General features: G+C 54.9%; 5 protein-coding genes and 1 pseudogene across 15 annotated transcripts in view; 3 read left to right on the top strand and 3 right to left on the bottom strand.

Annotated features, from left to right (window-relative positions):
* Nucleotides 1–44,946, top strand: part of RFX2 (regulatory factor X2) — an 89,022-nt gene extending 44,076 nt beyond the window's left edge. The window contains exons 2-18 of one of the 3 annotated variants that reach the window (XM_059388781.1): nucleotides 6,731–6,843; nucleotides 8,351–8,440; nucleotides 10,419–10,498; nucleotides 12,203–12,464; nucleotides 23,821–23,895; nucleotides 29,932–30,113; nucleotides 32,255–32,374; nucleotides 34,538–34,653; nucleotides 35,588–35,706; nucleotides 36,034–36,146; nucleotides 36,568–36,722; nucleotides 37,949–38,046; nucleotides 38,947–39,096; nucleotides 39,694–39,902; nucleotides 41,593–41,746; nucleotides 42,768–42,810; nucleotides 43,344–44,946. In XM_059388781.1, coding sequence (XP_059244764.1) covers nucleotides 6,739–6,843; nucleotides 8,351–8,440; nucleotides 10,419–10,498; nucleotides 12,203–12,464; nucleotides 23,821–23,895; nucleotides 29,932–30,113; nucleotides 32,255–32,374; nucleotides 34,538–34,653; nucleotides 35,588–35,706; nucleotides 36,034–36,146; nucleotides 36,568–36,722; nucleotides 37,949–38,046; nucleotides 38,947–39,096; nucleotides 39,694–39,902; nucleotides 41,593–41,746; nucleotides 42,768–42,810; nucleotides 43,344–43,456 — 2,184 coding nt within the window. In that variant the 5' untranslated portion in view covers nucleotides 6,731–6,738 and the 3' untranslated portion in view covers nucleotides 43,457–44,946. The remainder of the gene's footprint in view (nucleotides 1–6,730; nucleotides 6,844–8,350; nucleotides 8,441–10,418; nucleotides 10,499–12,202; nucleotides 12,465–23,820; nucleotides 23,896–29,931; nucleotides 30,114–32,254; nucleotides 32,375–34,537; nucleotides 34,654–35,587; nucleotides 35,707–36,033; nucleotides 36,147–36,567; nucleotides 36,723–37,948; nucleotides 38,047–38,946; nucleotides 39,097–39,693; nucleotides 39,903–41,592; nucleotides 41,747–42,767; nucleotides 42,811–43,343) is intronic. The other 2 variants (XM_059388783.1, XM_059388782.1) reach the window with 2 other exon arrangements.
* A 2,818-nt stretch (nucleotides 44,947–47,764) lies between these two features.
* LOC132012583 (U2 spliceosomal RNA) lies at nucleotides 47,765–47,932 on the bottom strand (annotated as a pseudogene).
* An 8,925-nt stretch (nucleotides 47,933–56,857) lies between these two features.
* Nucleotides 56,858–108,586, top strand: RANBP3 (RAN binding protein 3). 9 transcript variants are annotated; one of them, XM_059388770.1, is made up of 18 exons: nucleotides 56,858–56,963; nucleotides 75,892–75,947; nucleotides 81,257–81,445; nucleotides 89,071–89,107; nucleotides 89,194–89,280; nucleotides 90,501–90,572; nucleotides 95,821–95,886; nucleotides 96,626–96,718; nucleotides 97,690–97,808; nucleotides 98,940–99,059; nucleotides 101,013–101,116; nucleotides 102,349–102,427; nucleotides 103,574–103,676; nucleotides 104,233–104,342; nucleotides 105,825–105,945; nucleotides 107,392–107,534; nucleotides 107,961–108,141; nucleotides 108,248–108,586. In XM_059388770.1, the coding sequence occupies exons 1-18, from the start codon at nucleotides 56,942–56,944 to the stop codon at nucleotides 108,289–108,291; spliced, it is 1,746 nt and encodes a 581-aa protein (XP_059244753.1). In that variant the 5' UTR covers nucleotides 56,858–56,941; the 3' UTR covers nucleotides 108,292–108,586. The 9 variants fall into 9 exon arrangements, with proteins under 9 accessions (XP_059244753.1, XP_059244752.1, XP_059244755.1 ...); XM_059388769.1 differs by having other exon boundaries at nucleotides 104,218–104,342; XM_059388772.1 differs by lacking the exon at nucleotides 90,501–90,572.
* Nucleotides 108,587–109,518: 932 nt separating this feature from the next.
* On the bottom strand, nucleotides 109,519–111,039 carry CAPS (calcyphosine). Its single transcript, XM_059388778.1, has 4 exons — nucleotides 110,769–111,039; nucleotides 110,517–110,694; nucleotides 110,172–110,378; nucleotides 109,519–110,099 (listed from the first exon to the last, which is right to left on the bottom strand). Exons 1-4 carry the CDS (start codon nucleotides 110,849–110,851, stop codon nucleotides 109,998–110,000), a joined length of 570 nt encoding a protein of 189 aa, XP_059244761.1. The 5' UTR covers nucleotides 110,852–111,039; the 3' UTR covers nucleotides 109,519–109,997.
* Nucleotides 111,040–112,493: 1,454 nt separating this feature from the next.
* On the bottom strand, nucleotides 112,494–116,014 carry VMAC (vimentin type intermediate filament associated coiled-coil protein). The gene is made up of 2 exons (XM_059388779.1): nucleotides 115,790–116,014; nucleotides 112,494–114,423 (listed from the first exon to the last, which is right to left on the bottom strand). The coding sequence occupies exons 1-2, from the start codon at nucleotides 115,978–115,980 to the stop codon at nucleotides 114,105–114,107; spliced, it is 510 nt and encodes a 169-aa protein (XP_059244762.1). The 5' UTR covers nucleotides 115,981–116,014; the 3' UTR covers nucleotides 112,494–114,104.
* Nucleotides 116,015–117,057: 1,043 nt separating this feature from the next.
* On the top strand, nucleotides 117,058–122,496 carry NDUFA11 (NADH:ubiquinone oxidoreductase subunit A11). The gene is made up of 4 exons (XM_059388780.1): nucleotides 117,058–117,244; nucleotides 120,673–120,765; nucleotides 120,858–120,980; nucleotides 122,316–122,496. The coding sequence occupies exons 1-4, from the start codon at nucleotides 117,148–117,150 to the stop codon at nucleotides 122,426–122,428; spliced, it is 426 nt and encodes a 141-aa protein (XP_059244763.1). The 5' UTR covers nucleotides 117,058–117,147; the 3' UTR covers nucleotides 122,429–122,496.
* The last annotated feature ends 15,350 nt before the right edge of the window (nucleotides 122,497–137,846 follow it).

The following is a 137,846-nucleotide window of genomic DNA, read 5'->3' as shown; positions in this document are numbered from 1 at the left end:
ATCTATTTTTTCCCTTAGTTCTGTTAATTTTTTCTTTCTGTATTTTGAAGCTATAGTACTAGGTGCTTACACTAATATAATGATTATGTCATTATCAGTTTATGAGGATGAAATGTCCCTCCCTCATTATCTCTAGTAATATTCCTTGTCTTGAAGGAATTTTGTCTCAGTATTATAGCCACTCCAGCTTAATTAGAGTTTGCATGCTGTATCTTTTTCCATTCTATTACTTTCCACCCATATGGGCCTTTATATTTAATAAGTATTTCAGGGGGCCTTGGTGGCTCATTTGGTTGAGCATCCAACTCTTGGTTTCACCTCAGATCATGATTTCAGGGTCATGGGATTGAGCCCCATATGGGGCTCTATGCTCAGTGTGGAGTCTGCTTGGGGTTCTACCTTTCCCTCTCCCTCTGCCCTTTTTCCTTACCCCCCATTTTCATATGCTCCCTCTCTCTTTCAAATAAATTAATAAATAAAATCTTTTAAAAATTAAAGAAGGTTTCTTTTAAAAAGGCAGCATATCAGGGGACCTTTTTTTAAAAAGCTGAGGCTGACCATTTCTGTCTTTTCATTCAAATTTTAATCTATTTATACTTAGTGTAATTATTAATCTATCTGAATTTAGGAAAGCCATTTTGCTATTTGTTTCATCTTTTTTTTTCCTATGTTCTTCATTGGCTGCCTTTTTCTGAGGACAGATATATTTAACATTTCATTTGCTTCTTCATTATTTTTTAAGCTACATGTTTTGGGGTGTTTTTTTGTTAGAGATTACCTCAGGGATCTAAGGTGATCTTAATGTATACAATGTATAATGTAAAGATACATCTTAAAGTATCTTTAATTTATCACAAATAAGACTACTACATGTAAAATGCAAGAACCTTGCATGTCTAATCCTATTTACCCCTCCTCAGTCCTGTGCTATTATTGTTGTATAGTTCACTGCTGCATGTGTTACAAAAACACACAATGGAGTGTTATAATTTTTTGTTAAATAGATGTATTTTAAAGAAATTAAGAGAAGAAAAGGAAAAAAATACACTCCTTTGTAATTACCCACATAGTTATAATTTCAGGTGATTTTTATTCCTTCTTGAAGACACAAGTTTACCATTTGGTGTTATTTCTCTCCACCCTAAAGGACTTGCTTTTGAGTTTCTCATAGTGTAGGCAACAAAATTTCTTAGGTTTTGTTTATCATAAAATGTCTTTAACTCACCTTTCTTTTAAGAGTAGTTTTGCTGGGTATAGAATTTTAGGTTGACAGCTTTCCCCCACCACTTTAAATATGTCATCCCATTGTCTTCTGGTCACTGTTGTCACTGATGGGAAGTTGGTTACCATCCATACTATTATTCTTTTTCATAAAAGATGTAGTTTTTCTCTGGCTGCTTTCAGAATTTTCTTTTTCTTTCTTTTTTTTTTTTTTTTAATTTTAGCGATTTAACCATGATACAGCTGATTTGGTTTTCTTTGTATTTATCATTCTTGGGTTGATATCTTTTGCCAAATTTAAGAGATGTTTGGCCATTCTTCAAATATATCTTTTTCCTCTCCATTCTCCTTTTCTTTTGGGACTTCAGTTTCATATATGTTAGATTGCATGTTCTGTTCATTTTCCTCAATTTTTTCCTCCTTTCAGTTCTTCAGTTTGCGTTCCACTGATTTCTCTTCAAGTTCACTAACTCTTCCTTCTGCCATCTCTAATCAGCTGTTACGTGTATCAATAAATCTCCCTTTGAGTTATTGTACTTTTCAGCTCCAGAATTTCTACTTCTTTTTTTTTTAACAGTTCGTCTTCCACTGACATTCCTGTATGTTCCTATATTGTACATATAACTTCCTTTAAGTTCTTGGACATATTTTTAGTAGCTGCTTTACCTGTACCACCTGAATTGTCTTGGTCTGGTTATAATTCACTCCTCCTCTCTTTTTCTTGGGTATGGGTCATAGCTGTTTCTTCTCATCATCTGTGGTCTGTATCAGACCCTGGATATCATGAATGCTATGTTGTGGAATTTCTGGATTCTGCTGTGCTCCCTCTGCTAGTGTTTATCTTGGCTGGACTCAAACCCTGTCCCTCGTGCGAATATCTTTTTCAGCAGCAGCTGAAATCTCCTCTTAGTTTGTTAATCTTTGAGCTGCTGGGTTTCCCCCCAAACCCCTGGTGTCTTCCCCACACAATTGTGGTTTAGTAAGTTGGCTGAAGATTTGGATGGACTCTAGGCAGATCTGGGGGCATGCCCCCTATATGGCTCTCTCTCTTTCAGGATTTCCTCTTAATATTCTGAACTCTCTCCTCTCACACTCAAGACAACCAGGCTGTTGCTTTCTGCACTGAAGCATTCATGGACTGGGGCGTGCCCCTGGCAAAAATTCAGAATCACTGGTCTGACTGTGGCAGAGTTCTTTCAAGGGTGGACTCCCTGGCAGGCTCTGCCTATCTCGGCCACCCTTGCCCCACTGTGTCTTTAAATTGTGTGTGTGTGTGTGTGTGTGTGTGTGTGTGTGTCTGTGTTGTGTGTTTTAATATTTTGTTCAGATTTTTTTAAAAGATTTTTATTTCTTTATTTGACAGAGTGAGATCACAAGTAGACAGAGAAGCAGGCAGAGAGAGAGGAGGAAGCAGGCTCCCTGCTGAACAGAGAGCCTGATGTGGGGCTTGATCCCAGGACCCTGGGATCATGACCTGAACCAAAGGCAGAGGCTTTAACCCACTGAGCCACCCAGGCGCCCTTGTTCAGATTTTTAAACTATTATCTACAGGAGAGTTAGTCCCACCAATGCTCTACAGTTACTGAAAGCCAGTGCTGTTGGATGCCTCTTAATAAGCAATTAAAAAAAAAAACACACACCTTAACTTTGATGTGTTAAGGGCCCTTGATTAATGGCCCCAAATAAAAAAACAATTCAGAGAAATACAACTCAGGAAACTGGATCAGCTTATAGGCAATGTATGACCTTGGTTATCTTAGATGGGTAGGGAAGGATTTCATGCCCTCAACATATGGAAGCAGCCAGGCTGGCCCACATGGCATCTGTCAGTCTGTCTGTCTGATGCTAACATTAAGGGATGTGTTCAGGGGGAGTAGAACAGTCAGTCTCAAAAGGTCATTACATATCCCAGGAGAGTCCTACACAGCCTTAAAATAACCAGGTAGGTTGCAAATGACACCTTTTTTTTTTTTTTTTTTACATCTGGTTTTATATTTCTTTTTTTTTTTTTAGATTTTATTTATTTATTTGACAGAGAGAGAGAGAGAACACAAGTAGGCAGAGAGGCAGGCAGAGAAAGAGGGGGAAGCAGGCTCCCCACTGAGCAAAGAGCCTGATGCGGGGCTCGCTCCCAGGACCCTGAAACCATGACCTGAGCCAAAGACAGAGGCTTAACCCACTGAGCCACCCAGGCGCCCCTGTAAATGACACTTTACATAGACTCTACCTGCAACACCGTGTACCATTCAGTATACTGTGGTATGGGCTGTGCTACTAAGGAGACACGGAGGGATTTATTCATCTGGTAAATATTTACCAACTGCCCGGGTCATGCACGGCCCTGAAGCACTACCCAGAAGCCATTGCACGGGATGCTTTTGTCCCAGCTGTGCTCCTCATAATATAGGTCCCTGCCTGAGGTTCCCGGGGCTGTCGTTCAAAGTACCCCAGCCTGGGGGGCTTGACCCTTCACAGTTCTGGAGACCTGAAGGTGCCGGCGAGCTGTGTTCTCTCTAGGGAAGGAGCCTCCCTGCCTTCTCTGGTTTGTGGCGGCCGGAGCCATCCCTGGCTTCCCAGTCCTGTTGCTGCACCCCGCCCTCTCCGCCTCCGCTGTCACGTGGCCTCCGCTGTCACGTGGCCTCCGCTGTCACGTGGCCTCCGCTGTCACGTGGCTGCCTTCCCCACGTGTCCTAGTCTGTCTGTCACAAGAACACCGTCCTTGGGGGCGCCTGGGTGGCTCAGTGGGTTAAAGCCTCTGCTTTCGGCTCAGGTCATGATCCCAGAGTCCTGGGTTGGAGCCCCGCATCGGGCTCTCTTCTCCTCAGAGAGCCTGCTTCTTCCTGCCTCTCTGCCTACTTGTAGTCTCTGTCTGTCAAATAAATAAATCAAAATCTTTAAAAAAAAAAAAAAAGAACACCGTCCTTGGATTTCAGGCGCGCCCTACTCCGAATGAGCTCCTCTCGATCCTTACCTTGATTATATCTGCGAAGACGCTCTCTCCAGATGAGCTCACATTCAGGGACTAGGAGCGGCCCTGAGTTTCGGGCGTCACCGTTCAACCCACTGCAACTCACCAGAGTGACTTGTCCCTTGTGCCCAAACTCCCGTCTTCAGTTCCAAGGGCTGTAACCTGGCTCCTGAGTTTCCAGGATTTGGGGATTTTCTTCGTGACTTTCTAGGCTTCGGGCGCTCTGCTGTCACTTCCCACCACACGCTAATGCATTTGTCTTCACGGGCCGGCAGCCTCATCCTCCTAACAATGCGGGTCATCCCTTGTGGCTCCTCCAGTTCTGGCATGTTGGGGAGATGGGGCCGCAGGGACTCCGCCCTGGACCCCGGGGCGGTGGACCCCACGGTTTTGAATCGAGGCCGTGCCATTTTTCTACCCATGCTCCAAACCCACATTGCTTCACCAAACCCAAATTACACGAACCAAGGACCAGCAGCCATGGTCTGTTGTCCAAACCTGGCCTGTCGCCCTTTTTTTCTAAATGAAGTCTTACTAGAACACAACCAGGATGTGTGTGTGTGTGTGTGTGTGTGTGTGAGAGAGAGAGAGAGAGAGAGCAGGGATCATTCTTGTGCCAGGACAGCAAAATCTAGTAGTGGTAACAGGACCAGATGTGCCTAAAGTCTTTGGACCTTGGCAGAAAAGCTTTGGCGACCCTTGGCCTGAACACCGTACACTAAACAGGTGGCAGACAGCATGCGGCAAACAGCATGTTAAACTAGGAAGTACACTCATGTGAAAACCTGGCATGATCTTGAATAACTTCTATTCTGGAAGGTGCATTCTGGCCCCAGTGAGCCGAGCATGGGCTCACTCTCAAGCCTCATGCTCTCCCGGGCTCCCCTGATTTTAACAAGACTGAGACTTTGAAGCACAGTGATTTCTGCCTGCAAACAAGCCCCTGGCCTCTGAGTCAGCTTTCTCCCTCCGTCACCAGTGCATTCTCTCCACAGAGAGCCCAAGTCCAGCAATTTCCTCCCACTGCCGCCAAAGTGATGTGGGGGGCGGGGGCAGGTGACTGGTTCCGACGTTGGGGAGATCTGTAAATAAGACCTTGACTGAGCAGCTTCCTACAGAATGATTCCAAAGGTCAGTTCTGTCGGGAAGGCGCGGAGAGTGGGAGACCCAGGAAATACACATTGGAAATTCTCTTCCTTCCCTGGCAGAGAAGAAAGCAGGGAGGCCAGTCACCGCGTGGCTCTGGGGACATCTAGTGGTCAGGACGGAGTCAGGGAACCGGGAACCCCCCACAGGCACAGGCCACACCTCCACGGATCCATCCAGTGGCTCTTGTGGTACCAAAGGCTTTGGTGGGGGGGAATGGGCAGAGTCCTAGAATCTTCCTCATTGGGGAAGATGGGGTTAAACCAACACTCAGAGATTAAACACCTGCACCCGGCTCTCTGCTTGCTTCTGTCATCAGGAGAGGTGGGCTGGGAAAGCTTATGTGAACTTCTGGCGTCCGTCCTGGGCCCGCGGTGTGTGCCGTGTGCTGCTCTCAGGCCTCCCCATGAGGCAGAAGTGGGGAGACCACTTGATAACGGGGGGCGGGGGGCGGGATGGGGCTGCACCTGCCCACAAAGCCACGCCCTCTCCACAGTTCGCATATTTAACAGCTTCTCAAGGGCAGCTGCTTCTTAAAAAGCCAAGACCATTTGCCTGTGAGCATTTTCATAGACTGATTGTTTTGTATCCCCTGCCACATTATCTTGGTATGAAATGAGTCTTTCGGGGCGCCTGGGTGGCTCAGTTGGGGAAGCCTCTGCCTTCGGCTCAGGTCATGGTCCCAGGGTCCTGGGATCGAGCCCCGAGTCAGGCTCCCTGCTCAGCGGGGGAGCCTGCTTCTCGCTCTCCCTCTGCTGCTCCCCAGCTTGTGCTCTCCCAGTCTCTGTCTCTCAAATAAATAAATAAAATCTTTTTAAAAAATGAAATGAGTCTTTTTGTATAGAATTTTTAAACTACCTTTCTGAAAGACATATGCATCTGGCTGCAAAGAAATACCCTTTTATGCTTTCTCGCGGGCGAGGATCTCTAGGAACAGAAGGCAGGACTTCTCTCCAGCGCAAGATAAAGTGCTTCTTCTTCTTCTTCTTTTTTTAAATTCATTTAAGACAGAGCATGAGCAGGGGAGAGGGACAGAAGGAAAGAGAGAGAGAAGCAGACCCCCCACTGAGCTGGGAGCCGGATGCGGGGCTCCGTCCCAGGACCCCAAGATCATGACCTGAGCCGAAGGCAGACGCTTACCCATCTGAGCCACCGGGGCACCCCGATAAAATGCTTCTTTATTCCCACTGTCTATCGCCTTTTCCCCCCCTTGAATAATGTCTGGAGATAGCTGGGGCTATCTCTGGGGTGCGGCAGGCGGGGAGCGCAGCTCTCTGGGCATCTAAGGAGCAGGGGTCAAGGGCGCTGGGGTCCTTGTGTAGGAACCATCCAGCGCCACTTAGGGCTTCGCGATGGCAACCCCTCTCCACTCAGTCTCTCTCCGCCTTTCTTTAGAACTGAGCATGCAGAATGCGGAGGGTGGATCCGATTCGCCGGCTTCTGTGACCCTGTGTCCATCGGCGGCAGCACAGGCCCCCGTGGCCCAGCCGGTACCAGCTTCCCCGCAGGTAACAGAGCAGCCGCCTGCTGCCTGGGGCTCGGGCTGTTCTGGGGAAACCAATGTGGCCGGGGAGGGGGATCGCATCCTCTTAGGTTCTGAAAAGCACCCGATCTGAAAATCAATACTTTCCCAAATTAGCATGTCTGTAGCTATTTGTTGAAAAGGTCCCACCAAGGACTCAAGGATATAAACATGAAAAGAAACCAACTTAGTCTGTTCTTACCCTTGAATGGAATTTCTCTCATACCTGGGAAATGTCCCTTTTACCCAGGAAGACTTTGTGGATAAGGCTACAGATTGGTTAGAGTTCTAGCATTCGAATGGATACGGGCTTGAAAATTTGCAAGGAGAGACCTGCTGCGTGAAGGCTCCTGACTTCCAGGCTTTTGCCGTGGGTGGAAATAGACCACAGGCCCAAACACAGAGCTGACATAAGACCACACAGAGCCGAGGGCAGTGGAACAGACTGGAAGCTTGGAGACGTGTGCAGAGGTCCACTGGGGCCATGTGACCCCTCACGAGCACGATTCCAGAAGTTAGAAGCATGACACTTGATGAAGCCAGAAAAGCCCCATCGTTCCTAACTCCAAGTGGTTCTTCATTTTAGAATAGCTAATCAGACTCGTTTAGCTTTTATTTCTTGCAATAAAGCAGCCCCCCCTGCCCCGCCCCATGGGCCTCGCAAGCCCAGGGTGCCAAGGGGCTGTGATCTTTCCCTGCCCACTCGAACCTGACCCATCAGCCCTCCACCCCTGGCTGCCTCGGCAGGTCTCAGACTCCTGCGGGCCGGGACCTGGCTGGCTGGTGCCAGGGCCCCACACGGCATCCCCTCCCCAGTTCCAAGCCTTCTGGCCCCGCTAGAGATGCTTCCAGTCTCCACAGCGGCCCACATGCCCATCCCCTGCCCCGCCCCCCAGGCACCGCCTCCGCTCCCCCTGCGAGACTTCCTGCTGCCCACTTGGGGCACTCCCTTTCTGGAAAGGTCCAAGCACTCATGCTCACGGGCAGCCCTGCCTTCCCTCAGCAGAAGGAGCCTCTCTCCTTGCCAGAGAGAGGAATTCCTGCTGCCTCGCCTCTCCAGGCGCACCCTGCCCGCTTCACGTCCCAGCCCTGCGCTGTCCCGCCCCGTTTCCCACTACGGCAGCCGCCCTCGGTCACCAGCCCCAGCTTGGGGCCAGGGCCGGGGAAGGCGATGTGGACAGCGGTGGGGGGGGGGGGGCCTTCTTATCACCAGACCTCTCAGCTTGGTGCCGGCAACAGCCGACGTCACCTTGCGGAACAGACAGACCCCAGGGAGGGAGAGCTGCTGGCGGCAGGTGGAGGTGCGCGTGCTCGTGCATGTGAACGAGTGTGTGTGTGTGTGCACGTGCGCGTGCACCCACATACCATCCTGTCCTCCTGTCAGGCCTGCTTGTGTTCCTGGAAGGTGGCGGTGCTCCGGCTGTAATCTGCGTTTGTGATAAGGACCAAACTTTGAGTCAAAGTCTAAATGTCCTTCTCTCCTTCCCTTTTAGAGGGTGTTGGTCCAGGCAGCGGGCTCGGCTCCCAAAGGGGCCCAAATGCAGCCAATCTCCCTCCCCAGGGTCCAGCAGGTGCCGCAGCAGGTAACCACGGCACAGGGGGCATGGGACACGTTAACCCCTAGCGATGTGGAGCCCTCTCTGAACGAGGCATCCTTTCCTGTTGTTGCTGCCCTTTTGTCTTTGATATCTTCAGTGCTTTGCCAGAAAGTTCTTTCAGAAGCTGTGTTTAAAAAAAAAAAAATCTTTTACTGCAGATAGTTCGCCACAGGCCAAGAAAGCTGACGGTCTTTCATCCATTCAGAGCTCCAGCATTCGGGGTCCAAGCCAGCACCTCGATAGAGCACTGGGGTACCGAGGTAGACACGCAGACAGAGAAGCCACGTTTCGGGACTGAAGGAACATGGAACTTGCTGGGGAAGGAAGCACGGTGCCCTCAGACCAGTGCCGAGACCCAGGATGTGCTTCTGGTGAAACCCAGGGGCCCGGGAACAGAGCTGTAGGCCCTGGGCCCCCAGCTACAAAGCTGCCCAGAGCAGCAGCTCAGGAAAAGCAGCGGCTTTTCCTTTTCTGGAAAAGGCCAAATAGCACGTGCTGCGGCTTAGCGGGCTGGCCACCCGCCACCCTGCCGAGCGCGGCCTCTGTCCGCCAGAGCGGCTGTGGACCGAAGCACGGGGGCACGGCTGTGGGGGCAACTTCATGCACAAGGAGAGGCAGGCCGGACTCCGCCAAGGGCTGGAGGTCGCCGGCTTGAGCTCGGTGATGTGCTGAATCCCGATCATGCGGGCCCTGGGAACCGGGCGCATTAGCTGGGTGACCGCGGAGACCAGACAGCACGCCCCTGTCCCTAGGGGGCTCTGGCTTCGATCGCTGGTGTGTTCAGAGGCACTGGTCTGAAGGCAGCTGGGGCAGGTTTCGGGTCGTGGGACAGAAGCAGAGGCTTCCGGGAGGCCCACAGGGAACCAGCGGCTCTGTCTCAGCTCCTTGAGGGAGACGCGAGTGGCGTCGTGATACCAGAAGCGTCCCGTGGGACTGGGCCTGCCCTAGCCTTTCTCTCTGGGCAACTTAGACTTGCAGAGTGATTCTGCGTCTCCCCCAGCCCGAGGCACAGCCTGGCCCCAGCACATCAGTCCCTGGAAACTTCTCGGGGATGCTCCCTACCCCAGGGGCTGGTGTGCCTCCTGTAGTGCGCCGGCTGGTCCTGGGAGGGGGATCAGCCCCAGCCTGCCGCTCCACAGAGGGACTTTGAGGCCGCAGTGAGCCCCGGCCCCTGGTTCTCTCACCCCAGAAGGAGGTTGGATGGGGCATTCGTTAAGGTTCCCTCTGTAGGGAGGGTGTACGTTTCTGCACACGGAGCTCGGGCATCCCCCCCTCAACCCATGCCCCCCACCCCGGCCAGCACCCTGTCTGCCGAGATGCTGAACTGATGTAGCCACAGGTGAGGGCAGGGGTGCAGCAGAAAGGGGCGGGGGGCTTCCTGGGGCTCCTCTCTGCCTCACACTGAATCCTACTCAGACTGAAGGTCTCCCCAGTGTGGTTCCAGGACCCCCGCCCCTCAGGAGAGGGGTGTCAGGACCACCCAAAGGGGACATCAGAGAGACCGTGTGCAGTATGACCAGCTCGAGCCCTCTGCCCTGCCAGGGATAAGGGGTGTCTGACCCTCCCCCCCACCAATGTCAGGTTCTGTCCACAGCTCTGGCTTCCGTCCAGCAGGACCTGCCCCTCTGCCCAGCGGCTGGCGGGTGGCAGGAACCTACCATCCCAGCTCCGCTCTGCAGTACTGGGCTCCCGCACCCCGGCCCGCCACAGAATGGGGGCTGCCTGCCTCGCTCCCCTAGGGAATGAGCCGCCGCGACCAGAGAATGCGGCAGAGCCATAGGTCGGGAGCAGCTCCGCGCCCGTGGGGCCTCTTGGGGACCAGCTCTCCTAGTTTCTTAGTCGAAGGGACGGCTGGGGCAGGATATCGGAACTGTAGGAGTCAGTGTTCACGAAGGGCGAGGGCAGGCGTGCCCGCCCCGCCGGAGCCCGCGTGCATAACGCCCGGTCCCCGATGTCGTTCCAGGTGCAGCCCCTGCAGCACGTGTACCCCCCGCAGGTGCAGTACGTGGAGGGCGGAGACGCCGTCTACACGAATGGAGCCTTGTACGTGCGTCTCCCCTCCCCTCGCGGACAAGCGTGGGCCACATCCAGAACTTTCCTCACGACTCCCCCCACCTCTTCCCATTTGGGCCTGTGTGTGCGGGAACTTCTCCACCTCCTCTGGGTGATGTTGGACCCAGTACAGCGGTCCTAGGACAGGAGAGCCCTGCGGAGACTTCAGAAATCACAGGCTTTTCTGGTTCTCACTTCCAGAAAAGGCAGGCTTTCCACAAAACAAAACAAAATACTCCCCAGTCCAGCCGTTTAAGCCCGAAGATTCCGTGTTCACAGTCCAGACCCCACTGCAGTCTCCACCTTCTCCCGCGTGCCTGGGTTCACCTCTGGCTCTTTGCAGTGTTGATAAAACTTGATTTTCTGTTTGTCAAGGGCTTCTAGAGAGTTCTACCGTCGAACTATGGGGTTCTTAGGGCAGAAAATGATACATTTTTCCATGAAGCTCATTGCGCTCCAGACGTGAACCCTTTGGTTCGTTTGATTCCCACGACCTCCTTCCAGAAGTTCAGGGGTCGGGTGTGAGGGTTGGCTGCGGTGATGGCCAGAGCTGTGTGCATCTCTGCCGCACAGCACCGAGACCTGCCGTGCACACGCAGACCACATCCATGCCTGGATGGCCCGGGAAACCCGAGCGAGGTCTGTAGGTCATCTCAGCGTCAACTTCCTGAGCTTGACCTTCTGCTCCAGTTAGATCGGCTGTCACCCCGGGAGGCGGGACAGAGGTGCAGGCCTCCTGGTCACCAGTCAGTGGGGCCTCCTGCCACTCAGAGGTGACTATACATGTCACTAAGCCTCAGGCACCACCTTTTCCTGGGGCCAGCCCTACATGAGTGAGCAGAACCTAAAAATTTGAGTCTCAAACCACAGGGTATATCACTTCATCCAAATGGGGAAGGAATAGCAGACAAATTCTTGGTATCACTTAGAAATTCTTTTTGTTCGGCAGTTTCATTTGGTGAACACTTTCTGTTTTGCAAGAATCACAGACTCTTTTTTTTTTCTTTTAAGATTTTATTTATTTGACAGAGATCACAAGTAGGCAGAGAGGCAGGCAGAGAAAGAGGAGGAAGCAGGCTCCCCGCTGAGCAGAGAGCCCGATGTGGGGCTCGATCCCAGGACCCTGGGACCATGACCTGAGCTGAAGGCAGAGGCCCCAACCCACTGAGCCACCCATGTGCCCCAAGAATCACAGACTCTTGAGGCAGTTGCTGACTGTGTGCCCTTGGTCCCGCCTCCCCAAGCAGTGACATCTGTGACCAGAGCACGATCCCAGGAGACTGGCACTGGGACGGGCTGTCAACTAGCTCCTGGGCCTCATTCACACGTAGCAGCCTACACACCATCGCGTGCGTACATGCGTGCACGTGCGTGAATGGCATGCGGTCGAGGTCATCCTACCCCGGGTACAGATGGCCTGTCACCACAGTGAGATACGGAATTGTTACGTCTCCACAGAGGAGCTCCCCCTGCAACCCCATTACACACTTAGAACTTTTCAGCAATAGTTTCGATGAGTCATCCGTGATCCTTAATATTTCCAGAAATGATCACTTTGAACTTCGTTTGCACCGCCCTGACCATTTCATGTCTGATTGACCCCACGTGCTCGGTCTCGAGGGGCTCCAGCTATGATGGGAAGTCTTGCCAGAGCCCCGTGGAGACTCAGAGGACGCCCTTCTCTCTCCCCGACAGACGGACGGCCTATGCCTACAACCCCGAGCCTCAGATGTACGCTCCCAGCAGCGCAGCTTCTTACTTCGAGGCCCCGGGCGGCGCCCAGGTGACCGTGGCAGGCTCCTCCCCGCCAGCGGTCCCCTCCCACAGCATGGTGGGCATCACCATGGATGTCGGGGGGAGCCCTATTGTCTCCAGCGCGGGAGCTTATCTCATCCACGGGGGGATGGACAGCACCAGACACTCCCTCGCCCACACCTCCCGGTCATCGCCAGCTACGGTATGTACGAGGCTCGCGGGGGCAGCAGGGTAGCCCCTGAGTAGGCCCCCTCCGCGGCAGGGATGGTGCGTGGAAGGCAGCCCGGGGTGCTGGAGCCAGAGCCCTGGCGCCTGCAAGGGCGTGTGATCCGAGTCAAGTCTCCACCCCTGGGAACCAGGTACTCTGTGGCAATCAGAGAGGGCCAAAGGCCCCCCCAACGCTGGGCACTGTGGAAATGACGTCTGAGCCCGGCCTCACCGTGCCAGGGGGGACTGCCATCGCTGGCGGCGCTCTCCTGGAGGCCCAGGGCCCATCCATCCGTGTGACCGCTGGAGCAGACTAGGCTCAGGGCTGTCCCCCTTGGGAACTGCACCCACTCATTGCCGCCACACTCCTGCCCCAGGCAGTTTCTGACCTGCCTTAAAAGTCTGTCTGCTCTTAGAGTCTGTTTTCCATGCTTACTTTTATCTTATTCAGAAAATTAACGCCGAGTAAACGAGACCCATTTTGGCGTGCAGCCCTGAGGTTTGACACAACAGCCTGGTCCCACCACCCATACCCCTGGCGATGCTGATCCACTGTCTGTCTCTCTTGCTCTGTCTTTCCGGGAGTGTTGCATACATAGAACATACAGTCGGTGACCTTCAGAGGCTGCCTCTCTCACTGGGTCTCTTTAGAGACTCCGTCACGTCGTCTCGTGAATCAGTGCTCACTTCTTCGCCGCTGGGTAGGGTTCCGTTGCCCCGCAGCTCGTCCATCCAGTCACCACTCAAGGGCCATTTGGGCAGTTCCCAGTTTGGGGTGATTGTGAAGAAAGCCTCACTATGCGCTCACGTACAGGTGTTGGTACGGACATATGTTTTCCTTTCTTTTGGATCGATACCTACAAGTGGGATTGCTGGTTCACATGGTAAGTGTACATTGAACGTTACTGGAAACCGCCAACAGTTTTCCCAAGTGGTTGTACCATTTTGCGTGTCCCCCCGGCCCAGTGATGTATCATCACCAGCACTTGGTGTTGTCAACCATTCTTCACTTTCCACGTTCTGATGGGTGCGTCGCGGTGTCTCACTGTGGTTGATCGGCATTTTCTTGATTGTTGACTGTGGTAAGCAGCTTTTCACCTGCTTGTTTGCCTTTCATTATATACCCTTTGGTGACCTCTCAGTTCAAGTCATTTGCCTGGTTTTTAACTGGGTTGTTTGTTTGCTTACTGTTGAGTTTTGAGAGCTCTTTATGTATCCTGGGTACAAGTCCCCCATCAGATAAGTGATTGGCAGATATGTTTTTGTGTGCTTTAGAGTGTCCTTTCATCCAAAATTGTGTGAAGTGTTTCCTCTCACTTCACTGTTGTGTTGGCTATTTACATAATTTTAGAATTTTCTACAGAAATTTTAGGTCGTCCTATCTAAATCTACAAAAAAATTCATTGTGAGATTTTGGTTAAGCAGCATGAGACCTGTAGATCACTTTGGGGAGAACTGACATCTTTCCCATGTCGGATCTTCCCATCCATGAACATAATATATTTTTTTCCATTTACTTGGATCTTCTTTGATTTCTATCATCAGCATTTTGTAATTTTTTGCATGCAAATTCCGTACATATTCTGTTAGATTTATTCCTTAATATTTTATGTTTCTGGAGCTATCGTATGTGGTGTTGATTTTTAACTTAGTTTCTAGCTGTTGATTTTTGGCTGTTGGCCTTCCATCCTGCAGCCTTGCTGAACTTACTTGTAAAAGCTACAAGACTTTTTTGTTGTCTGCAAATAGGAACAATTTTGTTTCTCCCTTTCCAATCAGGTTGACTCTCATTCCTCTTTCTCATCGTTTTGCACTAGCAGGACTTTCAGTATAGTGCTGGACAGGAGTGGCAAGAGTGGACATCTGTGCTTCATTCCCAGTCTTAGGGGCAGGTCTTCAGTCTTTCTCCGCTAGGTGTGACGTTGGCTCAGGTTTCCATGAATGCCCTTTTTCAGGTTGAGGAGATTCCCCTCTATCCCTCATTTTCTGCAAGTCTTTATCATAAATGAATATTAATTTTTGTCAAATGCTTTTTCTTCATTTATATGATCATGAGTTTTATCTTCTGTGCATTGTTACTGTGATGGATTACATTGATTGGTTGTCAACTTAGAAGATAACTTCATCTTTTGGAGTGGGGCTAACAATCTCCTGAAATAGAAGATGATGCTCCTGTCGCCTCCCTGTCCTTTTGGTCTTCGTGTGCTTTGGGGTCACCTGACATCAGAGAGCCCTCCTCCAACCCCGGTGTCTCTGTCCTCTATGTCCAGAGTGCTCCCCAGGACCCGGTTCTGTGGGCAGGGTGGAGAGAAGTCACTTGCTCTCCAGAGGCCTTAACGTGTGGGGCGGGCCCTGGTACACCAGCTTGCCCCGCGCCTCACTCAGTCGCTGTAGCCCACCAGGGCCTTGGCAGCCACAGGCAACCACACATGGCCTCCCTTGGAGGACTGGCTGAATAGACATGAGTTTCGAGCTGGTATGAGAAAGCATTCCTCACAGACCACGTTAACTATCACAGACACAAGAGGTTCAATGTCAATGAGTCAAATCAGTGCGTAATACCAGAATATCCTAAGATCATGGGTCACAGATTTCCTGAGAAACTATAGCACTCTCCATGGTCCACCCTGTCCTGTTGCAAAGAAGTGTGCAGCCCAGAGCCCGTGCAACCCAGCTACCATGGTTTCTCATCTGAGTTGCTTCAGAAGATCCATGTTTTTAAATCCTTCGGGAATCCGTGAATGGACTGTGTTTGACACCCCTCTCCATGCGAGCCCCGGGAGCGATCATCTTAGAAGGCAGTCCGATTCCTGACCCTGCCCACGCTGTGCTCTCTTGACTTGCTTCGGCATGGGAACATCTCACACGAGTGCTGCAGAGATCTGAGGGGCTTTCCAGGAGCTGAGAACAAGAACAGCCTTGAGATTGCAACAGAATTGCAATACGTCTCCTTGGCATCCCACACTTGAGGCCTGCCAGCTTTATCCATCAAGAGTTTGGGACCTTAAATCATTTCTGGAAACAGCGTGAATACCAGAGGGAATCACCCGTCTAGCCTCAATGAGAGATAGCAGACTCGGGGGGGTGCAGATTTTCTTGAGTCTTTATTTCATCAGTGTTACATAAATCTTAAAACCGAACGGCCCATACGAGGACTGCTGGATAAAACCGTCTGCTGTGGCACTTAGATGAACCACACGGAGCCTGGGTCTAAACCCAGAGGCTTGCTCTCGCTGTTTCTGCCCAGGAGTTGCCTTTTGGGTCATGTCGAGGGGACGCTGGAGGCTCTTGGGCTGCACGAGGTAGAGACCCTGCCATCCTGGGCTGCAGGAGGTCAGGCCATGCAAACACGGGCCACACAGCACGGACCGATGAAGACAACATTCTAACCAATTCTTACAATAAAAGGATATGCTGACCCAGGTCACGTTCCCCATCTGCGTGGCGTCTTTGTAAACTCTTCATTTCCAGGAAATCAGAGTCCTAGGTCACCAGTAGCGGCGGCCCTACATATTCAGATCACATAGAGATCAGGACGGTGTTCATCCTGGCGACTCCGCTCGGGATTGCCACGCACCAGGTCCATCAGCACATGCCGTGCCGAAGCCAGAAGGGTGAAGATTGAGGTCACCTCGGAGAACAGCGGCGGGCGGGTCCTGAGCTTTCTCAGTCTACGTTCTGCTACCTAAAGAGCTTGCGTCCGCTTCGTGGCACCTGAGGTGACTTTCAGATGTGCCCAGGACCGCACCATCAATTTCTTCCTCCCCCAGATGAAGGGCAACCCGCACGTGCGGACTCTGAGAAGCCGGGGTGTCAGCAGCCCGGCCCCCCAGGACACTTGGAGTCTTCAAAAATCCTGAGATCTGGTTCCCGATATTAAAAGACACACTGTTTAGGACCCTGAACTGACAGATTCGAGTTCTACGACATCCAGCCCGGAGATGCGCCACTTGAAATCACAGGAATTTCTTTCCTGGCATCATCAAAAACTCAGCTCCTCCTTTCCAACACGCAAGGAGCATCTCGCCCCTGACCACCCGCACGTGGGTTCAGAAAAGTCAAATCTTGTAATCTCTCTCCAGCTCACCAGCATGGAGTCCAGGCTGGGGAGACTGGGAAGGGACCATTGCGGCTCCCTGGGTGCGGCCTGGCTGCCCACACGTGCCTCTCCAATCTCACGGCCACTCCATGTGGCCCGTGGGCAGGCGTGCCACCACACCGCTCAGAGTTCACGGTGGATTATCAGTCGCCAAACGTGTCTTCTCTGCAGCCTGCATTTCCATTGAAGACGCGAATATCACCCATGTATCACCCATGCAAGCAAACGCACGCCATTTGAGAAAGGCAGTTTGCCCAGAGCACATCTGCTTTGCTCTGGGACTCAAGTATTTCTCATTACTTTTTTCTTTAATTTAATAGACTCCTTTTTTTTTTTTTTTTTATTTTAAGCGCCACTTTAGGTTCAGAGAAAAACCAAGTGGGAAGTCAGAGAATCCCCGTAGCCCCCGCCCACCCCCTACTCCCACGGTTGCCCTCATTAGCCTTTCACGGGAGGTCGGTACCTTTGTCCCCATCCGTCTCGACCCACGGTCACTATTAACTAAAGCTCGCGGTTCCCATTAGGGTTTGTGTTCGGTGCTACACATGCTGTGGGTTTTGACACATAGTCAATGCGATCATCACTTCGGAAGCTGGTTTTGCATGTTTCTTCGTGGAGGTGGGAGCAGTATCTGGGTTTCCTCAGGAGGGCTGCTTTGAAAGAGAGATCTGAGGTTTCCATCTCTCTTCTGCCTCCGGTGACAAAGTTGAAGAAGAAGAATGTCATCCTGGAAAGAAAGTGAGAAAGCACGCTGTGGCGCTTATTCGGAAACGCCGCACATAATTTAATTCTGGTATTTTCTCTCATGGCTGTGGATGCGGAAGGACCGCAGTGTGTGGGGCTCTGGATGGGATCCCGGACCCGAAAAAGGATGTCAACACAATGGTCATCACATTCTAATGAGGTCTTTCATTGACTCATCGCGATGAATGGGGGTTGGTTTCTGGGCCTTGATCCTTGTGCTGAGATCATGCGAGATGCAGATGGAGAGCTGGCCGAAGAGTACACAATTCTTCGTGCTACTTTTGCTACGTTTTTGGAAGTCTGGAGTTATTTCCAAATGAAAAGTTTAAAAATTCTTTAATTCAGTAGACCTTTATTGCTTAAAGTTCTAAGAATTGCGAGAACTAAACAGGTCAGCTGCTGAAAATGATTACCAATTGTCCGCATAGTCCGCAGCGCGCTCACAGTATTGTGCGGCTGTCCCCTCTATAACCACGTCATTTCTTAAAAGTCAGTTTAACAATAAGGTCTAATATGTCCGTAACATATAATTCTTGGTAGAACTATGGGGCAGCGGGGAGCAGCAGACTACAGCTGCACAGCCCAATCCAGCCGGCTGCCCGACTTTGGAAATCAAGTTTTATTGGCACATGGCCACGCCCATTCCTTCACTTGTTGTCTGTGGCTGCTTCCCAGTCCCACCGACAGAGTGGAGTAGTTGTGGACGGAGACTGTCTGGCTCACAGAACCCAAAATATTTACTTTCTGGCCCTTTACAAAAAAAGTTGGCCAACGCTTGATCTCTAAGAACTGGCTCAGAAAGAGAATCACAGAAGGTTCCGTGATAGCAGAACCGAATATGTAGCACAATGCTGCTGTTGCTCCAGCAGTGGTCACTGTGGCCCTTGGCAGAGGGGACCCCTATCCAGTGGCCCTTCTTAATGAGATTATTATGTTATAAATGGAATGGCCACCTGGGCATACGCTCATGACCTCAGAGAAGTAACCTCCACTCTCCCTCAGGAGCCCCCAGGACAGTCCTTACAGCAGGTGGCATCTTGCTAGGGTTATACATGAAAGGAGGGGAATTTTCTAAATAGTTGGCTTATTTGAATATACTTGGGAGCTCTTAAAACGTGTCTGCTATTTGCTATTACGTTAGGGTTCTTGAGACACCGTATCTCTGATCGGGAGTCCTTAAGTGTTCTCTGCCCTCCTTCCGGACAAGCCCTTAACGCGTGACATGTGTCCTTCCCCTCTGCCCTTATTCTGTTCATAATTCATGTAGCAGAAACCAGTATTAAATGGCCAGTGAAAAGGAATATTGCTGCATTGCACTGAGTGAAAAATAAAAATGAAGGTCCTGAGAAGTTAAGAAGCGGAAGCATAAGCACAGGCTCAACACCAAGAGGGAGGGAAACTGCGCAAGTTCGGAAACCGGAAGTGATTTTCAAGAAAACTGCCCGGGGACCTGGTGATTCACAGACCTGTACCCCTGGGGATAAAAATCTATGTTTATTAAAAATAAAAAATTAAAAAATTAAAAAAAAAAAAAAAGAAAACTGCCCGGGGGGGGGGGGGGGGGGGGCAGGGGCACCACTGCGTCCATCCCTGGCTCCTCCTCACTGTTCCATCCGCGGGCCTGTGCAGATAGCATTTTGATAAGTGTTTTTAGATGGCACAATGTTGAACTCCAGTCAAATATAAAATTAGTTTTTTATTTTTTTATTTTTTAAAAATTTTTTATTTCTCTTCAGTGTAACAGTATTCATTGTTTTTGCACCACACCCAGTGCTCCATGCAATCCGTGCCCTCTCCAATACCCACCACCTGGGTCCCCCAACCTCCCAACCCCCGCCCCTTCAAAACCCTCAGATAGCCTCTCCAGCCACTGAGAGGATTGAGCCAGGCGGTGCGAGTCACTCCAGCAGGTGTGTAAGGTGTGTAAGGAAGACCCGACTTCAAGATGTGCAAGATGCTCCTTGTTCTTGGAAGCAGGACCGTAAGGAAGACCCGACTTCAAGATGTGCAAGATGCTCCTTGTTCTTGGAAGCAGGACCCGCCTCCGGCGCGGGGCTGGGCGGTGGCGCCACAGCGCCCTCTGCTGGCAGACGCGCACTGCGCCGTGCTGACTCCGGAACGTTTACCTCCCCGACCGGTCTTGGGCACGGTGCTGGGTGGTTTCCTGACCTTCACCACCTACTGATGTTTACATGATTTAATTTTAAACACAGTGAGGGGCGTCTGGGTGACTCAGTGGGTTAAGCCTCTGACTTAGGCTCAGGTCATGATCTCAGGGTCCTGGGATCAAGCCCCACATCGGCTCTCTGCTCAGCGGGGAGCCTGCTTCCTTCTCCACCCTCTCTCTCTGCGGGCCTCTCTGCCTACCCGTGATCTCTCTCTGTCAAATAAATAATTTTTTAAATCTTAAAAAAAATAAAAAATAAGACACAGTGAACACCTTGGGAATTTCCACTGTGCATTAAATTAATTTCCTGCACCGGGGGACTTGATCAGACCCTACTTAATAGCTATGGGTTCTTCAGAATGATCTTAGGCAGCAAGCCTTAATTTGTGATCTTTTCAATAGTGTTTTTAGCAGTCAGTCCTAAATATGTCCGGCACTCCTCTGGGTGTCCCCAGGACCCTCCCAGGGGCCCTAAGGGGTCAAAACTGTTTTCATAATAATGCTGAGCCATCAGTCACCATTCTCCCTCCGCTGGTATTTGTACTGATTGTGCAAAACCAACATCAGTGAGCCCCCCGGGGCACAAATGCAGGTACAGAGCAAGGCAGAGGCATTAACGTCTCCCAGAAGTCACTGTGGTCTTCACCACCCTACACTCACAGTGAAAAGATGGCGTCCTGCGATTTCCAGTTAAGGGGAACCCACGGTCCTTGGTGGGGCTACTAATTGCTGTGAATTGTATTAAATCTCAGTCCTAGAGTTGACATCTTTCCAATAGTCTGTGTGACAAAGGCACTTCCGCTGCCAAAGGATGTTGACTGCCCCAAGGAAAAGCCGCCGGACAAGTGACTATGAGCCAGACCAGCCATTTTTGTCAAGAAACACTCCTTGAAGGAACAACGGACAAATGACAATTATTCAGACTTGGGGAACTGGCAAGCATTTTCTCAAAAATGATCGGCGCAAGATGGATGATTTATCCAGGAAAACAGCCAACTGATGTGGTTGCCAATACATTTTCAACCAAAGAAGAATTACAGTTTTGAGCTTAGCAGTGATATTAACCAGTGTGATTTTTCAATACCGTGTCAAGAAGCATGTCCACATTTGGAACATCTGCCAAGTCAGTGGACCAGTATTTTCCAAGTGACAAAGCCACGCATGTAGGGTACAGATCCATTCAAATGGCCAGGGAGAACAGTGTTTTTTTTAATTAGTTGTGTATTTTTTATCAAGGTCAAATTCACGTAACCTAAAACTCGTCATTTTAACCAGTTAAAAGTATATGATTCAACAGCACTTAGTAAATTCTCAATGTTGTACAATCTTTACCTTCTTTAGTTCTAGAACATTCTCATCAGCCTGTAAACTGGTAACCCTGATGGGTTAGCAGTCACCCCTCCCCCCCATTCCCTCCTCCCTCTACCTCTGGTAACTACTCTGCTTCCTGTCTATGGATTTTCCTGTTTGGGACATTTTGTCTAAACGGCATCATGCACTGTGTGGTCTTTCGTGCCTGGTTTCTTTCACTGAGCATCATGTTTTCTAGGCTTACGCACATCGCAACACGTACCACTACTTCCTTTTTGTGGATGCATGGTGTTCCATTGTGTAGATAGACCATGTTGTGTTTATCCAGTCATCTGACCAACCTTAGTATTTTTCCAGGTTTTTTCTATGGTGAATCACGCTGCTGTGAACATTCGTGTACACATTTTTCTGAACACACACAGGAGCAGAATTGCTTGGATGTAATAGTTTAACTGAGTTTATGTGTCACATTTCGAGGAACTGTCGGACTATTTTCCACAGTGGCTGTGCCATTTTACATCCCACCAGCCATGTGTAAGAGTTCGAGTGTCTCTGTATCCACACCGACACTGTTTTTTTCTTTCTTTTTTAATAGCCACACTAGTGTGTGTGAAGTGGTATCTCCCTGTGCTTTTCATTTGTATTTCCCTAATGACCAAGGATGCCGAACATCTTTTCATGTGCTGCTTGCAGACATGTCTGTTCAAGTTCTTTGCCCATTTTTTTTAAGTGGGTCTTGGTCATTTGGTTGTTGAGTTGTGAGAGGTTGCTGTATATTCTGGATACAAGATCCTTCTCAGGTATACAGTTTGGAAATAAGTTCTCCCATGCTGTGGCTTGTCTTTTCACTTTCTTGACAGTGTCCTTTGCTGTACAGAAGTTTTTAGTTCTGATGAAGTCCCATTTTTTTTTTATCTTTTGTTGTTTGTGCTTTTGGTGTCATATAAAAAATCCATTGCCAAATCCAAGGTCATGAAGATAAACGTATTGTACATGACTGCCTTATGTCTTCTTCTAATTGTTTTATGGTTGCTGCTCTTATATTGAATTCATTGATTCATTTTGAGTTGATTTTTGCATATATTGTGAGGTAAACAACTCCATTTGTTTGCGTGTGGAAACCCCTCTATCCTGGCACCGTTCGTTAGAAAGTTTACTCTTTCTCTGTTCAGTGGTCTTGACACCCTTGTCAAAAATCAGTTGACCATAGACATACGGGATTATTCCTGGATGTTTAATCCCATTCCATTGACCTATGTACATCTATATGTCTGTCATTATCCCAGTACTGCCCTGTTTCATTTTCTGTAGCTTTATAGTAAGTTTTGATTGAAATCAGGAAATGTGAGCCTTCCAAATATGTTCTTTTTCAAGATTGTTTTGGCAATTCAGGTTCTCTTTAATGCTGTACAAAATTAGGATCAACTTATCCGTTTCTGAAAAAGCAGCTGGAAATTTAATAGAGAATTTGGATAAGCATTGTGTTGATCAGCTTGGAGAGTATCACCATCTAAATATTAAGTCTTCTGATCCATGAACATAGGATGTCTTCTCTTTATGTGGGTCTTCTTTAATTTCGATCAGCAATGTTACAGGTTTCAATGTACAAGTATTTTACTTCATTGGCTAAATTTATTCCTAGGTATTTTATTTTCTTTGATGCTGTTGCAAATGGGATTGTTTTATTTCATTTTCCTATCCTTCATTGTTGAGAAATGTAACTGATTGCTGTATGTTGATCTTGTATCCTATGACTCTGCCGGGTTTGTTTATGCATTCGTAGTTTTTTGTGGCTCCTTCTGGATTTTCTATGTCTAAGATCATGTTGTTTGCAAACAGAGATAGTTCTACTTCTTCTTTTCCAATATGGATGTCTTCTATTTCTCACCGTTGCCAGACTGCCCTGGCTAGAACTTCCAGTAGAGTGTTGAGCAAAAGTGGCGACTGGACACACACACGGCAGCGGTCGGAAGAGGTGATGGGCAGGGCAGGATCCCTCTCTTTCCTGCGCTCAGCCCCAGGAGCCCTGTCCAGCTGCTCTTTCCAAAATACATACATGTTCCACCTGCTTTTTGCACATGCATCACTGAATGAAGTCTGCCTTCCCAGCATGTTTGAGGACGGTCATGGTGTGCCTTTCATTGCAGTTCTCTGCCTGTCATGGTGGGCTCCAGCAGATTCCCCACTTTCACTTAACATGTACAAGGGAGCATCAGATTCAGCACACACACATGTGGCAGGGGCCGCACACAGCCAGGTGTTTCCTCCTGTCCAGCGGCCTGCTGGACCACCTCCGCTCCCTGCTTCCATGGGGCCCTCGGAACCCAGAACAGAAGCCCCTTCCCCCAGGAAGACCTGTTAGCTCCCCGTGACTGTCCCTGGGACTTGTTCTCATTCCTACGTAAGCTTCTCTGCCCAGCCATGCTTTGTAAACCTTCAGGAGCAGATCTCCAGGATGCGTCCATGGTCCCAGGGTTTGACACCTCTCGGTGGCAGGGCCAGGGTCTTTAACCTCGTTGGTATCTTCCTGGAGCACCCAAGAGGGAGACCCTGGGCTTTGGGCCAGGACAGGCCAGCCGGGAAGTCAGCATTGCCACCAGCTGTCCTCCGGTGGACAGCAGATTCTCCGCAGCAAATGGCGACGGGTCCGGGGGAGCAGCGGGGTGGTCGTTCTGCTGGCTTGGCTTCTACCTGGACTCCCACCTCTGCTCGGGGTTCACGCAGACGTGCTGAGCTGCAGCAGCCCGTGTTTGCAGACCGCTTCCTTGTGCTGTTGGCGCCCCCGCCCCGGCTCCTGCACTCAGCCGCATGTCAGGGCATGTCAGGAGTCGCGCCCTGCTCCCCACAGCTTCTCCCCCAACCCCGCACCTAACCACACCCCCGCACTCGCGTCAAGCCTTGTTTTTATCTTGTAGGTGCTTGAATCATTATTTGGATATTAATAAAAACCAATCTTGGCTGATGCTAACCATCTGATTTCCTTTTTTTTTTTTTTCTGTTTTGTTCTGTTTCTGCACACATTTTCTTTAGCTTGAAATGGCGATTGAAAACCTCCAAAAAAGCGAAGGGATCACTTCACACAAAAGCGGTTTACTCAACAGCCATGTAAGTGTGTGTCCGCCTGGCGGCCTGCCCCGCCGCTCTCGTAACCTTCATAGGCATTTTAAAAAGCAAGCGAAGGCCATGAAATGACCCCTCTCCGGCGCTGAGAGGAAGGGAGAAAGCCCACCTAGGATGTTTCATCCAGCAAAAAAAAAAAAAAAAATTTCAGCAGCATGAGGGAAAGGGTCCTGCCTCTGAGCAGGTGGCCCGTCACAGCCCGTGCCCTCCCGGCGCTCACGGAGGGAAGCATGAGAGCGGGCAGGCGACAGGCGTCATAAATAACGTGACACTAAGAACAGGCAGGAACCACAACAGAGAAGGTGGGACTCGGAGCGCCTTAATGGCTCTTAGCTGCGTTTCCAGTCCGTGATCAGCTCTTTGGGGAAAAAAATAATAACACTAGGAGGAAAGTGCAAAGCAACACACTTCTGCTGATTTTAACCGTATAGCATCTTTCTCCTTCACCCTCCCCCTGGGGAGATGCTGGTAGCTTCTGTGCCAGGAGGCAGCGAATGTCCCTGTCTTTGCGCAGCTTTGTGTGGAGGACGGGACTGTAAGAGTATTCCCTAACTAAGACCCTGCAAGACTTTGGGACTGCCCAACGCGCCAAGTGAGGCGTTGGCTCAAAGGGCCGTGATGTTGGGGCAGAAACCCAGCTAGGGAAGGTCCAGAAACTTCTAGGTTTCTGGATTGGCACAGGTGTGCTGGGCTGCTCCAGGTAGACGTGACGAGAGCGAGAACCCTGTACTCCTGGGCCTCAGAGTGACTCCCGGTCACTGGAAGGGAGAGCAGTCTCACACCTGTTGTTGCAAAGCAATAAATATATAAGGAAATAAAAGTGTCAGGCGCCTGCTGAGTGCCCTCCCTCCCCCCTCACCCCGGACTAGATGGCCCATGGCCTCCCTGTCGCCAGTTACTGCTGGCCAGTGTCAGCCCGTGGCCAGATCTGGGGAGGGAACAATTGCCAGTGTCTGCTTGCTCAGTCTTAAACTCGGGCCACCGTGCGGGCAAGTCTGCACAAGGGCCTGTTCAGGAGGGCCCTGAAGCAGACACACGTGGCCTTGATATGGCCCATGGGTCCCAGCACCCAGTCAGCCTGAGGAAGGCAGAACGGGGTGCAGACCCCAGGCAGGCAGGCTCCGCAGGAAGTGTAAAATGTCAGCGGGGAAACGCATGAGCCGCTTGTCTCTGGCTGCAGGGGCGCTTCTGGCTTCTAACACATTTCCTTTGGAAGGAGACTCCTCTGACTGCTTCCCTGCTGGTTCGGTTTCCAAGTAGGAAAGTCTGTTTCCCCCTGGCCATGTGTCGTGTGTCGTGGAGCCTCGAGCAGCAGGGCCTGGGCATGGCGGCTTAGAATCAGAGAAGAGAAATAAGATCTTTGTGAAAGCCACCTGGCGCTCGTCCCACTCCTGTGAGAGCCCGGAGGGGAGAGAGAGAATGGGTCCTGACCCCTAGGAGGGTCCCATGGCCCTGTGGCCACTGGCCACACTCACTTATGATGCTTGTCACCCTGGTTGCTCGTAGCCCACAGTCTGAGTGCGGGGCGATGCTGGCCGAGCCCCAGCTCCTTTGCCAGCCCCGCCCTCGGGCTGACAAGCCGGGCTGGGGGCCGCACCCCATGGACCCGTTTTCCTGGTGGCCTCCCAGACCCTTCTCAGAGAGCCGGGGCGGCGGTGGCCCACCCGCACGTGCACAGGGAAGGCGCGGGCAGTAGGCAAGCAGGGCTGAGAAAGTGCCCCCAGGGCACACCAAAGCGCACAGGGATGCCAGCCGTGGAGGTTTCCTGCTCGAGCTGGTTCCCGTGCTCTGTGGAGTTTGCTTATTTCCAAGGATGATGACGACGACACACTAGCCTGGGGGGGGCCAGGGGCAGGGGTAGCGAGATGCCCCGAGCCTGGGAGACGAGACAGCACCTTCCAGACCCAGCCAAGGTCGGGGTCTCCGGGAATTTCCCGGAGCTCAGGACCCTCCAGGGGCTGAGTGAAACCCAGGGGGCTGCCGGTGGAAGAAACCTTCCAGCCTGGGGTCGAAAGCCCCACAGGAGGAAGTGGGCCTCGAGCGGTCTCAAAGATGGGGATGGGCAGATTTGGAGGCCTGAAAGCCAGCGAGAGCTGTGTGCAGGGGAGGAGGCGACGCACTTGCCCTGGGCATGAAAACACCTTCCCCACCGCAGCTGGATGCCTGGCCTGGAGGCAGGGGGGACTTCAGTCAAGGTCCCCCACCTTGAGTAGGCGAGGGGCCTGGGCTCCTGCCAAGGCTGCCCCTCGGCCATCCGCCAGATCCCTTCTCAGAACAAACCGCCCCCCCCCATGGACGGACCCCCCACCCCCGCACTGGCTCACAGTCACTGTCACACGGGGAAGGCGTGGTTTATATAATAAATTCCTGTTACTTCCAGACCCCGGGAGGAGGACCGGCTTGTAGATTAATTGGATTTAGATTCTATGACTTTTTTTTCTCATCGAGGAGCACAAATTGCCGAAGAGCACGTGGTCTTCAGTTGGTGGCAGACCGCGGGCCTGTGTGACGACAAAGCATGCCAGGCCGACCAGGGTTGGGGTTTGGCTTGAATCGGCAGCTTCCCAGGCTGGGTCCCTTGTCCAGAAATTGCTCCAAATTATCATGGCAAAGGCCTCCAGCAGTTGCCTTGCTCAGACTGCTGGTTTCTTTCCCGAAGCCCCTCACCGTCTTGCTGACCGCACCCCGGCTCCCAGTGGAACGGCTGTTTCCCAGGGGGCACCGCCGCCAGGCCTCTCCGACCTGCCAGCTCGAAGCTGTGGCTCAACACCGGCACGTCCAAAGCCGAGCCCCAACTGCCCCCCAACCCCGCGCCTCCCGCCATCCTCTGCTGCTCACCCTCGCTTCCCATCCTTCTCCCAGACGCCCACCTCCTGAGGCTCTTGACCTCACCTTCAGAACCATCCCAAATCAGACCACTTCTTCCCCCACCAACTCTCCTGTGGAGTGCCATGGCCACCACGTAGTAATCCCTTGGCTGCTGCCCTCCCCCAGCTTCCAGGACCTTCTCACAGCAGTGGCCAGAGTGATTTTACTGAAACCAAAGTCAGATCATGGCACTTCTCTGTTCAGAAGCCTCCAGGCCCCCCATCACACTCCAAGTAGAAGCCAGCATCATCCAAACAGCCTCCAGGGCCCTGCCTCGATGGGCCCTGTTCCCTCCTTCCCCTCCCCTCCTCCTCTCACAGGCCCTCTCACTGTTCCTCCAGGCCCAGTGCTGCCCCAGGGCCTTTGCACGGGCTGTACCCTCTGCCTAGAATGCTTCCCCATGGCTCCCTCCCTCAGCTCCATCATGACGTGACATTGGTCACCTGAATCAGCTTCCTCTCTGTTGCAAAAGGGGAGAAAGTGTAACTGACTGTTCTGGGGGCTGCTAGAGGCATCAGCTCTCCCCAGAGTTACTTCTGCTTGGGAGATAACCACGCGTCATTGATGTCAGTGCCAGCATAATTACCCAAGTGAAGAGATCCATTTTTGATTTCAACAACATGGGGCTGGGGGATGGTGATAAGCCGAAGTGATCGTTCTTCCCCAACACTTCCTCCAGCCGGTCCTGCTGAGGGTCCCTTCCAGCGCACCACCCACGGAATCTGACCTCACCCTTCTCGCCTGAAAATCCATATTCCTCTCCCGCTCCCAGAGGATTCCCTAGGAAGCGGCGTTCTGTGCTCCCTGGGGGGCTGGGGAGGCAGAGAAAGACTCCAGCTTCTGCACCCTGACCGTGGTCTTCTCGCGTGCTGGGGGCCCCTCAGTGCTTCAGGACCCCTTCTCTTGGTCCGTTGCACTTCCCGGGCGTGCAAACATGGGCAGACCCGGTTCCATCTCTACCTGCGTGGGGCTCTTATTCTGGTGGGGGAGACGAGCAATAAATTTATCTCTGAAGGAAAACCCTGGGGATCAAAGGACCGCCTCAAATACCAGCCCGTCCTCAGCTGGATCCCGACCTGCCAAAGGGAGGGTGGCAGCGGGAAGCCCAGTGACCCCCGCGCCTTGTCGCTGGGGGACAGCTTCCTGGCACCGATGGGGCTGTGCTCACCCCTCCACACCCTCCAGATGCCCCCCTGTCCTACTGTCCCGCAGCCTCCCAGAGCCCAGTGAGCAGGGGTGCTCAAGGAGGGGAGGAAGGGGCACCCCGAGGGTCTGAGGGCAATGCCATGCTGATGTCACAGCGAAGTCTTCAGCTTCCAGCAGCGAGGGGAGAGCGGTCGGGGGCCAGGGAGGACCAAGGAGGCGGCTCCTGGGCCCGGGCGAGACTTTGGAGAGGAAGGGGGCAGCAGAAGGAGCACACTCCTGGGAACACCTTGTGGCTCCCGGTCCTAACTGCCCCACAGGGGCCCCCCACACCCGCCTCTTGCTCGCTGCGCTGGAGCAGGGAGGCCCGGGGCTGAACTGAAGGGACGCGAGGCCTTTGCCTGAAGATAGCCCGAGACGGCCAGGAGGTGCCAGGTGGGGCTTAGAGGAAACAAACTTGGCCCTGAGCTGACAACTGTAGACGCAGGTGTCCCTTACTCTGTTCTTGCCACCTCTGTGCCTATTTGTACCTTCCCGTAGTAAAACTATCTTTTAAAGGGGAGACTCCAGCCCAGCCCCCAGTGTGTGTGCTGGGTCTGGACAGGGTCAGTGGCCCGAGGTCGGCTAGGGCTGAGCTGTCCCTGGACTGACGCTCACTTTGGGTCTAGAAGGGCGTGGAACGTGTGCAACATGCCGGCCCCCCCGGGGTCGGCAGAGGACAGGGAGCCCTTCACAGCTCGTGGCTTAGGCAGCCCTCCCCACCCCTGACCAACCTTCCCGCACAGGATCCGACCTCAGGCCTAGGGCCTACGCACGTCGCTCCCACCCTTCAAATCCCCAGCACGGGTCGGGGCTTTGGTGTTCACACCTCAGACGTCCCCTGATCAGGGAACAGATACACACTGCTCTGGGGGGGTCCGGGCGGGTGGGCCTCCTCTGCGCCGCTGCCCGGTGTGGGGGCTTGACTGTGTGGACGGCTCCTGCCCTTCTGACCCGATGCTGAGCTCTGGGGGGGAGTGGGGGAGGGTAGGCATCGGCTTGGCTGCCTTCCAGCCTGGGCACAGAACCTGGCACGGAAGCCTCTTCAGTCCTGTGTCCCGTTTCTACTTACAGCCTCTCTCTGCGTCAGAGACATGAGGATAGGTCAGTCCACCTCTGTCCGCCACCCTGTCTTTTGTTGTTGTTTCAGAAGGAAAAAGAAAAAGTTTTCCGGAGAGAAAACACCACACATTCCAGAATGTATGGGTTCAGGCCACTCGCTCACCCCACCAGCCATGGGAACACAGAACTCTCAGCCGGCACACATGTCCTACCTCAGGGAGGAAGGGCAGCTGCTCGCATTGGGTCTGAGAGCTGCTGGGAAGAGGGGCAGGAGGAAGGGGTGTCTAGGAATTCTCAGCCTGTTCTAGTAGAATCCGGCTGCCGCAGAGTGCAGAACTCCTGTTTGGGGCCAAAGATAGTAGCACAAGCAGTAGGGCAAGAATTCAACCAGGACTTTCATATTCACTGACCAACGATGAAATAGGTGGTCGAGCTCCAGCCATCTTAATCCTTAGATGAATGATTTGTCCCTCAATCACAAGATATTAGAAGGTGGACACACTCCAAAGGCCCACGTCGCCCCCTTCAGTGCCGAGGGCAGTGCTCATGGGTCCGCAGAGCTTTCTTCAATCCTCCTCTCTGTCTTGACATTCCTAGAAGTTTAAGAGACATGTTGTATCTAAATGATCAGGAAACACACCCAAGAGGTCTCACTCCCTTGCAGGTTTTTGTAAATTAAGTCAAGGAATCTGAAAATCAGGCTGAACATTGAAGGAATAAATACAGGAGCAGAGAGAAGCTATTAACTCATGTGCCCAGAATCTCTCCTATCCAGATCGGTGACAGTGGCTATGAATTTCCTCCTCATGTTAATGGAGAGAAAGTATGCGCTTCTCTTAATTGGTCCACATTAGCGTTTCAGCATTTGGGGGGATCCTGACGAATGGGAGCATATCTTTCTTCGTCTAGCTCCAGTGGCTGTTGGATAACTATGAAACCGCAGAAGGCGTGAGTCTCCCCAGAAGCTCTCTCTACAACCATTACCTTCGGCACTGCCAGGAGCACAAGCTGGACCCTGTGAATGCTGCCTCCTTCGGGAAGCTGATCCGCTCCGTGTTCATGGGCCTGCGGACGCGGCGGCTGGGCACCAGGTGGGTACATGGGGGTGCCCGGGAGCCCAAGCCCACCCGTTCTTCTGTGTCCTCTATGCAGATATGGAGCTTTTGGAGAAGGTGATCTTTCTCCTTCTGTCCACATGCCTCTGGTGGACTTGGAGTTGTTCTGAATTGGCGGCAGCATGGGCCTGACTGGTCTAAGGTGGTTGGCTGTGGGCCATCTCTCTCCTGGTGACTTTGCTTCAGCACTCTCTCTTTGTTTAAAATTCTCCATGATAATAGGTTTTCTTAAAAAGCAGCCTCTGGATTATCACGTTGAGTTGGACTTACGATTTTTTGATGCTTTCTGCTCTGCCTAGACCAATCAACCACAGCCCACCCATGGCCTGCAGCAGCCAGGGACTGTCACATGCCACAGACTTAATCCCAGGCAGGAAACAAACGCTCCTCCCATTAGAAAACAGCAGCCATACTCTATTCAAAGTGGGTGGGCTAAAGCACACAGAAGGCATTTCCTTCATGGCTGCTGTATGTGAGGTTACACGTGGGGGTGGGGGTCACTCACACACCCTCAGAAACTGGTGTGGGGCCAACAGAATGTTCCCTGCCACCCTCTGATCCTTTACAGAGGACATCCTTACAGAGCATCAATGGTTACAGGAGAGAAGGATGGGGAGCCCCTGGTCTCTGAGGCCATAACCACCACTGCCTTTGGGGCCTCTCCAGAAGGCTCATGCATGGCTCCCACTGTCAGAGTGTCCCAGATGCTGGCTTTTCTCCCCCCTGCTTTTCCTCCTCCTGGCACCAGCCAAGCTTCTACCTCATCCAGATAGGACCCATGCTCCACCCACTTGTCCCTATTGCCAGACACGTCTGTCCTTCAGGACTTCTCTCCTGAGCCCTTCTGACCTACTTCTTAACCAAATTGTCTAAAGCCCTTTGATCATTCATTTCTCCCACAATAAGCTGATAGTGTTTCCCAAAGTTGGCCATTTTCCAGAACATGTTGTTAGACGACTGGTGGCAGGAGGTGATGATGATGATGATGATGGTGGTGGTGATGGTGATGATGGTGGTGACAGTGGTGATGGTGAAGATGGTGATGATGGGATAGTGAGGACAGTGACAATGGTGATGCTGGTGATGCTGGTGATGGCAGTGGTGAAGATGGTGATGATGATGGTGATTGTGTCATTGGTGGTGATGATGGTAATGGTATAATGATGATGATAATGAAGGTGGTGATGGTAATAATGACAGTGAGGATGGTGATAGTGACAGTGACAATGATGATGATGGTGACGGTGTGGTGGTGAAGCCGGTGATGATGGTGGTGGTGATCATGGTGGTGATGAGGACAGTGATGATGGTGATGATGGCAATGGTGAAGATGGTAATAGTATAATGATGATGATGAAGGTGGTGGTGATGGTGATGGTGACAGTGATGACGGTGATGACGATAGTCATGATGGTGATGTTGGTGATGATGGTGAAGATGGTGATGGTGGTTGATGGTGATGGTGAAGATGATGGTGATGGTGATTGTGTCAACGGTGGTGATGATGGTAATGGTATGATGATGATGATGATGATGATGATCAAGGTGGTGATGGTGATAGTTACAATGATGACAATGGTGAAGATGGTGATGATGGGACGGTGATGACGGTGCTGTTGGTGATGACGGTGGTGGTAGTAACGGTGGTGATGATGGTGGTGATGATGGTAATGATGGGATAGTGAAAACAGTGGTGATGGTGGTGGGGACAATGGTGATAATGATGGTGATGGCAACGGTGAAGATGGGGATGATGATGGTGATTGTGTCAATGGTGGGTCATGATGGCAATGGTAAGATGATGATAATGACAGTGATGATGATGATGGTGGTGGTGGTGAGGCCATGCCTGATTATTACAAACTGGACCGCTTTTCCTACTGCAAGACTTCCCAGAGCCTTTATAGTACTAAGATCCAAGGGGCAGTCTCCAAGAGGGGGATGCCAAGTACAGAATTTCCTAACCTCTCTGATCATGGAACAGCCCGTGAACATTTCCCACATGGTCCAGGGAACACTGAACCTGAGCACCCAAAATGAAGGGCCAAGACAGAGCACTTGTCTTGTCATTCAGAACATCTGCAAAGACAGCTGACCCTGAGATGCTTGGTTTCTAGGGGCAACTCCAAGTATCATTACTATGGGATCCGCCTGAAGCCAGACTCGCCCTTGAACCGGCTGCAGGAGGACACCCAGTATATGGCCATGCGGCAGCAGCCCATGCATCAAAAGCCAAGGTGGGTGACCTGGGCCCAAAGGCAGCCTGAGAACCAGCTTTCCTGCCCAAGGCAAGGGTCAGGTCTGAGTTTCACTTGGGAGAACATACCGAGAAGTGTTTCTCAAACATTAGACATTCTTAGACAAACTTGACATTAGGGGTCAGTCTGGGAGCTCCGTTCCAGTGGGTTTGTACAAACATAGAATGACATGGCTCCGGGATTACAGATCACACCGAGTAGTTCCGCTGCCCTGAAAATGCTCTGTGTCCTGCCCATCCATCCTTCCCTCCTCCCCTCGACCTCCGGCAGCCACTGACTCTTCTGCTGCCCCCAGAGTTTTGCCTTTTCCAGAATACCATAGAGCTGGAATCCTAGATCTTCAATTTTCAACTATGGCAGGGGGCAGGGGGTGGGGAAGAGGTAACGCTGAAACTAACCCAAGAAGCCTGGAGAAGGAAGCTTATCTACTTAAGTTGCTGCTCCTTCCTGACATTTGGATCCAAGGGCTGGAAAGGCCTGGTCATTTTCTGGAATGTTCTCTCCTCTATCCGTCGCACACTGACTCATCTTTTAAGGCAGGACTCAGCAAACCTTTCTGTAAAGGGCCAGAGGGCAAATATCTTAGGCTTTGCAGGCCAGACATTCTGTCCAGACTATCCAGCTCTGCTGTCATAGCATGAAGCCAGCACAGGTGATACAGAGACCAGTGGGCATGGCTGTGTGCCAATAAAACCTTATGCACAAAACAAGGAGCAGCACTGGCCCTCCACAGCTGTGGTCTGCAGGCCCCTGGTTCAGGGCCCCACTCAAACGCCACGTCCCTGGCCGTCCTGCAGCCACACCTCCTTCCCTGCTTCCCTCTGTCCCTGGCTCCTCTCCGGAGTCCAGACTGCTCCACGCGGCCCCTTCGTAATTTGGCCCATCCGTGTGCGGCTCAGACCCCACTTTAGCGGCTCTCAGGCCGTCCCAGTGACTCCAAACCTCATATCCAATCGTGGGAGTTGGAGGTCACAGAAGACAGTCTCCAGAACATTCTCCAGTAGCCAACACGAGAGTGGAACCCACAGGCCATCTTGAAGCTGCTGGTGCACAGACGTGGTCTCTGTAGCGGCTGCTTGGTGTTGGCATCCGGCCCCCCCAAACACTGCGACTCAGCGCACCAGCAGAGCGCTACCTCGGGAGCAGCGACACGTCTCACAGCGACGGGCTTGTGCCCTTTATGCTTGCAACCCCCGCCCGTGTCCGGCACTCCACACCTGTCTGAGAGACTTCTGTCCGTCCTCACGGGGAGCCTGGCCCCGCTTTCCACAAGGAAGGGCGCTCCCTGCTGGAATCGGGGCCCCCTGCTCTCCCCACCACACCCCGTCTCCACCCTGCAGCCGTCAGCTGGGCTCAAGGCACCCCGGGCCCCGGGGAGCCCTTCCTTGTGAGTGTCGCCCGTTCTCCGCCAGGACAGCAGTTTTCTCTGCTTTTGCTCAGGGGAAAATGAAAATCCCAGAATTTCCTTTGAGACCATCAAATAGTAAGATACTTGTGAAGTTACTTACCTTCTGAGGGAGAAGTATTAGGGAAAAGAGGATGCACATGCCCCCCACACACAAGCAACCCCGAGTATCCGTCAGCGGCTGATTGGATAAGCAAATGTGTCCATCCATCCAGACAATGGAATGTCACTCAGTCTTAAAAAGGAAGGACCTCTGACACCTGCCACACATGGAGGGATCCCAAGGACACCGGGCTTAGCGAGAGGAGCCAGACCCAGAAGGACCCATCCCGCAGGACCCCACTCCCAGGAGGGCCCCGGAGGAGTCCTGTCCCCAGAGACAGGAGAGGCTGGGAGCTGGGGCTGGGGTCGGGTTGGGCGGGAGTCCATGCTTTATGGGGACCGAGTCTCCATTTAGGGAGATGGAAAGCTCTGGAGATGGAGGCTGGGGGTGACTGCAGGACAGTGTGAGCGTGCTTCATGTCACAGTGCTGTGCGCTTAGAGACGGTTACAGTGGTGAATTTCATGTTGTGTGTATTTTAGCCCGAGTTTTTAAACACGACACACACACACACACACACGCATACACTATGCACACACACACAGCCCAAACTGAATCCTGCTCAGCTCTCTGCTCCTTGAGCACCTTCGGGCTGCACAGCCGGGGCCTCATGGTGGCGCCGTGTCCCCTGCCCAGGTACCGGCCAGCCCAGAAGACGGACGGCCTTGGGGACAGCGGCTCGCACGGCAGCCCGCACGGCACGCCAGAGCAGGCCATGGCCGCACAGAGCCTGCACCACCAGCAGTACCTCGGTGAGTGCCCCCCACCCCGTGGCTGGGGCCAGCTGGGAAAGCGGGGTCCGCTCAGCGCTGCCAGCACCAGCCACCTCTGCGGGGCTGCGCTGAACAGCCGGCCTGCGGAATACCTCTCTAATTACACAGACATGTTCTAGGTCAACCTTGAGGGCATTCCCCCAAGATTGCAGAAGAGTCAGCAGGTGCCCCCAAAATGAGTGTGTACAAAATGACCATCAGAAAAAGAAGCAAAGAAAAGGAAATGTCCATCGGAAAGAAGACTAGATGTACTTGAAAACCTGTTGCCTGGGGACTTGGCTGCCCTCCTCGGTTCTCTTCCCCAGTTCCCTGGAGCATTTAGGGTGCTCAGGATTCCTTACAACTGGCTATGCGTCGGGGTGGCCTGACCCAAGGCTGCGAGGCCTGACCCAAGGAAGGGCCTGGCCCTTCCCTGCGAGACCCCCTCCCCTGCCGGCCCCAGGGCCGCCGGGAGAACACGTGACTCGCAGCCTGCCTCTCGGCTCGTGCCCAGGGAGGCTTGCTGAGGCCGCGATCACAGACACACACACACCGAAGATGGCTGTGGCCTTTGGGTATATGTAGTGTGTTTTTCGAACCCAGAGAGAGCCCTTAAGGGAAGCAACTTGGGACAGCCACAGCTGGCCCCTCCCCAGATGCACTGCCCAGGGTGGCCCCCAGGCTGGGGTGATGGGAGCGCCCGTGGAGTGCGGGGCCTGGGCTCAGGGCTCATCTGTGTCCGTGTATTCACTGTCCCCCGGAGATGACAGTGTTGTCCCCTATTCTGTCCCTGAAAAAAAACCAAAGCTTCAAAGTTGTGAGACCCAGGGCTGGGGGTGGTGGGGGTCACCGGCAACCCTGACCCGAATCCCCCAGCACCTGCACCTGCTGCCTGCGGCCCTTCTGCAGCTCTACTACCCCATTTTCCTCCCAGATGTGTCTCACGTCTTCCCGGAGTTCCCAGCGCCTGACCTGGGCGGTGTCATGCTGCAGGAAAGCATCTCGCTGCACGACGTCAAGGCCCTGCAGCTGCTCTACCGGCGGCACTGCGAGGTGACCACCCGGGGGGACCCTGAGCCTGGGCCCCAGGGAGGAGGTAGGGCCGGGTGGAGAGCAGAGCGAGCCTCCCACCCCGCCCCAGGGAGGCGCATCAGCCTCCCACATCGCCAGCGCCGCCAAACTCTCAGACCATCAGGTGTCCCTGGGTGACCCCGAGGAGGTGGGAGCGGCCCCCTGCTTCTTCTTATGGTGTTGCTCCTGACTTCAAGGCACCACACTGCAGCTCCTGTCACAGCTGCCTGCTTGGCATGTCCTGACGACACGTGATGGGCCACTTTAACACGCACATCCGTGAGGTCGACGGGCTGTGTTTATTCACAGGCAACTTTGGACGTCGTGGTGAACCTCCAGTTTCACTACATTGAGAAGCTGTGGCTTTCCTTCTGGAACTCAAAAGCCTCCTCGGGTGATGGCCCTGCCTCTCTACCTGCCAGGTAACAGCTTCGTCGCCCCCCGCACCCCATCCCCGCCCCCCACTTCATCCCCAGGGAGCTGCTCTGGCTCCTTTCCCAGGATCCCAGGGCTAACCTGCAAGCTGGGGACACCCACATGGTGACCATAGACAAATGGGTCCCTTTCCCAGAACTAGCGCTCAGAGCCCCCCTCGTGTGTGTGTGTGGTGTGTGTGTGTGTGTGGTTTCCATGCTGTGTTCCCCATCCCCTTGCTTTCTGCACGAGGGACCATAGAGGGAACCCCGTGCCGTCCCAAACAGAGGACGTGTCATCTGCCAGCCACAAGCAGGGAGTGGGCAGCGCGGGCCCGCCAGGGCATTGGGAGGCAGGGAGGGGTCCATCCCGGGGGCCCCCTGCCACCCTGCAGGCTGCGGCTCACCCCGGCTCTCCCATTCTCCACAGCGACGGGGAGCCCGAAGGCGCCGTCCTCCCCAAGGACAAGCTGGTGTCTCTGTGTAAATGTGAGCCCATTCTCAAGTGGATGAGGGACTGCGACCACATCCTGTACCAGGCCCTGGTGGAGATCCTCATCCCCGACGTGCTGCGGCCGGTGCCCAGTAAGCAGGGCCGCTGGCGGCTGCTCTCTCCGCCACCCCTGTGCTTTCCTTGCCCCCCGCCCCCGAGGAACGAGGCTGCGGGGAGGCCTGCCACCCTTGGGTCGCCGCCCGCCCGCTGGTTCGGTGCTGCGGGGCTCCCAGTGACATGCCGACCTCTGAGTTCCTCTGGGGCCCGGGATGCCCCCCAGGACATCCCTAGAGGCGGGGCGGAGGTCACAGAACAGCCCTACCCCTGTGGGCAGGGTTGCTGAAAGCCCTGGAGAGGGTCTCGATCCACTGTGCCCCTCTGTCCCCCAGGACCACCTGTGGGCCCCTCCCCCAGCAGTGACACGCACCCCCTTCCCCCCACCGGGCACACCCAAGGCTTTCCCTTGGGCTCCCAGGCTCCTGAGGAACCTAGGCCCTGAGGCCTCGCTCCTGATGAAAGACTGAGGGGCGGGCAGTGGCCCGTGGGTACACCTGGTCGGGCCCTGTCGATATTTGCGCCCGTGGGCCCGACAGAAACTTTGGTCTTTCTTGATGAACCGGTGTGCTGCTTTGGGGCCAGAAACTGGGAAACAGCCAAACCATCGCGTTTCTCCTTCGGGCTTGCCTGCCGGACACTGTTCATGGCGGCGCTCGGTTAGAGTGTCTGCGTTAAGGTTTGAGTTGGGGTCTATTTGCTTTCACATTTTTGAAGTTTTTCTTCTTTTTAAACAGTCTGATTCGTTTCTTATTTGCAAGCCACCTCACAATAAACTTGGAAGTTGGTGGAGGATATGTACGTGCATGTGTGTCGATCGGGGCTTCACCTCGGCACTGTGGACTGGTCCCTGGAATGGGGGGGGGCGTCCTGGGCACTCTGGGGGTTTCGGCGTGGCCCGCTCCACGCGGGAGCTCCCCGCATTGTTGTGCCGGCCACAGATGTCTGCGCACATCCCCCAGCGTCCCCTGGGGGCAAAGTCACGCTGGGTGAGGAAATCACTGAGGCAGGAGGGAGAGGAACGGAGAGGAAGGCCCAGGCGGGCCCCCGTCCTTACCCAGCGCCTCCCTCACTAAATGCCCGAATTTCTGCCGGTCCCGCGTCCGTCCCGCCTCCGTCCCGCCTCCGTCCCGCGTCCGTCCCGCCTCCCTCTTCTTCCCTTGCTCTAACGGCTTCACTGCACCTGCGCCTCTTATGTTCCCGCTGATCCTGATCAGGATCAAGACCCTTTCCCACTGTAAGTATCGCGGCTTGTGTCTCCCAGGTACCTTGACACAGGCCATCCGTAATTTTGCCAAGAGCTTGGAAGGCTGGCTGACGAACGCCATGAGAGACTTCCCGCAGCAGGTCATCCAGACCAAGGTAACCGCTCGGCTCTGCCCCGGGCTGGGAAGGGCTCCGGGAGGGGCTCTGCCACAGGCAAAGCAGGCCGCCCCCGAGGGTCCTGAGGCCCATGAGCACCGCCCCCGCCCCCCCTCACTCCCCCGCCCAGGAAGCCTCGTGGGTGCTGGCGCTGTGGGACGGACACCAGCGGGGAGGGGCACGACGGAAGCTGTCATTTGCTGTGACGCATTTGGGTGGACACATGGAATGTCCCTGTGCGCCTCATAGGAGGGGGGCACTTAACCTCGCTGTCACCCTTTCTGCAACAGTCTTGCCACAAAGCAGAATTTAAAACGTGCAGAGCGGGCCTCCCTGCGCGGGAGAGCGTGACCGCTGCTCTCGCACGCGTCCCTTAGAGACCTGTGTACAGGGGAGGCCAACGTTCCGAGCATCGGGCCTCCCTGACCGCAGTCTGGAAGGATCTGTTAGACCAGCAACTCCCAAACCTCGGGGTGTGTAGGAGTTGCCAAGGTCATGGTTAAAATCGCAGAGTCCCAGGCCCCACCGCCACAAAGCCTGATCCAGTGGCCCCAAGAAATCTGTATTCCCCGGCCCTGGCCACTCGAGAGAGCCGAAGGAATTCTAGAAGCAGCAGCATAAGCACCCTGTCCTGAGGGCCACCTCACCAAGGCTATGGCGTCTGCTCTAGATGCCGAGACGCCTCGGTGAGGTTCGTATCCTCCGGTTTAGTCTCACTCTTGGTCCTGAGACAGTGGGAAGGGTGGGTCCCTCTGCTCCCTCGCCTCCACACCGTCCTAGAGCCCAGGCGCCCTTCTGGGGGGAGAGAGAACCAGCACTCCCCCCCCACCCCCCCCCCCCCCCCCAGCTCTCACCCCCCCCACCTCACCTCTGCGCCTCCTGCCCCTCCCCCGGCCACAGGTGGGCGTGGTCAGCGCCTTCGCACAGACCCTGCGCAGGTACACGTCCCTCAACCACCTGGCGCAGGCGGCACGCGCCGTGCTGCAGAACACGTCCCAGATCAACCAGATGCTCAGCGACCTCAACCGCGTGGACTTCGCCAACGTGCAGGTGACTTTCCCCAACACCATCCCCCGCCACCTGGGATGGAGCCAGGGACCCAGCTGTAGATCTGCGAGGACACCGTGTGTGTGTGTGTGTGTGTGTGTGTCCCATCCCGCTGGCCTCACCTTCCAGCCTCCAGAAAAATGCTCAAAACCATAAAACGCAACCAGCAGCAAACCCGGCGGGCGTGAGAACAGGGTGAGGGCGGAAGCCCCCTGCAGCCCACCCAGGGGCCCCGGGCCTCCAGGAGCTGGGACCCACACCCTGGTCCGCCCTCTTTAAGAATCTACCTTCCTGCTGCCGTCTTCACAGCTGTCTCATCTGGGCTCAGAAAGTGCAGGCTGTGCTCGCGCGCGTCCTGCCACAGCGATCCTGGCGCCGAGTTCAGGCTCCGAGTTCAGGCTCCGAGTTCAGCCACTAAATAAACACACTTTTAGAGAAAGGAGCACTCAAAGTAAAACACCGCAAACGCACGGTGTGTAATCTGAGCTCTGGCTTCGGGAAGTGTGGGTTTACACACTGAGAACCAGGACGGGCTCCCTCTCTGGCTGCGGTCCAGTGTGTTGGGGGGGCCCACCCTGACCGGCCACCCACGCCCCGCAGGAGCAGGCCTCGTGGGTGTGCCAGTGCGAGGAGAGCGTGGTGCAGCGGCTCGAGCAGGACTTCAAGCTGACCCTGCAGCAGCAGAGCTCCCTGGACCAGTGGGCCACCTGGCTGGACAGTGTGGTCACCCAGGTCCTGAAGGAGCACGCCGGCAGCCCCAGCTTCCCCAAGGCCGCCCGCCAGTTCCTTCTGAAATGGTCCTTTTACAGGTAAGTCCGGCTCAGTTTCCAGGAGAACTCGGGGAAGGCGTAGTGTGCGGACAGATGCAGCGTCTGGCCTGCAACTTTTCCTTCCAGACCTGTGCTCTCCCCGGACTGACGTGAGGCTTCAGGAGAAGGGGGCTGGCGTGGCCTTAACCGCCAGGCCATAGCTCCCAGGGCCAGGGAGGGGAGCAGGCCGAAAGACCACCGCCCCCGCCTAGGGACCCCAAATCCGAGTTGGCTTGTTTACCTTCAGGGGACTTGGCTATACAAAGCCAAGAAGCTTCTGAACAGAAAACATCCCAAATCCCAAGCCATTCCGCCCTGTCCACTGACTCGGCCTCTGGGTCCGCACCCGTTCAAGCGACCTTTGCCCCCCACGTGCTGGGCTGTCCACAGCCTTGGCTAAGCCATTGTAGATCCACAGCCCGCTGAAGCCACCCGTCTCGTCCCGCTGCCAGAGTGCCGTCAGAGCGCCCGTGCACGCGGGCCCGGGGAGGCGTGCGAAGCCCTCAGTGGGACGGCCCCCGCCGCTCGCTCTTGCACACCACATCGAGCCCACACAAGCACAAAGTTTCAGCCCGTTAAAAAAAAATAGGACAGGGCACGCTAACATTTTCAAAGTTGATTGGAGCAGCCCCCAGGCCGCAGGTGGTCAGTGAGCAAGGGGAGAGGTGTTTGCAGAGAATATGCGGGAGAAAAGCAAGAAACTGAGGTCACTGCCTTTAGCTTAAGTGCCGCCGCAGCAGGGGGAGCCTGGCCCTTCGTCGCTGGAGCTCAACGGCCACTCTGAGGAGCCCACAGGTCGGCTCCGGCTCAGTCCTGGTTTCCTTGGGCTCCAGGGCATCGGGAGCCCCTGCTGTGCGGACCCCCTGCACAGGGGGCTCACACGTCTCCTCTCTGCCTTGTCCCCTCCTGGTTCTTTTGCTACCACGGTGACAAGTGGGGAAGATCTGAGGGGGGCCGTCAGGTGTTGGGGTCGAGTGCTAAGTGATCTCATCCCTTTAGATCAGGGTTTGCTTTTTCTGTGGAGAATCAGAGAGTACGTATTTCCAAGAAAGAAAGAAACTCGTCAGCATGACATGTAAATGAACAGGCATGGCCCATGTGCCAATAAAACTTTATTTCCAGAAACTAAGCCGTGGATTTCAGGCACTTTTCACGGGTCACGAAACATAATTCTACGTTGGACTGTGTTTCCAATCATTTAAAACTGTAAAACGCAGTCATAGCTCACAGGCTGTAGAGGAAGGGGCAGTGGGCTGGAGCGGTCTAGATTTGGGGCCACAGCTTGCCAACCCAGCTGCAGATGAAAGAGACGAAAGTTCCCTGAAGTTCTGTCTTGTTTGGCACCTACACCCCTGCCTGAGGAGTGAGGCTGGATGGGAGGGGATCTCAGGAGGGAAGGCCAGGAAGGGCTGCCTGCTGTGGGCAAGTCGTAAGGACACCATGACTGACCACAGGCCATTGGCTAAAGCTTGTGTCAGAGACACGATGTCACGTTTCCACGGCCTCTTGCTTACAGCTGACCGCCCGCCTGCCTTTCCCACCCCCACGTCCCCACCGCAGTCACAAGGAACATGGGTGGTCTGGGTGGCTTATGAGTCCTGGGGGCCTCCTGAAAAGCCTGGCTTCTTGCCTGCCTGCAACCCCGTGCTCCCCGGAAGGCCCCCCCAGCCACTGTCTGCCCATCCCCCAGCTCCATGGTGATCCGCGACCTCACGCTGCGCAGCGCCGCCAGCTTCGGCTCCTTCCACCTGATCCGCCTGCTCTATGACGAGTACATGTTCTACCTGGTGGAGCACCGCGTCGCAGAGGCCACCGGAGAGACACCCATTGCCGTGATGGGAGAGGTGAGGGCCCTCGGGATCCCGGGACAGCGTGGGCAGTGTGTGTGACACAGTGGACAGCCCAAAGAGAAGACCCTTGCCAGAGGCCTGTGGGTGGGAAAGAGCTCGCATGCTGGAGCCAACCGACCTGGGTTCAGACCTGTCCTCTGCCACCGAGGGTGCTCCTGCCCCTGAAATGAGGCCTGGAACCCCCAGCCCGTGGCGGGGAATCTCCTGTTGGAAAGTACATAGAAAGTGTACCATTCCGACCATTTTGAAGTGAATGATTCAGTGGCATTTAGTACATTCAGAGTTGTGCAACCACCACCTCTAATTCCAGAACATTCCATTGCCCCAGAGGCAAACCCCACACCTGTCAGTGGCCACCACCATCCCACTCCCCAGACGCTGGCACCCGCTACCTTCCTTTCTGCCAGGATCTGTCTATGGTGGGCATCCCACGGGGTGGAGTCCCACATAGCATGGCCTTTCGTGCCTGGCACCTTTCACTCAACACAATCCTGTCAAGGTGCAGCCAGCTGAGCTATAACGTGTATCTTTGCCGCACTCCTGCGGCTGACGAGATTTCCTTGGATGGCCAATCAGCATTTGCTCTACCCATTCATATGCTGATGAACACACGGGCTGTTTACGGCTTTGGGCTTCTGTGACCTTCTGGGCACACGTTCTTGTTTGAACACCTGTTTTTACCTCTTTCGGGTACATTCCTAGGAGCGGAATTGCTGGGTCGTGTGGGATTGTTTTGATGAAGAAATGAGGTGATGCTTAGAGAGCTTTTAGTACGCAATAAGCCTGTCACCATGCAGAGGTCACAGTCCTTGTCCTCTTGGTGGCCTGCTTAGTGGGCACCCACTCAGCCCTCCAGCAAGATCCAGAAGGTGCCAGAGGGGATACACTAGCCTCAGGGCCCCTTCTCCTGGGGCAAGCGAAGCCTGTCTTAACTGTGGATAAAGGACAGTACTAACATTCACCAGGACCAGGCCCCCTTCGTGGAGGCCCCTGACTCTGGGCTTCTCTCTTTCAGTTCAACGATCTCGCCTCCCTATCGCTGACGCTGCTCGATAAAGGTGGGTGTGTCCGTAGCTTTTCCACGAGGCTCTCCCAGGGGCTCTCCCAGGGGCTATTCTTCCCACCCTGGGCCTAGCTGAGATCAAGGCAGCTCCCGGGGTGGGTTGAGAGCCGTTAAGAGCTACAGGTGAGGCCAGGATGGCTGCTGGTGTCCCAGTGATGCTCATGCCAGCCCAGACCCTGCTGGGGCTCAGAGGAGCTGCCCCGTACCTCGTCCTCAGGTGGCTGCTTTGGGCCACCATCTAACCCTGCTCCCCAGGCACCCCCACTTCAGGCCCTGGGCTGCCTGCATCCACCTGCCCCTACCCCAGCCCATTCCCTGCCCCACACGGTAGGGGGCGCCAACTGCTGAGGGGGCCCCTGCCAGGAGTGTGACCCAGCAGACACACACTGGTCAAAGAAGGTCTCTGGGAAGAAGGCCTCCCCGGGCACTGCAGGGCAGCGTCCATGTCTGTGCACCTGTCCGAGCACGTGCTTCTCTCTCCCTCCCTCCTGCGCCCCACACCCCTCATCCCCAACACTGACCTTGCAGATGACCTCAGCGAGGATCGCAGCAGTGAGGCCGACTCCAACGCCCGCAGCCTGGGTGAACCCCTGGTGAAGCGGGAGCGCAGCGACCCGAACCACTCCCTGCAGGACGTCTAGGTCTGGGGTGCCTCCCGCAGGCTCCAGCCCGGGGCCTCCGAGCTCTACTGTAATAGTGCCTCTCAGGTGGTGGGACCTTTGCTCTGACTCCAGGGGCGCCAGTGCACCCTCAAGGGACGTGCCATTCCTCCGATTTTCGTCGTTAACCCACAACAGAAGGTCACATCGGGCTCCCGAGTGCCTGAGCTTCTCACCTCGTGCCTCCTGGGTCATCTTCTCCTTCGGAGTGTTCTTACTCTCTCCTCTGCCGGGCCATGAACTTCGGTCCGAGTCTCCACATCCTGCCTGAGACCTGGAAGGGGTGGCACCTCCACATTGGGCTTCTCAGTTCAGCCGCTTCCAGTTTCCACCATTCTTTTTTAAAATTTGGATCCCAGGAGGGAAGGGGTGTCCTGCAGCTGTGGGGCAGTACTGAGCGGACTGGAGTCCACGGAGCTCCCTGCCCTGGTGCCCCGTGGTGGGAAGGGACCCCCTCCACGCTGTGCCCAGGCCCTCCTGCCCTGCTGGCTGGGCCAAGGCGTGGAGGCCCACCCCCAAGAGCCCCATCTGCAGACACCACAGGTCCCCAAAAGCAGCTGTCAATCACCATGGCCCCATGTGGCCCGAAGAACAAGTCATGGAAACGGCCCACCCATGCCAAGACATAGTGGTGTCTTCAAGAATCAAAACCAGGAGTTTTATCAGCAGCTGGGAGGATTTGGGTTCTGTCCAAGTTCACGCCAACATCAAGCCAAACTGCTGGGTCTGGAATGAGTTTGTTCCGAGGGGGCTGGGTGGTCAGTGTTTCAGTGATGCCTTCAGAGGGCAGCCATCGGGCCAAGTCTGCCTGGCCCCCGCTCCATAGAATCTTCTGGAATGCCTGCCTTTGAATTAGCAATCCTGGAGCACTTCGACCCAGCACGAGTCCCATCTTGAACTGCTCAAAGTCGAAACTCTTCGCTGGATGAAATGAACCCCGAGGACTCGCACAGCCCTTGAGCTGTGAACACTCCGGATCTGTATCCGCCATAACACATTGCACTCGGTTAGCTCCGCGCAAGAGTCCTGCCCCCAAACCAACTGCAAAAAAGAAAGACAAACCTCTGGTCTGGGAAGCACCATCTTATGAAATGCAATAGTTTCTCTTTTTGAAATATGTTTATATCAATAGTTTTGTGCTCTAATTGTTATTAGAATGTTTCTTATGAACATGTATATTGCGGTATATTCGGTCCCCATATTTTTCTTTTCATTCATGCAGAAGGTACTAATGTAAACTCACGTGGCCTTGAGAAAAACCTTAACTTCCCGACAAGCCGCGCACTCCTAGGTCCACCCCAGGTGTGCAGAGCGGTGTGGAGGGGAAAGACAGGAAAAGCTAGGCGCTTGTTTTAGAAACCAAGTCTATCATAATCACAATGTTTGTCTGGTTTTACGGTTCAAGACTTAGATGAAATCAGACAGAAAGAATGTCTTTAAAATATATATCTCCCCTCCCGGGAGACATTTAAGCTCACGATTTGTGGATTGCGACGGCCTGTCTTTTCTTCCACGTGGGGTGAGTAGTACAAACTGGGTTCCCGCCTTGTGCTCCTGCCTTTGCAGGACTCCACAAGGAACACAAGTGACGGTAAAGACATGCGTCTTCCAAGCCCGTTTTCGTTTTTCGGCGATCCATACTCCAGCCCTTCCCTGGACACACGGACACACACATACACACACCCACGCACACACCGTGGCCCTGGAAAATGCAGGCCTCCCTCCAGGCCCATCCCCTGCCCTGGACTGCCAGCCTGGCCGGGCTCCTGCCATGTGAGGCTCCGAGGAGAAGCAGCGGCCTCCAGCACTTTCTTCTTGGCTCCCTGGGGAGTGTTCCAGAAGGAGCAGATTCCCTGAGCTTCATTTAGCAAGGCCAGCTCTGGCCCAGAGATGGCAAGAAAGCAATGGTCAGCCCAGGAAGATCAGGACTATTTGGGAATGGACTAGACTTACCCAGATACGGCAGAACAAAGCCCCGGCCTCAGGCACCGATGAAACCCTACGGTTGTCCCCAGGACTTACTCGGTAGAGGGTTGGGGGCCAAACTTGGGAATCCCCTAAGAATCACTGCATGAGCTTGTGCGAACGTGGCCAGTGCCTGGTGGGATTACCATGGGGGCTGGAAATCCGCATTGTCTGGACCACCCTTGGCAGAGGAGAGGGGATCCGACACAGAGTTATAGGACTTTGAAGAACCCCTGCAGAAGAGACTCAGCAGGCTCGGGAACAAAGGAAGGCCCACCGATGGGAAGATGTTCCAGAAACACGGGACACCATTTCTGGTCAGCCACCCCTAAAAGTTGCTCTTCTGTGCCAGGCAGGTGCCCCACATCCCCCAGAGATGCTCAGCCTTGGCCCCAGCCCAGGCCCATCTATCCCCAGTAGAGGTCCTGAGGCCCCTGGGTGGCACTAAAATCATCTGTCTCCCTGGGCTGGGACCTCCAGGGGCCTGCCTGTGGCTCAATGCTCTGCCGTCACCATCTTAAGATTCTCAGTAGTTTTTGAAGAAAGGGCCCATGCTTTCGTTCTGCACTGGGCCCCAGGGCAAATTGTGTGGCCAGTCTTGGGAAACTCCCAGGACATGACCATGCAGACTCCCCTTCAGCTGGGCGGCTGAGCCCTGTCCCTGTGGTGAGTCTCTACCAGGCTCTGAGAACCCAGCGGAACCCCGACTTGCCCCATCCTCTTGTCGTTCATGACCGCAGTCCCTCTGCAGCCTGACATCCCTGAGCACAGCCAGCCCTTGCACCAAGCAGCAGCGAGCCAGGCCAGGTGCTGGGGTGGCGGGGTGCCTGGAGGAGGAGAGCCAGGCCCTGCTCCTGGGCCTGCGCGGCTGGTGAGAGAATGAGCCCAGGTGATGTCCCCATGACCACTGCCCCAGGAACCAGAGAGGAGATGAGCAGGGGAGACTGCCGAAGGCCCACAGTCTATCAAGTCCCCTAGAAAGCCCACAGAGTAGGGACCCAGGGCACAGGGCCAAAAAACAAAGGGAACCTAGTCCTACCAAGAGCCTTTGGGAGGTTCTAACTAATCACAACGACTCCGTACTAGATGCTTCTATCCAATCTCCTCTTTTTGACAGTAGGTGTTCCCACATTGTACACATGGGGAAATTGAAGCTGCTGGCTGGAATGCAGAAATGATGGCTGGAGCATCAGCAGCCATTTTTAGACCTTGAGGTGGGTATCCTATAATAAGGAAGGCAAAGCAGTGAGACAGAAGGAACCTGGATCCCTGGTGATCAAGGAGCTACATTACAATCCTGACAACCCACAGCCAAGAGTTCCATAAGCTGCACTGGGGAGGGGAGAAAGGGGGGGCAAGGGAACCCACAGCTATTCCTGCCTCTGGGAACGCTCTGGAAGCAAGAACTCTGAAGCAAGCTGTGAGGTGCACCCCCTGCACATACACACACATTCCAGCTGTGGGTGTGCTAAGAAGGGAGAGACTCTCCCTGGCTGAGGCTATCACCCCCTCCACCACTTTTCCTCCTGCAGCTCTGGCTGCTGCCCGTCTTCTCCTGGCTCCCATTCCAGAAGTTCATCCTTCCACACCTTCTGTGACCTTGTCCAAACTCAAATGAAAATGCTCCACCACGTGCTGCTGATTTGCCCCACAGCAGCCCAGCCCACCACTGCTCAGAGGTGTGTGGGTGCCTTCCCCTCCACATGGCAAAATGGGAGCTCAGCATCTGACCTTTCAGGCCACCTCCTCCTGTCTCCGTCACGGCGCTGCCCACCATCCCTCCAACCGTCAGACCGGAAACCCAGGGCCTCCTGCATTGCCCCCACCCTTCCTAACCTCCCCAAAATGCCCATAACATGGCCACTCTCTCCTTCCTCCTTTCCACTCCCCAACACCTGGCTAGGAAGTCAGCACGGCGGGGGAAATAGGGCTAGGCTATGCGAGTTTGAGTGCCAACTCCACAGTCACGTGGTAAATTACAACTGACCTCGAACAACATGGGGTTAAAGGTGCCAAACCCCCTTGCAGCCAAAAATTTCACATATAACTTTTGACCCCCCAAAACACTTAATAGTCTACTGTTGACTGAAAACCTTACCAATAGTCAATTAACCCCTGTTTTGTTTGTTATATGTATTACCTACTGTATCCTCGAAGCAAGCCAGAGAAAATACTAAGGAAATCGTAAGGAAGAGAAAGGGCATTTACAGCACTATACTGTATTTATTGATATAAATCTGCAGCTTGAACCCATCGTGTTTGAGGGTCAGCTGTACTTTTTTTTTTTTTTTAACTAAAAAAATCTTTTATTTACTACTTTAGTGGGGAGGGTGCACTGTTCCTAGAGGTAATGCAATACCAGGTCGATGCGTGGAGTGGACGGAGCAAGCTTCTATTCCAACTCCCTACTCCAAAAATCTATTTAATATATTGTCCTCGGATAGATGACGTATCAGATATTAAACTGATAAGAACAGATACTGGGTCAGCTGTACTTAAATCAGATTCTCCACCTCTACCTCACAGCCTTGTGAGCTTTAAATAAGTCAATACTTAGCACTGGAGTAAGCACTCAGTTGTGTCTCAGCCTCAGCACTGTGGACACTTGGGACCAGACCATTCTTACTGGCGGGGCGTCCTGCGCACTGTGGAATGTGTGGCAGCCTCCCCGGCCTCACCCCTCCCTGCCAAGCACCTCCCCCCCTCCAGTCACGACAAGCACAGAGGTCTCCAGACAGCACCCCGTGGCCCCTGGAGGGGGTGGGGAAGCAGAAGGGACCCTAGGTGAGAACCACTGGGTGAAAGCACTGTCATGATGACCAGTTCCCTGCATCTTTTGAACCTTGGCAACCACATCAGTTATCACCTTTCTTCCTCTCCCCACACTTCACACAAACCCTTACCCCCTCACTGCTCTTATTTCTCGCTCTTGGAACTCAGGAGCGGTCTCATCTGGGGCTCTTTCCCCTTCCCTGGACTTCCCACCTAACCTCCCTGCCTTCACACACACACACACACACACACACACACACACACACGCCCGCCTCTTTAGTGCTTCTCTTAATTGACACCTCCTCCAGGAAGCCTTCCTGGAAGCTCTCCCACTCGATTAGGATCCTTTATACGCCACCTTTCCCATAAGCACTGTGGGTGCATAGCTCTTGTCTGCCTTGCTCAACACCGATATTTCCCCAAATCTAACACCGTGTATATGTAGGCTCCGCACACATGTAGTGACTGAGTAAAGGTTTCTGGGAGAAGGTGCGATTCATGGTAATCACGGGAATGTAGGGGAAAGGAGGAGAAGAAACACATGGAGAACACTAAGGAACGGCCAAAGGAAAGAAAAATCCATTCAGGAGGGCACCACCAGAATTATTTTTTTCTAATCAGAACGGGGCTTTAGAAGAATTTTTCCGGTACAGTGGATTATACATAAGCCAGAAGCAAGGCCAGTTAGGTACTTGATAAGATGGTATAAGTGAGGGGTAGGGAGTGGGGGTAGTGGAGATGGGGTAGTGGAGACAGAGCTGGGGAGGGGAGCAGGCAGAAGTCAGGGGTTCACTACAGCCCCGTGCCCAACAGCAGATTGAGTGGGTTATGAAATCAAATTGGTGGGTTATGACCAGTTTAGTTTTTTTATTTTAAGATTTTATTTACGTGAGAGAGAGACATAGCTAGAGAGGGAACACAGCAGGTGGAGTGGGAGAGGGAGAAGCAGGCCCCCCCGTGGAGCAGGGAGCCCGATGCGGGGCTCACTCCCAGGAACCTGGGATCATGACCTGAGCTGAAGGCAGACGTTTAATGACTGAGCCACCCAGGCACCCCCCCCTTTTTTTTAATGGACCATGATAAAAGTAGAAAACATAAGAAGTATGGATGGGATAAAGATAAACTTTACTTTGTGAAGTTGTTTCAGTATAATAGGTGCATATACATACACAAGAGGACATCAGACTGTCATGTGAGCCCAATGTACAATGTACTGGATATAGGAAATGCACTGTACGTATCAAAAGCCACAAGTACTAACTGGTAATTCTCAGCCTATTTTGAGGTCATGGGTCTCTTCCAGAATCCTCTGTGATAGATGTTGGTGGGGTTTTGCCATCCAGCTTCCATTCTGCCTTCTTTTGGAATAACACCCTGATTCCCTTTTGAGGAATGACTTTTCTTCCATGGATTTAAATACCACCTCTAGGGCGCCTGGGTGGCTCAGTAGGTTAAGCCTCTGCCTTCGGCTCAGGACATGATCCCAGGGTGCTGGGATCGAGGCCCACATCGGACTCTCTGCTCAGCAGGGAGCCTGCTTCCTCCTCTCTCTCTCTCTCTGCCTGCCCCTTTGCCTACTTGTGATCTCTATCAAATAAATAAATAAAATCTTTAAAAAAAATGCCACCTCTACGTGGGCACTGGAAGGAATGGGCTTGGCACAGTGGGGGGCGATAAGTTGAGTAAGGGAGGGAGGGAGGGAGACCTGGAGGGCTTCCTAGGTCCTAGCCAGGACTTAGGGCTTCATTCCAGGAGTGACAGGCCCATGAACTCAAAATAGATTGAGATCTCCCCGCCATCGGCTCTCAGATGTATGACTGCCCACCAACACCTCCACTTGGATGTCTCGAGAGACAAATGGCATCTCAGACCAGCAGCTGCACCTGGAGGCAGTCGCTCAAGGGTTGATGGTAAGTAGTTGGAGGAATGAGCTGGTTAAGAGTCCAAAACTGGATGGGTGGGGAAAGCAGGGTTGGGGGGCGCCGGGTAACAGTGCCCCCCCCATGCTGGACCCAACCAACACTTTCTCCCAGAAGTCTGAATTGTGAGCTGAATGTAAGACTGAAAGCAACAGAAGTGTGGGGGCTCTCCGAGAGGTGTCCCACACATTCTGCTAAACTGGCTGCCAAGACCCACTGGCGCCCATGCAGTTTCTTCTTTTCCCCCTTGACCTTAGGAGCATCTTTATAACTTTCCGGCAACTTCTCCCATTGCTTACATTTGCCAGAAGTGTTCTGGGGGTTTTGCAACCTGTGTCCAAATCAACACACCCTCAGTACCCAGGAATTTTGCAGTCGGACTCAGAAGGGATTCTCCGACTCTGTAGGTCCTCCCAGATGGAGGGGCACTGTGTGAGAGGCGGCTGGGAGTGTAATCCGCAGAGCAGCAAGCACAGCGCAACCAAGATAGGATCTGCCTCTGCTGGTGCATCTCATGGGAGATGCCAGACCCCCAGCTGAGACCGCCCCCCAATTGACACAGCCTTTGAGTGCCCAACATGTTCAGTTACTACTTGGAAGGAACTGAATGGCTTCCCAATCCTCTGCCGCCCCCCAGTGGTCACTGTGTGACATGGCCGCTTCCTTTTCCCCAGGGGGACACAGAGAGCTGGATTTTTGCCCAGACAGGAGGCAGGTTGTTTTTTGTTGTTGTTGTTGTTGTTGTTTTGGGTTTTTTTTTTTTTTTTTACTAAATTGCAACAGTGCGAGATAGGAAAGGCCACAAGCAACAGATTGAATGAGCTAGCTTCCTTCTTTCCCTCCTCTGCCTCCCCTTCTCTTCCTCAAATAGTCCCTATTTATTTACATAGATTCAGAGGATCTCCCCATGATATACTCGGTAATTACACTGGGGAAAGTAGGAACCCGGCTGAGGCTATCTAAACTAAGTGATCTGAATTGTCATCACGCATGGTACAAATCGACACCATATGCCTCCTGATGGGACGCACCTAGCTCGACACATCACTCCTGCATTATTCCTGCCAAAAATTGGTAACCTGAGTTTAATCATGAGGAAATGTGAGTCAAACCCAAAATTAAGGGACATTCTTCCAAATACCAGTGTCATGGTCAAGAAAAAATTAAGACCAAGAAACTGATCCAGACCGAAGGAGACTAAGGAGAAATGACATGAGAGCAATGTGGGATCCTGCACTGGATCCTGGGACAGAGAAAGAAATCAGTAGTGAGGAATGGTTGGATTTTTTTTTTTTTTTAAGATTTTGTTTATTTGACAGAGATCACAAATAGACAGAGAGGCAGGCGCAGGGGTGGGGGAGAGCAGGCTCCCCACTGAGCAGAGAGCCTGATGCGGGGGCTCGATTCCAGGACCCTGAGATCATGACCTGAGCGAAGGCAGAGGCTTAACCCACTGAGTCACCCAGGAGCCCCTGGAATGGTTGAAATTTAGATAAGATCTGTGCATTAATGAATGGTATTGCATCAATGTGAATTTCTTAGTTTTGGTCATTGCACTGTGGTTTTATATAAGATAAAATATTTAGGGAAGCTTGATGAAGACTCACATAGGAAAGATGTTAGGTTTTGAAGCTGATGGCCAAGAAAGAACTCTTGAGATGTCTTTAGTGCAAAAAAGGTGGTTTTATTAAAGCACAGGGGCAGGACCCAAGGGCAGGAAGAGCTGCACTGGGGTCATGAGTGACTCATTTTAACTTTCATGTTGGGAGGTGGTTAGGGATAGCGTAAGTCTCTAAGGAATTCCGGAAGCAAGGTTTTCAGGACCTTGAGGGGGTACCTTTGTTAGGAAAAGATCATTTATTACTAATAAAATCTTAGTCATGAGACCCTTCACATGTATATTGATGGGTCATATGCTTGGGGGGTGATTGCCAACATATATCTTGGCAGAGGGAAGGGGAGTAGAGAGAAAGGCAGTTTTCAAAGGAGTTTTTATATGTTAAAGTAGACTTACAGGATCCTGGGGGTCGGGCTAAGATTGCCTTTTGCTCTTAGCAAAGTAATGTACTAAGGCAGTTGAATGTCTGCCTGTTTCAAGGACTTGTCAAGAGGCTGGAAGTAGTAAGGAATTTAATAATTTTCTTTTGCCTTTGTTTCCCACATCAAAGATTATATAGAATTCTTTGTGCTATTTTTGCAACTCTCATTTAAGTGTATTTTAAATTGATAAGTTAAAAATCACAAGTAAAATATAGTATCTCCTCCCAATTCCGTGCTCTATTTAGCTGCTGCAGAATATCGAGTGAGGGAAGCTGATGCACCCAGCTTGGGTCAGGACCCCCCCCCCCCCCCCCTCAACATTAGCATCAGCCACATGGGAAATCCTGCTGTCAGGAACCCTCAGTGTGGGCTGAGGGAGGACAGGGAAGGGTGCTGAGTGGAGGAGGCAACCCAGGTTGACCCCCTTGCCCTCACCTGACTCTGAGCTCCTTGAGGGTGGGGAAATGTGTAGCTGATTAACCCATGGGGCCTCAGTCTCAGTGTGGGGGTGGGCACAGAGCAAACACCTGCCCATCATGGGAAGATGAGAACCTAATTGCTGCTGTGAAGGCTCTTTTTACTGGAGCCCAACAACAGAAGCTGTTTAGAACATGGCTGTGAAGGAAGTTCACAGTTCTCAGAGCACCGCCAGGGCTCGGGGGCTCCTCACACTGGTCTCCTGGTAATCCAAGGAGGAAGCAGGCAGCTGGGAAGCCAGCCGGTCAGCAGTTCATGGTAGATCCTTTGGGTCCTTCCATATCCCACTCCCAACCTCTGTATTAGGAAAAACTCCAAACATTGCTGTGGTTTACGAGGTCCCGCATGCTCCCTCCTCCCTGACCTCATCCCCTCACTCTGTTCTAGCCACACTGAACTCCTCTTGGCTCCTCCAGCTCACCAGCCTGGCTCCTGCCTCAGGACCTTTGCACTCACAGATCTTCTACTAAATGTCACCTCCTCAGAGGGGACTTCCCTGACCAGCCAATCTGAAGTATCCCCTTTTTCTTTCTTTCCTCCCTGTCCCCCTTTCTTTTTGAGTAGACTCCTCGTCCAGCATAGACCCCAACTTGGGGCTTGAACTCATGACCCTGAGCTCAAGACCTGAGCTGAGATCAAGAATGAGATACTTAAACAACTGAGCCACCCAGGCACCCCAATTTCCCTTTTTCTCTCACTGCCACTAAATGCTATTTTTTTTTCTGTAGTACTAGTCACTATCCCATATGTTAGCCAGTCTATTGTATATCTCCTTACAAAAGAATACAAAACTCCACGAATGCAGGGTCTAAGTTCCAGGAAGCCAGGATCTGTCTTGTTCCAGCTGTTCCAGAAAAGCAGATGAAAGCTGCAACCTCTGTCCCTGTCATGACCTAGCCTCATAAGTTGGTGTCACTTTCACTGTATTCTACTCATCCACCGCTAACAAGTGCACCTCCACGCAAGGGAAAGGAATGAGGACCTCATTTTTTTGATGGAAAGACAGTCAAAGAATTTGGGACCTTGTTTTCCAACTACCACCAGTAAGTGATAAACAAATATTTTTTTAATAAGTAAATAAATGTTGACTAAGTTAATTTGTTAGAGGAGACCAGATAAAGCAAGAACAGGCCTGAGGGGCGACCGCTGGCAGCCACTGGCACTTGGGAGACAATTGTGAAACCAGCGGAAACTTAGTTGGCTCGTCAGGCTGATAGGTCTAGCATCTCTCTAGGTCCCTTGGAAAACAGCAACTGGGTTATATTTAGCAAGTGATGACGTGTTGCTGGGAGGTGCCCAACGTGTGGGATGAATGTAGTATATGAAATGGCTTCAGGAGACATACAGATATTGCATGAGGACACCGAATCACATGATTTAGTTATCCAGTTTTCAGTCCTCCTCTAGCACTTCTCATCGTGTTAAGGAGAGTCTCCGCTGAGTGACAATATGCCTTTAATAACCCTCTAATACTGTGCTAGTATCTCTTTACGTCAGAGAAAAAGCAGGCTTGGGGCTTAGCACCTTGGCAGTCAATAATGTCTAACCCAGAATTTTAAAATTTTCATATTTATTTTTACAATTATCTCCTACTCATGGGTTAGTGGTTTTCTATTCAGATGGTGATATACGCTATTTAGTGTAAATGTAAACCAGTGAAAGGCCTGTAAAGAAAAGTATCAAGCTCATTAAGGGTCAGAGTTAGACAGACAGCAAAAGCCAAAAAGATCTACCCAAGAGAAAATATATCTAAAATGAAATATAGTGAAGCCAACAAACTAAAAACGAGAAAACCTGAGCCTACACACTGCTGGAGACCTGACGGACTTAATGACCACCAGGGTCCTTTCCAGCACTGGCATTCCGGCTCTTCCTAGAGAATTTCTAACTCAAGGTCTGTGGCCTGGGCTTCTATTTTGGTGGCAAAATGTAGGATAGGAAAATCAAGGCTTTTATTGTTAATAAGTTAGTGCAATTCTTAGTGGTATTAACCATTTCTCACCCCCCAAAATAAGTGAAAGTTTTGAGCAGCGCTTCTCAAGGTCGGACATGCATAGGAAGCCCCCAGGGAATCTTGTTAAAAATGTGGCTTCTGATTAAGGTCTGGTTTAGGACCTGGGGTTCTGTATTTTTAAGAGGCTTCCAGGTGATGCTGATGTTGCTAATTTGGGGACCACACTGGAAAAACAGCAAGCTCTAGGAACAAATACAATGTGTTCTGAGCATCTCTTCCCAGCTCTGAAATTAGTGATGTTCGCATTAGTAGACTGAAATCAGCCATGGTTGAAGAACTTACACCAAGAAAATCAGCACTACAAACCAGGGTTCAATGTCATTGTTTTATTAATTATGTTCTAGGCTTAAAAAAAAAAGTGATAAGAAATACATAAATAAAATTTACAATAAACTATAGCACCCAAGCACACATAGAAATACATATACGTACACAAAGACTGATACACACGTTCTCCTCCAGAGAAGCAGCTGTTAACCATCTGTGGGGCCCCACAGGTCCTACAGATGCATACAGGACAGCCATGTAGATTAGGGACTGGCAAAATCTTCCATAAAGACCCAGATGGCAATTTTTTAAAAAATTTTTCTTTATTTACTTATTTGACAGGGGGGGGGGGGGCAGGAAGAAAACACGAGTGAGAGGAGAGGCAGAGGGAGAGGCAAAGTCCCTACCGAGAAGGGAGCCTGAGGCAGACTCCATCAACCCCAGGCCCTTGGGATCGTCACCTGAGCCGCAGACAGACGCTTAGCCGACTGAGCCACCCAGGCCCCTTCCAAATGGCTAATATTTTAGGTTCTGTGGGTCTGTCGCCGTCAAAAAGGAGACAGCACCGCGGCTGCAGCTTGAAAAGCAGCCACAAACAACATGTGAATGAGTAAGTGTGGCTCTTTTCAAAGAAAATGTTATTTGTGAACACTGAAATTGAAATTTCATCCAATTTTCACATGTCGTGGGATCCTCTTCTTCCGATGTCTTCCAACCACGGCAAGCGCGGAACCGTTCCGAACTCACAGGCCACAGGCGGCCAGCCCGCTGCAGGACCCCCTTGTCTAGATCACAATGGGAGAGAGCGGAGCGGCGCTCCCGGCGCGTTGGGCCCGGACACAGAGCCCCGGCAGAGGGCTCAGCAGGCGCGCAGACCCGAGGGCTGGAAGGAGTTCGGCGCGCTCCGAGGCCCGGGGGACCCCCGTGGCTAAACTGCCCCGAGCAAGAGGGGAGCATGCGAGCCGGGCGCGCGGAGCTTCGTGAGCCTTAACGAGAGGCTCAGAATTCACTCCCAACTCGGCAGGGAGCTCTCCGGGCGCGCGGGGCAAGGATGCGCCCTTGATCTAGTCTGTATTTAAGGACTCCTCCGCCTGCCGCTGGGCGCGACCGGAGCGCGGGGCCCGACCGGAGGCGGCGCGGTGTCCCCGGGGCAGAGGCGAGGCTGGCCTGGCCCCGCGTGGCCCGTGGCCCGGCGACCGAGCAGAGCCAGGAATGCGTTCAGACGGACTCCCGGCAGGTGAGCCGAGGCGGCCAGGAGCCGCGGCGCGCCCGACACCTTCCCTCCGGCCCGGCTCCCAGACCCAGACGCTCGAGGCCCCGCCGCGCCACGTGCCGTCCCGGGACCCCCATCCCGGTGCCCACGCCTCCCCGCCGCGGGCCCTCCCCGCCTGATCCCTCCGCCCGCCGTGCCTCTCCGACCCCTCCCCAGCTTCCCCCGCCGCCCCACGTGGCCTGAAGAAAACGCTGGTCTGAGTAACTGGGCCCTCGGAAGGGGAAACTGAGGCGCCCCGGAGCCCTCCTGTCAGGCTTGCGCTCGCGGAAAACTACCCCCGCCGCCCCCCCCCCCCCCACAGATCCAGAGATTCACCTCGAGGAAGGCCTCGGTCGCGGCTCCCTCGGCTGCTCACGGCTCCACCGCAAGGAACTTGGAAACGAGCAGAAAGCTGCGGCGTCGAAACACAGCCCCCTCCGCGCCGCCTCACAGAACGTCGGCTCCCCAATGCGCGCGAGGCTCACTGCGCATGCGCCCTGCTCCGCCCGCCCCCCCCCCGCCCCCTTAGTCGGCGGGAAAAGGAGGCGGGGGGCAGTTAGTGCGCAGGCGCGTGCTAGGAGTGTGGCCGGGCCGGGACCGCCCACCGGAGCGCGAGTCCGCGCCGGTCTCAGCGCGCAGGCGCGAGCTGCTGGTTTCGGTCGGAGTCAGATCGCCGAAGTGCGCACGCGCGGGAGTTTCTGGCAGAAAGCAGACGAGCCCGGGCCGGCGCGGGGCCTTGTGGGAGGGCTTAAGGAAGTAAAATGGCGGACCTGGCGAACGAAGGTAGGGGAGGCGCCGTCGGGGGCCAGCTGGCGGCCAGGGAACGGGCGGCGGGAGGCCGAGGGGCCACAAGCCCGAGGGTTGAGCACCCCGGAGTGCGGCGGGCTGTGTGCTCGGGGACAGCGGCCCAGCGGGCCCCACTGCCGCCCCCCATTGCGTCCCCTCAGTCCGGGCTCACCGGCCCGGCCCATCACTCCCGGCAGCCTCGGCCCTGCCACCGTCCTGCCAGAGGGCTTTGAGAGGCCCCTGGAGCCATAGCTCTGAGGTCCTCCTGCTCCCCGGGCCAGGTCGGGGCCCGAAGGGGGCGGTAGGCGCGGCCTCAGCGCCTTGGCCTCAGATGTAAATAGACCTCCGGGCCTGGTCGTCGCCCAGCGCGCCACGCTCCCTCCCGCGCCCCCTCGTTCCCGGGGACCGGCTTGTCCCTTTCCCCGGGCCGAGGAAGCCCATCCCCGAATCCGGTGGGGTTCTCATCCTACGCGGGCCCGCTCCATGCCCAGGATGGAGGACACCTGATCTGTTCCCCACCCCCTCCCCGAACTCGGCCCCCAATTCCCGCCAGTTCCCCCAGATCCTTGGAGGCGACTTGAGAGTCGCGCCTCGGCTCCCTGCATTTAGGCCTGGCCACAGGATGTGGAGCCCTGAAAGCCGCGGCTGCTTTTGGGCCCTTTTTCGCGGCACTTCCAGAGAGGGGGAGAGAGAGAGAGAGCCTGTGCGAATTCCTTCCTCTCTGGAGCGCTGACATCCCACCCGAGCGTTTTTGACAAGGTTACGGTTCCAAAACCTCTCGAGAAAGCACTCCATAAGCTGGTGTCTGCTGGAATCAATAGTGGTGACGGTATCGCAGCAGCCTGAGGACTTCCGAGGCCTATTTTTAGCTCCCTCCGTTTCTAGGTGCACAACTGTAGTTCTGGCAAGCTAGTTTACCTGCCTGGCCCTCTTCCCCCATACATTGCTCCCTGCTGCCCGGGAGGGGGGTGGGGGGGGTGGGGGGGTGTCTGGAGGTTTCCATACCGACCTGTAAGAATGCATGGATGAAAGAGTTAACTGCCCACCCTGGCAGAGTGTTTGGGGGTGGTACCCTGCACCCTTTCAAAGCCTGAATCCTGTTGTCTTAAATATTCCTCACTTAACAAAAGATCCGTGAAGTAGGTACTGTCAGCCGGTCCTCTTGGTTAGGAAACCGAGTTAGAGCGCTGAGGTTACTTGTCCGAGGCAGGTCACAGAGCTTGTGAGCCGCAGGAATGTGTGAATCAGGGAGTTGGGCCTCAGAGCCCAGCCCCCCATCACGCCCCCACACCCCCTGCCACCTTGCCCTGTAACTCTTCTACAACGGAGGAGCCCACCGAGAGCTGAGGCATCCCAGTCCAGAAGATCCAGTTAAAGGTAGGAGAAGGAGTGGAGACAGGGCAATCAATATGACATGCTGTATGTATTTATGGGTTTGGCCCATTCAGTTTCTTGAACTTGGCGATCTTAATAATATTGTGAGAGATTTTACTAGTAAGGTGGGCTTATTCAGGAGTAGCGGAGAATGGCAGGGTAAGACAAGCAAGCACGGACAGAACCATAGGCGAGTCTCGCAATGAAGGACAGGAACAGGATTTTAGGGAGAAGGGGAAAGTTGCGAGCTCTAGTTTGAACCGGAAGTTTCCGAGAAAAGCAGCAGTTTGGGGTGATGACAGTTTCTCATTGGCTGAGTTACAGGGGCGGATGGTTTCCTGTAGAAGACTCAGGGTACCTCCTCTGTCAGGGCCTGTAATCGACATTTCTTTCCTGTTGATGTTTCTTCTGTTGGGGGCTGTAACTGACCGTTCTCCCCTGATTTCTGCTGCATGGTAAGGCAACCCCTTTTAGCCTCCCTTTTACCCCCCTCAAGTTTGCTTTAGTGTGGCTTTTCTCATTATTAATTTTCGCAAACTCAAGACGCAGCATATCCAACATCCTAGTCGACATCTGCATGTAAGTGTCTCATCGAACAGTCCCTATCTTTACCCCCAACACCTGCCCCCACTCCACAGTCTTCCTTCTATTTGTAGTAAATGGCAAGTCCTTTCTTTAATTACCCAGGCCAAAAACCTTGAAGTCACCTCTTCATCCCTCTCACATGCCACAGCAAATCCTGTCAGTTCTAGCTCAAATATTTCCAGAAGGTGACCACTTCTCACCACCAGCGCTGCTTTTCACCACTTGGGCCTCCCTTCCAACTTTACCCATCTCACGGCTCAGCCCAGAAGCTAGAGTGGCCCCATTATACCTCCCTTTCCTCCCATCACACTGCTCTCTCCCAGACTTGCTCTGCTTGAACCACTCTGGTTTCCTCAGTATCCCTTGAATGGACTCTACACTCACCGCCTTTATGCCTTTGGACCTTCCGGTTCCCCTGCCTGAACCAGTCTTCCCCCAGATGCCCCTATGGCTCACACTTCTACCTCCTTCAAGTTTTTACTCAAATATTGCGGAGAACTTATCTGGCCACGTATTTTAAATTGGATCCACATTTCCTATCTCCTGTATCCCACTTTATTTTACTCCCCAGCACGCAGCAACGTCTGACATACGAAGTTTACTTGTTTGTTTGACTACCCCTCTAGAATATAAGCTCCGTAAGGGCAAGGATTTCTGTCATGATCACAGATGGATTTCCTACACCTAGAACAGTGCCTGGCACAAAGTAGGTATCCAAGAGATGTTTGTTGAATAAATGAATGAATTCATCACTAAGGACCCGTATTGTAAGGTGTACTTTTGAGCACAAAGGGAAAATTGTGGATTCCTGTTTTCCGTGGATACCATTTCTAGTATATGGGCTAACACGTGAACTTTTGATTGCTTAATTGAACAGTAAGTATAAAACAGAGGAATAGAATGCTTCATATTTAAAGTTTTTGCCTATTAAATGCTACCCTCACTCAGTACTTTGTGTCTGACACTAGTTCTGGCGTAGTTGTCCTCAGAACATAAGTCTTAGTGGCTTTTTGCCTTGTACAGCCTGCTGAGACGTTTAATGTATTATCTGCTGTGTAAACAAGGCCTTTCTTGCCTATGCACTTTGAAGTTTTAGGGACTGCCCCACGTGTGTGTTTTTCCTCCTGCTGTTTGAGCTCCAGTCAAATGCCTTCTTAGCTTCCATTTTTCCAGAGTGCTCTTCCAAGCTGGTCCATCTTCACACCCAACCCTTCTGTCGCTCTTCCCTGGGCCATTGCTACCTCTGCGCCTGGGCTGGGGCATCAGAGTCACGGGGCGAGCTTTCTTAAAACCACAGTCCCCACACCCCACCCATTCCAATTCTGTGAGATGTCGAGTGGGCCCTGGGCATCTGTACAGTGAGGAAGCAGCATGGGTGAGTCCGGTGTGCAGCCAGGGTTGAGAACCACGGGCTTGAGTGGTGCAGATTAGGTGTGCTGTGCCTGTTCGGAAAGAAACGTTTCCAACTGTGTATTTAATACAGCATCTTGTTGGCCTTCGTTGCCATGGTGATCTCTTCAGGGATGGTGACAGCAACTCCCACAGCCCTTTCTTGGTACTCCTGTAGTCTGACTTTTAAAGTCCAGTTGGAATGCTTCTCCCCTAGGAGACAGAGAGAAGTGCGTGTGTGGGTCTGTGTATGTGTTTTACACTTGTGTCCAGGGATACTCTCTTCTGCTTGGCATTTTGCTGTTGATATATCCCAAACACATTAATCATTCTTTCCCCAAAGATACTCTGCATCATAGATGGATGTCAGGATTTGAATGCTGAGTTTTGTGTCTTTAAAAGGTAAAGAATGGGCAGAGGGTGAGTAAAGTGTATCTAACCTGTAGAATATCTTGGATTCCGGACCCCAGTGTTTAAAGATAGCACATACATATGAATCCTTGCTGGCTCGTGGACATGGTATAAAGCAGCGTTCTTACCTTTGGCCGTATAATATTTGGAGTCAGACAGTTCTGTTGTGAGCGCTGTCCTATGCGTTGTAGGGTGTTAGCAGCATCGCACTATCCCTAACCCTACCCACTTTATGCCAGTAGCACACACCCTCCCTTGTACCCCTACCCCAGCAGTCGCAACAACTAAAAATGTCCTCAGACATTGCAGAATGTCCTGGGGCAGGGGGTGAGGAGAACCACACCTGGGGTAAGACCCGCTGGTGTGAGTAATGGCAGGGCACAAGCTTTGCCTTGCTGAGAGCTGGGTTTGTGTTCAGACTCTGCCGTGTACTCTCTGGGTGACTTTGAGCATATTTCTTAACCCCTTTGAACCTCGGTTTCCTCACCAGATGGGAATCATGATAATCATGGGTATTTCGTGGCTGCTGTGAGCATTGGGTGAATCAGTATATATGAATTATTTAATACCTGTCTGCACACACAGTAATAAACAGTAAATGGTAGCTATTTTTTACTACCGTGGACTCATCCTGTGGAATGGTTTGGCGTTAAGTCTTCAGGAGAGAGAGGGAAAGAGAGAGCAAGAAACGAGTGTGCCTAGGGAGGCTGGCCCTGAGGTGAGCCATGATGGGACCCCAGCTGGAGCTGAGCCGTCAGCCCTGCTGGGTTCTGTCTTGCCTTCCGCGTGATCCCCTGCCCAGGGTTTTCAGCTTCGACACCATAGATGTTTGTGGCCGGCTAATTCTTCACGTGTAATGCTCTGTGCCTTGTAGGATGTTGATGAGCTTCTCTGATCTCTTCCCGCTGGATGCCAGCAGCACCGTCCTCCCTCCCCCATCATGACAACCAAGAATGTGTGCAAACACTGCCCATGTCCTGCTGGGGGGGCTACAAAGCGGCCCGCAGTTGAAAACGTCTGTCTAGCCTGACCCAGTGTCACTCGAGAGATTTTCACGGGCGGCTTGACTTTTCTCTGTTTTCACCTTACTTGATGACTTAAAATTTAACCCTGAGAGAATGAGCTACAAGTGAACTGGTCAGAATCCTCAGATCACTAAATTCTCACCGTCTCCTGCCATAAACTTAACTTTTAGAGACAACTGTTTTAAAACTTGTCGTGAAGTTATGATAAACATTAACTGGGATTCGTTCTGAGATCAGAGTGTGACTGTGTGACTGTGATGTCCCTTCCGTCTGTAGCATGTGGGGCTGGTGGTAGCTGGGTGGTGTCTTGCTACCTCCGAGGCTGCAGAATCTTTATACATTTTGAAGAAAATTTAGGTTTTGCTTCCATTATATAGACCAAAAAGGTCAAAGTTCTGCAAAACTTTTGAACCGTGTCTTCAGCCTGCCTCTCAGTTAACTGAAAAGTGGGATGACCCCAGCAGTCCTGTTATGTCGCACATTCATTGGGTGTCAGGCCTAGTCGGGGTCTGGTTTGTTTATACTCTGGGGGAGTTAGAGCGAGTGGAAGCAAAAGGAACGAATGGAGGTTAGAGCAGGCGAGCTCAGATGGCATTCGGAAGAGTGGCAGTGTGTGGGAGTGGCAAAGGGGGCATTTTTGGTACCAGTTCAGTTCGGCCTAGTTACTGTGTTCAGGCACAGAGAATAGGCCAGGGTAGAGTGGAAGGTGAGGACCATCTGGGGGGTCTGAGAAGGGCCTTTCTAATGTTGGGAAAACCCTGAGACAGGCTGGCCACAGAGGTGGCTGATGTTAAATTGGCCCTGCCTTGGTAGCTCTCCATGGTACTTTGAAGCAGTCTGAGGCAGGTGGGTTCTCGCCGTATCTGTCAGGATCTCGCGGAGCTGATGGGGGTGGCAGCAGGCAGCAGGAGTTCTTTGTTTTGTTTGAAAGGGATTTGTTTTTGCCACCTGTGCACAGTATCCTTTCCAGTCCCGTGGAGTCTTGTTCGTGGTGTGACTTTGTACTACTTGGGAGAAAACCATATAGCTAGGGCCTCAGAGAAGAGCCCGCTGGCTGTCCACAGTTGGCTTCATCCTTGGCAATCTTGACACTCGGTGCTGTTGCCTAGAACTTGCCGTGAGTCTTAGCCGTGAGTGCATTCCATACTTGTTTAAGAAGCCTCTTGAGGAAAATAAAAAGTGACGCCTGGGCCACCCCATCAGTGACGGTGGCAGGAGGTCCGGAGTATTGGTAGTTTTAAAAAGCTCCACAGATGTTTTACAACACGAAGCCAGAGTCAAAAACCACAGGCAGAAGTTGCAGACTTGCTTCAGGGGCAAGCAGATGTGTTTAATTTGGCCCGTTTAGGAACTTTTGTTTGTTTTTAATTAGGAACCAACATTTAAGAGTTCTGAGATTTCAAGGGGGAGAAGTAATCTAGGTTTCTGATTTCTCTTGAAAAGCAGGAACCAGGCTGTTCCAGGGGTCTTGTGCAGTAACAGGTCGCCAGGACAGAGGAGCAGCTGCCGCCCTTAAGATAAGACTGTGTGGGGCGCCTGGGTAGCTCAGTGGGTTAAAGCCTCTGCCTTCGGCTCAGGTCATGATCCCAGGACCTGGGATCGAGCCCCGCATCAGGCTCTCTGCTCAGCAGGAAGACTGCTTTAAAAAAAAAACAAAAAAAAAAGATAAAAAAGATAAGACTGTGTGCCCCAAATTATAATGTCGAAGATAACAGCAAACACATGACATGCATAGGAGAGAACATTAGATGAAAATTGTAGAGGCACTGATCGCAAATATGTAAGACTTGTCTGCAAATAAAGAAAAAGACTTGGAATGCTCAGAATAAAAAGATAGATTGTGTGTCCCCCAGGACACCATAGTCCCCACTGAGTAGTTTGGGATCTGGCCCACTTCCTTCTTTTCTGGCGCCTGCCTGACCTTGGTTGGCATTTGGGTTTCAGCCCTATTGTACCGCCTCTTAGATGCAGCTGTCTCTGCACGTTAGCAGAGAGCCTCAGCGTAAAGCTTTTGACGGTCTGTAATGAATTCGGGATTCACTATCCCCGACTGTTAGCGCTCAGAAAGCAACATATGGCAACGATTCTCCAAGATGGTCCAGGGGCCCCTGGGAGTCCCCAAGACCTTTCAAGGAGACTGCAGGTTTAAAACTGTTTTCATAACAATACAAAGACATTGTTTGCCCTTTTCACTCCCATTCTCTTGTGAACGGACAGTGAAGTTTTATCCGAAGGTTATAACAGTGTCATACAGCAGCAGATGGACTGCAGAAGCAGAAAAGTGACTCTAGCTGTCTTCTCTTAAGGCAGACATTGAAGAGATTTGTCAAAATGCAAAATAATGCCAATTTTCTCACTAATTTTTTTGTTTTAAGAATTACTTTTCATAAAATTTATTGTTTAGCTAAGAGTTTACTATTATTATCCTAAAGAAATTAACGTTTTGGTATTTTTTTAGCTTTAATTTCTAACCTGGGAAGTATCAGCAGCTGTAGCCAACAGTTAAAAAAGCTCGTAGAGAGGCGCCTGGGTGGGTTAAAGCCTCTGCCTTCAGCTCGGGTCATGATCCCAGGGTCCTGGGATCAAGCCCTGATTCGGGCTCTCGAGCCTGCTTCCTCCTCTCTTTCTGCCTGCCTCTCTGCCTACTTGTGATCTCTGTCTGTCAAATAAGTAAACAAAATCTTTAAAAAAAAAAAAAAAAGGAAAAGGAAAAAAAAAACTCATAAAGAGAGTCTCCATAATTTACAAGCATGGAAAGCTGTCTTGAGACCAAGCAGTTTGAGAATTGCTGGCCTGTGATCGGCAACCCCATTGTAAAGAGCCTGAGCAGAGCCTGTCATGAGCTCGGCGCGGGTTTTGGCCCCATCTCTCCAACCCAGGGCAGTTTTAACTTGGGACCGACTGGCAGGCCCCGAGTGACTTGCTCATGGCACAGTTGGAAATACCCAGATTGCCTGTCCTTGATTTGCATCTTACCTCTGCCACGTTCTTGCCCAGGATCTTGGGCAGGATGTCTGACCTCTGTTCCTGCATCTGTAGCCTGGGGATGACGCTGATCAGGTCAGAGGGTCATTGTTCCCAGAGAATGTTTGTCAGGTAACTGACCTACTGGCACGTGCGGATGTGCTCTCAGTTACTAGTGGATGTTGCTCTTGGATTAGATGTCTGGATGGAGAAAAACCTCCTTTTGGATTGTGTTTCTCCACCTCAGTGTTATTGACATGGGGACTGGCGGGGGCTGACCTGTGCCTCGCAGGGTTTAGCAGCATCCCTGGCCTCTACCCACAAGATACCAGTGGCACCCCTCTCCCCAAGTCATGACAAGGAAAAATGTCTTCAGACATTGCCAGATGTCCCCTCCCGGGAAGAATTGCCTGAGTTTAAGAACCCCTGGGTTAAGGGAGCCCATTGACCCCCAAGACACTATATTCCCTAATCATTGGACCTACTGCGGTCATAGGATGTTGCACACATTTAAATGTACAAAGTATGGAGAGGGAGAGAAAAGGTGACTCACAGAAGCTAGTGGGTCACCACAGTTTGTACTATCTGACCCACTGGGAACTTATTTTGGTGTATAATCTGAGTAAGGGATCTAACTCCATCTTTTTCCAAGTAATTAATGCATAGTTTCTCACCTGCAGCATCGTTAACATTTGGGGGTGGTTTGGAGACCCTCCTGTGCACTAGAGGATGTTGATCAGCGTCTCTGGTCTCCATCCACTAGATGCCATTAGCAGTTCCCCCACATTTTGATAACCAAATATGTCTCTAGACACTGCATAATGTCCCCAAGGGGCAGAGTCACCCCTGGGGGAGAAGCACTGGGTTATGAGATTAAGTAAAACTGTCCAGGAATAGATTATTCACCAACTAGAATTTAGGGTTCACCCTCCCAGCCTCCGTTTCCACTGTGGCCTTTTGGCAGATACAGAGGCATTGTGGACTCCATATCCCTGTGATGGAGAAACAGTGTTTTCCATGACCTTCAGCACTGTCTCAGGTTCAACATAAGGACCTTCAGAGAAGCTCTGGATCTAGGCCATTCTATGTCACAGAGACTGAAACCAAAGGCCACATAAGCAGGGAGAGTCAGCTGGTGCAGTGCACCTGCTTCCAGCAGCTTCCAGCCCATGCTCGTCCTTTCTGGTGGATCAGATCAGATCATGAGCACTCGTTCTCTTCCGGAAAACTTACCCGTGCAGGGCCCTGTCCTTGGCTGTTACTCTCAAAGAGAAATAGGTATTTGCAGAGACAGTAGTAGTTCCTCCATGCGCATGTTTAGAAGGCAGGCCTTGCTTTGTACGGTAAGTTTAAAGTGCTCTTGCTTTAGCTAAACTCCCCCAGGTTTGCTGCACAGAATCTTGGGAATTTGCTGACCCAGAATGAATGCCTGTGTCACATTTGTAATAGAGCGGGAGTGGGGCGCACGGTTCTTGAGAGTTTGGCTTTCTCGGGTCGGGAGTGGGGGGAACAGGCTACTCTTTGCACAGAAGGGAAATGATGTAGCATTGATGGTGGTGGCCGCTGGGGGTCTGAGAGTCCAGGGCCTGGATCAGTCATTAGCACCATTGGAGGTCCCCCCCCCCCCCCCGTTATTGGCTCTTATTGCCAGACAAGTGGGACTTGATTTAGCTGACCACGTCTGCCCCTGAGAGAGCACTGGGGACTTCCCCCACCCCATTAAGGCCCTCTCAGTCTTCGCACAGCGGGGGCTGCAGCAGGCTCAGTCTCCAGAATCTGCCCAAATACCCACTTTGCCCGGCTCCATGGCCCAGGACTAGCCCAGGCTGCCATTATCACCGCCACTTGTCACCTGGATGACTCCTGAAGGCTTTTAAGTGGTCCCCTCACATGTGCTGCCTCTGTGAGACCTGTCTTCCCCAGCAGCCCCAGGGAGATCTTCCCCAGGATTTTTTTTTTTAAGATTTTATTTATTTATTTGACAGGCAGAGATCACAAGTAGGCAGAGAGGCAGGCGGGGGTGGGGGAGCAGAGAGCCCGATGCGGGGCTCGATCCCAGGACCCTGAGATCATGACCTGAGCTGAAGGCCGAGGCTTTAGCCCACTGAGCCACCCAGGCACCCCTTCCCCAGAATTTTACAGGAAACCTTCCTCACACAAACATGGGAAGAATTGGCGTGAGGACCACTCACTGACAGTGCGACCCTTTAAAAATATAAACCAGGTCCTATCGTGACTCCTCTGGCTTCCCTTTAAACTGGATAAATCCGGACTCCTCACCGTGGCCCCCTCCCCAACCTCACCTCCTACTTTCCCCCATGTTAGCCTCTAGGTTCTTTCTGTCCGTAGGACTTTCGTACCTGGGATTCTCTCTACACACCATACTCTGCCTTCACCTGCCTTACCCCAGTATGTCCAAGGTTCAGATGACACCTTAGGGCGGCCTTACCCAGCCATGCACCCTGTAGTGCCCTCCTCCCCATCCTGCTTTATCTTCCTTATCGCACCCCTCTCTCTCTCCCATCCTGTCTCCAGTGCCAGACACAGTGCCTGGCACGTGGTAGGTGCTCAGTAAATCGTGCGGCTGCAAGCTGGGCTTAACTGGTTGGCTTTCCATCAGATCAGGCTTGAGGGATTCGGAGCAAATGAGCATGTGAGTTGTCCCAGCATCTGGGCAGCTTTGAGACGGGGCCAGATTTTGAGGCATTTATCAGTGTTGGGGACCTGGGAGTTGGAGACAGTCCTTGAATCCAAGACTGGTGCTTTAAGGCGGCATCAGTGTTCTTGCCGTCTCTGGGTATAATTATAATAATGAGCGCAATGTCCAGGTGGTGTCCTACTGCGTGTGCTGGCCACTTCAGCACTTTTTCTGCATCGTTTCAGTTAAGCCTCCCTAGAACTGCCCGGGGTGTGGCACCGTCCCTCTTGGACTGTGGGGGAACAGGGAAGGTCTTTTGGGTCGCCTAGGATCCCAGCCGTAGGTGCCTGAGACCGATTTGAATGCCCACAAAATCCAGAGCCTGCGTGGCATCAGTTTGCTGCCTCAGCAGAAGCTCTGTGGTCCTGGGATTTGCTTCCTGTGGGGGGGATTTCCGTTGTCTTCTTTGGACCTTTCCCCCAGGCTTCAGCCCCTTTGATTTCACCTCTTGGCTCTGCCCATGTCGTGCCACCTAGTGGCAAAACAGAAAAGTGCTGCAAAGCTGGTTCTCTGAATTTCTTTCTTTCGGGTGAAATTGCTGACTTTGTAGGACTTATTTAACATGTTTGTGGGGTTTCTCTTGGGTTCAAGGCACAAGAGTGCCCAGAGCACAGGTTCTGTCACAGCTGCTTATAGTCTGGGCGAGTTGGGGGTGGGGTAGGGATTGGATGGTTTGACTGTAGGGCCGGTTTGTGTAGAAGGAAAGAAGGCAGAATGGGGCTTGACCTTCGGTGGGACCTCAGGGAACCTGAGGCTCCACCAGCTTGGAAGTCAGACTTAGGCTTCTGGTTCCAGCTCTGCCGCTTACCAGCTTTGTGACTTCAAGCAAAGCACTGTCTGTCTGTCCGAGGCCTCTCCATCTCATTTCATGATTCACAGATGAGAGATGATAAATAACATGTATGTCACAGGAATGTGGTGATGTTAAATGTACCTCTAGGTCTAGTAAAGACCGTTCAGCAAATGTGACTCGCTTATTGCTCCAGAGGTATAGGGACGCAGCAGTTAGAACATTGAAAAGTGGCTTGGATTTCAGGAGATGAAGGTAATGGCAAGACAAAGAGCATTCCAGAAAGAAGTGCATAAAATAAAAGATACCATCGTCTCCAAAACGGCCCCCTGTAATCTCCCCGAGACCACTGTAGAGTTGCCTGGGGAAAAACATACTCGAGTACCGAAAAAGGAATTAAGGGACCCACCGCCCTCTGCTAGCTGGGCTGGGTGGCCACTGAGCGTTCAGGACACTAAGATCAAGAGAGGCATCACCTAGCAACAGCATGTTTGAGCTCACTTCCATTCTTTACTAGAGAATTAGTGTGCGAATACAGCTGACACATCAGTGACAAATACACCTTTATGTGGCTGCTCAGAACTGTTTATAATAATTCCCGAGAAAAGAAATGACTTGAAGGGTTGAGATAGTGAGTGTTGTAGGATTAAAGGAGTTGTCACGTCTTAACAGACTGCTGGTTGTGTTGCCAAGATGCGTTCCATATTTTTTGCACAGATAAGAAGATTAAGACACATCAGCCCAGGATTAAAGCTCATTTTACACAAGTACTTTGCTGACATTTTGGTCAAGAATTCCAAGTGGCTTTCCAGATGGGGGCCGTTTCCTGGCAGGTGTTTGAGACATCATTTAGAAGGGGAATAAACAGAACAGGCCAAGATATCCCAGATTTGCTTCTCTGTGTGTTTTCCTGGGCCTCCATAGTTTATTCTGTTTGGTTTAACGGACAGTCCTTGGAGACGAAGGTTGGAGGCAGCCGCTGGGGGTGTCCGGGCTTGTTGCAGCGCCTGCCCGTAGTCCTGTGCACTTGACTGTTCCCACAGCGTGGACAGAACGGGTGTGTGTGTTCAGCCTAGATTCTGCATATGTTCTGCAGGGCACTGTGTGGTTAAGCCTTTGAAAGATGGAGTCGACACGTCTTGTTTCACCATAGAACGTCCACATCTCCGTTCTGTCCTTGACCATCCTAAGGATCCGCTGTTGGCCTGATGGCACCCTGCTCTGAGGCAGAGACGGTCTCATGACTTGAAAGCTTCAGGCCCACCCCAAAACTCATCGTTCACCCTCTAGTTTCCTTTGTGCTTTCCTGGAACAATAACCGATAGCTGCTTCTCAGAAGAAAAGAAGACCTGTGTCATAGCTCCAAGGCCCAGCTGGGCAGAAAATAGGGAGGGAAGCAGGGCCCTTGCTCCTGGATGGCGGTGTAGCCCAGATGCATTTAGAGACCTGGTTCCACCTTGGACCAGTCATTCAACCTCTGAGTCTTCTGTTTCCTTTCCCTTAAAGTAAGGACACCGGTACGACCTCTCCCCAAAAGTGATTGCCAAGAGTCAGGGCGATGGGTGAACAAAGCGTGGAGCGCCTGCCCGACCCGCATATGAAACCACCCGCAGTTTGGGGAAAACCCGCTGGGGAATGTCCTTGCTGTCAGTCACACACACAGGCTGGGAGGAGTCTGGAGCTGGGATCCCGAGACCTCTGTTATCCTGGAGGTGGAGAAGCATCCTGTTCTATCCCAGGGCCCCCTCTGGGGTCCAGGCCAGTTCTTTGCTCCCCTTCCCTTGCCTGTAGCAGGCAGCAGACACTCCACTCCTGACCTCACATCTGGACAGCTGCCGTCGCCGCCCTGCCCCCGGGAGGTGGTTCTGCGCCGGCTTCCGAGGGAAACATCCTTGCGGCGCCCTTTCCTTTCCCCGCGCTTGCTGCCTGGGAGATAGACACACGTGGCCTTTGCGTTTTATGAGTTTGTCTGTCGGTCTCAGCACAAAAAAGACAAAACCCTGAGTCTTGGTCCGTGGCCTACTTGCAGTAGCGGTCTGGGAAGCTTAGTGTTTCAATTCTCTCAAGTGTGGGACTGGTTAAAACTCATTCTCCTTTTGAGGTTCTTTATCACTCTTTGAAGGGGTATTTTATGGGCCCTCCCCCCAACACAGACAGCATACAGCAGATTATGGACGTTCCTTTCAGGTGAGGCCTTTTCGGGCCTTCCCACACCTGTACCCAAGGCATCTGAGGATTTTCTCTATGTCCCGGGGCCTCGGCTCAGTTCTGCTTTAGGAGAAGGGCCTGCCTCCGTGGAGCCCCTGCTTCTGCCCAGAGACTTCTCCCTCCCTTCCCTGTGGGGAAAATGGCCTGTGGTCCCTCGGGTCGGGAAGGAACCTGCATATCGGGGACCCCTGCCTTCTTTGGAACCATCTTCAACTCTTTTCCTCAAGAAAGGACCTGCCTGAATGGTGGTCCCCTTGCAGGAGCTTCTCCAGTAGACCTTGCAGTGTCAATGCAGACCTCGGATCCAGCGAAGGGAGGGGCGCACCCTGCTCCTGTGGCTCTGGGCCTGGGTGGTCTGTTTTGTGTCTGTCCTCCAGGGTCTGGAGTCAGCCGGTGTGTTAGTAAAGCAGCAGGCGCCCGCAGGCACCACCTTGGAGTTCTTCCAGTGCACTTGGCTTTCTGCGGTCTTAGTCTCCGCCATTCCTGCTCACCTGGCTACCTGCTGCCGTCCTTCTGCTTGGATGGTGCTTCCCTCGAGAAGCCTTCCTGGGCGCACTGCTTCTCCACAGCCTGACCAGAGCCTCTGCTCTGCACTCTGAGCCTCTTTTTCACTTCTCCAGAGTTGCAGCGTTCAGCTGGAGACTAATGGCAGCTCTTGGCAGGCAGGGGACATGTCTCTCCATGTCCCCACCATATCCGAGAGGCCAGCATGAGGCCTGGCACACAGCGGGCACTGGGGTGTGTGGCGTTGCAGAAAGTTGCAGTTGCTGAATGAGTGTTAGGATGGAGTCTGTGCACGTAGCAAGCTGTGCGTCTGGGGGAGTGGTTCCCAGACTCCGCTGCGTGGAGCGCGGTGCCCTGTCCGTCGGGACTGGGTCGGCGGTGCCTTCGGGAGCAGGGCCCGCGTGAGGGTGGGCGAAGGGGCACGTGCGGAGAAATCCCAGACATCCGGCGGAGGTATGAAACAAGAGCAGGAATCTTTTTTTTTTTCTTTTGACAGGGAGAGAGAGACACTGAGAGAGGAAACACAAGCAGGGGGAATGGGAGTGGGAGAAGCAGGCTTCCCGCTGAGCAGGGAGCCTGATGCAAGGCTCAACTCCAGGACCCTGGGGTTCATGACCTGAGCCCCCCCCGCCCCCCCGCCAGTGCCTCCAGAGCCCAAATCTGTAGCCTCCCTGCGACTGGGCTTGCCTATCCGTGTTATTACCAGGACTGCAGAGACCAGATCCAGGACAGTCCCTGGCCTTAGGGATTACAGCTGGACTGTCCCATTTTGCATCTTTACCTCACAGGTGGGTGGAGGGTGGCGGGGACAGGAGGGAGAGCAGGCCTGTGGGCCAGATGTCAGGGGGGCTCACTCCTTTCCGATTCTGGCGTGTCCCCACTGCTGCTGTTTGCCTGGGGGTTCGGGGGCCTTTCCCAGCTGGGGCCTGATCGGCACCTGGGATCCCAGCCGGGCTCAGGCTGGGTGCGGGCTGGCGTGCGTGAGCTGCACAGGGGCCCGTGGAGGAGGGTGAGGCGGGGTGTGGATGTAGCAGCAGCCACCTTGGCCTTGGCATGCAGCACCATGGAGAGCTGGGATGAGGGCACAGCATCTCCCACGTGCCCCCCAGAGGCGGGGTCGTAGTTTGAGGCCACTTGTGCTTCGAGTCTCAGCCCACTTCACACACCAGTTTGGGCCACAGAATACAGAGTACAGTTACATCCACAGAATACATCCACAGAATACAGTTCTCAGGCCTCATGTCAGGAAAGGGCTGAGGAAAGAGGGGTTCCCTAATCAAATAACTTTGGAGAACATTTGGTTACACAGATTTCTTTGTTGTTGATTTTCTTAACTCTTACTATGTGGGTGTCTTGAGCCAGTGCCCCCAGGGAGGGCAGCTTTTTCACAAACTCTAAAGAATTGATTTTATAGGAGCAAAACACCTGGTTGAGAGAATCTGGATCGAATAGTTGGCATTTGATTAACATTTTAGTACTTTAGGTCTTCACGTGTCTGGGTCTCTAGAAATCTCTGGTGGTGGTTTTTCCTTCCCTTGTGACTGGCTGGACTGGACTTCAGGCAAGTCACAGAAGCCTCCTTCACTGCTCTGTTCGCTGTCCGTTCCCCAAACCTGGGTTTCAGCTGGCAGAGCGAAGGCTGCTTGTCCGGGTACATAACCAGAAGCAGTTCGATGGGAGCCGGTTAAGAGCACAGGCCGAGGCCGCCGGCGTGAGCGTGGGGCAGGCGTACTCAGAATGGGGTGCGCTCGAGTTGGCCTTTTGTAATGTCAGTGCTGATTTGCAGCTCATGAACTTCGGCCCTCCTGGAGCCCAGTGGGAGTTAAATCTGTGTGACTGGTGCTGTCTTTGGTGGAGAACCACGGACGCTCGTTGCTGCGGTTTAGTTAGTGGGGTGGGGGTTCGTCATGACCGCCAAACCATCCGTCAGTGAGGGTCGTGGTGGGTCCTGACCTCGCCAGTCCTGGCGACATTTCATTGGCTCCAACCTCCTGCTCGGCGTCTTACGCGTGTGGCTCTGAAGGTACCGCGGTCCACATAAAAGAGGCCTCGCTCCTCTGGGGCTCCTGATCGGGGGGTATATGCGGCCAGTCACCCCTGGAAAGCTCCATGCCCCATGTGCAGACACGCCCATTGCTTTTCATCAGGTATTTGACCCCGAGGTTTTCTGCCCCTGGCTTCCTGTTCACCATTTTTCCCGTAGGGCCTTGCACAGAGTCAGAGCTTAGTGAATGTTTGCGCGAGGACACGGCAGCTGGTGTTACAGGTGTGAGGACCTGCAGAGGGTCTAGTTCAAAGACTTAGTGGATGGCCCTTCATGGAGCACACTGGCTGCTGACACAGAGCTGTTTTGGATGCCGAATCCGTGGTCCCTTAGCCTCCCTGACGGGTAGCCTCAGTGTGGCCCGTGGTGGGGTAGAAGCCAGGAGCAGGCTCTGGGGGTACGGGGGTGCAGCTCAAAACTGGGAGCTTCCTGCAAGGTACGGCATCCGGACCTGAATGAGATGAGCATGTGTTCTGGGCGGAAGACCAGACGCATAGTGGAAGCACGGGGCGTGCAGGGGGCAGCCGGCCCTTCGGTGCCACCGTAGGGGTCCAGCCAGGGTGGCCTGTTGGAAGGAGTTCCACGCCTAGTCTGGGGGGCAGTGCTGAGTTTTAAGTCAGTGTCTCACGCCAGTGGTCTGGCTGCTCTGCGAAGGGGGACGAAGGGAATGAGAGAGCAGAGGTGGAGAAAGGAAGGTCGTACCTGCGGTAGTGGTGGCTGCAGCCAGGAGTCAGTGAGGGCCTCCGTGTGGGCCTTGCCGGGGATCCAGTTCTCCGGGAAGCTGCCTTCAGAGCTCCCACCCCATGGCCCTCCCGTGGCCTCTCTCCACCCCCGGCTGAGCACCGTGCCCGCGTGCAGTGCAGTTTTCTTCCAGCAGACGGACCTCTCCCACCTCCTGCTTGGACCCTGCCCTGTGGCTTTGTCCTGCCCCAGAGACCAGAGGCAGCCCAGGCCTCTCTCGTTCGCCCGAATCTCTGCAGCCTCTTCTGGGTGCCTGCGGGTCAGCCGACACAAGAAAGGGCTTCCCCTGCCGTCCCCATGGTTCTCCCTCTGTCTCGTCCTTCTTCGATAGCCTTCCGTCCCTTTCTCCAGTTTATCAAGGCCGAGTGCTCTTGGTAGACCACAGGGCAGCCAAGGAAACAAGGCGCTCTCCGATCCCATGGATTTGATGTCGTAGTAGGGGAGACAGAGCATAAACCCATAACTACTAGTCTATCTGGTGGTGTTATTTCCTGGGAGAGAAAGTGTCTCTGCTTCACTGTGAGGCCAGGCAGGGTTTCTTCTACCGAGTATCATATCGTGTGTTGAAGTCTGCAGCGGCTAGGCCTCGCCTCTCAGGCTGGAGGTTCTTAGAGGACAGCAACAGTTAAGACAGGCTTAAGCAAAAATCAGCGTGTGTTGGCTTAACTGAAAAGTCAGCGGGGGTGGGGTTAGCTTTAAGCTGTGCTGGCCCCAGGCCTTCCAGCGGTGTCCCCAGGTGTCCCCAGGTGTCCCCAGGATTCAGTTTCCTCCTCTGTCTGCAGCTCTGCTTCCCACTGGATTGACACTGGTCCAAAGTCTCTTTGGTGACGTGAGACCACTCACAACCCCAGGGTTACCTCCTACCAGCCCTGCAGCCCCAGCAGAAACAGCACCCCCTTCCCCAGTCGCTCCAGTAAAAGCCCCATTCACTGTCCGTGGCCTGGCCTTACTCACATGCCATGCTGTCCCCTGGGGCCAGAGTACCAAGCACTCTCCTCCCCGGACCTAGAGCCAGGGGCGAAGGAGGGGTGGTTCCCTGAAGAAATGGGGGACTAGAGGGATGCTGAGCTGGGAGTTCCTGCCCATGGGCCTTCACTCTTTGCCGCTGGCTGGAGTCAAACACAGGAGTGAGCTGGAGGCTGGCTGGTGGGCTGAAGGGCAGTGCCGAGAGCTCGCTGGGCTGCCCTGCGTGGAAGTGATGCGACCGCGCCGCTGCTGTCCAGAGCGCCTCCCGCATCCCTTTGCTGTCATTCACTGTCTGGCACAGGCACCTTCATTCCCTCCTTCGTCGGGGTTTGTCGGGCAGCACCAGCCCCTGTGCCGGGAGAGGGCTGCTTAGGGGATCACGGCAGTGGGGCAGGCGGCATCCGGGCCTTCCCCATGGGTGAAGGTCATCCTCCTGCACGGTCCCCCAGCTGGTAGCAGGGGCAGGTGGCAGAGGGCTGTGGATGTGGCTGCCCCTGGACGGGAGGCCGAAGAGGTTGCCTGACAACAGCAGGTGGCGCCACCCTGGGCTCATCACGTGACCGGACATTTCAAGGATTTCTTCCTTCAACAGCTGGGCAAGATGGACTCGGGTTTTTTCCAACTCCTTAAATTCTTTTTTTTGGCAGGTGATCTCAGAGATCCAAGTGGAATGTCAGGTGCCTCAACCAGGGTACGCTCGCCGAAGGGCATGAGCTGTGCGGCCAAGAGGCGGCCGTCTGGTCCGGTTATCCCCAGGCCACCTGCTGGCCTTGAAATTGGAAAAACCTAAACTAGTCTCCAGCCTTTGAAATTGGGGAGGTGCCACATAAGATCTGACCCCCCTGTGCCTCCTTCCTGCAAGACCACCGCTCACGGCGCTGGGTGGCGGCAGTTCCCTGGGTGTCCGGCAGCCTGCCGCCCTGCCCACGGCTCTCCCCCAGCCCCGGGCGGGGCTGTTCTCAGCTGCATCTTGAAACCTTTTTCTTGGTGTATAATAGGCATGCAGAAAAGTGCACATACCCTAACATTAGGTGTCGAGTTTTCACAAACCACATGCCCACACAGCCACTTCAAGAAACCATTTTCTGAGTGATTTGATGTTCTTCGGAGTTACCAGTTTTATTTTGGGTTTGTTTTTTGTTTTTAACTTATTACAAACAAATGTAGCTTTGTTTACTGTATGACTGTAGTGTTGGGGGGAAAAAAACCAATTTTTCTTTTTGCAGAAAAACCTGCCATTGCTCCGCCCGTCTTTGTGTTTCAGAAGGATAAAGGACAAAAGGTAAGGGGCCGTATGTTCTCTCTTCACATGATTACTCTGACTTGTTTGATCCCAGAGGGCTCTCCCAGGTTACACGGCCAAGGGGGCCAAGGGCGCTTCTGTCTTTCAAGCCACCACACGGAGCTTGAAGGGAAAAGGTCCTGTGGCTTCAAGTTACCATGTGAGAGGTTAAGACGGGCGTGTGTGGAAAGGGCTCAGATTTCTTGCTTTTAACAGTGGCAGAAAGATAGTTTCTAATCTCTAATGCTTTGTTTTAGAAGGAGTGTGCGTTAGGAAGAGTAGGACAGAGAAGGTAGACGGGAGAGGGGAGGGAGGAGGGTTGTGGTGGTTAAGGGGGAAGACAGCACCTCTAAAGATTTTAGGGAGCTACTCTGACCCCCAACCAACTTGGCATAAACGCACTTCGAGGAATTATTAGTTGGCTTGCGTTGTGTATTTACCGTCCATCTGTGTTACACATTGCTTCCCCCTCTTGGATTTTAAATGTCTTGGTTGCCCTGACGTTGGGAATACTTTGCCCAGTTCATAGCCATGAGCTAACAGCTTCTTAAAGTCCTGCTCTGTGTGGCCGTAGCGTTCTGACGTCTCCTGCGCTGTTTACCTAGAAGTCGTTGACGTTTTGGCAAGTCAGTGTGGAAGGTCGGGTCGTGTCCAAAGTTCGTTGGTGTTCTGCGGTTGATGCTTCCCAGGCTTTTAAGAAGGACTCTGTCCAGCAAATGGATGGTCCCTCCCACCCCTGCCCCAGGACAGCGGATGTGATGTAATACCCATTACATCAGATTTCAGAGCGAGGGACCAACCTGCTGCGCTGGGTTCTGAGTGTTTTGAAATCTGTTTGCATCTTGTTGATAAGAACAGCATTTTGAGAGAATGCTCTGGTGGATCCCCAGTCCCCTGGCAGGGTGGCCAGCTCTGAGGTTGGGGGCTGCTGCTCTGGCGATTTGGGACGCCTAGAAGCTGCGGCTCCTAGATCCCACCCCTCAGCCTGAGAAGAAAGACCAGACTTCTGTGCGGCCCACCTTGTCCTGGACTGCACTCGAGTACTGTGCCAGGAAGAGAGCATGTGTGTGTGCAGGGGGGCAGGAGGGAGAAGTGGCTGTCCAACCACCCCCACAAAACGGACCCCCTTTCAGCACACCTTCTGTGTGAGCCAGGGCTGATCTGCTAGGGTTGCTCTCACATTCAACTTTCCCGTTGTTCATTCTTTTGCGAAAGAAAGAATCATAACACCCAAGGAAACATTCTTCCTATTCTGTTTCGGTTTTCCAGGTGGTAATTTCAAGACACATCAGCCTCTGCGGTCTCCTCTCCAGTGGGCCTTGACCAAGACATACCACTTAATTACATGTGTTTTTATCATTTGTCTTTTGGAGCTTCAGTCACTGTGAGGGGGCTGCTGCGTTTCTGCTAGCTTTTAGAAATCCCCGTGTTCAATTTCTGTTTTAGATATGAAAGTTGCTTCTTTCAGGATTTTGTAGAATTTTGAATTTTATTATGATCTTTTGAACCACTTTTAAACGGGTCAGCAAACTAATAAGACCTGCCATCACCGCCTGTTTTTATAAATAAAGTTTGATTGGCTCACAGCCATACCCACCTGTTCCCCATAGCCGAGGCTGCTTTCCCTCTGTGACAGCAGAGTGAAGTAATTTGGATGGAGACATACGGCCCACAGAGTCAAAAATAGTTAGTGGCTGACCCTTTCTTTATAGAAAAAGTTTGCCAACCCGACTTAAAACAAGCAGTAGGAATTAATAATTCTTTAAACCTGAAACTTGTGGACAACCAGCAGGACAAAACTCTAAAATGTAATATTTGGCTGAATTTAAAATATTTTTTAAATTATATCCACATCAGTACTGTTTTCACAACTGTGGCGGTCCTTGTCTGTGGCCTTGTAATTCAGAGGCTGACTTGTGTGTGTTACGTGCGAAAGGTTGGGGCGAAGTTGCATCCGAAGAGTAGCTGGGAAACTGCTCGTGGTCATCTTAAAATGTGCAGATGTAGTTCTTATCAAAATACTGACTCAGAGCCAACCCTGAACGGGCTTCTAAAAATAACTGCTCTCCGGCTCTTCAGGGTTCAGCCCTGCGCTCCTGTCGTGCCTCTGGGACAGCACCGCCAGCAGGACACGGGGAACCTCCGCGTGTTTACAATAAAGAGGAGCCTCCCGAGAACTGTCCGCCCGGGCGGCTCTCTGAGCTGCTGGGTGGAGAGTGGCCAGGCAGAGACGGAATCTTCCATTCTTTCTCTGCTGCTAGGACAGCTCAGAAGTAAGAGAGCAAGCCGCGTTTGTTTCTCCTCGGCTTCCCGTTTCCAGGGAGATGGGCAGGCAGAGCTGCAGGCAGCAGCCGTGGCACTTCAGACAGAAATGGGGGTTTGAGCCTCTTTCAGGTCCCGTGTCTCTCACCGACCTCCAGCCTGTCTGCCCCTCAGCCTGCAGAGGCAGAACAGGGAGCAGGCTGCACGGGCTGCCGTGCCTCGCTGCCCCCTTTCTCTTCAACTTTGTATTTCGAAAACATTCAGGTACTCAGAGAAGTTGAATGAATGGTATTGTGGACACTTGGGTGTCCCTCATCAGGCCTCACCAGTGACATCTTTGTCGTAAGTGCCAGAAGCGCACGACTCCAGAGGTGGCCCTCATCTGCTGTTTCTCCTCTGACTCCTCCTGTCGGCGGCTCCCGGGCTCTCCGTGGCCCCAGTGCTGCTGTCACTCCTAAGAAAATGATCGTGAAGTCAGAAGTGTCCTTTAGCGTATATAGTCCATTACCGTGTTGTCCGGTCACCAGAATGTTCTTTACAGCTGCGTCTTGAGCCATTTCTTGATCCACAGTGATCAGGAAGTCCTGCCGTCAGCTGTGGGACCACCGGCTTCCCTTTCAGCGAGGGGGCTCTGAACTAGCCAGTGGGCTGCCCTTCAGAGCTCGCGGCCCCCCTGCCCAGGCGATACTCCACAGGCCCCAGTGTTATTACTGAGTCCTGACTGAGGTAAAAGATTTGAAATCGGAAAAAAAATGAAGCTGTTAGCCCAGGTGTTTTGTTTTTGTTTTTGTTCAGTAGCAAAGCCACGTGGCGTTTTCTGTCCTTCCCTTCCAAGGCCCAAGTTGCATTTATAGCAGGCTACGGATTCCCCCATTCCCTGTTCCCGGTTAGAGAAAACGATGCACGGTTTGAACTCCAGTCCTGATGCCGAAATGCCGGTCCCAGAGCCCTGCTGACCGTGCGCCATTTCCCGTACTTCCTTGCACGTTCTCACGCTTCCTCAAGAGGGCGCTCTTCGCGAACCGCTTGCATTTATGCATTTAGGGTTTTAGTGGCAAAGTGAAATTTTTTTCCCCCCTTAACTGCCTTGCATGGAAACGGTTTTGTGTTTTGTTTTGTTTCTTTTCTTTTTGATGTGAAGAGACTTCGAATCTTAGAAGGTGGTAGTTTCATTGACTGTGACGACTGTTTCTTCCGGATACTTTATCTTCCAAAAGCTTACTCGTCTGAGCAGGTGAGGTCTCACGTGCAGGGTGTTGTCTGTTTATGAGAAGGACAGAAAGCCGTTGCAGAAATGCTGTAGAGCAGGAAGTAAGGCTTCCTGAAAGCGCTGTCACAGACCGTCTAGACCTCCTCTGGAAGCCTACTGTTGATGTAACAAGCCTCTCCTGTGTGCTCCTGTTTGTTTTTGGTTTTTTGTCAGCCATGTGAATTTCAGGATGATGTCAAAAGCGACCAAAATCTTGATGTCTGATTTTAACAAGCATGTTGAGGAACTACAGGTCCTGTCTTGGTTCTCTAGCGCTCACTTTTCTTGTCCAGCAAAGTCACTCGGACGCAGGTAGAGACTGCTGGGATGGCGTCCGTGTTTCTTTTTGGTCCTCTAGTTTGGACTGCATCTCGAGTTCGGCGCCACCAGCGCACTTGAACACTTGCACTCGAAAAGCAGGGGTTAAAAAAAGAAAATCCCCTGTGGTTCCAGTTAGAGATGGGCCAATTAGGCCGTTTTCCATAGAGCTCTGGGTTTAATTTTTCTCTTATCAGGTTTTGGTGCATGGACCAACCTTCATGTCCTGAGTAGGTTGGAGGAACATCTTGAGAAGAAAGGCCTTTGTGCATGTGGATCTCCCCTGGATAGGAAGAATAGATTTTGGTGACTTTTTAGGTGTGTGGATGAGTTAACATTTTGTTTCTTTTGCCTTCCTCAGAATGTTTGAAAGTTCTCTTAAATCCTCTTTACAGAGTTCCTTTCATCCATCAGGCTCACCTTTAGGAACTAGCCCCCAAGCCCCATCTCAAGAGGTTTTAGTCACTTCACACTCAGAAGAAACACAGCCAGGTCTGTGGAAAGACAGGGCAGCCACGTAATGAAAAAAGCGGGAGAAATGGCTCCGTGTTGCTGACGGTGCCGAGCAGATCTGGGGACCGGAGCCTTTCTGTTCCAGGACACAGTCTTCTTAACCCATTCCTCAAGAAAGGAGTCGACCACAGGGCTCTGGGTCCACGGGATCCCCTCCAGAGTCCCGGGAACCACCTCGAAGGATGCTAGGGGTGTTGGACTTCCAAGGACAGACTTCCAGAACCAGCTTTCTCTTGCCCTGGCTGTTTTCTAAGTACACCCTTGCTGAGGCGTTCAGGGTGAACATGGGAGAATCCTAGGCCAAGGGGCTCCTTCTTCCAGCTGAACTCTCCGAGTGTCTGCCAGCTGGCTTGGTCACCACACATCAGCACTCACTGAGTGCCGAGAAAGCGTTGCCTTGATCTCAGGTTTAAGCAGAACAAGTGGAAAGCTGCGGGAAGCACTCTAGCAGAATGCAGAAGTGTGCGGACCCTCCGCGCCCTGTTTTGTAGCTGTGTGCTATTCCAGGCCTGCCTTCCCCACCTTAGTGGACAGAAATGGTGCTGAGGGCCAGCTTTCCCCATCAGTATTCTTGCCGAGATGGGTCCTTAACCCCTAGGGACAATCAGACATGATCGCCCCTGTCCCCCTCTGATAGAGCCTCTGCCCCCATTTTGGTCACCATGAGTGTTGTTCCTCACGCACAGCCCATAAGCACCGTAGCTCCATGCTGCCTGCTTTTCAGAAGGGGGCCCAGGCCTCCTGCAAAGTTAAACCGCAGCCAAATCCACGTTCATTTTCCGTTCTTCCATTCTGGAGGGCCAGTTTTGTGGAGCAGAACAACAGCACGTGCCAGCTTTCTTGGCTCGTCCTCCTAGGCAGGAGCTGCTGAAGTCTGAGCGTCTCCAGCCCTTTGACCCCTGCCCACCCCCGTCCCATGTTGTGGCCTGTATTTACATTGAAGGAAAATTGTCTTTTTTGCTCCCAGTCCTCTGCAGAGCAAAAAGACTTGTCGGATTCGGGAGAGGAGCCTCGGGGGGAGGCTGAGGCCCCCCACCATGGCACGGGTCACCCCGAGTCAGCTGGTGAGCATGCCCTAGAGCCTCCTGCCCCCGCTAGCGCTTCCGCCAGCACTCCTGAAGCCCAGCTTCTTCCTTTCCCGCGAGAACTGGCAGGGGTAAGTCCGCCTCCACCCGGCGCTCCACAGCCTGGGGGTCCCAACCCAGATCAGCCCCTTTCCCTTCGGGTTCCTCAGATCCAGACCCTAAATCACAAGCAGCTGATGAGAACTGAAAAGGTGGTCACGATCTCTGCAGCTCCCTTTAATTCTTGCTGCCAGAAAGTCAGGACAGATGGAGTCCCCTTTTACACGGAGACTTTCTGAATGGGGGCATATGTACACCCATAGCAAGAAGCTAATCCTGTTTCCTGACAGAGACATGAGGGGTCGAAAGAGGGATTGAATAATGGGGTAGAACCTTCCAAACCAAATTCGACCCCCTCTCTGTCCTTCCGTGGTTCTTTGTCCTCTCCCTGAATTTGGGCGTTCAGGTTCAGGGTCTTAGAAACACCAGAAGCCCTGACTTCCTTGATCTAGAGGAAAAGGAGCTGTCTCAGGCAGACTGCTTTGCGAGACCAATTGTGTTTGGACTGTGGTTAGGCTGTGAACTGCTTGTCTTCAATCAAAGCAGGAAGAAGAAAGGACTCTTCCTTTGAATCCAGAGGGAATCCCTTGAACCCTTTATCTTTGTATTGAGAAGGCTTTTGAAGATTATAGGTGGAGAAGATTGTGAACTCTCGAGAACAAGAAATGTCTTGAGTGTTTGGAGGTTGATAAAATGGGAAAGGTAAACATCATCCTACATTCAGGATTGAAAACCGTGTGGGGGCCTAAGCCCCCCATTCTCGTGGCAGGGAAAAATGGCTCCCAGGCAAGCAAGCAAGGGGCCCTGCTGTGCACACCAAGCACTGGGCAGCCATCCAAGGCGTCACAATCCTAGACATCAGTGATCCCCCGTGTTCTTAAGGAAATCATTAAAATTCAGTAACAGCCCCCAAACCCTGGGACACCCAGGAAGAAGTGAAGGTGAGGTTGGGGGCCAATTTTTACATTTTGGAGAGGAGTCAGTGTGTGGTGGGAAAAGAAGGAACCGTCTCTGCCACGTGCCAGGTAGGAGTGAGGGGGCATACAAGTGGGATACTCATGGCATAGAAGTGGGTTTGGGCCCAGTAAAGATTCCAGCCAGGAGGCACTCACACCAAAGTGTCGTAGGGGCGCAGCCCTCATGAGAGCACTAGACTGACAGAGCAGGAATGAGGAGGTGATCGCTTTTTCAGTCCGGGGCCAGGCAGCTCCGGGAACCTTCTTCTGAGTCGGTATTATGAGTTACTGGGCCTTCAGCCTTTGCAGGCACAGGAAATCATGTTCTCAGTTCCCGGAAAACAGATGAACTTCAGGTGGATCTGCCCAAGAGGCTCAGGGCATTTTGCGGCTGCCTGGACCGAAGGGGCTAAGGGCTTTCAGTTGCGAGTAGCAAACGGGTAGGTCACAGAGGTTGTGGCCCAGCAGCTGCTGCTCCAGAGGCACCTAGGGGGGTCTCACCTTCTGCTTGTGGCTCGGCCAGATGTGGATTTCTGAGGCCTAGCCAGTGGGACTTGACTTCTCGGTTCCTGTGGACTTTGAGTCAGAGACTCTAATCCCAAGAAATTCAAACCATCCCCAGCCCTGCCCTGCAAAGTCAAGTGTTAACAGTCGGGAACCTCAGGATGGGTTGTGGGTCACTGTAGGAGGAAGTCAGGACTGGAGGGGGGAGCGGTTGATGACTGTACCAGCATAGCGGTAAAGGCCATGCGCACGACATACGCACGTGCTCTTTGCTTTTAGCTCTTGTAACTGTAGGAGTCCCCAGTCCCGACAGTGCCACTGTCACATCATTTGGTGACAACTCTGAGCCAACCAGGGCTCGCTGCCTTGGGCTTTCAGTGCAAAAGACTCCAGCTTGTTGCCACTGACTCCCATTAACCGGCGTTCTTTAGTGTTTGGGTGTGTTCAAGGCAAAGTAAGTGTTTTCTTCGGTCAATTAGGGCATAACTCAAGGCCAATGGAACCCGATCCCAGCTTCCTCTCAGGCTGCCGCATTTCTTTGGGTTGCCCGGACTGGTCGCTTTTGCAGCCAAACAGGTTGGGATCTCGCCCCTACCACAGTGGAATGCAGCGGAGCGCCCGCCCTCACCCGGCCAGTCGCGCCCGCACGCTCACTCTGTTCTTTACTGCGGGATCCCCGGAGGGAACGTAAAGCTGGGGCTTCTCTGTAATAAATCGTGGCCCGCTGAACTGGTGCAGACAGAGGGCGCGCTCATCTTTCAGTCTCCCCAGACGCTGGCCGTCAAAGACTCAGTGCCGGGAACAAGCCTCTATATATCAGACCTCCTGGCTCTCAGAAGACAGCTTGGAGAAGACCAGACCGCATCCAGATGAAGCTCTCTGATCCAGAGAAAGCAGGCAGCTCTTAGTGCTTACTGCGAGCCTGGCTTAAGTCCCCTGGACTGAAGCTCAGAGCTTAAGCCCTGTGGAGCCTGAAATGTGTTTGTTAGACCCACCAGGAAGCTTAGACAGGTTCTGGCACCAGACCCCTGGCTGGACAGCTTCCCTCATCTTCCAGCTTCTGCTCGGGATTTGACCTGTGTTCTGCTCCCACCCAACATTCAGAGCTTTGGAGGCCACCGCTCTTTTTCTTTCCCGGTGTCTGCCTTTTTGGGCAGAACTTCTGAGCTGGTCATCTGGGAATGACCAGTGGTCCATTTGAAGACAGGGACAAGTCAGCAGGCTCCTCCCGTGGTTGATTTTTCGTCCCGGGCATCCATTTTCCTGCAGCCACAGACGGCGGGCTTTATAACCGGTCAGTCCATATCGAGATCACTGGGGCCCAGGCAGACCAAACGGGGGTCTGGCGTGGTCTTGTTTTCTGGTCTTGTCTGGGAAGTCAGGAAGGCCCCAGGTGCTGTTCATTCCTGCTCACTGTCCCTGTGTGTGTCCCTGTGTGTCAGCTTCTGAGACACAGCGTCCAGCTCCATTCCTCCCCCCTGGACTGGCCTGGCACCTTGGTCCTCCTTGAGGCCGCACCATGCGGGCCATGTTCTTCCAGGGTTTGGGAGGGAGGGGCGGAATCCTTGAGAAGTGGTAACGATGGTCAGTTTTCAGTTTCATTCTCTGCGAAGAACTGAAGTGGCCCACATCGGCCATTCCAGGCCCCCATTCTGGGTTAGATGTTACCATCTCTTTCATACTGGGCAAGGATGTGCACACCCCACAACATCAGCCGCTCCCCCCTGGTTCCCGTGGCTCTGAGGAGAGTGGGGTGCTACTCCTCCCGTTCTCCCCCGCCCCCCGCCCCAGCCGCCGCCAGCGTGGGGCTTTGCATCTTCTGTAAGCCCACTCTGCTCGTTCATGCTGCCTCACACCGGGAAGTGCATGAACAGACTCTCCTTGGGCTGCTTTCTTTGTTGCCCCCTTATGTAAAAGTTGGTTTGGAACATGTTCGTCATGGTGTCCCAAGCGGGCGCTGACCCCAGTGTCACCTGGGTATTGTCCCAAAGCCCTAATCTTCACAGAGGTGGGTTCTCGTGTGGGAGGAGGCAGAGGCAGAAATGGGGCTTTGACACCTGCTTCCGTGCTGGTTCCTCCGCAGAGAGGAATCCCGGAAGCCTGCTCTCAGAGTCCGCTTCACATGAGAGGCCGTGGCCGTGGCTTTGGATGCAGACTTGCAAGCTCTGAGGGTTGGCGGCTACAGGGCGCACCCTGTGTGTATCCAGGCATTGTTCTCAGCTGACCCCGGAGTGGCTTTCTCCCTCGCTTGGGGTGAGGGGTGGCCCCCGACCACCAGGCTGCTGGGTTTGCACAGAGCGTGTGTGGAGCCAGCATTGGCCTCGATTGGGGCCGGGGTGACATAAAGGGGAGTTGCTTCACCCCAGACCTTTCCCTGTTGGGGGAAAAGACAGCATAAGACACTAAGACAGCGAGCACAGACCTTCAGTGCAGTGCGGGGGATGGGAGGTGCAGACATCAGACTTCTCACGCCGGCCACTGTTGAGGATTTCTGAAAGAGTCGGTGTATCCACAGGCAAGCAGAAATGATTTCTCATACATTCTGTCTCCTTGCTTCCTTGGGCTAGCTCCTTTTGAGGAAAGTTGCTGGCATCAGTTTCCTCACTGCTTCTGAGTTAGCTAGTTCAGACCGCACAGGAGATTCCAGCAGCTTCTGGAAGGTTCTCCCTGGTGGTGCAATTTCCTGTGTTGTCCTCCCCTGGCCTTGGCCTCTTAGCCTTTCCGGGACCAAGAGGCCAGTCACACACATGCCTCTTAGAAGAGATTTAGAGTGTGGGTTTGAGGGTCTCCTGGATTGAATCTTGTCTGGCCAGGCACTTTCCTTCTCCAGGTCACTGAAGGAGCTATGGGCCACTCGGGCTCCATTTGTACAGTGAATACATGCCGATCATCTCTGCGCACAGCCTCCTGGGGGTTGTGCGCCTGAGCTGTGAGCAGAGCAGCCAGATGGACACGGTAGATCGTTTCCAGCTGGTACACAGAACAGGCTAGCGAGGCCTGAGGGAGGCTGGTCAGTGAGGTGAGAGGAGCAGCTTCCACTCGCCGGTGGTAGGGCAGTGAGGGAGCACGGGTTCACCCTGGCGGAGACTGGGAAGGGCCTTGGCGAGGCCAGAAGTGCGCTCCCGGCCTTGGGGGTGGCACACACGGAAAGGACGTGGAGGCAGGAGCAGTGCTGGCGTGTTCAGAAGCCAGGAGGGAGACAGGCTGCGGCGGACACAGACAGCAAGGGACCCCGAGGCCTCAGCTGCTGGTCTGGGCCCACTTGCAGGGAGGGACCCCTAGCACTCATCAAGTTCTAAAAGAAACTCAGATTCCTGGAAGATTTGGGGTGTTGTTGGCATAGATAAGAAAGTTACGTGCCCGTAAGAGCTCCAAAGTATACAGAGCTAAAACGGACAGAACTGAAGGGAGAAGAAACAATTGGGTCATAACCTTGGAGAGCTCAGCACCGTACTTCGGTAGTCAGTAGAGCATCGGGACTGAAGGTGGAGAAGAGAGAGGGCCTGGACAGCACTCTAATCTCAGCTGGCCTAGTGAGCCATCTGCCCTGGGGAACACCAAGGGCACTGTGCTGCAGAGCGCCCGGACATCCTGAAGTCAGCAGACCATTCGCTCGACCACAAAACAAGTTTTGATAAACTTAAACTGACTGAAATCATGCCAGGTCTTTTCCAACCACAGTGGAATGAAATCAGAAATCTGTAGATTTCTGGAAATCCACACACACGGAAATGAGCCCTGCTAGCCAGCAGGGCAAAGCGAAGGTAGGTGTGGCAGTGTCTTGGGGTTGAGCGGGGGGAGGCGTACCCTTTTTGGCAGGTGAGGAAACAGGAAGCTAGAGTCTAGCGAGCTTTCAGGGCCACTGTTCATGTGTAACACGGGGACCCATGCCTTAGCGGCATCTCTGAGGCCCACAGAGGGCTGCGATTTGTGTCCCTTTGCTGAACAAATTCCAGGTGAGCTCCTGCTGTGGGCTGGGCCCAGTGCCCTCTCGGAACTCGAGCTATTGGGGACCCTGGCTCAGGTGACGCTCATCAGAGGGAGAGGTGCAGGGGGCAGGACTGAGGGGTTCTCATGTGAGAAGCCAGGGAAGAGCGAGCAGAGGGAAAAGTCAGCTGACGAGGGAGTGGTGTCTACAAGGCCATTTCAGGATCCCAGAGGTCGCTGTCGAAGTGGCAGATCCCACGGGATCCAAGAGGCTGTCACTTGTGGGACTGGGATCTTACTGAATGACAGGAGAGAGGCCAGTAGCCATGGGACCGGAGCTGGGAGTGGGCCCAGCCACTGTGAAGGAATAGGAAGGAGGTGCCAGATGACTGCACCTCAGGGATGGCCCCCAAGGAAGGGGGCAGTCCCGAGAGAAAAGGCCTGCTGTGGCTTGGCTCTGTGTTACTAGATTCCACTCCAGGCCTGGACCCAGGGAAAGGAAAGCGCAGCCAGAGTATGGGTCTCGGCATCACCGCCAACACTTAGTCCTGGGCTCGGGACCGTCTTAACACCCACCTGGGTCGCCCACCCTGATCCCTCATCTGGATTCCTGGGGACATGACTCCGTATCCTGACTTCCCAGGGGCATAACATCCAGCAGAAGTGAGCTTGCTGGGAGAGCCCCACCCCCCACCCCGCGGCAGTCCACGTGTCCACCTTGGCTGGGTGTCGGGTCAGGTGGAAGGCTGCCTCACCTGCTTACCTCCCCTGCGGCGGAGGTGCTGGCACCCCCGTTTCCCAAGGAAGGAAACAGAAGCCTGTGTGAGCGAAATGATTGACCCGACGTGTACCTTCAGGTGTCAGAGCTGGGCCTGCCAGGGGCTTGAGCACCTTTGTGCTCTGTCTCATGGTCCCGTCACCGGTCAGTGCCCAGCTGGGGCGCAGCAGTACCTTCACAGTCGCCCCGAGGAGGGTTGGCCCCTGTTCTGTTAGGAGGGATTTGCGTCCCAGATGCTCTGCCGGACGGCCTCCTCGCAGCCTTCTGATCCCCCCTGGCAGGCGTGGGGGCAGCAGGCCTCACCCTTTCACGGAGGCTTGCATTTCCGACTCAAACCCAAGTTGTTGGCCCACTTTGGAGGAGAGTTCAGGTTGAGATCCATTTCTCTCCCTGTCTCTAAGGTCGGGGTCCACAGACTCTGGGCCTCTGTCTGCAAACTAAGATGGTGGCATATGCACGTGGCCCTTCACGGAGACTGTGCCGCCAGGGCTCTCGCCGTGCCCACAGCCCGTTACTGAGGGCAGTCGCTGCATTTCCACCCCACCCTGCAGCTCACAGAGCACATTCCCACGCGTGCCTCTAACCCCAACCGCTCCTCGAGGCAGGTGGTCCTCCTTTGGCTAAACTTGACCCCTAGGGACTTTTCTGAAAATAAGAAAATTGGCTCCTCTGCTTGTGCTCACACGAGTGGCCCAGGAGGAGTGGGGTTCACCCCTTGACGTCTGCTTCTGGCTGCTGAGTTATGAAAAGTTGCAAGTCTGTGAGGGACTGGATATGCTCTAGGGGTGGGAGCGGGGCTCATCTCAAGGCTTCTCCATGGCTCGTTGTTCACACTCTAAAGCTAAAGGTTGTTAAGGAGGATATTCTTCGGCCGCCTTCTGTCTTCGCTTGTGATTTCTCGGTAGGTCGTGTGGTGTGCCGAGTTGTTATGTTGGACAATTGCATTCTGAACACTTTGCAGCAGACTTAGGTCCGCAGCATCAGAGTCCTCTGTCGCTCTGGAAGTACTGGTCTACCTTGGAGCAGGTTCCGCAGTGTAGGCCGGGCCGGGCCACGCCAGGGAAGGGGAAGTGCTGCGATCGGTGTTAGGCCACCATTTTACACAGTCCTGCTGCCCTCCAGAGTGGAGCAGGTCGCACCAGCTCTTGGCAGAATGAATTTCAGCCAGATGATGTTTCGCTGTGCTTGATTTGGGGGGTGGCACACAGTCAGCTGTGACCTGTGCAGAGAGAGAGAAACTAGTCTTCGTGCAGTATACACCTTCTCAGCCTTTAGGAGGACTCCTCAGCCCATGGCCTGGTGAGGCAGACACAGGGCTCCTGGGAGGGTTTTTGAGCGTTAGGTTGGAAGTCTGTCCACGTTCTGGATGCCTGAGCTCAGGGAGTTGGCCCTGAGGGCTGTGTTTCAGGATCCGTTCACGACAGAACTCAAGCTGCCGGGTGCTGGGCAGCCCGGCCCTCGCTCACCGCCCTGCCGTGTGCTCTCATTTCAGAGGCCAGCCGGAGGCTCCAGCCCTGAAGGTGGAGAAGGTGAGGAAATCTCTAAAACGTCTCGTTCTCCTTGGTTGTAAAAGTGGAAGCAGCCTGATTTTTCTGCTCCTCCTCCTCTTCCACAGATTCCGACCGAGAAGATGGAAATTACTGCCCTCCCGTCAAGCGAGAAAGGACGTCCTCTTCAACCCAGTTCCCGCCCTCGCAGTCAGGTAACCGCGGCAGCGCGGCGCCCGTCGGTGGGCTCGTCCGAGCTCGGGAGCCCGCCGCCCCCAGCCATGCCTCACGCTCGCGCCGCTCTCGTGCCCACGTCCAGTTAGAATCGGCCTGAGACTCGGTCTCTGTCAGGAATGAAGCTGGAGGTGCCCCCCTCTGGAACCAGTGACACTTGACAGAGGGTCGTGAGGTCGTGGACTAAAAGAAGATGCACCAAGAAAGGGTTCCTCTGAAATAGAGGAAAAGGACTGTCCGTCCTGTTGGGGGCTCTGGGCATTAATCACTTGTCCGCCTTCCCAGGTTTGTGGCCATGTCTCTAGACTAAAGGTGTAGGAAGTGGGAAGCAGAGTGTCCTCCTGACCCTCCAGCCATGGGCCCAGAGCTTGGCCACCTGGTTGAGATGCGCAGACACATACACATACACAGTACATATCGAACCAAGTGGCCCCAGAACTCTCTTTGGTGATGGGGCGCTGTGAGCTCCCAGAGGAGGAGGGCTTGATGGAACTTCTGCTCCCTGATCGCTCGTATTCCTTCCCGATCACTGTGCCCTGCTGAGCCGCATCCTGTGGTAGACGGTGCAGCAGAGAAGAATGGTGATGTGTGCTATGGCCAGAGGCTACGGGGCAGAGGACGGCCAAGCCTCTCCCTTCTGCTCCAGCGCACTGGCGGAGGGAATAGTCAGCTCTTAATCCCTGGGGGTGGGGACAGGAGCTGCTATCTTGAAAGGCGTGGTCTGTGTCTGCACTCTGATTCTGCTTAGCTGTGTTCTCTCTACCCAGTTAGTTCTTCAGCTCTGAGGCCCATTGCATTATTGCCTGGCCCGCACCCAGGGAAGCAGTGGATAAGTGTAAAATAAGGTCCCAAACAGGTGAGGGGACAGGAGCGCAGCCAACGAGCGCAGCCAACCAGCGAGCCTTCGGCAGGTGACAGAGAGCCGGGCCTGAGGCTTGGTACATCCGGTTCATTCTGCTTCTCTCCTGGCTGCTCCCACTGGGGCCTGTAGTACCAAGGAAAGCCAGGGTCGTGAGGACAAGACAGGCGGCCACAGTAGACCACAGCATCTAAAGGCCCAATTCGTAATGCTGAGCTCCCCACAGTCTGGCTTGGAGATGGAGCCTTCAGGTGGGAGAGGTGATCGGGTGCCTGTGTGCCCTGCCTACTCACACTGTTTTTCCTCTTGTTCCCTTCCCTGCCCGCACCTCCTTGTCGACAGTATCAAAAAACAATGTTTTTATGCCATCAACCTTCTGCGAGCCATCTGCAGGCAATTCTGACTCAGAACCAGGTGAGCCCTCATGTCCCTTTGCCTTTTACTACCAGTCACTGGGGGTTTTCCTGGGATGAAAAGTAGTTGATACTGTAAAATAAGATCTTAAAAAGGAATGGGCAATTTAAAAACCGGATTCTTTTTCAGTTCCTAAATGTTTTCCCAAATCTTCAGCTCAGATTTGGAATCCAGCATGAGGCAGGCTTCATAAGACCTTAATTTTTTTTTGTTTCTGCAGGAGGGCCTGGTCACAAGAAGTCTTTAAGGTGTTGATTGGGTTTTTTTTTTTTTTGTTCTTTGGTTTTTGTTCATTTGTTTTTTCAAAAACAAAAAGCAACTATAAAGAGGTATATTACTCGTTTTTCAAAATTATACACAAGTAATACATTCATACCGCTTTTTTGAAAAGGCAAGTGGGAAATACGTAGAGTAAAACAATCTGCCTGCCCTGCCCCTTTCTCTCTCTCACCCCAAGGTAACTGCTGTGAGGTCGATGGAATTTTCCAGACCCTTTCCTGTGCATTAGAATCTCACATTAATCCATATTGCTTAGACTTGTTCAGATAAATATGTAAGCATATTTAATGACAGCTTTAAACCTCAAAGGAAAGTAGCTTGCTCCCCTCTGAAGACTATGGAACCTTCCTTTTTTGGTCTTTCGCTAGAGATCCAGCTCCCAAGATTTCCTGAAAGTTTCTCCCACGTGGCTGAAATTCCTCATAAAAGATTTAATGAGCAAGTTCAACTACCCGAATTCTCTAACCCAACCTGCCTTATATAAATTCATTGCCGACTTCAAAAGCATTGCAAGATAAGTCATACTCTGCCGTGAGGGTGATGCTTTTATAACTTAGGGGGCTGATTCAATAGCACCATTTCAAACAATAGACTTTATTTTGACTCTGAAAGCAGACTGTTTTGAGCTGAACCCCTCATCGGGTCCTGAGAAGGAGTTTGGTTTGTCAGTCTTTGGGAACCTGGGGAGTGCTGGCTTAGCATGTAGCGCTGTGAGCTGGAGGGGCGGTGTTAGCCGACATGATCCTGTTCCGGTCTAGGGGACCAGGCCCCGCGTCTAGAGGTGCGTCTAAGTCACCTCGTGCCGTCCGTTTCCATTCCAGATCTCGCCATCATCAGCTCTGAGATCTGTGAGTGACGGCCTCCCTCCCTTCTCTTGCCCCACAAAACCTTGACCCTGCAGCACTGAGAGCAAGGCCGCCCTGAGAAGACGGGGGTTCCCAGGCCTGCTGCGAGGGGCCGACGCAGCCTCACTTCCTGGTCCCTGAGGCAGGCTGGAGTCCTGTCAGTCCTCTTCTGTCCTTGCCTGCCTCCCTTTGTTTTTCAGCTTTAATTTTTTTTTTTTTTTTGCGGGGGGAGGGATTTTTAACTGACAAAAGAATTTTGTAAGGCGTTTCCTATCCCTTTGCACATTCGATTTTCCCCAGTCGTCCCAATGATGTCCGCCTTCATAGCAGAGAGGTCCGAATCATATACCCCATATCTCGCCTTCTGTCTGGAATACTTCCTCATTCTTTGCTTGATGTTTATGGCCTTGAAGATTACAGGCCAGGAATTTTGGAGTTTTTCTGTCTGGGTTTGTCCAGTGATTCCTGGTGGTTCCGCCCAGGTAGTGCCTTTGGGGCTAGAACTCCTCAGAAGTGAAGCTGCGTTCGCGCTGTCCCGTCCTGGGTGGTGCGTGGAGCTGGCCTGTCCTGGTACCTGTGGGGCTGATTTCACTCTCTGGGTTGGAGAGGGCTCTGTCAGTTTCTCCACTGTGAGATCATCCCCTTGTGTTCTGGAGAGACTCTGAGATGCCACGAAAGCCCAGTCCTCTCACTGCTGCCCACTGTCCGCCTCCACCGGTGCGGGATTAGTCATTACCCTGACGATTGACCGCCCGAGGGGCTGGGGGGGCTCCACCTTCCCTGTTACTAGTGCACTTAATTGGAGTTCTGCAAGAGAGCGGTCCTTCCTGCCCACTTAGCCCCTTGTTACGGCTGCACAGCAAGATGGATACGTGGATTCCTGCTTTAGTCGGCAGCTTCTGTTCTGTCCTTACTAGCACAGAATTTCTTTTTTAATTGTCCCAGATTTGGCTTGCGGGAGTCCTACGAAGCAGGTTCCTGTGTCCTTTTGCCACAGCTCATTATTTGAAGCACTTTTTTCTGTCCTAACAAGAGGCTCCAGGTTCATCATCAGCCCTCACGGGTCCTTCTCAGTGGAGCGCCGTCTCCAGAACCAAAGATCTGCGTGCTCACCGCCGCCGGGCTCTCATGGCGCTTGGGCCCCCTTTGTGCCCAGAGACAGGGACACACCCCCCTGTACATATGCGCACACCTGTACTCTGTCTGTATCTGTCTGCATGTGTGGATACCCCTAGGTTCACGTGTGCTTCTAGTCCAGCACCAACGGGGTTCACCTGAGGCTCCCTGCTTCATACTTCTGCCTCTCTTTGGGAGACACCTGGCTCTCTCTGTCTGCAGTACCTGTCCCCGTCGCTCTTAGCCCCCTCCCCACACCCCGCACATGCCAAGCACCCCCTCCACCTGCCCTGGTGCCCCCCTGCCCCTGCCCAGCCTCCACCGGGCTGTCTCCTCTTAAAGTCTTTTCAGCCTCTGGCATATGCCAAGTTGAAGTTCCTCTGGGGATGAGCATTGCTTTCCCCACACGTCACTTGGGGCCTTTCCCAAGGCAGGGCAGAAAGCACCCTCAAAGGAGCCCGCTTGCTTCAGGCATAATTAGGAGGGGCATGGAGGCTGCTTTAGAGGGAACCATCTCTTACCCCAGTGAGCTCACAGTGGGGCACTTGTGTGCCCTCAAGATGCAGGCACGAGGGGTGCCTGGGTGGCTCAGTGGGTTAAGCCTCTGCCTGAGATCAGGTCATGATCTCAGGGCTCAGGGATTGAGCCCCGCATTGGGCGCTCTGCTCAGCGGGGAGCCTGCCACCACCACCACCACCCCGCCTGCCTCTCTGCCTGCTTGTGAGCTCGCTCTCTCTGTCTCTCTGTCAAATAAATAAAATCTTATTTAAAAAAAAAAAGGCGTAGGCGCAGTCGCTCATTCACCTCAGTGACCCTGTCCTATGTGCTAGGGCTCTGGCCATCAGCAACAGCTTTTCACTGCACCCTGGCCTGTGCTGTAGGCAAAGTGAGTTTTTCGAGGTCAAGAAAAGAGAGCGTGTCTATGTTGGTGAAGATGTGGACTGCGGGCGGGCCAAGGCTTGGCTGCCCTGTGAGCACGCCTCCCTGCTGCCTTGGGCTCCTTCTGTCCCCGGTCCTCAGTTGCCATGACAGGTGTGGCACGCCTTGTCTGTCTTGTCCGTCATCTGTTCCCAGCGGCGTGCTGCGTGATCTCTCGTGCGTCTGTGGGGTGGGCCAGGTGCCAGGCCCTGTGCTAGGGGATGGGGGGTAGTGGTCAACCAGGCCTGCGCCCTGGCTGGCCAGCCTCAGCTGGCTGCAAGGGTCAGTGGCTGCTAGTTTTGCTCCACACAGGGTGGGAAGGTGGAGAGCGATTGGTCATTGCGACGTAAGCACTGCAAACCCAGCTGTAAGGTCTTTCAAAAATTATCTCAATTGTGAATTTCATCTCCAATTTTTTTAATGCTTGTAAATTGCCAGTCATCTTCTGAATAGTCCTGAGCTTTGGAAATGGGATTCACTATTTCTCTCCTAAAAGGGAACATCTGGCAGCATGTCTTCCCCTGCATCTGCGGCGTCTCATTCTCCTGAGTGTGGTTTGTATGACCCCTCTCTTACGGGAGAGACCCCAACTCCACTAACGCAGGCTCTTGGCAGCCTGGTGGACTCCGCTCCCTCATACTAACTAGCAGTGAGAGCTTTTGTAATTCTGTTTTGGCCCAGGGAGAACAGTTTGGCCGACCAACGTGCAGACAGCAGGAAGGAGGCTTTCCTGCTTCATTGAGAATTCTGATTTGACTTTGTTTTATGCCTCCGAGTTTGGTCTGATAAGGCATTCGTGTTGTTTCGGTGTGCAGCTGGGTGGTTTTTAGAGTATCCAGAGTTGTGTATGTCCACCATCATCAATTTTAGAACATTCTGTCACCCCAAAGAGAAACCCATCCCCATGAGCAGTTACTTAGCACCCCCTCCCCCAGCCCCTGGCAACCGAGAATCCACTTTCCGTCTGCAAGGGTTTGCCTGTTCTGGGTGTTTCATGTAAACAGAGTCGCGTACTGTGTGATCTTCTAAGACCTCCTCCCATTCGTTTTGTCTCTCTTCCAATGATGTTTTGTGGTTTTTGTTTGCTAAATTGATTCCCAAGTACTGTTCTCTTTGGTGCTATTATAAATGGAGTAACATGTTCTCATAACTTCATTTTGGACTGTTCATTGCTCACACAGAGATACAATTGATATTTGTGTATTGATCTTGTTTCCTGCACCCTGACAAGGGTGTTTTCTGATGAGTTGGACCTTAGCACAAAAGTGAGGCTTCCTCTGGTGGCCCCGGGTGTGGCCGTCCCTGTGCTTTCCCAGGAACAGACCTGATCTCTTGGAATCACAAGGCTTTTTCTGCTGATCTTTCCTGTCAAGGCAGATTAGACTCTCCCCACTCCTCACCCCCTTATGAGATAGGCCACTACACCAGCACACACAGAGGACCAGTGTGGACCAGTTGGCCCAGCCAAAACCAGGTTTTAAGCCGTCACCCTGCTTCCTTTCCTTTCCTTGTCCTGAGCCTTCGAGTGTTCTCAGGAAGCAGCAAGGTGAAGCTCTCCGGGCACATCTGGAAAGAGAGAGCAAGCCTGCCGTCTGCCACCTTTGATCTTTCACTGCAGAAGACGTGTCTCATTTCCCAGACATCTGCTGGTAGCACAGAGGCTTCTCCTGATTACACATGCATGCTCTGACGAGTCCTCTAAGAAAGGGAGACTGGTCCCAGGGACCTTTATTGGGTGGCTCCCTGACATTCTCCAGGGCCCAGGGGTGGACCAGCCTTGCACTGTCACTTTTGTCTCTCGCCTTCGACAGCTCCCACCCCCACCCCAGTCTCACCATCAGCACCTAGCCTGGAGCCAGCACTTCCTGCAACCCCCCACCCCCACCCGGCGCCTCCTCGTCCAAGCTGCCTTATAACCTTGGTTGGTTGAACCGGGCTCTGCATTTCGGTTCTAACTTGGAAACATTTCTCTGGTTCTCCGGGCTCATGGCCACTGAGGTCGAGACCACAGTTTTCCCCTGCCCTTGACCCTCTCAGCTTTGCTACTGCCTAGGCAGGCCTGCTTTTTATCTTTTGTCTTGTGCTTGTAGAGGAAAAGAGCAGTGGATTCCGGTTGAAGCCACCAACATTGATCCACGGCCAGGCACCCAGTGCAGGTAGGTGCCCACCTTTAAGGAGGAAAGTGAAAGGGCCGTCTGTCTCACACCCTTCCTGCCTCTGCATCTGTTCGCACAGCTGCCTTATGCAGCCCGGGCGGCACGCTCCAGGCTCAGCCTGCTCTCTTGGTCAGCTCAGTTCCCTGGCGCATGCACCCTGAAAAGCCACTTTAGGAGCCCATCAGACCAAGGGGATTGTCCCCACCATGAGCCCTCCACCACCGAGGATGAGGTTGGGTGGGGAGGGAGCAGACTTGGCTTGCTGTGGGGCTCTGTGCCCAGCAGTAGCTCACTTGGTTCAGGCTGTGTTTCCCGAGCATCGCGGCCCTAGCGTGCCATGGAGAAGGCCTAATTAGCAGAGTGGCCACGATCCAGTGGCATGCCGCTGGGGAGCAGGGCCTGGCAGTGGTGCAGAGTTGGAAGCGTTCTCTCGAGCTTCTTGCCCAATCTGTGTTTGGCAGATGGATTTTCTCGGCATGGCACTTGGAAAAGCAGGTGCAAAGGGTATTTTTATGTGAGCCTGAGCACAGTCCTAAGCTCTGGGGGGCTGCCTGTGGTTCTCTGCTTTCCCTGCACCATCTGCGCTTAATGCTTGAGGACAGCTGTCCCTTGGTTTCCCCCTGTAGCATTACTGTACTCACTGAATTAATTTCTGGAAAACCCCTGAGAGCCAGTACGGGGCTGTGTGTTTCTGCCCACGAGGTCCAAGGGCCCCAGGCAAGCCAACCTCTGTTCTCAGGTCTGCCGAGTCAGAAGCCCAAGGAGCAACAGCGGAGTGTGCTTCGCCCGGCAGTGTTACAAGCCCCACAGCCAAAGGCACTCTCACAGACTGGTAAGAAACAGCCCTAGCACCCAGGCTTCCACGGCAGGGTGTAGAGCATTCGCGAAGTGGGTGTGGGACAGCTGTGTTTTGACACAGGTGACTTCGGCCATATCTGCTGAACTCAGAATTAGAGCCGGGGAAGCAATCCCTTAAGTCCGCGGCAAGCCCAGGGAGGCCAGAACGTGGTCCCACTGTCTCCCTGTGGCACCAGGCCAGGGTGACCAGCGTGCTTTCTGCACACGCTGGCTTCATAAAAGCTGGCTCCCTCCCGAGTCTCTGCAGTCCGTCCCAGCAAGTTTGCAGGTGAAAGTCGGCCCATGTGTGCAAGAGACCTGAAGGGTCATTTGGGTCATGTGTGCAGTTTCACCTGATTTGTTGTCCAGAAGCCCTGCCTCTTCACCGTATTTCCCTGGTCTCCGCACAGCTCGTGGTCCTCACAGGACTTTAGTTTCTTAATATTCATGAGTTTTTCTTGTCTTCCTCCTTGTCTCTCCCTGTAATTCAAAAATTCTTCGTCGGAAGCAATCCGACATCCCGCACGAGGGAAATAGTGATCTCTAAAGAGTTCCGACAGGGAAGCTTTCTGATACGCTCTGCCAGCCGGTCAGCCAGATTGAAACCTGTGTGTGCCGTGCGACCCCGACTAGTCACAGGGAGAAGTCGGCAGACTCAAGATGTTACGAGGAAAACCGTGTTTTCTAAAACTTGTAATTGTTCCTTGTTCGATATATGTTCTTTTTCTCTTCTTTACCTTAGTTAGCAGTATCGCTTTTAAGTACACTGAAAATTCCTTTGTGGAATAAGTGATAAGACACTCTCATTTCTGTCAGGTTTTAGTTCTGGGTTCGTTTGTGTTTTTTTAATGTAAGAATTTTCTTTAAAAAGGAGAAATTACACGATTGGTCTAAATGGTGGAAGGGCGTACTTGAGGTCCCACACTAGGTCCCGGTGACCCTCCTGCTGTCCTCTTGTCCTTGCAGTCCCGAGCAGCGGCACCAACGGGGTCAGTATCCCAGCAGACTGCACGGGGGCCATGACAGCGACATCGCCCGACAACCCCGCACGGAGAAGTCCCTCCGACGAGGCACGAGCACTTGAGGTGTGTCTGTGCTGGGCAGGGAGGTCGTGAAACTTCTCGGAGCTTCTCTGAGTGTGTGGACAGTCACCTGCTCTGAGTGGCGCGGTGGGGGCGGGCAGGAGGCTTTCTGGATTTGCCCAGCGGTGTGCGTGCGCAACAGCAGCTGATGTCCATAGTTGTTAGAACGCCCGGGATGGTCTGTCCGCTGTTCTGGAGTGCGGCCCTCCCCGGGCCCCGCACCGCCCCGCTGCAGGTGGCCAACGGGCACTCTGTCCGGTGGCCTCTGGGGAGTCCCTGAGTCTGAGTCTGGGGGACTGGCTTCCATTGATGAGTTCTCGTGCCATTTTATACGGAGAGATGTCTGCCCGCCCCATTTCCACAGCTGAAGAGCTCAGGGATTCATACACATGGGCCCGTTCTAGCAGAAGAAATCTATCGGGGGGGGGGGGGGGGGCCCGGCGTTTTTTTTTTTTTTTTTGGGCAAAGTCTAGGGTTCTGGGAGGGTTACATAGGCCAAAAGCATGTGTTTTCTAGTAGTATTGCCCGGCAGCTGGAGAATGAGGGGCATGTTCTGAAGAGCCTGCGTTTGCGGGGGGCAGAGGCAGATCTGACGTGCGAGCTGCAGCACCTCACCGAGGCTTCTGGACACAAAGCTAGGTTGCATGTGTGTGTGTTTCTCCTCGGCCGTTTCGGCAGCTGAGCTGCTGCCTGAGGCTCTGTACCCTCCACCTCCCCCAAACCCCCTGGAGATGTTGGAGTACACATGGTGGAGACGATAGGCTACAGTTCACTTTTAGAACATCCCTGAGCGCACCCTCACCCCGCACCCCTCAAACCAGTTAGCGGAATTAAAATTAGGGACCATCTCTCCAACCTGCTGCTACTTAGACACTTGGAGAGCTAGGGCGGCCGGCGCAGCGGGTCCGCTGCACGGCTGGGAGCTGGAGGGAGACCGAGAAGCGGCCCAGCCCCGCCGCCTCCGGCGTCCCTGGTGATACGAGGACAGGCCACACCTGGGCAGCGCCAGCCGCCCAGGGACCTGTGCCAGAGGAGACAGCCAGCAGATGGAACTGCGAGAGATAGCCTGTCTTGCTTCTCGGGGCTAACCTGTTACTTCTTTTCAGTTGTCGTCTTGTTTGTGTTTCTAACTAGGAGAAAGAGCCCCAGAAAAATGAGTCTAGCGATACTTGTGAGGAGGAAAACTGTGAGAAAAAAGAGCAAGTTGCACAGCAGGCGTTTGTGTTCGGGCAGAACCTGAGGGACAGAGTCAAGGTGTGTGACCAGAGGCCTGGATGAGCACTTGCACTCCTGGGTCGGTCTGTTCCGCCGCCTCCGGGTTAAACCACAGGAACTCCGCTTTTCCTTACAAAGGGCGGGAGGTGGAGACAAAGACCGTGCCTGTGCGCTCGTCCTGTGACTCGTGGTGCTTCTGGTGGCTTCCTGTGTCGCATGCCCGCCATCCCGCACTGCTCCGCTCCCGGCACACTCCCCGGCAGGCTCCCCCATTCTCCCGGGAGCAGCAGACAGAGGCAGCCAAGCATGCCTATCCCTGAGAACCCACATTTTCAGAGCAAAGGAGACAGGCAGCATGACTCGATGCTTTCAGCGTGGCCGGAGAGATTATGGTCGGACTCATGGTCTTCCCTGTCCTGGCACGAAGCAGCGTGTAGACCAGCTCATCCTCAGCTGTTGCAGGCCTGTCCTGGGTGCTCTGGGGTACTGGCAGCGTCCCTGCCCCCCATCCTGCAGGTGCCAGGAGTATCCCCCGCCCACCGTTGTGGCAACCAAAAGTGTCCCTTCGTAGTGCTGAGGGTTCCCTTTGGGACAAAGTTACCCTTGAGAATTATTACCTTATTTTATTAAGGCAGGGCAGGTAGAAAAAGAACTTTCCCCTCCCATCAGAGGCAATGGCACCTGTCCCCCCACCCCACCCCTAGCGGCCCCCAAGGGCTACTGGTACAGTCTGGGGACTTTGAGGCGGGGGTGGAGAGCATCTGGCAGTGACAGGGGTCTGGGCTAGGGACCCCGTGCACCGCTGCTCTGGGAGACTAGAATGGGGCAGCACTGCCTTCCCAGCCACCGTGATGGAGTGTCCCTTTGGGCCATTTCCAGCAGCTTATCTGGCAGGAGCTCCTTGAAAAGCCTGAGAGACAGCATCAGTGGCTGCATCTGGGGATATCTGTGGTTGTCACAACTGGGGTGTAGGCACTGCTGCCCGTCCAGTGGGTGTAGGCCGGGGATGCCGCCCAACACCCCGCAGTGTCAGGGTGACATCAGGGCGGCGCCCCCCCGAACATCAGTCTAGCCCCGATGTCCATGATGCTGAGGAAAGGGAATGGAAGTCTCTCCGGCACGTGGAAAACACCAGGCTGTGCCGTCTGCCTTCTCCTTCGGTGCTCACTGTCCAACAGAATCACATGTTCCCAGGGGCGAAAAATAGGCATTGCTGCTGCATGGCTTTCGCCACAGTAATGAGCCCCTTGGGGGCTGCTCGCTTCAGGGAGGAGGACACAGGAGAAGGAAGGGCCTTGAGATCCACCCGTTTTGGGGAGCAGGGTCCTGGCCTGCACTGTCAGGTCGATTCTGTTCCGAGAGGTTAGGGGGATGGCTGCCTTGAAATTGGGGTGGGGGACCACATCTTACAAAGGCCCAGGACTCACAGGATCTGTGGTCTCACAGTTACATGCCACCTTCTGGGTGGGGGCGACTTCCTGGCACCCCGAGCCTCTGCTCTCACTCAGAGGACGAGGTTGATGATATCCACCTCTCAGGGTTCCCGGGAGAATCACATTCGGTGATACATTTAACAGAGCCGACATGGCAGTTAACATTAAAGAAGCCCTTAAGAAACAGTGCTTTTATTATATTCATGATAAACCCCTTAAAATATTGGATTTGGAAGCGTTTTATGACCTCTCATTACAGAGCATTAGTGAAAAGGGTAGTAAGATGCCAACCTGAGGGTTTGGTTTTGTTTCAACAAGGTAGAAAAAGTTTCCTGATGCCTTACAAACTGTTTTTCTATCTCGACTGTTAAAAGCAGAAATGGTGAAGTTGATTACAGCCCCCCCAACTTCTTGTGTGCACACACATGTGTGCGTGCACAGGCGCGCGCATACACACACACAAGCTGTGCCATGTGGGCTGGGGGTATGCAGACGGGCAGAGTCGGAGAGGTCGCGAACAGCGGTGGTCTGAGCAGTAAGTGTTGCCTCTGTTTCCCAGCTAACACACGAGAACACTGACGTAGCTGACATGGAGAATGCCGGCCACCCCAGTTCAGAAACGCCAGCTGCGACCAACTATTTCCTTCAGTATATCAGTTCCAGGTGCGTGTCTTGGGCCTGGTGCCCAGCTTCAGAGCGGCCCAGAGTTGTCCATCACCCTGAGCTTGGGTTCCAGGGAAGAGACAGCAGCTGGACTAAGAGTTAGCCAGTCCTTCTGGGGGGCAGGATGGGGGGGGCGTGGGAGGAAGCAGATTTCACCAAAATCCTGCGCCCCACCCCCCACCCCCCCAGCTCCTCCCTTTATTCCCACTCTGGGCACAGCTGTGGAGGGGCCAGGATGGTAGGCTTAGATTTGACAGACAGGCAAGGCAGGACTCCAGTTCTGCTTGGCCCCCAGAGTGACCTCTGTCACCTGGATCTCATGCTCAGAGCAGAAGCCAGTGGGCCAATGGCTGGTTGGCCGCCTTCTGTTACCTGCCAGGTTCTAGCCTATGAGGACCCGTTACCCTGGATTTGGGCTCGCCGATGGCTAACACTGCTGGTGGTGGTGCTCGAGGATGGCCTGGATGCCCCATGGGTATTTCAGACAGAAAGTATGTCCCTGCCTAGGAGACAGGCCGCCAGACCGGATAGAACATAGGAACTTTGGACTTCAGGGAAGCCTGACATGAACAGTGGTGACCTCATGCTTGGCTGCCCGGACCTTGATGAGCATTCAATATTATTTGATACATTGGATATTATTTGAAAGACATGTTTTTTTGCACTGTAGCATTTCCCAAGTTGGGATTTGCTTACACCTGTGACTCTTTAAACTGGACAAAATGTGATGGTGACATCTGCTCCGAGGTCATCCAGTGACACTGCCAGTGTCCCAGGGGTGGGAGGTGTACCCTCCTTTGTGCAGGCCAGGGGACTGGTGGGTTCTTTCAGGGAAGTAGGTGGTGCCTGGTCTGACCTCTGTGATCAGCCTCTCCAAACTGATGTCCTCAGTCACCCTGAAGTGACCCCAGCCTTGAGGTCGGGGATGATAAAAGTGGCTGTCAGGCATGTCACATAGTACCCACACACCATGGACCCTTGGAGGTAGGAGCCAAAGGTCTGATTACCCGTCGGCACAGCCTAACTCAGAGGCTTTGAGCACCTGCCCCTGGAGGGCCTGACCTGTCCCCCACAGGGGAAGCTGAGCAGTGCCTACAGCCGTGCTTTTTGCACCAGGGGTTGGCCTTTACCCACTCTGACCGTGCACACACGTGTGCAGCACAGGCGAGTGTGCCACCGGCCTGCCCTGCTCCCATGGGGAGCCCCACACCCACAGCGTGCCTTCTCTTCAGTTTAGACAACTCGACCAATAGTGCCGACACCGCCAGCAACAAATTCGTGTTTGGCCAGAACATGAGCGAGCGCGTGCTGGTGAGTGGCCCCTATGGGTACTGTTTTTCCTGGGGCCCCAGGGCAAGGGAACATGTGAATATAGCTGCCACTTTGCCTTTTATAAAGTGGGGATGCTTCCAGGTGCAAGAGAAAGAAGACCCAGTTCCACCTTAGGGGCAGGGGTTTTGCACCAGGAGGCTCTCTAGGAGCTGGTGTATGAGTTTCCTGCCTTTCTTCTATGCCAGCTAGCTAAGCCTCATCCCAGGACCAGCTTCCCCTTAAGTCAGGAGCTGTGCTTCCTCCTGGCCGAGGCCAGCCGCAGTGATAATCATCAGACCAGAGTCCTTAACCACATGCCTCTGAGACCACCCTGAGACACCTCTGGAACCAATCCCTTGGCGGCTCCTTCAGCAGCCCCGTCCCTGACCATGAGGCTGCAGCACAGAGAGGGCTCTGGGGACATGGCCTTGAGGGGCCCCTGCAGTTCCTCGGGTATCTCTTACATGCACTGTGGCCAGGCTGTCTCCCCTCCCAGAAAGCCTGGCCAGCTTGGGATAGGGTTCTAGAATTGTTCGCCTGCTTCCTTATCTTTGTTCTTTTTCTTTTCTTGTCGAATGCGTAGAATCCCACTATGTCCATTTTGAGTGTGGTTAAGGGGCCATTTTGTCCGCTTTGTTATTTCCATCTTTGTCTCAGTCCGTGTCACTTTGAGGGGCCTCCTGCTGCTTTTCTCGAGTGTCAGTACGGTCCTTTCCCTGTTTAAAACGAGACGGTCCAGAGATAAACAGCTGGTGGCACGCACCTCCCCGAGATGTCAGGGGAGGCCCCACGTGCGGACTTGGACGGCAGTTCGCCTAGAGCAGAGAAGGGCAGATTGGGGAGGACCGGCGCTGCCTGTTTCGTGAGGGCACTTTTCTGCTAGGTTTTACCACCAAATGGTGCTCGAGGATCGCTGTGTGGAGACACAGCCGCAGGCTGGAACCCACCGCCTGGGGAAGGGTTGTCTGATCTCCTCTGCCGGGTCTGGGTGGGGCCCCAGCGCCGGAAGGAAAGGGCAACTGCGGGAAAAAGCCCTCTGCCTGGGAGCAGTGCACGAGCCGGCAGACCGGCTTCCCGTCGTGCCGCGGCGGCCCGCCAGGAGCGCCCGGACACGCTCTCCTCCCCGTGTGCTTCCGTCCCCCGCAGAGCCCGCCCAAACTAAATGAAGTCAGTTCCGATGCCACCAGGGAAAACGCAGCTGCTGAGTCCGGGTCTGAGTCCTCATCCCAGGAGGCCACCCCCGAGAAAGGTAGGTCGCAGTGCCACCACCTTTTGGGAAGGGTACCGAGTCACAGGGGCACTGCCCATCCCCATCCCTGCTCAGGAGGGACACGGGCCCCAGCTCGCGGCCGGGTTGGTAGCCACGCGAGATCCCCGCGCCGGGGCGGAATTGGAAAGCCGTGGCGCTGGCTTTCAGCGCACAGAGAGGGCCCTTGCTCCTCCTAAAACAAAACATTCGGGATGGCTCTGGGGATAGGGTTGTGGAGGTGGCTGTCCCCCTCCCTTCTTGCCCTGAGGTGGGGAGGGGAAGTTCTCTTCAGGGCTCTGTGGGAAGACTCCTGTCCCGCGTCCTCTACCGAGTGAGTGGCAGTGGGCGATCTGGAGCCACGCTGGCAGCTGGCTCCCAGGTGGTCCCCCGCAGCATCTGGGGCCAGAGCGCTGTGTGTTTGGGGTCCGTTCCACGTCTCAGGAGCTGGCACCCTTGAGACAGAGGCAGCCCTTTTGTTCTGCCTGCGAGGAGGAACACACGCACACACACCCTCAGCAAATAAATAGTCAATGTCGTTTAGCTAATAACATTTCAGAGTCCCTGGCCGAGTCTGCAGCCGCGTACACCAAGGCAACAGCACGGAAGTGTTTGCTGGAAAAAGTGGAAGTCATCACTGGGGAGGAGGCGGAGAGCAACGTGTTACAGGTGAGGCGGGTCTGGTCGGGGGCATCTGGTTGCGGTGGGCCTCCTGGCCCTTAGGTGGTGCTGTGAAAGGCCAGCCGTAGCCCCCAGGCTCTCTGTGCACCTGAGGGTTAGACCCCTGTCCTCCAGGCATGTGGGCCTCCCTGTGCAGCGACGGAAGGGCCGGTGCCCCGTGCTCCGGGGCCTTGTGGCGGGGCTTCTGAGAGCGTAGCCCTAAGGGACTTCTGGTCTCACTTTGGTGTGGAGCAGAAGGATCTGTTTTGAGGCATTCTCAGTAGTTCAGGGAGAAACTTGTATCGGGCCCCCAGAATGAACAGCTGTGGTGGTTTGGTCACGCTGGCACCCCATGTTATTTTATGAGGGAACTGGGATCCCGGCCGCACCCCAGACTCGTCCCGCCTTTCCTCTACCTCCCGGTTCAGTGCACCTCGTTTATCTCCGTGCGGTTGTGCGCGTGCGTGTGTATCCGTGAGCTGCGTGTGTAGAGCATCGGAGAGTTTCTGATGCAGCATTTCAGGAAGTACTGCTCCTGCCCACTCAGCGCTGTTGGGCAATCTCCGCGAGCAGACGCGGCTCGGTGAAGACCCGCACACTTCGGGGTCCACGTCGTGTGTTCTTTGGCTGCCGAACGGTTCACTGAGCCGGAAGATGCGTGCTGTGGAATTGACTTTGCGGTGCACCGTCCAGTGGTGGTTAGTGTGTTCACGCAGTTAGGGAGCTGCCACCACCATCACAGTAGAACATTTTCATCCCCCAAAAGAAACCCCCCATCAGCAGTCACCTCTCAAATGCCCTCCCCAGCCCCCACAAGCCCCCTCCCCATCCGTGGAGAAGCCTGTTCTGGAAATGTCACCCTGTGGACTCACGCCCCACGTGGGCTTCTGTGTCTGGTCCCCTCCCTGAGCGTCGTGGGCTCGGGGACTGTCCCCAGGGCATCACCGAGGGACTTGCATAGAGGGACATTGACGTTTCCGGCTTTTTAGCGGGTATGAACCGTGCTGCCCTGGACACTGTACAGGCTCGTGTGCGCAGACACGCGTCACTTCCCTTGGTAGAGCTCTAGGAGGGGGGTTTCTGGGCAGCACGGTGACTCCACACGAATCATGGTAAGGGACATGTTTCCGCAGCAGCCACCCCATGTGTCATTCCCGCCAGTGGCGTGTGAGCTGCTTGGTGCTCCACCCCGTCCCCGGTGCCGGCTCTCGATGCCGTCCTAGTGAGTGCGAACTGCTATCTCGTTGGTATCTGCTTTTTATCTTCGGTTCCTTAGTGATGCTTTCGTGCTCCTCGGACAATGTAAAATTCATCTTGGCTGGAGGAGAGGATGCAAAACTGGCCAAGGGCCAACGTGCCTCCCGGGCCAGGGTTGGCTGGCCCCTGCCCAGCAGTTCACGCAGGCCGGGTCGGAGGCTCCCCGGAGTGGGTCCACACTGGTGTCCCCCCAGCCAGGGCCCCACTCACCTGGAGGGCTGCCTTGTGTTCCAGATCCAGTGTAAGCTGTTCGTCTTTGACAAGACCTCGCAGTCATGGGTGGAGAGAGGCCGGGGTCTGCTCAGGCTCAATGACATGGCATCGGCCGACGACGGGACCCTCCAGTCCCGACTAGGTGAGCTGCAGCGCCGTGTCTGTGCAGAGGCCCAGGATGGCACAGACCTCTTCCCAAGGCCCAGGAGGGCAGGATCCCCACGTGGGTCCCCACCAGAGAGCCCCAGAACCTGCGGCCTGCTGGCCCGGGCCCCATCCTGAGGCCCTCGCTGCCAGCTCTTCCATGACTATCCTCTTTATGAGTGTGACGGTAAATGAAACTACCTACTTGGCACTCTTTTTTTTAAAGATTTTTATTTATTTATTTGATAGAGATCACAAGTAGGTGGAGAGGCAGGCAGAGAGAGAGGGGGAAGCAGGCTCCCTGCTGAGCAGAGAGCCCGATGCGGGGCTCAATCCCAGGACCCTGGGATCATGACCTGAGCCGAAGACAGAGGCTTAACCCACTGAGCCACCCAGGCGCCCCCCCTACTTAGCACTCTTGAACATGTTTTCTAATAATTAAAGTGCTAGCGGTTTTATGATGGAAAGGGAAATATAAGGAATCAAACAGCCCCATACAGCCTGCGCTCCTTGCCACACACCTTCCCCCAGCCCGTCCCAGGGGCTCCACGGGTGCCTCAGCGGTGGGCCCACGGGGCGCAGGAGCCTCAGGTAGTGGACACAGGGTGGTCAGTGGGAGCCCGGGACCCCACCCACAGCCTCCCTGAGCTGGCCCACGCCACTGCATCTGGAGCCCCGGGTTGGGGTGGAGAGAAGTTGGCTGGCAGGAAGCCAAGGTGTCGCCGCCATGTCCACGGGGTCAGGGCACTTGTGGGGAGGATGGGCTCTGATAAACCAGGCCGGCTGACGGCAGCCTTGGGTAGATGTGACACGTACTTCCAGAGGAGGAAGGTCTCAAGAAGGTCTGTACCCTCTTTTTCTCCACTCTCAGTCCGTCTCTATCTCGCTCTTGTTGGAAGCTCTAAGCAGCCATTGGCCTCAACGTTTTTTCTTTAAAAATTGCGTAAAAATTAAAAAGTTTAAAAATAAAAAAATTAATTTAATTAAATTTAATTAATTAAATTAAATTTTTAATTTAATTTAAAAATTTAAAAACTTTAAAAATTGAGTAGGGGCTGGGGCTCAGCTTGTGAGTGGGGCAGTCAGGGGGCATCTGCCTTCTAGGCAGCGTGTCACATGACAGTGTCACAGCCCCCAGATGTCCCTCTCTGGCCCTGCCTCCCACCTAATCATCCCCTTCCCCAAGGAAGCTGCCATCTTGGCACCTCCTGGGTAGACCAGCAGAACCTTCCCCGTGGCAGACGTGGCCGTGAGGGAGCTGGCTAGTACAGGGCTGGCCCCCAGCGTGTGGGGCTCAGCAGACTGGTGGGCAGCTTATGTGGACCTTGAGACAACTGCAGGGTTTCGCCCTCGTGGTGTTTTCCTTTCCGGAATGTGTCCGTTCTCCTAGCTGGCTGTGGGGTGGTGGTCGGGGCCCAGGGCTGAGCGGCCTTGTCCGTTGCAGTGATGCGGACCCAGGGCAGCTTGCGGCTGATCCTCAACACCAAGCTCTGGGCCCAGATGCAGATCGACAAGGCCAGTGAAAAGAGCATTCGCATCACAGCCATGGACACTGAGGACCAGGGCGTGAAGGTTTTCCTGATCTCCGTGAGTAGCCCTGGGGACAGGACAGGATACTACCGACCTCCTGGGGAGAGGAAGTACCCGGCCTGGCCCCCGCAGGACTGCAGTAAGCACTGCCCCTCGGGGGGTGCTCTGCACCGGTGGTGTGGGCCAGCTTGTGAAGGGGAAGGCCTCTAGGCCGGCCAGTTTCCAGAGGGGTCCGTGGAGGAGAGACAGGAGTGGGCCTGCATCACACGAGCCGACCCAGCTGCAAGCTCTGTGTCCCTGGGAAGGACTGGCCCCGGGGCACCTGGGGCTTCGTTCGGTCCACTGTCCCTGAGCTTGTTGAGGAGAGAGGGTTAGACTCCTCCCCAGACTCAGCCGGGGACTATGGGATCCCATCACTGGGGGGCAGCAGCCACCCTGACCAAGAAATCTTATAAGCCCGCCACTTCCTTCCGCCTGTCCCAGGCCAGTTCCAAGGACACGGGCCAGCTGTATGCAGCCCTGCACCACCGCATCCTGGCCCTGCGCAGCCGCGTGGAGCAAGAGCAGGAAGCCAAGATGCCTGCCCCCGAACCCGGGGCAGCCCCGTCCAACGAGGACGACAGTGACGAGGACGTCCTGGCTCCATCGGGGGCCACTGGAGGCGGTGAGCCAGCGGTCCCAGCCCTGGCGGGGATTGGGGAGCCTGACCCCAGGGGATGGGGCTCCAGCCAGGGCAGGGACCTGACGTTGAGGCCGCTGCTTCCCAACAGGTGCCGGCGAGGAAGGGGAGGGGCAGACGGCCGGAAGCACATAGCGCCGGGAGCCGGCTGCCCGCGAGCCTGCTGCTTTGTCCGTCTGTCTGCCCACCCGCCTGCCCCACCCCGCCGGCAGTGTGGAGGCGCGGGGCTCGGGAACCACACTCCCCGCTGGGTTGGCCACAGTTCGGATCCGCATGTCCCGTTCAGAAGCAGACTCGGGAACTGCCTGAATGTGGTTTGGGACACGAGACCTCATCATATTGATGAGCAAAACGAAAAAGAACATTTCTTCCCTCCCCCTCCTTTGAATTGAAATGGCACATTAAGACTTGTCACGGCTTCTCACTGGGACTGGGACGCCTTGTTTCTTCCCGCCTCCCTCCTCGTGTCCCCAGTCTGTCTGCCGCCGTCGCCCGCCCAGGCCACCGGGTCTGTTCACAAGAGTATAAACACTGGGCCTGCTGGACGCTCTGTTAACTACCGTATCCAGTTTCCCACACTCTGATCCGGGGCTTGTATTTTTAGATCTTTTTCCCCCAAGGCTTTGTGTTTGGTTTCTGAGGTTAAGACTCTCCTGTGCATTGAGCGGGCGCAGCTCCATCCTGGGCCGCAACCTCCTCCCGCCTAGGCTCCTGGCCTCTGTGCTGAGGTGGGGTCAGGCCCCGACTTGTTCCCCACCCAGGCTTGCTCCAGGGCTGGTCATGGGGTATTGAGGGGTTGGGCCTCAGACTTCAGAGAGCTTATCTAAAAACAGGGTCACTGGACCTGGGAGGGTCCGTACCCACCCCCCTGCCTTTCCCCCTCATGTCGGTCACCCACCATCTGGCGCCCAGGCACAGACCTTCTTGCTGCTGGCTATTCCTTGCCCAGCCCTGGACAACGTCACTGCCCCTGAAAGCATCCAGGACCAGGGGCAGAGGAGGGAACTTAGCAGGGCCTTTGGCGGGGGCAGGGGGCTGGTTCCAGGCGACCGGCCATCTCCCATACTCGCGGCACACACAGGAGCGTGGCCAAGAGCAAGCCGGCCCTCACCCACCTGGGGCGGCCTCTGAAGAAGGGCCCCGTGCACAGGGCTCCGAGGATGTTCCGAGGACAGTGCCCAGCCCCACCGTCGGGGGGAGCGGAAGGCTTTGTCTCCACAGCTGCGCCACCCACACCTCGGCTTGGTTGTGTGCAACCTGGGCCCCGGGAAGACACCAAAGGCCCTCCCAACAGACCCAGTCACACTTCTCTGCTTTAAGCCTTAGCCAACTAGTGACAAGTAAAACCAGATAATGCCCATGTGTTTTGGAACATTTATGTAAGATTGTCATATGAAATGTATTTGGGAACTACATTAAAACTTTTAACTAAAACCCTGGCCTCCTGCATGCCCCAGGGGCCTCAGGAAGCCGGACAGCCCGGCCAGGAACAGCGTCCACCTCTCCGAGCCGCCTGGCCTGTCTGCAGGCCCCGAGCCCCTGCCCCACACCCCACACCCCAACTCTGGGCAGGTGACTAAACTTGGCTGCTTTCCAAGACTGGCCGGCTCCACGCTGAGCTTTGCTTCACAGAAAGGCTGTTTGCTTCCCTGCCCAGGGGTGGGCTGGCTCAGGGTGGGGGTGGGGGGGGCAGGCAGCTGCAGCTTGCTCTGTGAGGCCCAAGGTCTGCATAGCCTGGACGGAGACGGCCTTGCTCCCTGGGGTCCTAAGACCCCAGGGGGCCAGGGTGGGGGCCTATGCTCTGGGGTGGGAGGGGGGGTTGCTGAGCAAGTGTACCCGGCTCACAGCTGCCAGGCACTGGTCATCATGGCCACAAACCCCTCATCTGTGTCCATGGAGGTGCTTATGCCGCTGTAGTAGTCCTGGAATTCAGCCAGCGTGACCTGGGGACAGATAGGCTGTAAGCAGAGACCGGAGACCTGGGCGGAGGGTGGGGGCTGTATGTGGGCACCCACCTGCCCGTCCTTCTCGGAGGAGTCGAAGTTGTCCAGGAAGCGGCGGAGCGCCTCCTCCTCGGTCCACTCCCCACTTCGCACCTTGGGGTGGGCGCGGCCACTGTACACTCCCCGGAGGTCGTCCACGGTCACCACACCATCCCCGCTGCGGTCCAGCTTGGCAAAGGCAGCTGCAATGACCGCCTCCCGAGCTGGGGACATGGGGGGCTGGAAAGGAGCAGGGAGTGATGGGGGGGGTCTGGTGCACCCCAGTCTGGGGCTCCCGGGCACCCAAGGTCAGCACAGACATCTGCGAGCCCGCCGAAGCACCCCCCGCCCCTCCGGCAGCAGGGCGAAGGGCCTCACCCGCAGTGCCCTCAGGAACTCCTCCAGGTCGAGTGTCCCGCTGCCATCACGGTCCCAGCGCCTGCACACGCCCTCTGCTTCAGCCGCGTCCAGCACCAGCCCCAGCTCAGCCAGGCCCCGCTGGAGTTCCCCCGAGTCCAGGGTCCGGCTCCTGTCCTGGTCCAGGCGGCGGAAAAACCTGAGGGGTATGGGGCGCAGTTAAAAAGTGGTCCCTGGGGCTAGGGGTTAAGAAGGTTTAAGGGGACAGCTCACCTGGCCAGGCCCTGGATGCCCAAGGCCCCTCGGGACAGGCACTGTGCCCGGAGCTTCTCCACGGTGGCGTCCACAGCATCCATGGCGGGTTGGGCGCTGGGCAATTGGCCGGGGGAGAGTTCGAGGAAGGACTCCCACTCGGCTGACCGGGCTCTGGTCCGGTGCCACGAGCCTGCCTTGTCCACCTGCCTGCTCACCTGGCCGGCAACTGTCCTGCAGTCCAGACAGCCACTCCTCTGGCTCCTGCCTGTTCTATCCAGCGTTGGCAGCGCGTCCTGCCTGGCAGGCCTGTTGCTAAGGGATGGTGGCTCAGGAGACTGGGAGGGGCCCCAGCTGTAACCCTCACTGTGCCAGTGCCTCACAGCTCCAGACACAGCCCGGGGCGGGGCAGGGGGGCGCAGAGTGTCAGGGCCAAGAGGGACAGGACAGTGCTCTTTTTGGCACCACCACCCACACTCTGCCCTGGTCACTTCCAGCCTTGCAGTGCCCAGGTCTGGGACAGAGCCAGACCCAGAGAGGCAGTGGGGGTCGTCCCCCTTCCTGGCCACAAGAAGGAGGGATGGGCCACAGCCCTCCAGTGACCACAGTGTCCCAGACAGAGGCAAGGCCATGCCGAGGAGGCTCAAGACCCAATCCCTGTGTGACCTGGAGCAGAACCCCTCTCCTCTCTGGGCTCTACTGGTCCCCTGCCCCTTTTCACAGCCAAAGCTGCCAAGGGATCCAAGTTCAGAAGGCCTTGAGGCAGCCCAGGCCCCTGTCCTGGTGCTCAGACCGATGTGGCCGAGCCAGGACACAGCGGTCTTACAGGTTGTACTAGCGTTCAGTCAGACAAAGCAGTTCCCAGTAGTTATTCCAGAGCCAGTATGGGGTTTCTGTCGACGTGAGTCTTTAGGTGGTCGGTTTTTTCAGTTCTCAAACATCACTTGGTGGTCTTGCTCCTAACAAGATGGGGGAGCCAGGGCATTGAGGTTCCAGATGAAAAAGTGGCCCCGGCCCCCCATGGCATCCAAGAAGCACTGAGGCCACCATCACAGAAGGCCTCCGATTGAGATGCCGACTGAGCGTCCCCCCGACTGGCAAGATTGAAAATGACACTGGATTTCCAGGAAGTAAGTAAAGCATGTTCCCCGTTTGGGGACCCATCTGCCGCAGAGACCCAGAGGTGGTCAGAGGCTTTTCAAAGCCTGGACTCGGACAGGGCACAATGGTGGTGTTGAAGCTGCTGCTGCTGTCAGAAACCGGGCCACGGGTCGCACGCAGCCCGGCACTGTGGGTCAGGCCACAACTGATGTGACACTGTCTGCATTATGCGAAACTGCAGTGACATTCTGGGGGCTTGCTGCAGTCCATAACTCTTCAAGTGGGCAGAGAAATACTCCATTGTGTTTTTCATGAGGGTTATAAAAATCACACTTTTTTTTCCCCATAGAAAAATGTAAAATATCACCGCAGTTACTGTAACTCTGCTTTCGCATCTCCTCGTTTGAAGAGAACCAGATTGTCAACAGTAGCCACTCCGGAAACTGGAAGTGGCCCAGGCCCTCCCGACCCCGAGGCCAGCTGACTTCACCACCCTGAGCCTCACTTTCCATAGCTGTAGGATGGGGAAGCGTGGGCTGCAAAGATTAGACACGAGTGCCCATGACTGTAACTTGTGTCCCCCAGCCCAGCAGGACCCCACCCGGGGCCACCTCTCCAGCCCCCACACAGGAAGAAAGGCCGAAGGACCAAGGCAAGGAAATCGTCCAATTTATTCTTAAACTCAGGCAGGCCTCAGCCCGCCTTCCCCTTGTACAAGCAGCACCCCTTACTGACCCAGAGAAAATGGGGCCATTGTTACTGCACTGAGGGGTCAGTGTTAGACACCAGGCAGGCCGGCACCATCCTGAGGGCTGGGGACAGACACCAACCTTTCCAGGCCAAAACGGGCCCTGCCCCTCGGTGGTTCCTGGTGGGACGGTTCCCTGAGTAAGGAGGCAAGAAGACGTGGGACCCGGCTGCGCAGAGAAAGGCACGGGGGTTCCCTGGTTTGGTTGGGGGAGGGGGGGAAGGCACCCTGAACGTCTCTGGCCGAGAAGAGCAGCATAGAAATAAGGAGTTTAAAAATAGATTCTCCAGGGACTATCAAAAGGAGCGAACTGTTTGCTAGAAAAGCCGAACTCGCTGGGGCCGCATCAGATGTGCTGGGGGCCCCTGGCTCCCTTCAGGGCCCACAAACCCCATCCAGTTCCTACTGAGGTCCGAGGTCCCAGGGTGCCCCCCTGGCGCTGGTGATAATAAAGAACAAGAGGGCTGCCCTCAGGCAGCTTACACTCTGGTGACAAGACATCCCCTGAAGAAAACCATGGGTAACAGCAGGGGTAGGCAGGGAAGGCCCCCACCACCCCCCACATCACCACACGGAGATCACCATAGCAAACATCTGAGTGACAAGGAATGGGTCATGTGACATCTGGGGGAAGAGCGTCCCAAGCAGAGGGAACAGCCAGCGGAAAGGGATGCCTGAGCTCTCCCTGGGGCAGCACCCCAACCCGGCCGCCAGCATGTCAGCATGTCTCACCCCCCCACACACCCCGCTCTCTTCTGGGTTAAAGGTTGACAGGCAGGCAGGCTTAGGGGAAAGAATCTAGGATTAAAAGTTCATCTTCATAAAACCAGTGCAAACCGGCACAAGCCTTGAGGTTCCCAGTTCTTGTCTGGGATGAAGAATAAGAAAGCTTTAGCCTGGGGTGAGGGATGCTTCAGAAGGAACAAAAATCAGGGCAGGGGGGAAAGGGGGAGAAAAACTTGATGCCATCTGCCTGCACAGGCGAGGGATCTCAAACTCATGCTTCAGGGGCCAGACATGCAGCCCTAAGAGAGATGAGGCAGCCAGGTGGGCCTCACACTTTGGCTAAAGGGGATACCCTGAGCTCAGATCCAAGCAGGCATGGCCAAGACTTAAGCCAGAAATCCAGATTTTTGTGAAACGTTGCCAATTTTTTCAACAAGTTGATTGATGTAAAGTTTTGTTTAAAAAGGGGGCGGGGGGCATGGCTGGCTCAGTTGGTAGAACATGCGACTCTATCTCAGGGTTGTAAGTTCAAACCCTACATTGGGTGTAGCTACAGGTTACTTAAAAATAAAATCTTAAAAAAAAGAAAGAAAAATCTCTCTGGACTAAATATGTCTTTGGGCCTCGGGCTGCCTGTTTGAAATCTATGACTTTTTAGCAGGTTTTGATGCTTGCAAAGGATTATGGCTCTGTCACGGGACCCCCTCTGGGACACTGGTGACCCCCAAGGACACCCACAGCAGTGGAACTCTGTCTCCATTGTGTAATCTGTGCTCCGGGGCTCACACCGTGGTCCCAAACACTGCAGGCTGCAGGCGGTCCCTGTCCTCCTCTTCCCCAGTGCTGTTGGCAAGGCGTGGACTGGGCCCACCAGGGAGTGGGTGGCTGGGGTCTCTGGTTGGCAGGGGCCCCAGGCGTTCAGCCTCCGCCAGGGCGGCCAGCAGCCCGGCCAGGGGTGGCCGGCGACGGCAGATGTCCTGCAGCAGCTCCGCCCGGGGCTGCAGCTGCCCAATGAGCTCATCCCTCTGGCGTACAGCAGCCTGCAGGCTGTGGACAGTGGCTTCGGAGGTCAGCAGCTGCTCCTGGAGAGCCGCAATCTCACTGGCAGAAGGCAAGACAGGGCAGTTACGGTACTGAGGGGACCAGAGATTCTCCTCCTCCCTGCCCCTGACTACCCGGGGCTCCCCATCAGGATAAAGGCCATGCTCCTCACCACTGCTTCAAGACCCCCTTGTTACCGACTGAATGTGTTCCCTCAAAATTCTTATGTTGAATCCCTAGCCACACCCCGCCATGTGATGTATCTGGAGATGGAGCGTTTGGGATGCGCTCATGAGAGTGGGGCCCTCATAGAATTAGTGCCCTTCTAAGAAGGTACACCAGAGAGTTTGCTCTCTGGCCTTGTGAGCACACAGCAAGAAGATAACATCTGCAAGCCAGGAACTGAATCTGTCCGCGGCACTTCCCAGCCTCCAGAACCGGGAGCAGAAATCTTCAGTCGTTTAAGCCGCCAGCCTGTGGCATTCTGTAACAGCAGCCAAAACAAACTAAAACCCTCTGTTTGCTCCCCTGCGATTCCCTTTTTCCCTACATCTTTTCTTAGTTGTTGTTCAGCTTAGATGGCTCCTCTTTTTTTTTTTTAAGATTTTTTATTTATTTATTTGACAGAGATCACAAGTAGGCAGTGAGGCAAGTGGAGGGGGGGGGGGGGCGAGGAGCAGGCTCTCACCAAGCAGAGAGCCTGACAGCAGGCTCAATACCAGGACCCTGGGATCATGACCCTAGGGGAAGGCAGAGGCTTAACCCTCTGAGCCACCCAGGCGCCCCTAGACGGCTCCTCTTACAGGAAGCCTTCCATCTAGGCCCGCTCAGAATCCTATGTGCCTTTCCATCACAACCCCAACCATCCAATGTTGTAACTGCCTAGTGATGCGTCTGCCTAAGGGCTGTGCTACGTAGGTCTCACTTGTGTGCTCTATCGCCCAGCACAGTGCCTCACACAGTAGGTACGCAGTAAAGATGGATGAATTTATCCAACCAGCTTCGTTCCCACCGGGCCCCTGACCTCCCTCCTTCCTGAGCACTTGTCTCATCCCTTTTAATCCTCAGCGCCTCTTCAAAACCAGAGGGGTTCTTCAAAAACGGCTGGTATGAGCCCATCCCCCTCTGCTCCACAACCTGCCATAGATCCCAGTGCCTAGGAGGTCGGTGACCCCTGCGCCACCCGGAAAAAGCCGATTTTGCATTGTGGAAAAGTGGGCTCTAAGTTAGAAATCTGCACTTGTGTGATACCTCTTAACTTTACGTGCCAGTGACTAATTCGAGTATTTTGGTGTTTTTTCCCATCCCACCGGTAGTCCAGCCCGCACGAGACTGCACACGGTTCCCGCGCCTCTCCTCCCCGTCCAGTCTCGGCTCCGCCTCCGCCCACCTCAGAGAAGTCCACCTGGCCCGCCCCGGGCCTCACCAGTCCTTGGCGCGGCCCAGCTCGTCCAGGGCAGCGCGCAGCTGCTGGTCGTGGCGGGCCAGGCGCTCGGCCTGGGCGCGCACTGTGCGCTCCGCCGCGTCCAGCCGCGCCTCCAACTCCGCGACGTGCCGGTGCACAGCCGCCAGGTGTGCGTTCGCCTCGCGGATCTGCAGCGGCGGCGGCGCCGACATGGCCCCGGCGCGCTCCCCGGCGGCCCGGAACCGGGCCGGGCCACGCCCCCTGGGCCACGCCCCCGGTGGGCCACGCCCCCCAGAGGCCCGCTCAGTACCTCAGCGCGATTGGCTGCGACACGATGGGTCGCGCCCTCCTCAAACCCAAACACCCGCACTGGTCCCGGCACCTCGAGACCCCGCCCCTGAACCCCGCCTAACTCCAAGATTGGCCAAGGTCCTGACAGCCCACGCCCCCAGGGGGGGCCGGTGTCCTCGGCGGCGCGCCCCGTTCAGGCTCCTGCAACGGGACTGGTCCCTCCTTCGAGACAGGCCCCGCCCCACTGAGAAGCCAACACCAGCATTGGTCTGGGTCCCACGGGCCGGGAAGCCTGACCACGCCCCAGAATTCACCTCTCTCAGATCCACCCCAACGGCCACGGCCACGCCCCTTAAGCAAATATTCAGCTCTGGATTGGCCAAGTCCCTTTCGGGGCGTGTCTCCGGTTCTGGCCTTGCCCCCAAGTCTATCGCGGAGATCCTCTGGCCCAGGGCTTGGACAAGCCAGCCACTAAACTGGTGTCCCGCTAAAACCCTAGCCCTGAGATCGGTACTTTTGCCCGCCCCCGAACCTGGCCACGCCCCAAAATAGTCCCACGCGGTTCAGAGCCCGGCGTGGGGACCGACAGGGTGTGACCACGCCCCCACGCAGATTCTGGCGCTGGGAGTGGTCACATTTGCGCTGTGCCCCGCCCCAGAGCTACATCTTGCTCCTATCAAGTGGAGCCCCGCCCCGTACCCGAACTGCGCTTGGAGATAGGCCTAGTACCGGTCATAGCCCGCCCCTGGATTAGGCCCCACCTCCGGGAGTCGACCTTTCCTAACCTAGGACCTTCTGAGTTGGAACTACCGAGCTCTGCCTTCACCGAATCTGGCTGACCTCAGTTTCTCCTTGATGAAGTTGGCTGAGGATGCACGCGTGCTTCCTTGTCGCCAGTCCCGACTCGGCGCGTGCGCGCCGCCGTGTCTGTGTCCGCGGCGTTCAATAAAGTTGCACGCTTGTTGTCGACCCCTGCGCCCGAGAGGTTGCGCGCGCCGCCCAGGAAGTCTCGCGAGAACGAGCGGCGGCTGCCCTTGTGCGTGGGGAGCCGGCGGGCTTCTGTGGTGAGGGGTCGGGGGTTCGCAGTTATGGCGCGGACGCTTCTTCAGCGATACCTGGACATCCCCGATGGCACCGAGTGCCACCGCAAGACCTACGCCAGCACCACAATCAGTGGTGCCGCTGGTGAGCGCCGGCCGGGCCCCGAGGGCAGAGGATGCAGGGAGGTCATAGAATCGCTGGGGGCGTCCCGGGGCGCTGGGGGTCTCGCAGGTGGTGTAAGGTTGTCGCCGGGGTGTCTAGGGCGGCCCTGGGTTGCTGGGGAGCTCTTGTACGAGATAGACTCTGTGGGGGTGTTGGACTAATTCAGAGGGCGCCGGGAGGCCACGGGGTCACTGGGAGCTGTCGGAGGGGGTGGCAGGAGCGCTGGGTATCTCACGGGGTGACACGTGGTCGTCGTGGGGGTGTCTGAGGCGGCCCTGAGGAACTCTTGTGTGAAGGAGGTCCGGCAGGGTTGGAGGACACCGGGAAGTGGTACGTGTGACAGGCTGGCCACTGGGATCGTCAGAAGCGGTTGCGGGGGGTGGGGGCTGGGATTTGGGGGTTATTGTTGAACCCCCAGGCTCTGGAGAAGTGTTGAGTGGCAGAAGGCCATTCTTGAGGTCAAAGGAGCTGGGGATTCAGGAGAGTTAACGAAGTTGAGGTTATTTGGGAGAATCATGGGTAATTATTGGTGTGTCTCCGGCGGGGGCGGGGGGGGGGTGTACAGAAGTTTGAGAACGTTGAGATCAAGTCTTTTTAGGGTTCAGGAGAGTGGGATGGTTAGGGTGATCTGAAGCCTCTACTGAGACCACCAGAAGGGTCGCAGCGGTGCCGAGGAGGTCACAGGTGAAATGGGTCCCGAGCTACTATAAGGGTAGCCTTGGGAGGACAGGAGGGGACTCAGCCCTGGCACTCTCCTGCAGGGGACACCTCAGCGTCTCGCCCCTTCCGGCCTCTCTGAGAAGTAGGAATGACAGTTTTGGCCACCTCCCTATCTCCAGCTCCTGAAACGAGGCCTGGCAGAAGTTGAGTCTCCCCTGGGGAGGCATTTGGATTAAGGGTAATCATTGCTCTCCTGTTCTGAGATCCACGATTATCGTGCCCATTTTTCGGAGGTGGAAACTGAAGGCCAGGAAGGTGTGTTAACTACCCCAGGGCCTTTTCGAGACGGTGTGCAAATCCACATCTGCTGATCTGCGCCTGGGGGTGGCTGGGGCAAGGACTGTGCGTGCAGGGTCCCTGTGGAGGGGCCTCGGGAGAGAGGGTGGACGGGGAGTCCCTGGGGATGGCTTACGTGGCATCTGCTTGAGTGGTGAGTTGTCGGGACACTAGAGGTGTGTGGCGGGGTCTCTGGGGGGCCTTTGGAGAGGGTTGCGCGGTGCGGGATTGGACCAGTGCAGGGGGATGTTATTCCAGCACATTCTTCTAGGGAGATGCTGACATTGGGGAATGCCTGGCAGGAGTTTAGGGAGGCTCATGGTTGTGTCTAAAGGGGAATTAGAAGGGGAGGTGCCCTGAGGGGCATGGGGGGCCCTTCGGGGAGATTTGGGGAAGTGGGTGGTTTAAGGGATTTTGAACCTGAGAAAGACACTAATGTTGGTGTTTGTGAGTCGGAGTGAGCACGTGTGACCACAAATGCGCAGGCCATGGGGGTGGACTGAAGTCCCAGGAGGCTGTTGGGGGAGACGGAGCACGTTCCAGGAGTGGGGTGCTGCTGAGAATTAGGAGTCCCGGGGGCTTGCTGGAAGGTCTTTGAGGGAGTGTGGGTGGGGACCTTTGACAGAGGTCCGTGCCAGGCAGCTCGGATTTATGGTGGTCACCGGCTCCCGTGAGCCTTTGAGGGTGTCGCTCTGTGTGTGTGTGTGTGTGTGTCGCTCACTGCGCCCGCCTGCATTCTCTCTCACTGGCCAGCTCCACTCAGCCTACAGGACTTGACTCCTGGATCCTTCCTTACCTCCCTGCCTCCCCTCAGGCTTCAGTGAGAGAACGCGCTTGTTTCCTGCTCGCTTTCCTGGAGGAAACGGAGCCTGTACCCACCTTGCAGAGCTCAGCACCCTGGGGGGGGCACAGTGACCCTGGATGAATCAAGTGGATGAATGAGTGAAGGCACCCAGTGACTCTTGTAGGTCGATGGGTGCTGGCTGGATGAACGTGAGCACACATTGACTGTGACAAGGGGCGACAGCATGCGGTCCCTGTGGAGGAAGGGAGGGATGGGGAGGACGGGTGGGCCGAGCGTGTTGCGCTGTGTCCGGAGGTCACTGCTGGAGGCTGATAGAGAGCCAGGAGCAGGTGGGGATGGGAAGGGGGCCTTTTGCAGGGTGATGGCGGGCCATGGAAAGGTCAGAGGCAGCAGAGATCACAGTAGAGGCAGTAGAGACCACACCTGTGGCAGGTCACTGTATTGGATGATTGCTAGGAGACAGTTGGGGTGGGGTGTCTTTGTCCTGGGATAATCGGGGGCTCCCGGGTCATCCACTCCCAGTTTTAGGACTTCGACGGGGATTAGGATAGTGGGGGCACGGTCTGTGCAGCATGGACTGTGAGCTGGCAGACAGGTTGGGACAGGCTGGCCCTGGGAGGTCCCTGTGGTGACTGGGCCATGCTGCAGGTCTGCAGGGAGAGGAGGGCTGTGTTGCTTGCCTGAGCAGGGTCAGCTGGGGCCTGGGGAGCTCTGTTGGGCTGTTTCTATTGATTTGGAGCCAGCCAGGTGGGCCCTGGTCTGCCCCCCACTGAGGAATTTCTGCCCAGGGCCTTGCCTTGGCCTCACCCCAGACCCACACACCAGCCGGGACCAGTATTTGCTCAGGGTGCCTGAGGACAGAGCCTCGGGCCTCACCACCCACCTGGCATTCGGCTCCAGGCCCGGCCCCTGCCAGGCCCCTCATGCGTAAGAACCAGTGTCGGGCAGGGAGGCGAGGGCGAGCAGAGATGGAAAAGCTGACCAGAGTGTCGAGGCTAGGTGGGCGGGAGCGGCTGCCAAGCCAGCCAGGTGTGAGGGATGGGCTCAGGCCCGAGCTGCCAGCAGGGAGGGGGCCCAAGGGTGATGAGCAGCAGGCCTTGGCAGCCCCAGGAGCCCTGGGCCCCATGGGAGAATACAGCCTTGGCCGGGAGTGGGGAGCAGGATCCAGACGCCAAGCCCAGTGGGGCGCAGCCGTGGTGTCTGTGCTGCCACTTGAGGCTGGAGAGCAGCCCCTCCTCTTGGCCCCCGGGCCTGTTCTCCTGTCTGCTGCAGGCTGGACCCGTGCACTGTGGAGGGCAAAGGGCCCTGGCCTAGGTCAGGCCTTGAGGAGGGAGGCTGGGGCCTGAAGGTGGGGGTGGGAGCCCAGGGCTTGGAGCAGTAGACGGGGTTGGAATCCCACCGTGGCTGCCCATTGTGGGACCCTGGGTAAACCTCAGAACAGCCCCTTCCTGGGTGAAGAGATGGTGCTAGGAGCTTCCTTCCGAGCACCTGGGGATAGAGAGAGAAAGGGTTCTTCTGACAGTGGAGGGGCCTGCCCCCAGCCAGGGACACTACTGGTCTCAGCGCCCAGGCCCTGGTCCAACACACCTTCCCCTCTCTGGTTCCACAGGCCTGATCGTCTCTGCCTACAGTGTCATACTCCAGCCCCCGGATACCTTCCTGGAGGGGGTGGCGAGGACAGGGCGCTACACATTTACTGCAGGTGAGCAGGCCTTGGCTGCTCCTTAGGGGCCCTCGTGGCACTGGCCCCAGGGCCCTGACTCAGCGCTCACCCCCCTACCCGCACCCCAACAGCCGCCATCGGAGCCATATTTGGCCTTACCTCCTGCCTCAGCGCCCAGGTCCGCGAGAAGCCCGATGACCCCCTCAACTACTTCATTGGAGGCTGTGCCGGAGGCCTGACCCTGGGAGCACGCAGTGAGTGAGCCCCCTACCCCGACCTCCACTGACCACAACCCCCCGTTCTGTCCCAGATCAGGGACCAGGCGGGGGGCCTAGGTGTGTGGGACGCGCACCCTGCAGAGGAGGGGGCAGTCCCGGTGAAACCTTCCCGTGACTTTGAACCTCTGTCACCAGCCAGTTCAGTAATACTAAGAGCTGCCTTGCTTAGGCACCTGCTGCATATCTACCTCACCAAGTCCCTACAGCTCCCTGTGGCTCCCGGTGCCTTTCAGCCTGACTCCCAGGGGGCAGCATGACCTGCCCTGTCCCCTCTGCCCTCCCCTCCTCCCCGTCTCCCCCTTGCTCGCTCTGTACAAGCCACCCAAGCTGCCTTGCTCTTCCTCCAAGCCAGGCCCAGTCCTGCCCATGGGCCTTTGCATGTGATATGCCCACTTCCTGGAGTGCTGTTCCCCCAGATGTCTGCACAGCTCCCTCTTTCGCTGTCCAGACCCCCTGTGTGTGATCTGGGACCCCCACTGACCTCATTCCATGTCGCCCTCCCCTGCTGCCCCTTGTCAGAGAACACTAGCCACTGCCTGGCTCTGCCCCTGCCCCACAAGCGTGGAGACCGTGCATGGTCCTTGTCCCGCAGCACCCAGAACCCTGCCTGACCAAACACCAAACACAGCCCCGCGGGGAAGCTACACTCCCCGTGCCCACCTAGAAAGGCGCGGACTAACTCAGGGGCTTGGGTGGCCCGAGGTCACATGGGAACCCGCAGAGCATTCCTCCCTAGTGGGAGACAGGCCGGGAACCCAACACCAGCCTTGCACACCGGAGCCACTGGGAACCCAGAGCAGACACCGCTCACTCTACCTCCCACAGCCTCAGGCCTAGCAACTGCTGTGGCCCACCAGCCGGCCAGTGCCTGGTGGAAGGTTCCAGTCAGGCAGGAGGGAGGTCTGCACATCCCAGGGTTTGACATACACCCCAACCTGCCCAGAGGGTGAGCCCCGGCCTCAGCAGGCTGGCCTCTCTGCCCAGCGACAGCCCTCGGGCAAGCAGGGGCCCCTGCGCTCTCGCTCTCACGGTCCACAGAGCAAACAGGGCCTGGCGCCTGCAGCCAGGGCACCAGCTCAGACTCGACCGAGCGCAGCTGCCCCCTTCCCCACACCCAGACCTAGGTTCCCGCTTCCCTCCTGCCTCGGTTGCCGGGTTTCCACACTCCTCTTCAGCCGAGGGTCACCGGACTTAGTCCTCGAGGAGCCCACAGCCCTGTCCCCTACATCTCGAGGGAAGGGCGTGCCCTGGGGCTCCGGGTGGCCGTGGGGGAGCCCCTCGCACGCCTGACGCCGCCCTCCCGACTGACAGCCCACAGCTACGGGGTCGGAGCCGCCGCCTGCGCGTACATGGGCATGACGGCCGCGCTGTTCAAGATGGGCCAGCTGGAGGGCTGGAAGCTCGTCGCGGCACCCAAGGTGTAGTCCCGCCACCTCCTGGGTCTGCGGGCAGGTTCCGAAGCAAAGAGAAATAAATTCTGTGTATACTTGTTCGTGTGCATCTCCCTCCCTCCTCTCCGGCACTCTGGGGTGAAGCCCCGTCCCCGGCGGGCTAGCTGACCATGTCATGCTAGCAGCAGCCCGGCAGGGGACCGGGACAGAAGGCCTCTGGGTCTATTCCGGCAGGGCCAGCGGCGCCGGCTGGGCCCTGAACACAGGAGCTGTGCAGCCCCGCCCCCCCCAGCCCTCCCTCTAGCCCCCCTGCAGGTCCCAGGCCATCCCGTCTCTGGGCGCCCCCCCAAAGCCAACAGCATGTGGAAGACACACCCAGGGCCCACGCAGGGCCTGACTCCAAATTCTTGGGCACTGGGGCAGAGCACCCCAGACAGGCGGGCCCAGGAGCCTTGTCCCTGTGCGACAGACAGGTGGCTGACAGGCCACCAGGAGCCTCCAAAGCAGGGGCCCGTGGCGGGGACCAGAGAAGCATCCTGATCCTCGCCAGCCGCCTCCTGTCAGGCCCAGTGATTTAGGCAGCCTCGGAATGCTGGCGCGGCCCTGCCCCCGGCGTTCTGCAGAACTGGCTCTGGCCGGGCGCTCTGGCAGCCGGAAAGGAAGGCTTGCTCCAGCGTGTCGCGGCGGGCCATAAATTAGGGCTCTCCGGGCTTTACCCTGGGGAGCGGGGTTGTGCGTGCGCAGGGATGGGGTCCGGGCAGGGTCTGGGCACTGGAGGCGGCAGGAGCCGGGCCCTGGTGCCCTTCTCTCACCCCATCCCACCCCCTTGTCCCCCGCAGCCCGCCCTGGGAACAGGCGGTCGGAAGGTAGACTGGAGGCCTTGCTTCCCTCCGTCCCCGCCGGCTCAGCACTCGGCCGGATGTCGGGCAGCTCGGATCCAGTACATGCGGGCCCCGGGCCCTGCTGGCTGCCCCGCCCCTCCGGGTCTCCCGCCAGGGTGGGCAGCAGCCTGAGCAAGGCTGGGAGGGGAGGTACACACGGCAAGCCCCGAGAGCGCTCCGGGGTCCCAGACCTGCACCGGAGTCCCAGCTCGTGGTCCTGCACTGCCTTTACTCTCAGTGGCTGGTGTGGACAACAGGGTCCCTCCTCAGCAGTGTTCAAGGAAGAGGGAAGCACCCCTTCCCGTGCATTCTGAGCAGGGACGGGTCCTGGGGCTCCCGCACCAGGCAGGCGTGTCCCTGCAGCAGCCGGCAGGGGGCAGAGCCCAGCGATGTGTGGCCCCAGCCCTGGGCAGTGGAGGAGTTGGGCTGTATCCCTGCCCCTCTCCAGGCCAGCGTCCAATCCCTCCCACTCCTCATTCCTCCTGCCCGCCCCAGCAGGCTGAATGGGGACTAAAGTGAGTCGTTTCCATGGACCTGGTGCCGAGGGTAGGGCCTGTGGTCACCAAGGGCCAGAAGAGGGAGACCTGGTCAAGGCCCAGCAGTCAGTCACTTCTCAGCCAGATCCGCCCAGGCCTCCCCTCCCCATACACCCTTCTTCAGCCCCCGGGCTCCTTTATTTTAGAAATAATGAGCATGAATGGGGGAGGCAGAGAAAAAGAATCTCAAGCAGACTCCACGCTAACCACAGAGCCCGACACGGGGCTCGATCTTACGACCCTGAGATCACAAGTTGAAACCAAGAGTCAGGCACTTAACTGACAGCCACCACCATCCTCAACCCCTGGCCCTTTGTGAAGCCCAAGCCCCAGAGGAAAAACAAAAATTCACACCCTTCCTGCTTCCTAGCCTCAGTTTCCCTTTTAGCTGGCTCAGACCAGGGCTGTGCTCGACACCTACTCAGCCCTCTCTGGGCTGGCTGCCAGTGTTGGAGCAGGCCTGCCAGGCCCCCCAGAATGGGGCAGGAAGGAGTGGCTGCCTGCTGGGCTCCAGGGACCCCTGAGCCCAGACCCCCTTGCCCATAAACATTTATGAGGCTATGAGGAACTGACATCATCCTGCCCCACACACAGACCCGGGGCAGGGGGGCTCTGGTTTATAGTATCCAGTCCCCCGACGCACACATTGCTTGGGACCCCACCTCCTGCCCCAGCAGCCCTGCTTGGGGTAGTAAAGGACCTTTCCTGAGTACAGTGGTCCCCCTGCCCCCATCCTGAGCTTGATGAAGCCATTTCCAGCCCCAAGCAGTATGGTCTGGAACAAAGGGAGGAACTCAGAAAGGGCCTTCCAGGGCAGGGGACTGGGGAGAGCAGGAGGGCTTCCTGGAGGAGGACGAAGTAGGGAAGGGAGAGTCTGAAGATCTGAAGTTGAGGTCTTGTTAGATGTGCATGAGGGGGAAAGAGGTCCTGGGCAGAAGACAGATCAAAGGCCTGATGTGGGGGTCAGAGCAGAGCCAGGGAGCGAGAAAGGGCCTGCTGTTCACGCTCCCCAAGGCCCCCATCCCTGGAGACACACTGCCTAGTGGACACAAGTCTACAAGGACTGACAGCCCCCCAGGCTCTGCTGCAGGTCTCGGGCTCTCTGTAAACTGAGAAAATGTTGAGCGAGCTAAATCCCACCAAGGAGAAGAGCCGGGGAGCCCGTGCCCACTGACAGAAGGCTCCGTTGTTACTGGTAGCTCATCTAATCCTCGCCGCAGCCCTAGGAGGGCGCTGCTCTCCTGGTCCTGTTTCACAGACGAGGTCACTGAGGCCCAGCCAGGCGGCTTCATTGGGCCTGGCTCGCGGCAGGCATGCAGCCAGCGTTCATTCTTTGGAGGATATTAGCTGTCACGGACAACAGCCTATCTCTGAAAGACTTCCCAGGCAGTCGCGATTGGAATATAACCAATCCAGTGGGAGAGGCAAGTGATCTCAAAAGTGACACCCCCACAGGTTCCTATAAAAAGTTACGTGGGAGGGGTGCCTGGGGGGGCTCAGTCGGTTAAGCACCCGCCTCTTGGTCTTGGCCCAGGTCGTGTGAGTTCAGGCCCCTTGGTCTCCACACTGGGCATGGAGCCTACTTAGTGGGCCGGGGCAGGACACGCCAGTCTATGGAAAGGGCTCATGGGGCCTGAAGGGCTCATCCGTTTGTCCTCTAACCCATCTGTGAGTCGGCCTGACTTTAGACCCTGTCCTGGCTCTGCCCACTTCTCCCTCCCGCCATGGCCCCCAAGCAGGACCAGCGCCCATCATCCACCTGCCACAGCACAGTCTCCTCCAGGCAACGCTCACTCCCACCCCGCAATCTGTCTTCCCTGACACCGCCACCAGAGGGCGCCCGTGAGCATCTGGGGTGGATCCTGCCCTACATCCACAGCCCTCCAGGGCTCCGATCTCCCTCAGAGTAAAACTCCAAGTCCTTCCCGAGGCCCACAGGCCCTGCATGACCTGCCTTTCTCTTCTCTTCCACCCCTACCCCCTCTCTACTCCTCACTCCCTCTGCTTGCTGTTCCTTTAACACCAGGCCAGTGCTGCTCCCAGGGCCTTTGCACTGGCTGTGTTCGCTGCCTGGAACACTCTTCCCCTACTCACAGAGATGACATGCCACCCAGCCAGCAGCTCCCTATGCACCCTTGACCCACCTCTAGGTTTGCCACAGTGTTTAGCAGCTTCTCGATCCCAGGCCATCAACACATGCACCGTCTCACAGACCATGTATCTTCTTGAGGGCTGGGACATGTCCCAGCTATTACACCCTTGGGTCGACAAGCAGCCGAGGACCACAGCCGGGCTCCATAAATCTGTGGCCCAGCCCTGTTTCCCGGGTACCAGCATTCACCACACCCTCACTAGATGATGGCTGGGCTGGGGGGCCTCGGGGAAAGAAACCGTCCATAAACCAAAGCTCAAGTCCAGACTTGGAGCCCACTTACAGTATTTGCTGAGAGCCTAGTGTGCCAGGCATTGTCTCGGGCCTGGGGTCACATCAGTCAACAAAACCAACGACATCTATCTGTCCTTGGCCCTGTGCTCGATGGAGCCTGGTACACCCCCACCCCCCTGCTAGGAGGCCATGTGGCCGGGTTGGGGGCACAGTGGGGTCCCTGTGAAGTGAGGGGAGGGGCCAAAGTCAGGGCATGTGTTCCCGGGGGGGACACACAAGTCAGGGCGGGGTTTGCTGTCCGGGGTGGGGTGCTGACTGCTGGGAGACCATGAAACCCCATCCAGCTTTCCCTGCAATGCTTTCGGGTTTCACTTCTGAGTGAAAACCTCTCCCTTGTCCCGGCAAAGACCCCCTAGAGCAGCACCAGCCCATGTGAACACCCCCAAAAGGGCTGCTCTGGTTTGAGCCCCACATGCCTTGGGGCACCAGACAGCTGTGCCCACAGGGTCCTCCTCACAGAGGGGCAGGTGTGGGGGGGTCTTCTGACTGGGTTCTGATGGGGAGCCTTCGCCCAGCGTCACCACCTCAAAGCCTGAACTCGGATTAGTCCTCACTTCAGGGCTCTGGAAGCAGGGGGGCAGTGTTTTGCCCCCCCCAAGCTCCTGTCTGGCTTGACATCGAGGGCTCAGAGCCCAGCAGAGCCCCCAGTTACGTGGTCACAAGTCAGTTCAGGCATCCACAGCCAGAGAGTGACTTTGTCGGTGGGGAAACTGAGGCACAGAACAGTCACCACCGCCAGAACCTCTGGTCATTCCCCTGCAGTCACCCCTCAGCCTTTTCCTCTGGTCCTCCTTGGATTGGAAGCAGAGAGAGGCCCGGATTGGCCCCCAGCCCGTATCCTTCCTCAGAGCCAACCAAGCCGCCTGGGAGCTTCACAGAAGGCTGGGTGGTCGGCCCCGGCCCAGCCCAGCCCCCGGCTCACCTCCAGGAGCCCCTCTGGGCTCCCAGCGGTGCCTGACCCAGAGCAGGAAAGGTGTGAGCCAGGGCAAGGCTCCGGGGACGGGACAGGCAGGAGGGCTCTCAGCCCACTTGGAGGGGCTGCAGTCAGACCCATGGCCTGGCCTGAAATTCTCCCTCCTTTCTGAAAAACCCATCTACATGCTTTTTGCTTTGCCCTTTTTTTCCCCCCACAGCAGCCTTGGTTGAAATCTATTTTACAGTTTCTTTTTTTTTTCCAATGGTAAAACCGACTCTGACCACAGAATGTACAGTATGCCAAAGGGTGTTCAGAAAAAAAATACCTCTCTCCCCAGCCACCCCCCACCCAGCGCGGTTTCTTGTTTCTCCTTCCAGCAATGTTCCATGCCGAAGCAAACACGTCTGTGTATTTTCTTTTCCTCCTACAGAAAGTCTAACACACTGTCCCTGCTGTTTCACGACCTGAGTCTGGTTTCCCAACAACAACACATCTTGGATTTCTTCCTGCCCAGCCAAACCCCGTGTCTTGCTTATTAACGGCCACATAATATTCCGTCCTGTGGCTGCTGTGTCGCCCCCACTGAAGCACCTTTCTCTGTTCTCGGGTTTTTGCTACTAGCAAGAGCCCAGCGGTGAAGAAGGGCCTATTCTAAATGCCATTTTGCATGTGGGTAAAGACATATCATGCTTCCTGAAGTCTGGCATCAATGCGCTACATTTGTTACAGCTGGTCCTCACAGATTGATACATTGTTACAAACAAATACATTGTTACAAACCAGCATCCACAACTGACATGAGGGCTCTCCCTTGCTGGCGCTTGCTAGCGCAGCACATTCTATGGGTTTGGAGAGACATCGCATGGCCAATACTCGCCTTTGTAGTCTCACTGCCCTAAAACTCTAGGCTCTGCCCCTTCATCCCTCCCCCACCACCACCACCCTGGGAGCCGGGGATCCTTTGACTGTCTTCAGTTTAGCTTTTCCAGAATGTCACAGTTGCAGTCCTACAGCGTGTAGAGCCTTTTCAGACTGGCTTCTTTCACCGGACCATATGCATTTAAAGGTCCTCCGTGTCTTTCTCTGGCTTGACGGCTCATTTCTTTTTAGCACTGAATAACATTCCATTGTTCTGGCTGTCCCGCAGTTTATCCGTCACCCGCTGAAGGATGTCTGGGATGCTTCCAAGTTTCGACAGTTAGGGAAAAAGCTGCGATAAACATGCGTGCACAGGTTTTTGCGTGGACATGAGTTTTCAACTCCTTTGGGTAAATACCAAGGGAGAGCAGTTGCTGGATTGTATGGGAAGAGCGTGTTTACTTTTTATAAGAAACCTCCGGAAATGCCTTCCGGAGCGGCTGGCCCATGTCGCACCCCCACTGCAGGGGACGAGAGCCCTGTTGCTCCACGTCCTCGCTGGTGTCTGTCTGTGTTGTCCGAGCTCTGGATTTCAGCTGTTCCGTAGCTGCATATAGCAGCGTCTCGCCGTGGCTCTCATTTGTCTAAATGTCCAACCATTTTCTTGAGCCTCCACCTGGGAGCCTAGCATGGGTCCAATATCTTTTTTTATTTTTTAAGGTTTTATGTATTTATTTGAGAGAGAGAACATGAGCGGGGGTTGGGGGAGGGACAGAGGGAGAAGCAAACTCCCCACTGACCAGGAACCCCCCTCCCACCCCCGACTCAATCCCAGGACCCTGGGATCATGACAGGAGCAGAAGGCAGATGCTTAACCAGCTGAGCCACCCAGGCGCCCCTCCAATATCTTTAATACAAAATGATTTCTTTGCAATTCAGCCTAGGAAGGAGGTGGCACTAGTACCCCATTTTAGAGATGGAGGAACCAAAGCTCAGAGAGGGACGGCTACTTGTGCGGCATCACACAGTAAATGAGGGTAGAGCCAAGGCCTTGTGACTGACTTCAGAGCACTTCCGCCTGCAGTGTCCCATGGCCCCGGGCACTGGGGACACAGCAATGACCAAGGTAGATCCAGTCCAGGGGATCTGGACCCTCCTGAGGCTCACAATCCAGTGGGGGAGACAGACCCGAGCCGGCAGTTACAACTCGGGCTGACCAGGCCTGATGCTGACCAGGACTGTAATGGGGTTGAACCGGCAGAGAGGGACCCTGAGGGATTGCCGGGCCCGAATGTCCAAGGAAGATTCAGTAAACTCCCATGGGTAACAGGCTCAGCTGAAGCTGGCACCTGGAGAGCCAGAGGGCCGGGGGGGGGGGGTGGTGTGCAGGAGTGCCAGAGCAGCCCTGTACCCCCTGACCCAGGGGGAGCTTGCCTGGTGTAGAGCGGAGCTGCAGGGGGGGTAGGTAAAGGCATCCAGAAATGCACAGCCCCCAGTCTCCCGTCTCCCGGTGAAAGGAAATGACAGGGTGTGGGTGGGGGTCTGCCTCCCACTCCAGGCTGGCCCCCTGGTGAGCCAGGACCCCCCCCCTCACCCCCACTCCCTCTCTAGCCTCCATTAGTGAGGCCACCTGCTGTGGGGGCCTCGGTCCCAGACCTTCCCTGCCCACACTCTGCCCCAGTGACCACCATTATAAAGGGATAACGAGCTAGAGCAGGCAAGACCTGGAGGGGTGGGACAGAGACCCCCTGGGCCCCCTCCCCATCTTGCTCCCTCACGCCCTCCACTCCAGCCCCTGGGAAACTCATCAGGAGTCACCTTCTGTGGCTTACTCAATCTCACCGTCACCTGCGTGCCCTCCCCCTCCCCAAGAGCCCCCTCCCCGACCTGTGAGGGTTGTCAGACTAAGCAAACAAAAACACAGATGGCGGGTTAAGTTTGAACTTCAGATAAACAATGAACCACGTTTTAGGGTATGTTAGCATATGTCCCGGCCAGCCTGTGGGACTGATTTATGCTAGAACCTGACCCACTGTTCATCTGAAGTTCAGATTCAGAGGATGCTCTCTGGCAGCCTTTTCTAGCCCTACCTGAATGGGTAGTGGGCCTCAGTTGTCCTTCCTGCGTTGTGGGTGAGTACCTGGATGCTGACAACATTGGCCAGTCAGGGGGACCCTGCCACCCTGGAAATGCTGGGGGACTCCGATCAGGTGTGTCCCCAACTTAGATGCTGGACGTGGGGCTCCCGGTGGGGGAGGGGCCCAGGATAGGGGCCCGGGTAGGACAGGAGAGGTTGAGGCCACATCTCTCTGCCAGCTGCAATGATCGGATTTTAATCTGGATGCTGAAATTGGGACTCTCAAAGGTCCCTGGGGGAGAGGAAAGGAGGGGCCCCATGACGCCACCCCCAAGTACCCACTGCATGAGGTCTGTTATCTCCTTGACCTTCACACAGCCCCTATGGTGCTGGTGCGGGCACAGTCCCCGCCCCCCAGGTTTGAATCCCAGCTCCTCCCCTTGCAAGTTGTATGACTTTGAACCAAGGGTTCTCGCTGAGCCTCAGTCTCCTCACCTGTAATATGGGGATACTCACTGCTAATAATAATAATAGTACCCAACTCTCGGGGCTGTTGAGAGGATTGAGTGCATTCATACATTCAAGGAGCTTGTCCTGGCGCAAAGTTAGTCCTCACTTAAGTGATGGCCTGTCCTGGCCTCTCTCCGGGCCCCAGAGGGAGGGACTGAGCGGGAATCAGAGGCTAATTTTAGCTGTGATGACACCCCCTGGCCTCCTGCCTTGTCCAAACATCCTCAGCCAAGCGTGAGGTTCAAAGCATCCCCCACCCCAACCTCTGACATCCAAGGAGCCTGTTTATTCATTCCTGTTGGCGAGGCATTCCTTGCCTGCCTGCGCCTGCCATCCCCATGTGGCCTGCCCTGTGTCACCCAGGGTCAGGAACATCTCACCTGTAGGCCACTTGGAGACAGCCATGGGCAGGCCAGTCAGGGTCGGCGGGGGCAAGGAAGAGGGCCGGCGAGGGTCACTCCTGCCCCAAAGTCTCCCCACAAAGTCCTCATTAATCATTTCCTGGGTAAGATTCCAAACTTCTGTTTGGGTTAGCTCACAAATGCTGTAGTCGATCCAGCTACCTGCTCATGGAGCAGCAACTGGGTGCCAGGTCCTACGGGGGACCCAGGCGCAGTCCCACAGGGCTCCCGGCCTAGGGGGAAGGCAATGACAAGCCAGAAAACAGGAGAATTTTCCAGCTGTGCTTAGTACTTTCCATTCATTCATTCACTCATTCACTCATTCATTCATTCAGGGTATGTTTACTGAGGCCCTCCTGTGTGTCTGGCACTGTTCAGGTCCCGGGGCTCTGTAGGAAACAAAGCAGACCGAGATCCCTCGCGGGGCTGACTTTCTGGTAGGAGAAAAGCAGGAGCGAATGATGCCAATAATTCAAACACATGGTCTAGTTAAAAGGTAGTAATTGTTGCAGAGAGAAGTAAAGCAGGAGAGGAGTTGGGGAGGGCTGGTGGGGGCCTTTGGAAAGACAGTGATTCAAGAGAGGGATATGGGAGGAAGCCGTGTGACTATCAGGGAGAAAGCTCCGAGCTGCAAGCTGCGGCAACAGCCCATGCAAAGGTCCTGGGGTATGAACTGTGAGGAGGCATGTGGGGAGAGGCAGCAGGACCCCGGGGCCTTTGCCCCTGAGATTGATGACAGCCACGGGAAGGTCTTGAGCAGAGATGTGGCCCGAAATTCCACCATCTGGCTCTACATTTGTTCCCAGGCCAACCCCCAGCGCAGGCACCCTCCAGGTTGAGGGCAGGGACAGGGCCAGGGGCCGCAGCTGGGTTGGGAACCTGAGTGGCTGCAGGTGGATTCCAGCAGTAAATCAGGATTTCCTGGGCAGGCACATTCAGGGAGCCTGGGTAGGGGGAAATGGCTGCTTGCCGGAGCACGCCACTGGAGACAGGGATGGGGGCAAATTCTGGGCACATCTTCCGCACGTGGCAGCTCCATCTGCTCCCTGCAGGGCCAGGCCCGGTGCCCAGGTCGCTGGCATTCCTGGCCCAGATTTTTGCCAGTGGAGGGACAGGTGTCTTAGATCTCTGGAAAACGTCCTCCAAAAACAAACCAACGAATTCTATGCTTTTCTGTTTCCTTGTCCCAACAGATCTCCGAACCGCTTTCTGTCTTGCAAAACACCTTCACTGGCTTTTCCGATTCTAAAACCACCACACGCCAGCGAGTGCCACAGCACCCTTCCAGGGTGAGAGGAAAAAGGGCCCTTTGTTCCCCAGCCCCCAGTCTTCCCTGGAATTTTCTGTCTCCCGCGCTGGGCAGCGGCGATGCACCGAGACACTGGTGTTTCTTCACACCGAGTTTTGCAACGGCTTTTTTCCACTCGACAATAGAGGGCCCCACAGCTTTTATTTCCAGATATTGGAAAATGAAGCGTGTCCGGCCCCCGCCCGCGCACCTACCGCGGGCTGAAATTTAAGCCACGTGAAGCGGCCGGGCCAAGGTGCCAGGAGCAGGCAGACCCCGACGTGCCAGGGGGCCGAGGTGAAGAAAGGCGCAGGGCGGGCAGCTCAGGGATGCCAGCTTTCTGTCACCTGGCTTCTCCCTCCCTCTCCACACAGCAGCCCCCAGCACCATGACGATGGGCAGGAAGAGGCCAGTTCTTAAAGATAACCCGGGAAGGGAAACTGAGGCCCAGAAAGGGCCAGGGGCCCAGGCCTGAGGGTTTCCACCCCCCTGCCCAACAGAAACTCTCCAGTGTTGCAGGAAGATGAGGGAAACGCACCAGTTCACCTGAAGAGGGTGCCAGCGTTGGCTTCCTTCTGCAGAGCAGATGACTGGGACCCAGAGAGGTGACATAACTCACCAAAGGTCACCCAGCTGCCAGAGGTCAAAGTCTATTCTCCGAAGCTCTTGTGGTCAAGAGCTCTGAGGTCAGACCGATGGTTCCAGCCCAGCTCTACCCCTCGGGGGTTGCAGGGTGGATTCTGACTTTAAATGAGGCCTTCTGGAACATTCTAGAACATTCTGGGGTTGGGAGAAATTGCTGCTCTCTGGAGAGAGCAAGAGCCAAGGGAGGCTCAGGGGTATTTTTGGTGGTGTAGGGGATGAATTCCAAACACTCTGTGAGCCTCAGTTTCCCTGTCTGCACAGTGGACACTCGGTAATCCCTGCAATGCCTTTGACTGGGGCCGGGTGAGAGGATGGATGGGGCACGGGTGGGTGAGGGTTTGGGGGGCCTAGCGGGCCTCTGCCAAGCCCGCCAGTAATCCCAGAGCTGAGCCAGCCCCACTGGCCCATCGCTCACCCGCCACCCACATTACGCACCTGGGGCTGCTCTCCTCCCTGGCTGGCTGCAAGCCAGGGGTCCTCGGAGGCCAGGCCAGGGCTGCCTTGCAGGCTGGAGCAGGGCCAGTCCCTGGGGTGGGAGGCATGGATTGGAGCTGAGGGACCCTTTGTCTGTAGGGTCACTGCCTCCGATTGAACTGAGGTGTGAGAGTTGAGTATCTCCCTTGTTCTGGAAGTTTCTCCAAGGCTCAGAAGGGAACCTTCCTTGGCCCCGGCCACCTGGACCAACATCAGGGGATGCTAGAGTGACCCCATCGTGCCCAGGCACCATGCTTACACCCCCGTCACCTTTTCCTGTGCCTCAAATCACACATGTGGTTCATTTCTCACCCATCCCAGGCCAAGGGGGCCCCTGCCTGCCTCCTGAGCCGCCAGACACCCTTGGCTCACAGCCCTGAGGCCCCAGGGGGAAAGAAATTTCCAGCAGGCTGGCAGCTCCTTCAAGCACCCAGCCCCAGGAGCAAGGCACTGGGGAGTCCGATGTAGGCAGAGACCCCGGCTGGGGAAGACAGACGGCCCTGCTCATCCCACACACGGGTGCCAGCTCAGCCTGAACCCGAAGGAGGGGGGTCCCCCCAGTCTGGGCTCTGGGACCAGCTTCCTTCCAGGGAGGCCTGCCTGGCATTGGCTACACAAGCCTGGCCCAGAGAGGGTCTGGCAATCTCTCAGGTCACACAGCAAATCCAAGATAAGCACCAGCTCCCTCTGGCTTTTGGCAGGAGGGGTACTGTGACCCGCAAAACCTGGACCCCAGGGGGTTGACTTTTGGCCCAGCTGCACATCCTAAGGCCAGTGGGTTCAAATCCCAACAACCCCCCACATCCCACTTCCCAGCTGTTTGGAGCAGACCATCAAAAATAGCAAGAGTCTGAAATAAAATTTTAAGCAGAACAGGTGGTTTGAGGCCGTAAAAGGAAATGAGGGGGGGGCCATGGCCAGAGTTCCCAGGGGCAGGTGCCGCACTGAGAAGGAGGAGAGGCAGGGCAGGGCGGGCCAGGTGCCGGGAGCCGGTGGGAAGGGCTGGAGGAAGGAGTCGGGATAGGCGCCGGGGCTGCCAAGGGCGATCACTGTGCCAGCTGGGGTGGTTGGGATGTGATCTGCCCCTGCCTGACCCCTGTTATACCCACGGGCTTCATTCCCAGTCCCTGTCGAGGGGCAGAACTCGGAGGGAGGGGGCGAGTGGGCAGAAGTAGAGTGACCGGGTGCCTGCAGGCCTCCCACGGACCCCGACCACCACCTCCCCCTTCTCTGATGTTGGGGAAGCCTGGAGTCGGGGGCTCAGCCTGGCAGCAGTCGCTGAACCCAGGAGCACCTCCAGCCTCCTGGTGCCCCGTGGGGTGCTCGGACAGTCAGCTTCGGCGAGCCGGTGCATGCAACATACCCATCAGCCCCCCAGCCTCGCCGGCCCTGCTCCAGTCCACACCCTCCTGTGACTCAGTGACAGATGGCTAGAGCACCGGTGTGGCTCGAGGTACAGTTGTGCATGGGGACCTTCGGGGGACAGCACCACCTCCATCCCCTCTCTGGCCACGGTGACAAGTGGATCTGACCCAGAGGGCCCAGGAGCAGGTGGGACAGGGGCAACGGGGGGTGGGGGGGTGTCTCCATCTGGCTGCTCTCCCAGCCCAGCCTCTTGGAACCTTCCTGGCCTGGCCTCAGCGGGGATAAGCATCTCCTCGCTCCTCTGGGGCATCTGAAAAGTGCTGGGGAGCCCTGACCTCCACCACCGAGCCAGCCTGCTTGGATCCTCCCCTAGACAGGGCACTCACTCCTTCTGGAGGAGCCGTGAGCAGAGCCAGAGATGGTCGTGCCGCAGAGGAGGGACGTGGGGCCCTGAGCACAGCCACCTGGTCCCGGGTCCCTCAGGGAGTGAAAGGCAGGACCAGGGCCCCAACCCAACACGCTTGCTGTCATAGCCAGCCAAACTCTGATCACACGAGTGGAAGAGACAGAACCCAGGCCCTCAACTAAACACCTGCTCTGGGTTTGGGTTTTTTAAGATTTTATTTTTAAGTCCTCTCTGCACCCAAGGTGGAACTCAAACTCACAACCCCAAGATCAAGAGTCGCACGCTCTACCGACTGAGCGAGCCAGGCACTCCCAGGTTTTCAATCCTTGAGATACAACCTCACTTCTTACACTCTCTTCAAGCCTCTTTGGTTCTTTGGCTTTTCTGTCCCCGTGGGGCTGTCAGTTGAGCAGAAAAAGCGGCACGGTGTGGCCAAAGCTCCCATGAGGACAGACCTGGCCTGAGCCAGGGCATAACAAGGGGACAAGGGGCGAGCAGTGTTTCTGGAAGAGCAGCTTGAGTCTCTGGTGGCTCCTTGGTGCACTGGAGCTCCAGGTGACCTGCGGCACAGAGTTCCCCTGGGGACCTCCATCGCCAGTAGGGTCGCCGTGGGAAGGCTGGCATCTCGCCCCGGCTGTGGGCGTGTACACAGCGACATTAGCACCGACAGCCCTGTGACTTATAATTTAATGAGCCACCAGATAATTCCCCCTGCGGGAGAGTGAGCCATGAGTAGATTTGGGTCAGCCTCCTGGGTCAATGTCTGGCCCCATGAGACCACCCGCCTCCCAGAACCTCCACCAGCCGAGAAGAGCATCTCACAGAAATGGTATCCCGGCTGGGGACAGGGTGACTCCAGGAGCCAACTTCAGACTTTGGCCAGCCTAGAGCAGCCTCTTGTTTCCTGGTCTCCCTGTCTCTGCTCTGTCTCCAGGAGCCTGTCCTCCACGCGGCGGCCTGAGAGAGTCCCAAGACAGGAGTGGGTGTGGTGACGGCTCTGTTGGAAGCCTCGCATGGCTCCCTATCCCTCCCCCAGACCCCCGAGCATTGAGAACCCCATTGCTGACCGTCAGCAGACACGGCTCCATGTGGCCTGGCCTCCGTGCCAGCTCTGACCTCATCTCCTGCTCAGGAAGACGCGGCCTTACTGAATTCCTCCCTCCCTCCTTTCCTTGCAGCCTGTCTCAGGGCCTTTGCACAGGTCATTCTTCTGCCCAGAAAGCTCTTCCCTCCTTTTTATGAAGAGAAGTCCTATGGGGCTTTAGCTCACAGTTCACACACCCAGGAAGGCCAGACCAGGTCCTATCCACCTCACTTGGTACCAGTTATAATTTTACATTCACTCTGAGTTCCTTATGTGTGTGTTTGGTTTGGTTTGGTTTGGTTTGGTTTGGTTTGGTTTGGTTTGCCACTTGCTTCCTGCAGGATCCCGGGGGCCTCGCTCTTAGCCGGTAGTCAAGAAATGTTTGTTGACTCACTCAACACGGGAGTGGGATCTAGTGGACGTGAAGGTGGGCGCTGGAGTTTCTGCCCACCTGCCCCTTTCCACCATCCAAGGAACCCCCGCCCATCCCTGGACAGAACCCACTTTGAGAACCAATGGTTTTGGTCATCCTTTTCCCTTTACGGATGGGCCGGCTGTATGCCCAAAACCACACAAGCCTCAGAGCACTGGTACTGCCCGAGATGGGGTTGGGGTTCCCACGCCCACAACACCAAGCAGTTCTAAGAGAATTCAGGGCGAGGCCAACACATCTCCGCAGGGACAGCATCGGGCCCGCCGGGCTAGGGGCTCTCGCGCACAAGCCTGCCCCCCACCCCCACTTCAGAAGCCGGCCACAAGCCCAGGCCATCGCCTGCGCTTTTTTCTTTTTAAAGGTTTCACATATTTATTTGAGAGCGAGAGTGAGAGCACACGAGCAGGAGAAGGGGCAGGCAGAGGGGAAGCAGGCTCCCCGCTGGGCAGAGAGCCCGATGCAGGACTCGATCCCAGGACCCTGAGATCATGACCTGAGCCGAAGGCCGACGCTTCACCGACTGAGCCCCCCAGAGGTCCCCGTCACCTGACGCCCAGCTAGAGAGAAGAGGTTCCAAGGTCCCGCTCCTTGGGTTTCACGACTTGCCTGGAGTGGGTCACAGAACTCAGGCAAACACTTACCTTTACCGGATTTTTAAAGGACATAATAAAGGATGCGAATCAAAAGCCAGACGGAGAGAGGCACGAGGCACAGGATGGGCTTCCTCGCCTTTTCCCGCCGACAACTCTGGCCACCTGCTCACCAGCCCGGAAGCCCTGAGAGCCTGGTCCGTCTGGGGTTCCCGCGTAGGCATGACTGACTTACACACTGGTCATGGGTGGGTTCAACTTCCCTGCAACCTACCCCCAGCCTTGGGTGGGTCCCAAAGTAACCTTGGTGAACAAGGCACCTGTTTCACATTTAGGGCTCTGAAAGCTTTCTGGGAACGATGGATGAAGATTGAACACATCCGAGAAATAGATTTGGGGGATTCAAATGATCAAATACACGCGTACTCCTTATAAATCATTATATCACAGCAGAGACGGGGCAGGGGCTCCCACGGTGGCTTTTTGGTGATGGTCTGGCTGCTGGGAGCGGACACCTGGGTCACCTGATGGCAGGTGTGGG

Source organism: Mustela nigripes, chromosome 2, assembly GCF_022355385.1.
Source record: "Mustela nigripes isolate SB6536 chromosome 2, MUSNIG.SB6536, whole genome shotgun sequence".
NCBI classification, from domain to species: Eukaryota; Metazoa; Chordata; class Mammalia; order Carnivora; family Mustelidae; genus Mustela; species Mustela nigripes.
Note: the sequence above shows the minus strand (reverse complement) of the source record. Positions and strands in the feature narration are given on the sequence as shown.

Bases quoted from the DNA above. Each gene is read 5' to 3' on its own strand.
- RANBP3 (XM_059388769.1), top strand. From the start codon at position 56,942: ATGGCGGACCTGGCGAACGAAG. The intron at 89,108-89,193 runs GTGAGGAAATCT...CCTCTTCCACAG, and splicing joins CAGCCCTGAAGGTGGAGAAG to ATTCCGACCGAGAAGATGGA. The intron at 103,677-104,217 runs GTAGGTCGCAGT...AATGTCGTTTAG, and splicing joins GGAGGCCACCCCCGAGAAAG to CTAATAACATTTCAGAGTCC.
- CAPS (XM_059388778.1), bottom strand. From the start codon at position 110,851: ATGGATGCTGTGGACGCCACCGTGGAGAAGCTCCGGGCACAGTGCCTG. The intron at 110,379-110,516 runs GTGAGGCCCTTC...GCTCCTTTCCAG, and splicing joins AGTTCCTGAGGGCACTGCGG to CCCCCCATGTCCCCAGCTCG. The intron at 110,100-110,171 runs GTGGGTGCCCAC...ATCTGTCCCCAG, and splicing joins CCTCCGAGAAGGACGGGCAG to GTCACGCTGGCTGAATTCCA.
- VMAC (XM_059388779.1), bottom strand. From the start codon at position 115,980: ATGTCGGCGCCGCCGCCGCTGCAGATCCGCGAGGCGAACGCACACCTG. The intron at 114,424-115,789 runs GTGAGGCCCGGG...GCCTTCTGCCAG, and splicing joins CTGGGCCGCGCCAAGGACTG to TGAGATTGCGGCTCTCCAGG.
- NDUFA11 (XM_059388780.1), top strand. From the start codon at position 117,148: ATGGCGCGGACGCTTCTTCAGCGATACCTGGACATCCCCGATGGCACC. The intron at 117,245-120,672 runs GTGAGCGCCGGC...CTGGTTCCACAG, and splicing joins CACAATCAGTGGTGCCGCTG to GCCTGATCGTCTCTGCCTAC. The intron at 120,981-122,315 runs GTGAGTGAGCCC...CCCGACTGACAG, and splicing joins CCTGACCCTGGGAGCACGCA to CCCACAGCTACGGGGTCGGA.